The 121,896-nt window shown below is 38.4% G+C and overlaps 3 protein-coding genes across 6 annotated transcripts; 1 reads left to right on the top strand and 2 right to left on the bottom strand.

The window, feature by feature from the left end:
- The first annotated feature begins 1,073 nt into the window (after positions 1 to 1,073).
- f9a (coagulation factor IXa) lies at positions 1,074 to 4,847 on the top strand. 2 transcript variants are annotated; one of them, XM_081382538.1, is made up of 8 exons: positions 1,074 to 1,218; positions 1,367 to 1,542; positions 1,610 to 1,634; positions 1,804 to 1,917; positions 2,007 to 2,141; positions 2,331 to 2,569; positions 2,804 to 2,930; positions 3,539 to 4,847. In XM_081382538.1, exons 1-8 carry the CDS (start codon positions 1,164 to 1,166, stop codon positions 4,117 to 4,119), a joined length of 1,452 nt encoding a protein of 483 aa, XP_081238664.1. In that variant the 5' UTR covers positions 1,074 to 1,163; the 3' UTR covers positions 4,120 to 4,847. The 2 variants fall into 2 exon arrangements, with proteins under 2 accessions (XP_081238664.1, XP_081238663.1); XM_081382537.1 differs by having other exon boundaries at positions 2,331 to 2,635.
- Positions 4,848 to 5,365: 518 nt separating this feature from the next.
- On the bottom strand, positions 5,366 to 35,085 carry mcf2a (MCF.2 cell line derived transforming sequence a). Its single transcript, XM_081382167.1, has 30 exons — positions 34,622 to 35,085; positions 28,858 to 28,926; positions 28,561 to 28,675; positions 28,107 to 28,197; positions 25,533 to 25,652; positions 25,332 to 25,448; positions 25,101 to 25,250; positions 23,527 to 23,648; positions 23,295 to 23,409; positions 22,236 to 22,355; positions 21,962 to 22,153; positions 21,057 to 21,248; positions 20,231 to 20,402; positions 19,075 to 19,157; positions 18,391 to 18,473; positions 17,514 to 17,580; positions 17,295 to 17,410; positions 15,644 to 15,713; positions 15,444 to 15,536; positions 15,263 to 15,355; positions 13,127 to 13,252; positions 12,834 to 13,055; positions 12,511 to 12,603; positions 11,981 to 12,059; positions 11,832 to 11,895; positions 10,181 to 10,281; positions 8,469 to 8,581; positions 8,273 to 8,385; positions 7,272 to 7,375; positions 5,366 to 7,168 (listed from the first exon to the last, which is right to left on the bottom strand). Exons 1-30 carry the CDS (start codon positions 34,713 to 34,715, stop codon positions 7,128 to 7,130), a joined length of 3,330 nt encoding a protein of 1,109 aa, XP_081238293.1. The 5' UTR covers positions 34,716 to 35,085; the 3' UTR covers positions 5,366 to 7,127.
- Positions 35,086 to 39,511: 4,426 nt separating this feature from the next.
- atp11c (ATPase phospholipid transporting 11C (ATP11C blood group)) lies at positions 39,512 to 98,426 on the bottom strand. Of its 3 annotated transcripts, XM_081382916.1 has the most exons (31): positions 97,844 to 98,395; positions 70,917 to 71,036; positions 68,980 to 69,069; positions 61,347 to 61,427; positions 60,350 to 60,457; positions 58,893 to 59,021; positions 58,463 to 58,551; positions 57,650 to 57,700; positions 57,218 to 57,282; positions 57,057 to 57,138; positions 56,419 to 56,569; positions 55,945 to 56,142; positions 55,262 to 55,423; positions 53,628 to 53,815; positions 53,465 to 53,536; positions 53,246 to 53,319; positions 52,576 to 52,679; positions 52,283 to 52,464; positions 51,927 to 52,193; positions 51,352 to 51,529; positions 51,143 to 51,245; positions 50,016 to 50,161; positions 49,858 to 49,917; positions 49,305 to 49,432; positions 49,085 to 49,220; positions 48,419 to 48,484; positions 48,219 to 48,322; positions 47,736 to 47,892; positions 43,245 to 43,353; positions 41,596 to 41,627; positions 39,999 to 40,863 (listed from the first exon to the last, which is right to left on the bottom strand). In XM_081382916.1, the coding sequence occupies exons 1-29, from the start codon at positions 97,868 to 97,870 to the stop codon at positions 43,249 to 43,251; spliced, it is 3,423 nt and encodes a 1,140-aa protein (XP_081239042.1). In that variant the 5' UTR covers positions 97,871 to 98,395; the 3' UTR covers positions 39,999 to 40,863; positions 41,596 to 41,627; positions 43,245 to 43,248. The 3 variants fall into 3 exon arrangements, with proteins under 3 accessions (XP_081239043.1, XP_081239044.1, XP_081239042.1); XM_081382917.1 differs by lacking the exon at positions 43,245 to 43,353 and having other exon boundaries at positions 39,512 to 40,863; positions 97,844 to 98,426; XM_081382918.1 differs by lacking the exons at positions 41,596 to 41,627; positions 43,245 to 43,353 and having other exon boundaries at positions 39,512 to 40,863; positions 97,844 to 98,391.
- Between the last annotated feature and the right edge of the window lie 23,470 nt (positions 98,427 to 121,896).

Here is a 121,896-nt window from a genome sequence, read left to right as displayed (position 1 = left end):
AAGTGCTGTAATGAAAAAAAGTTTTCAGTGATGTAACGTTAGTCATGCTGCTCTTATTGCTGTAATAACAGTCTGTTGATTGAGAGGCTGCGAGCCAAAGCCCATCACAGCAATGAAAAATCTCAGTTACGGATTGATTGGCACTCATACAGTGGGATTGATGACCAGTGTTAATTACTTAGAAATGAATAATTCAGCCTCGTAATGGATGGATGAAAACGAAGAGCCCACAGTCGATAAGAAAGCTCCATCTGAGAAGATAACAAATTCCCATGGGGAGAGAAGACATCAAGAGCACTTACAGTGAACTGAAGCGTAGACTGGGCCGATCTCCAACATGATTCAGCCCCGGCTCCCACAGTCCCAATACAGGGCCCATCTGTGTGTGGAGAAATATAGGCCTACACGATACACGATGTTGCGTACTTCATTGCATTATAGTGTCATCTCCTTTCTTTATTAGTGAAATAGGAAACCATTAAATGCTAAACTGTTTCAAGAAGTAAAAACTATCTTACAGTCACGTTATTGATCTAATCATTGGAGCAGCAGCGCCATCTGGTGGAGATTTGATTTTGAAACTTTGTCATGCCAAGGACTCCTGAAATAAAAATATAGGCTATTCCTAAAATATTGGCTAAAAACCCATGTATAAAATCCATCTATATTGTGTGGGAAAATATGAAATGTAATATTATAAATACTACAAAGTAAAACACATGTTATTAAATTTAAATATTTGCATTGGCATTGTACTAAAATAAATTATGTTAACAGCATATCTGAAATTTTCATATTACACTACTAGTCTTCATAAAGCAAAATAAAATAGTAAAAACGTAACGAAAAAAAAACATGATTATTTAAAACACTTAATTATTATCTAACATTAAATTTGACTGGACAACCAGTTTAAAAGTCAAGTACCCTGTATTTGAAAACATAATGATAGTAAAATGGTATTAATTTTCATTTTCATTATTAACTTTAATTGTGATTGTGAAATGTTCAGTAAAATCAGTTTTATTTTGTTCTACTTTTATTTCTGTCACTCAAACAGCATGTCCTGTGCCAGTGTGGTTGACGGGTGTACTTTGGAGCGTAGGATCAGGTTATTTGTCAGCTCACTGCGGAATAATAAGGGACTGAATTTAGTTTGAAACATGGCTTCATTCATTCTTGTTCTTTTCCCATATATTTTGCTGCAGGCCTTCGCAGGTAAGACCTACACAACTATTTACCTCATAAACAGACTTCTGAAAGACTTGGCATTTGCCTTGTGACTCTCTGAGGGTTAATAATCAAATTGACTCGTACGCTTTCAGTAGTTCTCCTCTAGTAAAGATTCTCTCAAACTCTGTAACAGCCCCAGGTTCAGTGTTCTTAGATGGGGAGAAAGCTGACAACATTTTGTGGAGACGCAGACGAGCAAACACAGGACTGTTTGAGGAGTTTCTGAAGGGGAATGTGGAGAGGGAGTGCATGGAGGAGAAGTGTGTCCTGGAGGAGGCCAGAGAAGCCTTTGAAAATGATGAAAAGACAGTGAGTAGACAAGTTGTGGTTCGTCATTTGTCATTGCACTGTGTAACACGGCAAATGTGTTTTTCAGATGGAGTTTTGGGCGGGTTATGTTGGTAAGTCTGTTAAATCATTAACTTTTATATTTACTTAAACTAGTGGAGATAAGTTTTGATTTCTGCTGCACCTAAAGACAAACAAATTATTGTAGGTTATAATATTTGAACTGGATGTTAATACCTTATGAAAAAATACCAGTTGTTGACAAATGATCCTGTTTGTTAGACGGGGACCAGTGTAAATCATCACCCTGTCAGAACCGAGGAACATGTGAGGACCAGATGGGCACATACACCTGTAACTGTCTGCCAGGCTTTGTCGGACAAAACTGCGAAATAGGTTAGACAGGATCTCGCTTTCCTCAAGCGCAGTTTGAGTGCACCGTGCTCCCAACGTTAAAAGATGTTTTGTTTTGTTCTGTTTCTCAGTGACTGCCAAAAAGTGTGATGTTGATAATGGTGGCTGTGAGCATTTCTGTGTTCTGCTGGAGTCTCGCGGGACAGAATGTCAGTGTGCGTCCGGATACAAACTCACAGAAGACGGATTCGAGTGTGAGCCTATAGGTGATTTATTTACATCTTTTGTCCTGATTGCTCCAAAAAACATCTCAAAGAGCTACTTTCATTCTTAAAGCTTCTCATATACAGTATTATATGACGAAATACCAGAAGTGGCATTTAGAAAGACACAATTTCAGAGCTTGCAAAACATTTCAGAACAAAACATGTTTGTGTTTTTGTATGTGTTACCAGTGAAGTTCCCATGTGGCAGACCTAGTAAACCAGCTATGAAAACTTTTGCAAGTGGCGCCACCTCTGTTACGAACACATCTGCACAGTCTTCCAATAGGACAATCAAATCCACATCCAACATACTCAAACCGGACAATCAGACAATCCCCACAGATTCTAAACCGAAAGAAGGGAAAATCTTGTCATCTCGTGTTAAACTGCCTAAGTGGACTTTTGATGAGTATTTGACGTCGCCTACAGTAAGTGCTCCAAAAAGCCGTATTGTTGGTGGAAATGCGGCCTTACCTGGAGAAATCCCTTGGCAGGTAAATACTGTAAAGCTGAGGTGTTTTAACGGTCAAAAAATGTCATCTAGGAGTATAAAAAAAAGAACCAAGGAGTAAATTATGGAGTTACTTGTGTATCTACTACAAACCAATCTGTTTATGCACCAAAAATGATGTAATTTATCCCAGTTGACTGCTGATCTATAGGTGGCGCTGGTGTCGCGCTCAACGCAGCAGGTGTTCTGTGGAGGCTCCATTCTGAACCCGTTATGGGTCATCACTGCAGCACACTGTCTGCTAGGGATCCAGAATGGATCCTTCTTCATCAGAGTTGGTAAGACAACAGAACAACAGCAGGATTTTACAGCCAATGAAACATATTAACATAAATTGACATATGGTGCCAAGTACTATGCTTAATATTTAAATATATAACATAAAATATGTAAAAAGTATACAGTACATACCTACAAATAATTAAAATACAATACAAAATTCAAAATGAATTTATAATTTATTTAATAAAATATATTAAAATAGAAAAAAAGTAACACTGTTTTATATACTATAGTAATAACTATAAATTATGCATAATTACACATGCAACTGACCCTAAACCGACTCTTTAGTAAGTACATGTAGTAAAACACTACTCGGTACTTAAATGTGTAATTACACTGTAACAAGCACACATTAAAATAAAGTGTAACCAAAAACTTATTTTAAATTGTAATAATATTCCACAATATTACTGTTTTTACTGTATTTTTGATCAAATAAATGCAGCCTTGATAAGAATAAGAGACTTAATTCCAAAAACATGATCTTATGCAGCTTTGCTTATCAGATAAATGTAATATTTTACAAATCTTTTGATATTCTAACTGAAATGTTACTGATTAAAGACCAGTCATTAATAATATTAACAACCATGTTTCACAGGGGAGCATGACGTCTCCAAGACTGAAGACACAGAACAGAATCTGGACGTCACCCGTTTAATCTGTCATCCCCGTTATGACTCCAAGTTAAGCCTCTACAATCATGACATTGCCTTGTTGCGGCTGCGCACCCCCATCCGGTTTACTCCAACGGTACGTCCCATCTGCCTGGGACCCATGCTCTTCTCCAACTCACTGCTGCAGTCCGGATCTCTGGCCACTGTCAGCGGCTGGGGACGTCTACGCTTCCAAGGACGAAGTCCAGGGATTTTACAGAAGGTTGAATTGCCTTATGTGGACAGAACTGCATGTAAGGAAAGCAGCAGTGACCAAATCACATACTTCATGTTCTGTGCGGGATACTCTGATTCTCGTAAAGACGCCTGTCAGGGGGACAGCGGAGGACCTCACGCCATGCGCTTCCACAACACCTGGTTCCTCACAGGCATTGTCAGTTGGGGAGAAGAATGTGCTAAGAAAGGGAAGTATGGTGTGTACACACAGGTTGGGAACTATTATCGTTGGATACAACATGTGATGGGTGTTACTAAGGGAGCACTGCTTACAAATGTAGACCAATGATCTTTAGTTCTCTTTAAGTCTCAGACATAGAGAAAGCAACATTCAACATTCAGGATTGATAATTAAGTTGATGTTTGGCTAATCAAGACAAATAAAATGTTTTGATTGTTCCTAATCCATTGATCCCATTGTAATGGATAGCAATCATGCTCCGCCTCTTAAGACCTGGCTGGCCAATGAGATTCCATCATTAAAGCCCTGCAGCATTTCATCAATTATGCATGACTTAGTGTCTTCACTGTCCCTTAAGGACATTTAATAATCGATAATTATACTCAGAAAGGAAACAAAATGCAGCCCATCAGGCTTTGAACTGCCACCGCATTAAGAGGGAAAACTAGAGGAGGGTGAGGGAGGGATAACTTTAAATATCTGACACCAGAAACCTACTTAAGATTTCAACAGCGTTTTTAAAAAGACCCGTGCCCTAGTTCTGAAAATCACTGGATCTTACCCAAAAACTCTGGAGGCATCGGATCACTCACATCTCACCTGTGAAAGATCCTTTCATCATTCGACGCCAGTCTCTGAGAAAACACTGTTTATGATGTATACGTGTCTTTGACTCTAATCCTAAGAAGTCTAAAAATCTAGTAGTTGTAAATTAAACTATTATTATATACACTACCGTTCTAAAGTTTGGGGTTAGTAAGATTTTAATTCATGTGTATTTTTTTTTTTTTTTTTTTACTTTTATTCAGTATGGACACAATAAACTGATTAAAAGTGACAGTAAAGACATTTATAATGTTACAAATTATATCTATTTTAAATGAATGCAGTTAACAACTTCATATCCATCAAATAATCCTGGATTTTTTTTATCATGATTTCCACAAAAAAATATGCAGCACAACTGATTTCAACATTGAAAATAAGAAATGTTTCTTGAGCACCAAATCAGCACACTATGATGATTTCTGAAGGATCATGTGACACTGAAGACGTGGAAAACAATGGAAAACAGTTATTTTAATATTTCACAGTACTAGTTTTATTTATTTTTTACTTTATTTTTATTTTAAATGCTGCCTGGGTGAGCATAAGAGACTTTCAAAAATAGAAAAAAAATCTTACCGAACCCAAATTATTTGAACAAAAAATGTATTTCTTAATTTTCCATAGGCTGTACAAATTTACAGTAAATATATCATTGTTACAAATACAATACAACAGTCAATACAGGTACATTCCTTTAAAAATAATAATTTAGAAGCCAGTCCCAAAAAACTAAAATCAGGATTAAGTGCTGTTAGATATACCGTAGGGTCCAAAGTCTGGGACCACGAGTGAAAATGCTTCTGTTTTGCATTATTTCTACGTTTAGACATATTTTGAGTAAAAAGTTGAACAGAAAATTTTACATGAACATAAAGGAAAAACCTGATGATCATGTTTAAATAATAATAAAAAAAATCATAGATTTTCAATGTGGTCTCAGACATTTGGACATGAATAAGCCTGTAAATATGCAAAACTGACAGTACATATGGCTAAAGGCCTGTTCACAGCAAGGATGATAGCAATAACGATAACGATAAAGATATAGTTCTAAATATAAAAAGAATAGCAGAGTCCACACCATAAAGATTACGACACAGAGGAACGATATTGTTGGAATCACTTTCAGATTATTATTTTTTAATTTTTTTTTATTTTTTACAGCTGATGAACAATAGAAACAATGATAGCCAATCAGAATCCATCCTGCTTTAAAGAGCATTAAAGCGGCAGACGAGAAGATTGCAGGGCGCGCTTGAAATAAACAAAACGACATCGTCCGTTGGTGTGTACGCTACTATAGTTATCGTTCTTGATGTGAACAGGACTTAATACAGCACAGGCACAGGCATCCTTTATGTGGCTTGATCCTGGAAGGGAACAACTTGATAGCCAAATTAATAACATAAGAGATATGTACTTCACAGCGTCTCCTGCTGCGACACACAGCTCATTTCCACTTCAAACGCTGGAATATCAAAGTCAGCCCTCCAACTGTGGGCCTGAGTTTATGTAGTAAATTCATATAAGGCTTCAATTAATATTTAATTAAGCATTCGAAACAGTGGGTATATTTAATGTTTGCTGTATGATCTCACTTAATAAGAAACCTCCACTAACACGGCTCTGATTTTGCAACAGCACGTGGCGCCATGCTTGTGACAAGAAACACACATGAGCTCTGCTCGCCCCCTCATGACTCATATTTGTGACTATAAAGTCAACATTACATGACGGCCCCCAGGTCTTCAAGCTGAGTAGATTCTGTTCCTGACAAGAGAATCTTACTAAATAAGAGAGGTAAGAACTGATGGCATGCAAAATTCAACTGGTTTAAAGCTGTAGAGAGACACAAAAGACCACAAATTTGTGTGACCTGAATAAAGTGCTTTGAAATACTTTTTTTTTTGTTTTTTTGAGGTAACTAGTGCACTACATTAAATTAAAGTGGGGAGACGGGCATTATGGCACTGCATGATTTGGCATTAAAGCTCTCAGGTAGAGCTCTGTTTGTTCAAACAGGATAAATACAACAATAGTAACAGACAGTACACGATAAATAACAGCACATACGCACAGTTTAAAAATCCAGGTCCGTTACGAACACAATGTTTTCATTGGCCAATGTTTTCAAGGGTGAAGACAGCCACAAAGCCACATAAGAAGAGGTTTTGATGGGCCTTGATCATTAAAAAAACTGTCAAGTCTACTGGGACAATCCCAGAGTCAGAATGTTCTAGGCTTCACGTAGTCAGGAGGACTGAAGTGCTTAGGCGTAGGACTGATCTTTAAGAGCGCTCTCTGGGTATTCTGAAATGATGATCTCTTGTAAGGTGTAAAAAACCCCAATATGTATTTTGTATTTTAGTAGTGTCTGATCGCAGTGACGATCAGAACAAGAACGTTGAAATACAATCCTGCTGGTCAAGTCTGAATCCGTGTCGTCACGTCCAATATGAGCTACCAAGTGTGAATGTGAAGGTCCAATATAGCACTAGATGATTTCTTCACGGCGAACTGAGCTTCCGCGCTTTACGATTCCCTGGATCTGCAGAGAAGATAGGACAGCATGGATCATATGCAGCAAGGAAGCTTTCGTCTCTTCAGAGAACTACACTAAACGAGCAGCAAACGTCCAAATAGACTCTCACCTCCAAGCCGGTTGGAGTGATTCTTGATGCGGTCTCCCAGAATGCCCTGCAGGTTGGCAGTAGGGATACGGCCTTCTTGTCTGCGACTCAGATTCTTCACCAGCCTGTGACAGTTCACAACTAAACTGATTCACACCAAACTAACATTTATAGCCACTTTAGTGTTGTGAAATTGTTTTTTTTTTTAACTACTGTAAGCCAGTTAATGAAATAATATGGTTAAGAACTATAGTTGCTACGGAAATCATTTTGACCTATAGTCAAAGCTTATGGAGTGTATAAAAGCAGAAATGCGAATACTTTTTTTTTTGTTAAAGCACTTGCATGAATTATCTGTAAAGTTCAGGGTTTTGCACCATTCAGAATTGAGAATTCCTTTTGAATTCAATTCCTGGATTTGAACTAAATCTAAACTGAGTGAACAAACAGGGTTTTGATTTTTTTGAATGTTAGGAAGTAGAATTAAAATAAATTAACATTTATATAACTGCATTTTTTTTAACTAGTGAAGCAACTTTGAACTTTAAAAAGGAATCTAATTCTTTAATTCAGAATTTTGCAATAAACCCTTTGCCCAACCCTTGTTAAAATTGTTCTTTTTGATAATAGGACTACATTTCTCACAATGCTTCACATTTTAACACTTTTTTTTTTTTTTTTTTTTACACATTGAAAATCAAATTCATGATTCTGTTGAGTTCAAATGGATAGTTCACCCTGAAATTTCTGTCAATTTTTACTAACCCTCATGTTGTTTAAACCTGTATGACTTTCCTTCTGTGGAACATAAAATATGATGCATTTAATGACTGTTGGGAACCAAACAGTGACTATTAATTTGTCATTGTATGGACAAACATTGAGGCATTTCTCAAAGTATCTTGTTTTGTTTTCTGCAAAGAAAGTCGTATAGGTTTGGAATGTTTCATTTTCCGATGAACTATTCCTTTAAGTGGCGTTTGACCCAGAATATCCCTTTATATTCCCCACACATCACTCACCACTGGCCATCATTTTCCTCATGCTGTAGTTGTATGATATCACCACACTTAATGATCAAGTTATCCAGCCCGGTTTTCTTCCAGTCGACGAAGGCTCTATATCTGCCTGGAACCTAAAACAAAAGTGAAGGCTATAAAAAAAACTCACCCTACACGAGTTAGCACATCTGAAATAAGTGAGTGTGGGATGTCTCACCAGATGAGCGGCGTCCTCCTCCTCAGTGTCAGACGGGTTAGAGAGGCTGTTTGCTCCACTCCAGTCCTCCAGACCTTCACAGATATCTACAGAATAAGGTGCACCCGGCCAGCCTACACAAACACACCGCACGCATGCTTCAGTGTAAACCCTTGCATTCTGATTCATGAAACACATTCAAAATTCAATATACAGTGTCTGATTAACTGATGCTGACAGCCTGCGCCAGCTTAGAGATCATGTATGTGGGTGGAGAAATCACATGCTCCTTCATGTTTACTGCTTGTGTGTGGCTTTGAGCTTTGGCTTGAAGTTTGTGGTGATGGGGATAAAGGTTTTACACTGAGTGTGATGTCTAGGATCAGCATTTATACAAACTTACCTTACTTTTTTGGTAAGTACTTACAATTAAGTTTGTACAATAAGACTACACTTGCACTGTGTTGGCCTAATGCATTCATGTCTGCATTGTATACTTAAACAGCATACTTAAAGGGTTAGTTCACCCAAATAATGAAAATTATCCCATAATTCACCCACAAGCCATCCTAATTATATATGACTTTCTTCTTTCAGACAAACACAATCAGAGTTATATTAAAACACATCCTGGCTCTTCCAAGCTTTATAATGGGAGTTGATGGTACTTTAGATTTTGAAGCCCAAACAAATGCATCCATCTATCATAAAAGTAAGCCATATGACTCCTGGGGATTAATAAAGGCCTTCTGAAGTGAAGCGATGCATTTTTGTAAGAAAAATATCCATATTTATAACTTTTTAAACTATAATCACTGGCTTCCGGTAATGGCCGTACACGAGTCAGAAGAGTGACCTCTGACCCGACGCATGACGTATTGACGAATGCGGAAGCACAAAGGATAGAGCAAAACAAAACACCGGTCACAAATGAGAAGTCTAAAATGAGAATTTTTAAAGAGAAATGATGAAGAGCTTAAGTTTGTTGCCCAGCCCTATATTTTTGAACCGCGAGAGGCGTCTACTCTCACCTTAGCTTAGCTACACCTACGTCATACGCCAGAACTCGACTCTCTCGTGAACGTGCGGACGGCCGTTACCAGGAAGCTAGTGATTACAGTTATAATTATGGATATTTTTCTTTCAAAAACGAATTACTTCACTTCATAAGGCCTTTATTAACCCCCAGGACCCGCATGGGTTACTTTTATGATTGCACTTTTTTGGACTTAAAACTCTAAGGTACCATTCATTTACATTATAAAGCTTGGAAGAGCAAGATTGTGTTTGACTGAAAGAAGAACATCATATACACCTAGGATGGCTTGAGGGTGAATAAATTATGAGATTCACGAGTTCACACTTACAAATAAGTCAGATAGAATAAATGCGTATTTGGCGTGCTGTCCGAGGAGAGGGCTCCTGGCTCGGTATTCGGCCCGAACCCAGAGTACTCCCCCCGTATTCCTGGCTGTGAAAGAACAAGCCAAGAGTGAGGAGTCGGGGTGGTGGAGGGATGCTGAAAACTGTCAAGGAAGTTAGATGAGCTGACAGAGTGAATATATATATGCTTCCTCTCATGTTGATAGGGTAGACATGGTAATTGTTTGATGAGTTGATTGATTACTTGATTATTTGAACGTGCTCCTCCCGAACTTTGTTAATAAAACATCATTAATTGTAATTTTTGGGTGAACTAACCCTGTGTATGTGTGTAAGTGTGTATTACTCACTGCGTCTGTTGCGCTGGTGCTGGCTAGAGCAGCTGAACGGGTCTGGACTGCTGTGGCCTGACTCAGTCCCCTCTGAGCTGACTGACGCTCTTTGCTGTTTGCTGTGGGACAAGAGCAGAGCATGAAGTGAATAAACAATTATTCACACATACTGTACACTATTTCTCATACATGAAACAGGAGCCAAACCAGCCATCAGCTCAGCACAAACCATATAAGAAGCTGGCAGATATGGACAGATGGCAGTAATTTCATGACTCTTTCATAACAGATGTGCTGATAAGGAAATGGAGAGAAAATAAAGAGATACGCTTTTGATTTATTGAGATACGACTCAACAGGCTGAGCTTGTTAGCATATCTGTCTCGATCGCAAAAAAAGGCCTGTCTTCAAAGCATTGTTCAACAGCCAAAACAATGGAGTCAAACTAAACTCTTCTGGTGTGTTCTCTTTTGTTTGCATGTCATGCAAAACAGATGCAGAGATGAGCTGGCAAAGCATCTGCCTGTTATATTGATGAGCAGGGCACTGCTGGTGAGATCGGAGGGGTTAGGTGTGTATGGAAGGGACAGCGATGGTGGTTAAAGCCCTGTATGTGACGGAGCACAGATCCCGCCTGCTTTACCACTGAGCGTCACTGTCGCTGGGAGGGGCGAGTGAGGCGTGGGCTCCGAGCGCGAAGGCACACACACACGCCCCCCGACAGGGACACAAGGTCCAGGCGGGGCAGGCAGCCCTTAAGAACGCCACGGGAAGGCCGCACGGCCCTGTGGGAGGACAGGCAACCACACACAGCGGCTTCATCCCCATCATCATCATCACAAATAATTTTTTTTCATACACTTTGACTTAGGATTTGTTCAAATAAGACAACCTGAATGTGTATGGGTTCCATATATGTAAATACAAGAAATATGTCAGGCTTACACACAGGGTCCAAAATTAACTAAATAAAAAATAGCATCTATCTATAATATCTATCATTTTCTGTTTTAAAATCTTAAAATCATTCTAATATGCTGATTTGCTACACGAGAAACATTTCTTTTTATTATCAATGTTGAAAACAAGTTGTGCAGGATTCCTTAATTAATAGAAAACTCAAAGGAACAGCATTTATTTAAAACAGAAAACGTATGTAACATTATAAATGTCTTTACTCTCACGTTTAGTCACATTGTGTCCTACTTACTGACCCCAATCGTTTGAATGTGTATATATACAAACATATATACAGCATATATAATAAATATAAAATAAAATAAAATATAATTTGAGTAATATGTAATATAAATATGAAATGTAAAACTAACAATTTATGATAAAACTGCACACTCATTTAACATTTATTGCAGGTAAAATTTCTCAATTCACAAAAGTTGCATGTAATTTAAAAAAAAAAGTAAATTTTGGACCCTGCTTACACATGTATTGCTAAAGCAGGGGCTATAAAAGCAGGGATGGTACAATAAAAGCTATTGGCAGGATTCTGGGAAGGAAATGTCATGTAAGAGATCTAACAGCTAAAAGCAGCAAAAAAGCTGGTCTAAGCCAAAGGGTCAAGGAGAGAGAGTGATTGGTGAGTGTTGAATATGAGGGATTAGAGAGGGGGGCTCAGGGATAGTGTTTTTGCACATTAGTGGACTCTTACCTCACGGAGAGGGGAGGAGACATTTGCATCTGCTCTGAGACTGCAGCAGAGTGACACAACTCCTCTGGACCAACGAGAGAAAATGACATTACTCAGAGGACTTGTGGAGGAATAACAGTGACATTTTATCATGGGAAATGTGTTGAAACCTTTGAGTTGCTTCTGCTGGTTGGTCAGAATCTTTCTGATCTCGTTCAGCCAGGCGATCTTCACCTCCACTGTGGGTGCCTATGGGAAGTTTTTGCATATCTATGTATATAATAGTAATCATTATCACAGTCCATTAAATAATAACATTTTTTAGTTTGTTTGTAGCTATCTCATTCATTTTAATTTGATCTCATTTTTGTATTTACTTTTGATTTATTTTGTATTTGTATGAGTAGCATATGAGAAAGTCAAATACATAATACTGTATGTTTGAGCATTCATTTCTGAATATTATGTCAGAAAAAGGGGGCGGTTAGAAATGGTCTATTGACTGTGAATCATGTTTTTATTTGAAGCTTGATAAATGTGTAAGAAGTTCTCTAGGTTTCATTACTTTGCATTTGGACAACAGTTACACTGCAAGTTTTGGTTTGACGGATCTAATTGAAATGATAACCTCTATGAAAACGAGTTGAGAGACTGCAATTGCATTCATTTTTGAATGAACTGTCAATTTAAACATTCTTACCTGTATCACATAGACTTCCTCTCTGCCACTGTACCAGATCTCAAACTTTTTCACATCTCCTTTGACGTTCTCGGTAATGCCTACTGCACTCATCTGCATCATAAACACATCATTTTATACTCACAGTCAGATACATAGATACCTCCTGTATAAACATTTCATTTCCTGTGACATCCTGTGACATACAGTATAACTTCATTTTAAAAACAAGGAGAGAATGTTGCCAGGAACAAACCTGCTGATATGCATCTATGCATGCACATGTGATGCCTCCAGGGCCTCCTGGGTTTGTATACGTGCTCACAGCAGGAAGTGTGCCATACCTTAAGACAGTGCTTGAAGCTGTAGGAGGGAGTTTTGTCAGCGTTCTCTCCGTGTTCCTCCCGCCGCTTGCAGAAGAGCAGTGCGTGCTCGTGCAGGAACAGGTGTCGCTGCATGGGCTTGAAGCGGGCCAGTTCCTTCACGCGGGTCGGACCCTTCTTATGACTAATCCACACACTGAAGGAGCCTTGCATTAGCACACGGCCCAGATCGCTGAGATCGCCCTGCAACAAACAACATGTTAACTAGGCATTGACACACACAGACACTCACATCAAGTTGGTAAAAATGTCACCTCATATCCAGTGATGGCAATCTGATGCATTGAGTCATTGACTGACTTCAGCAGGTCCAGCATGGCTGCTAGCGCCCCCTGCAATTCAGAAACTCTCTCACAGCCTGAGCTGTACTTCAGAAGCTCCTGTTATCAGACACAAACAATTCCTGATTTCATTATTGACAAAAAGTTGCTTGCTAGTGTTATTTGATTTAGCTTTTATTTTTGTATTTTTAGTTTTTGTTAATTTTAGTTTAATGGGTTAGTTCACCCAAAAATGAAAATTATGTCATTAATGACTCAACCTCATGTCGTTCCAAGCCCGTATGACCTCCGTTCATCTTCGGAACACAGTTTAAGATATTTTAGATTTAGTCCGAGAGCTTTCTGTTCCTCCATTGAAAGTCAATGGACGGCATACTGTCCATGTCCAGAAAGGCAATAAACACATCATCAAAGTAGTCCATGTGACATCAGTGGCTCAATCTTAAGTTTATAAAGCGACGAGAATACTTTTTGTGCACAAAAAGTAAACAAAAATAACGACTTTATTCCACTATTCATTTCCTTCTCTCTGGGCCTCGAGCTATTTCATGTAGTGTTTTTGCGCAGCGCGTCTATGTTGTACGTCACACGTAGACTCACTATTGGCCGACGCTGGTCATGTGTGATGCGTGTGACGTACAACACAGACGCGCTACGCAAAAACACTACGTGAACTCACTCGAGGCCTAGAGAGAAGGAAATGAATAGTGGAATAAAGTCGTTATTTTTGTTTACTTTTTGCGCACAAAAAGTATTCTCGTCGCTTGATAAACTTAAGATTGAGCCACTGATGTCACATGGACTACTTTGATGATGTCTTTATTGCCTTTCTGGACATGGACAGTATGCCGTCCTTTGACTTTCAATGGAGGAACAGAAAGCTCTCGGACTAAATCTAAAATATCTTAAACTGTGTTCCGAAGATGAACGGAGGTCTTGCTGGCTTGGAACGACATGAGGATGAGTCATTAATGACATAATTTTCATTTTTGGGTGAACTAACCCTTTAATAATAGTGTCATTTCGTTATGTGCTTTGGTCATTTTATTATTTCTTTAAAATATTGCTATTTAGGTTTAATTTATTTTTAGGCCAGTTTTATTTTCTATTTAAGGTTATGGTTTTTAAATTTAGTGCTTCAACAAAGTTATTTCAGTTTATTGCTAAGGGAACATTTCTAATATTCTAATATTAAAATAAATATGTATAATATTTCTATTTAATATTATTTCAATTATTTCAATGAACAGAAATGTTTTTAATAGTTTTAGCTAACAATAGTAACCCTTATTCTTTCATCATAGAAACTACACACTACTGGCTACTTTATTACGTACACCTAGCAAGTACTGGGTTGGACCCCCTTTTGCCTTCAAAACTTTTCCATGATATAGATTCAACAAGATCCTGGAAACATTCCTCAGAGATTTTGGCCCATATTGATATGATAGCATCACATATTTGTTGCACATTTGTCAGCTGCACATCCAAGATGTGAATCTCCCATGCCACCAAATCCCAAATGTTCTCTATTGGATTGAGATCTGTTGACTGTGGAGGCCATTTAAGTATATTGAACTCATTGTCATATACAAGAAACTAGTTTAAGATGATTTGAGCTTTGTGACATGGTGTGTTATCCTGCTGGAAGTAGCCATCAGAAGATGTGTTCACTGTGCCCATAAAGAGATGGACATGGTCAGCAACAATACTCAGATAGGCTGTGGTGTTTAAACAACGCTCAATTGGTACTACAGGGTCCAAAGTGTGCCAAGAATATACCCTCCACACCATTACACCAACAGCAGCAGACTGAACCATTGATATTGTATAAGGCAGCATGGATCCATGCTTTTCACACTGTTTACGCTAAATTCAGGCCTAAACAACTTGAGCAGTTGAACAGGTGGCTGGTGAGAGTATTTCTTGGTGGACTAAAATGACAAGATTGCAGGATGATATGATACCAATTGCAGTTCACAGTAACCTTATCCCAGACAACCTTTTCAAGCACACTGAGGTGTACAATTTTCTGGTCAAATGGACTTGGCACCAAAATATGTACTGTAGTGTGAAAGCGTCCTATTTGTATTCAGCTAAAGTTCACACCTTTAATAGGAGTTGATATTTCGTAAGGCGCTGGACTGGTTTCAGCAGGTATGAGTCAAGAGCAAGTTTATGTTCCAGCTTCTTTTGGCACTCCTGAAACACAAAGCACACATCTCAGATTTTTCTAGATGCATGCCAGTGAGCTGCAAGTACGTTTATAGATGGAGATGGTTTTTATTACCTGGAAGAACGGACAGTCAGAGAACTGCCTCCATAAGGACTCAGATCGAGGCTTGTTTTGACAGTAACATTCATATAAATGAAAATGGTCTTTCTGAAAATAGACAGATATTTAATGTTAGATCTGTTTTGTGAAAAAACGAGTAAAGACATGAACACTAACCTCAAATTATTCTCATATGGTGTTTTAAACTTCCTCACCCGTTCCAGAAAACATGCCCCTACTGCCTCTGGACTCTCTAGACAACTTTCCAAATCCTGTAGGAAGACACTGGAAAACAAAAGACATATACATACATATATATACATATAAAATGTTATATATTTCAACAAGGCAAGAAATATAAAGAAATAAATGTTTGCTGTGTATAGCCTTATAATCCTTTTGAAAGGTAGTGTATGTGTATTGTATATGTGTATTGTGTGTTGATATGTATGTACAAATCATATATGTTCTACAACTAGTGTGCTTTACATATATATATATTTTATTAAAGTTTCACTCTTTAGTGTCACGTGATCCTTCAGAAATCATTCTGATAATATGCCGATTTGGTGATTTTTAACTGTTTTTATTATTATTTTCAATGATGTCAGGATTCTTTGATGAATAGAAAGTTGAAAAGCATTTTCAAAATAATAAAATAATTTGCAACATTATAAATGTCTTTACTGTCACTTTTTATCAATTAAATGCATCCTCTCTGAATAAAAGTATTTTTTAATACTTTTTAACCTTCTTTAAATGTTTCTTAAAAAAAAAAAAATTTTTGAATGGTAGTATATACATTTTAAATATTATTATATATTTAACCACATCCTTTAGTATCTCATTAGTATATGTTTCTAACCACAAAATGTTTTCTTGTTTTAAACATAAATCTGATGAAAAAATAAATAAAAGACACTTAATTCAAAATATATTCACTAAAAACTCTAAAAGTCTTTATCTTAAAAACGATTTTGCTTCTCAAGTAAATTTATTTTGTTGTAAGGATGTTTAGCTTTTTTTTTTTACTGGAAAACAAGGCAAGAAATATAAAGAAATAAATGTTTGCTGTGTATAGACTATAATCTTACTGACTTTTGAAAGGTAGTGTATGTGTATTGTATATGGTGTTGATATGTATGTACAAATCATATATGTTCTACAACTAGTGTGCATTACATCAAGTATGCACTACAATTAGTATGTATTAAATAAAATTTACACTACAAATGCATAGTTATTAGTATATATTATATTTATATTAATAAATATGCAATTACAATTAGTATATATTCAATGTAATATTCACAACAAATATGCACTATGCAATATCTAGTACATATACATAATTTAGCAACTATTTCGGTTCCCCAGTCGCACTATGCCTATTTCCGTCTCAGTAATAGATAAGACTGACTGACACTCAGTGAGGGGTCACAGCTGTCTATCAGAGCCCCCGCTCTGCTGATGCGCTCCCTTCCAGCTGAGCTCTCATTGGCTTAATCAAATCCTTATTTGACCAACAGCCATTTAGCTGTAATTAAAGTTCTTTAATTGGCGTAACGACTTCCTGCAGTCAACCAATTTGGCAATTTGCCTCACCCGGGGATGAAGACCCAGCAGGCAAGACAGGTTTCAAAGCCGCTGACAAACACAGCTGCATAAACCGATAAGTTTTATTTAAAATAAGATGTTTCATGAAGGTGTCTTGAAGTCAAAACTGAGAGTGTGCAGTTGTGTCTGACTTGCTTTATCTCACAGCAAACAGAATCATATTTCCGTCTGAAGTTATTGTTAACATTTTGCTCCTGCCGTTAGCAGCGTTATGAAGTTCTCTGTGTGTGTGACTGTGTGTGGTCTTGCCTGCTGTGGAAGTTGTATATATCAGGCAAGTTTCCAAACAGCACATCTCTCTTGTTGCGAAGACTTGTTGGCAGGACCGAAGCAAGAGACGGATTGTCCATTTCAGCCCTGTAGCCCTGCAAAATGTAGTGAGAGATCATAAACAAATCCACAGCATCAATACAGTAAATTTAAACTCTATTTTCAGTGCCACAATCAGAAAAATGAAGGTCATCTTACCAGGAGCACCGCCAGCAGCTCCTCCACATAGATCCTCTCGGTCTCTATCAGCTCCTTCATCACATGTCTGGAGTCACACACATTCACAGGGTCATCAGACACGTAAGAGTGTCATTTAAAGGGATAGTTCACTTTGAAATTAAATTTTGGTATGTTTTAGCTTTTCCTCAAGGGGATCCAAGATGTAGGTGTCTTTTTTTCCGCAGTAGTTTCAATTTTGATATTTTTAGGTCAAACCGTTCTTGTCTGTCAGTCATATAATGCAGGTCTATGGTCACTGTCTCAAAGGGCATGCACAGCCACGTCCAAGTGATCTGAGGGCGCGCGCGCATCCTGGTGTGTGACGTGTACGCAGACTGGTGCATATATATACACTAGATGTCGCCTTAAAGACATTCGTTCCAATTAACTGCCGTAGCCAAGGCAACATCTAGTGTATATATCTATGCAGTCTGCGCACACGTCACACACCAGGATGCGCGCGCGCCCTCAGATCACTTGGACGTGGCTGTGTATAAGAGGTAAAAACGATATAAATACTGTCCGTTTTCTCACACAAACCGCTCGTTTCGTGTCTTAGGCCATCAATACTTACTTACATCAATACTTGTACTTACGATGGGGAATTGTTTAATTTGGACGATGGGGAATTGTTTTAATTTGGACTCTGTGCATGCTCTTTGAGACAGTGACCATACACCTGCATTATATGACTGACAGACAAGAACGGTTTGACCTAAAAATATCAAAATTGAAACTACTGCGTAAAAAAAGACACATACATCTTGGATCCCCTTGAGGTAAGCTAAAACATACCAAAATTTAATTTCAAAGTGAACTATCCCTTTAAACAGACTGTGTCAGACAGCAGACTCACCGTTTGAGCAGGTCAGTGCTGTCTTCTCCATCTATACTGTAGGGGAGAGGGCTGGCCATCTGATAATCATGAATCACCTCAATCTGACTCGCACAGAAAACACTAAATGATTTCCTGATGTTGATTTAATCAAACCACACATACTGCACATGTTGTCTGTATCTTTTCTGATCTTTATCATCTTTTTTCTATATGACAACCGAAATATTTCAGCGAACATTTCACAATTGATAAATACATTTACTTTTAAAGTTTTCTAAATACAAATAAAAATCACGATTAAATCACATTTTCAGATTTTTACCGGTTTAACGATTGTCAATTGTGAAATGTGTGATTTAATTGTGATTTTTAAATGTATTTAGGATACAAGCAATGCAATTATCCTTAGCAAAGCAAAAGTTTAAAATGGCACCATAATTTCCTCTACAGAGACTTACAATAAATCACAATAATACAAAAAATCATTTAAGATGTGAAGGAAATGAGTTTCAGACCAAAATTAAAGAATTCTACTGTGATTGGACAAACAAACATTAAACTAGTGAGAGAGTTTATTTTCTACAGTTGAAGAAACATCCATACATTGTATGTATTATGACATCTGTAGTAAATTCGGACCATTGGTAGTGAAAGAACCTTGCAAATGCATTTGTAAAGACCAAATGAAAAAGTACTGTTTACCTTCCTGCAGTTTGGGCTTTTCCTTGATGTTCTTTTGCCTGGCAGTGGAAGGTCAAAGGTGAACTTTAAACTGGAATTAAAGTCTGCTTTAAACAAGAAGAGCAGGTGGATACAACACAGAATCAACACTAAATTGTACGTTTCAAAACATTTGCAAGAAAAGCATCAGTCATTTTTTAAAGGTTGCATTACTAAAATAGACCAATGAGCACTAAACATTAACTTCCACAGCACTATGAACAATCAATTGATATCAACGAAGACATTCAGACATCTGACTTTGGAAGTAATTCAGAAGACAGCACCAGTTTATGACCTCTGTAAGTGAATAAAATCCACCCTAAAGCCCTTGTTTCAGCTACAGATCCTTCTTTACTTTGCGTTCCTGTCAGATCACTTTTGATGAGCTGTTATCCAGCTGTGCTGAAGATCACTGTGTGTCAGGTGAGCTCTGCACATCTCTATCGCTTCTTCCCTTGATCTCGCCATCTTAAAGTGCTTCAGCTCTCTAAAGAATACTGAGTGCCAGAAATCTCTCTCCTTTATCGTCTCCTTCACAATTAACTCATCCATAATTTTAACCTAAAATATATTATTATTCTGCAATCCAACTTACTTTTTCTCAGGACTGGTTAGCGAACATATTTAGAAGTTGCCATGGTCACTAATGACGTATACAGTTTAATGGTCATTACACAAAAAGTTCTGTCAGCTGAGATTTGACCACTACTGACCAATCAGAATGAATAAAATGTAATATTTGCATTCTGGGGTAAACAAAAAGTTATCCTTCCTAATTTACACAAAGGCTTTCATTTGACTGTAGGTCATAAAGAAAAAGCCTTTGTTGTGTGTCCCTTGAGTTAAAAATTAGCTTTAATGTGAATTGCAAATACACCCTATTTCACAACTTCCCAGGAAGTCTGCATTATCCGCAGGGATTTATTAGTAAGAAGTAGCAGCTGTGTAGTAGGTTGTTTGGCTGCTGTCTAGCTTCATCTCTCAGATATGAAACATGTAATGCAGAGTCTTGAGAAGGATGAACTATTTATAAGATTGTGAGAACTCATGGCTGAAAACATATTGAGGATAAGTGGACCTAAATCAAAGTATTTATTATAAAAATAGTCTTTTTCAAGGTTGTGCCGGCACATACCATGTTTGGGGGAGAAGAGGGGGGATTTCGAGCGTGGTAGGTTCTCTGGTCGAGGGGCCACCAGTTGAATTGGCCGGACGTGTTTGTGTGCCAGTTTCCTCAGGCAGTTCTGTCTGGACTGAATTAGAGCCTGCACAGAGCTATGCTTTTGAAACGTCTTCTCTATATGAGCCTGAAACGGCACAGACACACATAATTAGGCATTTACATTTATATACCGTACTGCCTAGAATGTAGCCAAAAGCCGCTTTTCCACCATCGGGCCAATACAAATACATCAGTCATCGCCTTGGTAATTCAAGAGTTTACAGATGGTATAAGATGTAAATAGCGACCGTGTTGTGAAGGATGATCAGATACTCCGCTCAAGAAGAAATCGCTTGGCAAGCTACTGAGAAACTGGCAGCCAGGCAACAGACAAGTAACCAATCCTGAGTGGCGATGTCACTACACACACAGTCTATCAGCCAACCAGGCTGAGAATTCCTGACTGAGAACAGTTTGTAATCTATATCTGGAACAGCATTATTATGGTTACTAATAATATATCTGGAACCGTTCCTTGCCATTCTTAGAACCGCTCAGCCCGAAGGAGGAAAAGCGGCTAAATATTCAAGACTGTGAAGTTACAAAAATCGAATTTTAGGAATTAGCCATTCAGAGAACCATTTTGAGCAATTGTTATTCTGAACATCAGCCAAATCAGTCATAAATACGACAGATACTGAACAATCAAAACTTTCAGCTTCAATCAAAAATTACTGTCTGTAGGAATTTACATCAAACAGCTGCTGAAACTGTCTTTTCGTAGTCTGTCAGTATTCACCTGTATATAAGGAGTGAGCACAGATTCATTCTCCAGAAAGAGCACATCCGTGCCTGCACCGAGGAGAGGTGGTGCCCCCTCCAGGAACTTCTCGATATCTCGAAGAGCTGACTGTGCACCCTCTTTAGACTGGAATTTATCCACCTGCTGATTGGCCAAGAGATAAGCACCATCATCACACCACCGCTGAGCCTGCAGGACAAAAGATATTACAAATCCATAAAGATCAAGACACTGGAAAATTGTCAAATATATACACCCTTAAAAATAAAGGTTCTTTATTGGCATTTATGGTTCCATGATGAACCTTCAACATAAATGGAACATTTTCATTGGAAGAAAGGTTCTTTATTGTGGATAAAAGCTCTTAAGATTATTCAAATGTTCTTCACACTAAGAAATTTTTGCTTCAGAACAATATTTAAAATGATATCTTTATCGTTACAGAAATCATCCTTGTTGTGAATTGGCCTTTATCCGGCAAGGACGCATTCAATTGATTAAAAGTGACAGTAAAGACATTTATGTCACAAAAGATTTCTTTTTCAAATAAATAAATAATATATCAGAGTTTGCACAAAAAATTTAAGGAGCACGTCTGTTTATATAACATTGATATAATAAGGATCATGTGATACTGAAGACTGGAGTACTGATGTTGAAAATTCAGCTTTGCCATCACGGAAATAAATAAAAATATATTAAAACAGAAAGCTGTTATTTTAAATTGTAATAACATTTCACAATATTACTGATTTTACTTTATTTTTGATCAAATAAATGCAGACACAATTGATCATAAAAGACTTTCAAAATGATTTAAAAAATCTTAACAACCCAATTTTTTTTTCATAACAGTAAATGAGATCCTGTAAATAAATTAAAGAGGGAATGTGTTATCCCACCTCTTGGAGGCGACGCAGTAGTGTCAGTGCTTGTGTCAGTGAGTTGCTTTTAGTACTGAGGGCAGAGGTCAGGGTGTCACACTGATGTCTGAGTTCATTACAGCGCTGGATAATCAGAGCCATGGCATAGTGGTGCCCAGCAGCCAGCTGATGCCCGTGCAGGATAAGAACCTGAGCCCGACTCATCTCCTCCTAAAACACACACTGCTGTCAGAAACACCAGTATATTTGTGACTGCATGTACAACATGAACAGGGTGGCATGATGCAGATACCTGCGCACGTTTTTCCAGACTGTCCAACTCTCTGACGGTCTGCTCTGTTTGGGACAGGGATTCTCCTGTGACACTTATCTTCCTTTCCTGTGCTCTAAATTTCTCTAAAGAGCTCTCCATCTGACAGAAAGAGAAAATTTGTTAAAATACCTTCAATGATTCTTACTATTATCACAGAAGGAAAAAATGATCAATCTCTCTTTTCTTTACTTTTACTCTTTTACTCTTGTAAGATAAATTGCTCGTGTTTGTTGCAGGGGTGTAGAAAAGAGTTGAAAAGCAGGGCAAGATTCCAGAATTTGTAACTGAATAATTAATATAATGCAGTTTTACTATTATAATAAAAACTATCCGCATTTTAGAATTTTATTTATTTATTTATATTTATTTTTGCATGACGCATCATTGGTTGAATACAGCACCATGTTAAATTCAGTGGAACAAAGTGATTTTGTGAATTCTTTCCTCATACATTATATACAATATATTATTTTAGATTTACTTATTGCCTGGCCATGTCACACTGTATAAACACTCCGGTACTGTTTACTATGGTTTTGCTCCATTTTATAAAAAATTAGCAAGATGTTTATAGAGTGCTGTGGGGATTACGTATTTTATAAGACAAAAACTGAAAACGAGTTCTGGTTCCATCGTCCCGAAGTCAATGGGTTTTTGTAATGGGATTTTGGTTAAAAGCCTGAAATAAAGTTTGTGGTGAATACAAACTCAATATATTTTCATCAGTGTTATATTAACTTCAGGGTTGGCCTAAAAAATATGCCAACTCTATTGCAAGGCATTAAGTATTAAGCAATTGTCCTGGTATACAATGCCAAAACTAAAAAAAATATTTGAATAAAATGCAAACTCTTGCCTTGGCAGATCAAAATTACCCAGAATATGTGGATATGATCAGAATCATTTCATGTACAAATGCCATCACTGGCTTTGTATAAAGCATTTGTTTGTGAGCCAAGGTTGTATATCAGTATACTGTGATCATGCCCAAAACAATCAGAAGCCGTTTTCGATGTTAGGGACAGAAAGTTAGTTCACCTCCTGAAAACTGTGCTCATATCTCAGCAGTTGTAAATACTGCTGCAGTTTAAGGTGGTGTTTATCAAAGAAGCCATCAAAAGCCATCTCCATATCTGTGAGCTGAGCCAGCAGCCTGCAAGAACACATACAGCTACGTTAGGAAACTTCAAAAAGTTCACATCATTTTGGAAAGGAACATGTGTGTGTAAAGTATTCGTGACGCAGACAATTTGAGGATCAAACTCTATACCTCTGCATGGTATCCCAGTCCTGTGTCATGTCCCAGCGCGTGTCAGCGTCCGCCTCCTTCCTCGAAGTCTCCAGGTTAGAGAGTAGCTGCCGCCCTTCCCTCATCACAGATCTGATGGCATCCTTCACCCATGAATATTAACAACAACAACACTGCTATCATTGACATCACAAAATCGTGGAACAATACAACAGTGCGAGCCCAGAGGGGCTGGACAAACTCAAGAAAAGACTAGACAGGAGCTAAAAGTGACTGCAGACTGGGGTGGAATAGACCTTTTGTGCTCTCTTTTAATGCAAGTTCTGTGTACACTAATCATAGTTTATTCCCCTAGGTTTGGTACATCAAATATTTTTGATGTTTTCCTTGGCAAAAGCAAGTGGTATAAACAAAGGACCGAAGTTAGGGTAGACACCATGTTTAATCTGAGGCTGTGAGAGATCACCTTTTACATACCCAGTACATTATTCCTTCATTATTACTATTTTTGTCCATTTCTGACATGCTAAACTATTACTAATCATTTTGCTAATTATTTTATAATGAGTTTGCATGCCCCTCTACTAACCTCATATTAATTTAGAGTGCACGATGAACGATAATTATATATTTATAATATTTTTTTTTTCACCGCAGAACCATTTAAAATAAACTAGACAATTACAAAAAAAAATATTATTTAATGAATATACACTATACTTTATACCCTACTGTTCAAAAGTTTGGGGTCAGTAAAATTATTTTTTGAAAGAAAAAGGATGCATTAAATTTATCAAAACTGACAGTAAAGGCGTATAAAATGTCAGAAAAGACTTCTATTTCAAATAAATGCTGTTCATTTTAACTTTTTATTCCAAGAAAACTAATATATCAAGGTTTTCACAACAATATTAAACAGCACAACAGTTTTCAACATTGATAATAAGAATTGTGTCATGTGACACTGAAGACTGGAGTAATGATGCTGAAAAATCAGCTTTGTCATCACAGAATAAATTACATTTTAAAACATATTAAAATACAATTTTACATTGTACACCCAAACCTTTGAACAGTAGTCATATGTGACCCTGGATCACCAGTCATAAGTCGCACGGGTATATTTGTGGCAATAGCCAACAATACACTGTATGGGTCAAAATGATCGATTTTTCTTTTATGAAAAAAATCATTAGGATATTAAGTAAAGATCATGTTCCATGAAGATATTTTGTAAATTTCCTACCGTAAATATATAAAACATTTATTTTTGTGAGTGAATGCAGCACAATCGCGAACATAAATGGACAACTTTAAAGGCCATTTTCTCAATGTTTCGAATTTCTTGCATTTTCTGAATTCCAGATTTTCAATAGTTGTATCCCGGCCAAATATTGTCCTATCCTAACAAACCATACATCAATGGAAGGCTTATTTATTCAGATTTCATTTGATGAATAAATCTCAATTTCAAAAAAATTACCCATGTGACTGGTTTTGTGGTCCAGGGTCACATATACTGTACATGCTAGGCTAAATGGCTTTTGATGTTATTGAGAGCGTTCCCTACACACGAGCGCTTCACTGAGCTGTACCTTAAGTCTCCTGTATTTCTCGGTGTGTGACATCAGGAGGAGCTCAATAGCACTGCACTCCTCTGATAACTGTGTCTCAGCCAGCTCTGTACCAAACGCCTGCAGCATCTGAGCAATGTCTTTAACCAAAACTGCAAAACTCTCAATGGCCTGTAACGAGCAAAGAGACTGCCTTGTTTAACAAGATATTTTTGTGTATTAAGTTAACATATGCATTGCATCGTTCTTTACTGTTCTCAAGACTATCCAGTCGCTGTGGCAGTAGTCAAGAGTTCCTCCAAACTCTGAGGTCAGCTGGTTCTCATCAATGTACCGCAGCAGATCTGTGACAGAGCTGAGCATCACCACCTTAATAACAGACACACATGTGGGGTCACTGCAGTTCGCGGAGATTGTAAAATTACAAAGAATTGAGGTTGTAATGAGTCATACTGGCATTTTGAGCATGAAGTCCTCTTGACTAAAGCGGAAGCCGAGATCTGTGACGGTACGCTGGAAGAAGCTGGTCGGTCTCAGCACCAACACCAGGTGAAGGTTTCCAGGGAATGAGGCCTAAGACAGAGAGAGATGAAATCAGCCTGGCAGACGCACAAGGACAGACCACCTTAAGGGACAGATAAAGGCATGCTTAACACTTAAAACATGAGGGATATAAGGAAAAACAGAAAAGGATGTTAACATGTTTAAGGAATGCTGACTTCCATGGAAACTTTTACTTTTACTATTTTTCAATTGCCTTTAATAGATTTTATTGTTTTACCTTCATCCCAGACGCAATGTTAAAATAAAAATCCATTAAAAACATGTTTTACATGTTTTTAAATCTATGATAAATTTCAATTATTTATTCACTATTAATTTAAATTCTTTCCAGCACAATAATGTCCATGGCCAAATAAATGCTAGCTATGAAATTAGCCTCAGCAAGTCTCTCATTGCATTATAAATAAATAAATAAATATGGTTACAATGTATTTTTCACCATTTGGAGTTCAAAGTAGACATGAGAACTCGTACTTATTTATAGCACTTATCAATCCTTTCCTATTTCCTTACAAAAATGTATTATTTGGCTTGCACGATTGTGCAAATTGTACTTTTAACAGTGAGACTAACTGGTGTATGCTCTAAGATCATCTGGACATCTGTGAAAATGAGTTCACATGATCAAATGTCACAAATTCTGATTAGTCATTTAGAAATGGCGCGGAATCATATTTCTGAAATCACTCTAAATCATAATGCCTCTGTTTTAAATCTTCATATTTTCTGTTGTTATCCATTTCCAGGTTTAAATCCCAGATTTCCAATGTGGTCTCTGACTTTTGGACCTCACTGTATATGGGATACATACAGTACATGAAATAAACCTCAATAAAAAGTACAAATTCTAAAGTTCAAATATTACTCATTGAACTGATTGTGATGTTACTCTATGTCCCGTAGCGACATAGACAGCACACATCAGTCACAAAGACAACTGACAACAAGTCTGGAGAGACATCAACAAGCTGTCAATCAAATTGATCAGACAACACTAAAACTAGTTAACATGATAAGATCACCAGTCTGTTTAGCTGCTCTCAGTGACATCTACAGTAACAGCTTATAGAGACGACATAAGCTGAATGACATGACAAGTATTTGAAACATATCGGTCTAACAAGCCTTATTTATTACTTTGACAACAGAAACAGGAAGTCGCGATAGTTTATCTTAGCACACTGAAAGGACACCACTTGACATTGATTCGTCCTTACGTATTTGTAAACATAGCATCATCTGCGACAATATTCCCTCGGATTTCGCTTGAATTCATAATAATACATATCCTTATAGGTTACATGAATAAATAACGCCTTCGCTAGCATACCCAGGACGAATGACTAAGCTAAAGGCGTCCGTCGCGCCGCAGTGTACCGCTATGAGCTCGCGCTGCCGCATCGAGCTCATCTAAACTTCAGTCCAACTCTTTACTGCAACTACTCCAGGCACATTACCGTGGAGCGGCGGATCCTCGGGGGTCCTCGCCTGTAGTTCCGCTCACTCATATTTATCGATGTTTTATGAGGATGTTTTAAGACCTCGCCCATCCTGCTGTGGCAGCCCGGTGCCCGGCGCAGTGGACGGTCTGCAGGATTCATCGCCGCAGCGTCGGGAGGGTGGCAGCACCGTCTCTCCTGCGGTCTCCTCACCTCTCCCTCGCTTCAAGAGCGTCATCATGTAAAAACCTGCGCATGGTTTGTGCTAACTCATGCATTCCCTTTGCCTCGCAGTGAGCTCGGATTTCACACACTGTTCTGCAAGCTGTTATTAAATTCAAACTTCAGTCAGAGCTGCCGCATTTAGTTATTTATTAAGGCTAAAGCTCAGAGAAATGGGCAGTAAGCACATACTGTACTGTATTGTACTGTACTGTAACTGTGCTGATGCACTTCAGCACCGCGGACAGCGACAAGCGCAGTTTAGCAGAGCGCAGTAAATAGGCTACAGGCGCGTGGTGCATTCAATCCCCAGAGGACAAATAAGGGTCAATTGTGCTCATTTATTGCCTAGCTCTATTAAGCTTTTCAAAACTACAATAAATATGCAATCAGTTCAAATGACTTGAACATCTACGCTGCAACTATTTTCACTTTCTGAATTAAAAGTACATGATGATGTTAGGATCATTATATTCAAGAATATCACAGATTTTGAACTTTTAGAAAAAAAGCATCCTAAAAACACATCAATAGTCAAAAAAAGGTGTAAAAGAAATAATATATATATATATATATGTCTTCAGAAATATATATGAAACCTTGGCAACACTTAAAACCTTTATGTACAATGCATTGCATTGGTGTATTATTATAAACAAATTAAAATAATACATTATAATACAAAATAATAATAATAATAATAAAAAAATGATCATTCTAAATGACACTTCATAGCCTTTTGCTTCAATAAAAAAAAAAATATATATATATATATTATAAATAAAACATTGTAATCTCTCACCGCTATCCTTGCCAGTGCTGTTTTGATTGAGGTCCAAGTATCTAATCTTCGGTCTAAAATGATGATAAATTTTACACCAGGTTGCCGTGCTCTGAAAACATGTGAAATGCATCAGGTATCACAGTAACTTCTTGGTTAAGAACATTGGCATTGTAAATATGTATAATGTATGTAAAATGTACACTGGATTTTTTTGCATTGCTATATATACAGTATATTCATATACATTTAAATACATTTTCTTACCCTAAGGTACTGACTGCAATGTGACTACACAGATCTCTGCATATTTAGAAATCTAACAGTTCTGCATTGCCATAGAGAATACATTTATTTGAACAGCTCAATTTCTGTAAGGGCTTTTGCAAGGCTTTATGTGAAGAGAATACATAAGGGACTTTTGATGTACTGCAATGCAGTGAGATGGAGAGGCTTGTAAATATTAGACACAGACCTCGGGATCAGTGTGAGGTATGAAAGAACTTTGGCCAGGGCTTCTTCAGGAATGTCACTGAAAGCAGAGCATTCTGGGAGAGTGATGATGACACTAGAGTCCTCACCACATCCCCCTGGAATCCAAATAAACACATGAAATTATTACTAAGTCAAAGACAATTTCTGTGGCAGCTGAAATGTATCCTATCTTAAACATCTCATCCTAATGAAGTTTATCTGATATGATGAGACAAGCCATTAGTCCACATGTATAATGTACTTTACGTCTCCAAAAAATAGAAAACAGAAACCCCACCTGATAAATAGGCCACTTGTTTCTCAATGTAGCCGGCCACTTCCTGCAGACTCACAGGCACTGTGACCTCTGAGGAGACATATAATTCACAAACATAAATAATGCAGCAGCAAGCTTTAGGTCATTTCTGTGAGTTTGTGTGGCTTTGTCAGAGTTATGTGAAATTTGAGGACCAGCACCACCCAGTGTTCTTATGTACAAAGTACAGCTCTAATTCAAAGTGCTATATAAAATGCAAAAGTTATTATCTGTTAATGGACTCCTCAGTAATATTGACAACATTAGTAGTAAGTGGGAATGAGTCTTAAGCATTCATGCCTGCAGAACCATCAGGATGGACTGAAGCCATAGACGGTGGTTCGGTTTCCTCTGAGCCTCGTCTCATGCTACAATACACAGAAAGTGGAGGCTGAAAATAGAGGATGTGTTCAAATTACACATACAGCAACACTGGTCTCCAGTGACTTCACCATCAACTCACTTCCTATGTCTGCGGCAAACAAAAACAAATGAATTCCGCCAGGGGAAACACAATACGCTGTAGAAGAGATTGATTATTCCAGGTCTTTATCAAGTTACACAGAAATCAAGCTTCTTTTTTCCTACTATAAGGCCCCCACATTCTATACTATAACCATGATAGATTCAAATAAAAACACACACACAATTACATTTATGTATTCATAAGCATTTTTCCAAAGTGACTTCAAGCACTTCATCAAGGAGCCAAACGTATATTATATGTAAATATAATATACAAGGCCAGGTTTATGTGACAACTGTAAGCAAACTAGAGAAGAGAAGAAATGTGTGTTTAAGGGTGTGGGGTGGTTAAACATGCTATTGGTCTTAAATATAGGGTCATGTCTAGCAGAATGCTAACAAACATGTTGTAATGTGTAAAAAAAAACTGCTAGCTATATAACTTAACCTATTATAATAAAAAATGAATGCTGACGTTAAAGTTTAATGAGTTTCCGACAGGTACAATGTTGCTGGGGCAGAGATGAATGTGAATGAAGTCCCGACAGAATATTTAATGGCACTCGAGACAGTTTCGATAGTTTAAAACATTACAGTATATATACACCTCAAAATCTAAATTAATGAGACTTTTGGGAACCCTTTTATTCAAGATAAATAAATAATTGTAGTCAATTTTAGTGAGATGTATTTAAACTAGACTAAACTATGCAATGATAAAAATAGAGTTTAAGGTCTGTGAAAAGATTAATCAAATTAATATATTTAGACATTTCCTATTTTTCATTGAGTCTGTTTATGCACTAATAACTGGAGTAGCTTATTTGCTCATCGTTCTCTGTTTGTTCTTCATGTGACTTCAGGCTTTATAAGAAACCTCAGCATTGGCCTGACACTGTTAACATTAGGCAGGATCGCCCTTATAAAACAACATAGATAGAAAACCACAGCTTACACTCCTTTGAGGGTGTGTAAAAGAGATTTCATCCAGTCTGTGCAAAATAAACATTCTGGTTCCGTCCATGTGATGTGGCATGTCTAAAGGCCCCATTAACACCATTATAAAGATATAGTTCTAAAAATCGTTCTAAAAATAAAAGAATAGGAGTCCACACCACAACTACAAAAATAACAGCACAGAGAAACAATACCGTGGGAATCACATTCTGAATGATTTTTTTCCAGTTGAACGATAAAAACATCGACAGCCAATCAGAATCCATCCTACTTTAAAGAGCTCACGCATTTAAAGCGACAGGTGACAAAACTACAGCGCACGCTTAGAGTGCAGAACGTCACGACATCGTAAGCTGGTGTCTACGCTAATATAGTTACACCTATTGTATCTGTTCCCGTTCTTATTCTTCTTCTTCTTCCGCTCTGGGAGTCTATGGCAGCCCATAGAACCGATTGCGGGAAAGTTATGAAATTTGGCACACTGATAAAGGACAGTCTGAAAAATCACCATAGCAAATTTGGTGTCTTAAAACCAATCCCTCTAGCGCCACCAACTGTCCAAAGTTGCACTCATGTTTATGCTAATAAATTTTGAACCGTAAGGCCTATCAACAAAATTATTTTGTCCTCTTATTCCCTAGCTCAAGCCGATTCGATTGCTCGAACTCCTCCTAGGCCGTTTCTCCGATTTTCACGAAAATTTAACCAGATCATCTCCAGACCATGCCGACAAAAAGTTATGGAATTCAAGTTGATTCGTCAAACCGTTTTCGAAAAACCCACGAATAAATTTTACGTAGCGCTTGCAAAAACAGACGTAAAGCTGTATCTCCGCAACGCTTTATCGGATTCAGACCAAACTTGGTACATATCCTCACAAGCATGACCTGAGGCTACATGCTGCGTTTCGGCGCAGCGCCACCTACTGGTCCGGAGATATGAAAAATGGCTATTTTTGCTTATAACTTTTGAACAGTTTGTCCAAAGTGCCGAGTCGACTGATATCCAATTTTACCATATCGGCCATTTTGAATTTTGTGCTAAAATGCTGTATTTTAACGACGCATGAACGGATTATTACGAAACTTGGTATGGGTCATCAGCACAATGCCCTGAAGGAGCCTGAGAAGTTTCGAAACAGCGCCACCAAGTGGTGAATTTTTTTTCTCCAAATGCTTATAACTTTGGGTGTGGTCAACTTATTTTCACGAAACTCATCTTTTTAGACTCCTGAATCCTTGCCGAGTCCAACGATACCAAACATGCTAGGTTTGACACATATGTATGGGCTCACTCTGAGGACACATACAAAAATGGTGGGACTGAGCCTCTTAATGACGCTATAATAGAACAAAACATGAAATTCCCATTGACTTCAATACAAAATATTTCGAAACAGCGCCACCTAGTGGTCAAAAGTTATAACAAAATTTCCAAAAAGGCTAATAACTTTTGAATAAATCTGGCTATTGAAATGCCACTGCACATATTCCTTGGGTCAAGCCGAGAACATAGATACCAAGTTTTCCTTATTTGGCCGAACTTCCTGTCCGCCATCTTGATTTTCAGTCAAAACCTATTTTTTCGAACTCCTCCTAGACCGTTTGTCCGATTTCGTGTCGATAGACGAAACAGTTTTCATATAGCGCAGCAGCAAAGTTGAGGCATGATGCTAATAGCACTATTCAGGCTTTATCTCTGCAATAACTTGACATATTGACACCAAACTTTGTATGTGTCATTGTCACTTCACTCTGACCACATCATATCAGTTTTGTAACTGCGCCACCTATTTGTCGAAACTGATAATCCATTAAATCATAATTTTAATTATTGTTTCTATGATTTTTCAGGCATTTTGCCTAAAATCCTCTTTAAATGTCTTTAATTGCTCATTGTTGCAGTTGGTCTGGCACTTTCAGACATGTTGGCATGTCTTGTCGTCTTATTCTGCTTGGCCCCGGTAATGGCTGCTTGCAGCTATATTTATCATTATCTTTATAGTTATCGTTCTTGGTGTGAACGGGCCTTTACTCAGAAGGCTTCTCACTAAACAAACCTGTACTGCTTTACATATCGAATATTCAGTAACTACATATAGACTTTGATCTGTCCTGTAAGAGACAGGTTGTTTGTCTCAAATATGCTCAGATTAAGACAAAACAGGTTTAAAATACAGTAAAAAAAAAGAAGTATTTTTTGGTTTCAGTGTTGCATAATTGCAGTGTTGTGATTGTTGTGTTTATATTTGATTTTTAAAGGCTGAAGTATATATTAAATGCATTGATGCATTTTGAGAAAGGCTGTTAATTCAAACTGTGCTGTTCCAAAAAAAATATAATAATAATAATAATAATAATAATACCTCTGAGTAGACTAAATAACCATTTCTGATTGTTTCACAAACATCATTGTAGATATTTTTAAATGGGCTTGAATGTTAAGAGGATTATTGCATGAACTTTTCTAGAAAAAACACTAAACCACAGACAGTGACACAAGCTTAGATAAACATGTTTTTTCGATTCACAAGCTCAAAAGTATTTTGACACTTTAGTTACACTTACACCTGTATGTGCTACCTATCAAGCCAAGTGGAAATATACCAAGTAAAACATTACACAAAAAAGAAATGTACTGGTTGTCAAATGTTAGTGGTTAAAGGGATAGTTCACCCAAAAATGAAAGTTCTGTCATCATTTACTCACCCTCAAGTTGTTCCAAACCTCTGTGAATTTATTTGTTCTGCTGAACACAAAATAAGATATTTTGAAGAATGTTTGTTACAAATAAGCTGATATAGGGCACCATTGACTTATGGCAAAAAAACAAAAAAAAAATACAATGGAAGTCAATGGTGCCCCATTAACTGTTTGGTTACATTCTTCAAAATATCTTACGTTGTGTTCAGCAGAACACATACATTTATACGGGTTTGGAACAACTTAAATGATGACAGAACTTTCATTTTTGAATGAACAACCCCTTTAATGTGATGAACTACACCTGACTTTACTAAAAATCATACTGTATATTCAATAAAAATCACCTTGACAATGAATCATGGACTATGTTTTATAATGGACTAGTTTTACAATCTCTTTATGAACTTTTTGTAGCGTCAAAGTTTCAGTTGCGTAGACTGCCAATGGAGAGACGGAAAGCTCTCAGATTTCATCAAAAATATCTTCATTTGTGTTCCGAAGATGAACGTGAAAGATCATTTTTGGCTGAACTAACACATTAACATTTAAAGCCAGATCTAATGTATGTGCTTGTGGGAATGAAGGGGTGAGAGTTCAGATCTGAGGATTAACAACACAGAGTATTGAAAGGCAACTCAGAAAGCAAGTTGAGATTTAAATACACTTCATCATAATTGTAAACTTATTGTGTCAGATATACTGAGGAATACTAACATCTGACTTTCTTTGAACACATTCTGGCACCAGCCAGACATGTGTTCACAATGACTCTGTTGTTGTTGTGAACCTGTCTCGGCCTGAGAGGGACTACAGTCTCGTATTACACAGCATCATTACAACATAATAAACACCTTTCCACAGCGTTACTTTAACACAGACATGACACTCACACTCACATAAAAAAACACCAACATGGAGACAGATGCCAATGACCCGAGCCACACTGCCAATGCTAATCCACACAATCACTTTGAGGAATCCGAAGCATTACATAATGCATTATAGTAAATATTACATAACACACAACAGAATTGAGTGATTCAGACTTGGACCTTTAAATGCATTTAAGTGACGCCTGTGGAAAGACACTGGCTAAAAATGAAGATGCTGAGTCATTGTCTGAGGAACATCCTCTGGGTTTAAAGCCGAACTGAGAGACAGAGAGCAGATCAGGGGGTTAATAACACTGGTGCTCTACTTTCTGTGTCTCAACGTGCCTTGTTTTTAAAATGGACAGTACAACTTCTATTTTCAAATCTCGCTGCTGGCCCAAATTCACATTGTATGATTATAAACTGAAAGCTTACTGTATAAGCCCATCAAAACACTCATAATATTGAGATTTCATGGAAACATTATGCGTTTCAATAGAAAACTGTTTATCCGTGCAGAATTCCAACATATGGTTCTGGAATTCCCAATGCATGTCATTACAGAAAGATTGAATCTTACACATCATTCAAGCAGATTATCAAATATCAGATCTAGGTTATGGCCAAAACTATAAATAACATACATAATCCCAGCAATACTACATAACACACCAGTGAACATCCTGAGAACCTGCTCTCCTGAAGTAAAAGTGGTAATTTTAAAGACACATGTAAACATATACTCACGTTGCAGCGTGCTCTCCAGCTCCGAGCCTGCCTGCAAAAGGTTGTAATAGCCCTCCATGTCTTTTTGGGGCTGTTGAGGAGAGGCCGAGCCCATTCCCTGGCTGTTCCCGGAGAGGAGTGACTTGACTCTGGGCCTGTCAGGCCCTCACATCCTACTCCACCAAGGATTCATTTCACTACCTCCACAGATCAGATCCCAGCTGAGGCGCCACTTCAGTTCCGTGCCTGTGAACTCCTCAAGTCACCTTGAGAAGGAGCAAGTGCATCCAGAAACTCCAGCAGCACGGACAGTCCCCCGCTGGAGGAAACGCTATCTGGAAATATCTACTGTATGGCAAACAGCCTGCTGCAGCTGGTGAGCACTGCAATATCACATCTCAGCTTACAAAAACCACACACACACACATAAGGGAGGGGGCAGAGAGGATGAGGTCCTCCTGATCCAAAAGTGAAAAAAGGGTTTCCTGTCCACAGTGCTGGCGGTCTGCTCTCTTAAAACACACACCACACACACTCCATCCGGCTGCAAACTCCTGTGAGATAGAGTGCGTCAGATCTGCATCGCTGCTAGACTCAGACTATTGACACTCCGCCAACTCCCTCCCCATTGACTTACTCCACTGTGGAGTTTAGACCCCGCCCACTGCTGATCTCCACCCTCCTCATTGGTCGGTTTTCCCTCATAGGCAGTGACTTTCTCACTGCTGTAAAGGATCTCTGCATGCTGTATTACACCCGTTCTCAGCCTTACAAGCACACACACACACACACACACACGCACACAGGCAGTCTGTTCTGAATATCACTATTGACTGCAAAACTATTTTTTCTTCCAAGACTAAGAAGTTTCATTGTTCAGAATACAGAAAAGCATGACGTGTGGGAAAATTGCACAAAGACAAACAGCTACATGAATAAGAGGCATTGTTGACAAAGAACACACTATTTATGCTTCTACAACCACATCCTATGTCCATGAGAGACTGCTGATTTGAAATAGCATATGGCATTACAATCTTTATTCATTTTACACATCCTCTGCAATTGTTGGAGAGTAGAAGAGATTAACTTTAACATCTGAAGACAAATAAAGGACAATACCACAAAAATAACATGGACAAGGAAGATTTTCCGTAAGTTATCACTCTTTTTTTATTATTATGAACTTCCACTTTTACTCATGAACATTTTTAGGATTTTAGGTAGAAATGTATGAATGTATAAATATATCATTATTAAGATATCAGTATTTATTACACAGATCTGTGGAATATTTGATTCTGATTGATCAATCACGCCATCCAGCGGCATGTTATTTCCCGATAAAAAGATAACAGGCTCATCCGGGTTACTGAAGTCAGCAGCGCTATATGCTTTGGAACGTTTATATATAACAGTCAAATAAATATTTTGTGTAGTTATTTAATTTCGTCATCCAGTATCGTGGACTCGCTCTCTCGTTTCAAACAAACGCAGCTGCTGCCATTTTGCGACTATTGTTTTGTAAACCATTGGATTATACAAACAGATAACAAACAGGTAAGATTTTAAAAGTTTAATCTCAAAACAATATCAAAATCAATATCCCCATAATTATTTATGTAGCGAAATGCTGTGTAATAAGTGGTATGACTGTACCTTATCCCTTAAATGTCCGTCTAGTTTGAACTTGCCGCGCTGCAACTGCTCTCTCCGCTGAAGCTTCGCATTTAAAGACCTAATAAAATATTTAAACTCAGATAGTCTGTGTATTTTATTTACTTATGTGGCAAGTAGCCGTGTAATAACTAGGATAATGTGTATCCAGCCGGTTGTTATTTCAGAATAAACCTATTCAAGTTGATGTAAGACCTGATCACTCTGTCTGGGTTTATTCTGAGATAACAACCGGCTGGATGCACATTATCCCATACATATTCATGTAAACTTCAACATAAAACCTTAATGTTTATGAATAAAAGTTGAAGTTCACACACACACACACACACATATATATATATATATACATACACACATATATATACACACACACACACACACACACACACACACACACACACACACATATATATATATATATATACATATATATACATATATGAAGAGTTCAGATGCAAAAGCCTCTAAGTGCCATCTGAAATTTTCTTCTAAAATGATCATTTTTATCAAGATCGTATATTTAAGTTCAGTAATTTCACTTAAATGATAATTAATAGGTAATTTTCATTGGCATTTAAGTGAAATTACTGAACTTAAATATACAAGCTTGATAAAAATAATCATTCTAGAAGAAAATTTCAGATGGCACTTAAAGGCTTTTGCATCTGAACTCTTCATATATACACATATATATACATATATATACACATATACATACATATATATACACATATACATACATATATATACACATACATACATATATATACACATATACATACATATATATACACATATACATATATATGCATATACATATATATGCATATACATATATATGCATATAATATATATGCATATAATATATATGCATATAATATATATGCATATAATATATATGCATATAATATATATACATATAATATATATACATATATACATATATACATATATATATATATATATATATATATATATACACACACACACACACACATATATACTTACATATACATACATACATACATACATACATATATATATACATATGTATACACACACATATATATACATATATACATATATACATATATATTTTTTTATATATACACATATATATTTTTTATATATATACATATATACACATATATACATACATATACATACATACATATATATACATATATATATATATATATACACACATATATACATATATATACACACATATATACATATATATACACACACATATATATATACATATATATCTATATACACATGTACATATATATTTATATACACATACATATATATCTATATATACATATACACATGTACATATATATACATATACACATATACATATATATCTATATATACATATACACATATATATAGATATATACACATGCATATATATATACATATATATACACACATATATATATATACACACATATACATACACATATATATATACACACACATTTATACATATATATATACACACACACACACACATATATATATATATATATATATATATATATATATATATATATATATATATATATATATATATATATATATATATATATATATATATATATATATATAAACATCATCACATCAGGTCCTGTAACTGGTTAGCATTTCTTTAAAATTTAAATCATCTTTAGCTTGTTTTGTCCAATAACGAGTCTCTATGGCATGACACATTAATTTTTAAACAAACAAATAATGTAATGAGGTATAATTTACTTTGAAGCCCTGCATATTGCATATTTAATTAAACAAGCAGCCGTTTAAAAAAAACTGTAAAAACAAGAACAACAATTGAACTCAACATATCAGAGAAATCCTAGGCAAAAAAGATAAAGCGTCAAACACAAATGTCTTCTTTCAAAACAGCTTTTATTTGAGAAAAGTTTGAAACAGACTGGTCTTGAGAGGTACATTCAGATCAGCTGGAGCCTGAGGGACATAATGGAGGGAGCAGGGCTGACCGAGTTAGTGCCATGACTCATTTCACAGCAACACACCTCAGCCCTGCCTCACGCTCCACAATCAGGCTGCCTTTTTTTCTGCTTTATTTTTTTTACTTTTTCTTTTTCTTACAAAAAGTGGCTCAAAAAGTTTCATTAAAAATACAATCAAATAATTTCATATATATTTATATATATTCAGGCAACATGAGAATCCAAGAATTATCATAAGCTTTGAAAATAGCATCTCTGAAGTAATTTAAAGGTCTGTTTGGAAATTTCAAACATTGCAGGCAAGTTCCATTTACCCCTCTTAAACTGAGCTGAACAAACACATGAATGTCTTCATCTTGGTGAGTGTGTATGTGCTCACCAGGGTTCAGTCCAGTGGTGGCATTAGTGGTCACACATGCACAGAGAGAGAGAGCGAGAGAGAGCGCGAGAGAGAGAGAGAGAGCGAGAGAGAGCGCGAGAGAGAGAGAGAGAGAGGCGAGAGAGAGAGAGAGAGAGAGAGAGAGAGAGAGAGAGAGAGAGAGAGAGAGAGAGAGAGAGAGAGAGAGAGAGAGAGAGAGAGAGAGAGAGAGAGAGAGAGAGAGAGAGAGAGAGAGAGAGAGAGAGAGAGAGAGAGAGAGAGAGAAAAGGGGCTCACGCTGGATTAATGTTCACATTAAAACATCACCCCAACTGGCCTTACATGTCTAGTTAATAAGCAAATAGAGCTCTGATATATTTTCTCTGGAAAGCTAATTCATGATGTAATCAGAAATGAAAAGAAGGCCTGGTGGTTACGCTGGGCTGTGATACAGCTGGATTAAGCCCGGCCCAAATTTTGGAGCTGAGCTTAAGATGCTTAGCATCATGACACAGTCAGAGGTCTAACACACACCACTTTCCCTTGGATAATCCACACACACTTGAAGATAGTTGAAGCTGGAATGGGGGCATTTTTCATATGGCATTGTTTTAAGAGAAACAATCAAGAAACACACTGGCTCTTCTAACACCCATTTTGGGCTACAAGCAGAAAGAACAATGGAATAGATCGCTCATATTAAAGGGACACAGAGATTTCAGCTGCATTAACACCATATAGGATCTATAGGACTGATCTCTGATCAGAGAAAGAGCCCAGAGCTGCTGGTCTGCAGGTTCTGCTCAGGCTTACAAGATATAGAAACCCAATCTGTTCAACAGCGGATTGCACAGGAAAAAAATCATGAAAAAAATCAAAATGGCACAAGCTGATAATGATGCATTTAAGAGAAGGAAATACATCTGACAAAAATATAACATTAATGAGTATAATTACAAGGTACAATAAATATGTAAAAAAAAAAGAATCACATAGTCAAGAATAAAATAATTCAATTATAATATAAACTGTGACGAAATCATGGCACGTAGAATATGGAATGTATTCAGAAGTGAAGAAAGTAGAATGAAGATCCATTCGCTCCTAACCACTAGGGGGCAAACATGGGCTTACCCTTTAAAGTGATTCATTCAGTAACCTCAAAACAGTAAAATGCATGCATGTGGACGTGAAAGTGCGTTTTTGAGTTCTGGCCTGGTATTTAGAGCTGACACATTGCTCAACAGTGAAGTTCACTCCGAAAATACACAATTAACTTTGCTTTGAGGACTTATCTTAGCATGTGCCGTTACCACGGCTAATTCACCTTCAATAAAAAACTGAAGAGAGATGGTCGGCCGCTTTTTTTTTTTTTTTTGGCATCAAGCAAGAATTTCCACTTTTCACCAGTACATTTCTTACATCTATAATCCAACTGTAAACTGATCCCCGTTTCAACAAAGAGTAACATTGAAAACTGTGAAAGTACGTTTAGTACGATTTTTCACACCCGCACGTACATGTACAGAGTTGTTGGGCACCGTGGGATATCCCAGAACTCCATGTGGTTGAACAAACAGCAAGTTGTTGAAAGGCAGCTTTTATACCCATAGGGTCAGTGCCCTCAGTGCAGCATCTTAGAGAGAGCTCACATTTAGGGATCTCGAACAGCTACGCATCACAAAACTCTAAACTATGATCTGGGATTGTGATCACACCTGTTAACCGATCACAAAAGGGGCCAACTGTCTGCTAACAAAGTAAAGAAAACTAGAGAGCATGTTGACGAAGGAAAAGGCTATTTATATGATTATTATTATTTTTGGGGGGGTGGGGTTCATGCAAGAGAGCCAATAAGGAATGAACCAGGGTCGGTACATTCTGCAGCAGTTGAGCGCTACGGACAACTTCTCCAGCGACACATTTATCACAATACGGTTGAATATGAGAACATGGCAGTAGGGCAGGGCAGAAAACGTAGTGAAAAGATTTCTCGTGGAATCGTTCTGGGATGAGAGGCTTTGAGAGAAGTGAAAGGACATGACAGAAAAGGTGGAAAGAGGACTGCTGGTCTGAGCAGTTTATGGTGATTCCATTGTCATGTTTCATTTAAACAGGCAGGAGGAAGGGCAGCGACCCTGGAAGATGCGAGGGTCCCATCAGTAGTCTTAACCCAAAGCTGTCCGTGCCCATCAGTAGCGCTCCATCAGATGCTTATAGGAGAGGGGTGTGACAGCAGCCATCTGTGGTGTACACAACAACAAAAAAATCACCACTGCGCACAAAACTGTTTAGCACATATGTAACAAAGTAGGCTATTTAGCAGGTGAAGAGGATAGGTCTTATTAAAGTCTGAATAGCAACAATGTGTCAATCTCTTATTTGATTGATTTATCAAATATAACCAACCCAAACACATAAACCCAGACAATTCTGTACACAATACCAACCCTAAATCAAATCAAACTGATCTGCACCAATGAACCATCCTAATCACAGGAGGATCTGGTTGTCAGGAATGATTCGCTCATATTATTAGTCCAAATAAAACGCGGATTTGAATCCTGGTTTATGGAATGTTCCTGGATTTAAAACAAGTCCTCTATGTCTCAGATGCTGTCAATTACCACAGACATTAAACGGGCAATGCACCGCTGGCAAAATGGGTTTTTAATTAAACTTGACTGTGAAATCGATGTTAAGTGACAAGCAAAAATAGAGTAAAAAGGAAAAACTTTCATACCTATAATTCACTTTTGATTTTGCATTTACAAATGCATTAGCAGCTACCAATGGAAGTCTATAATTTACATTTATCTTCCATACAAAATGTGTTATTTTAGTGGCCAAAATTGTTCAACGAATTTTTGGTAATGCATTACTGGCGTAATTCCTTTGTCGGTGAACGTAGATGCTATCCAAGATCAATTTGTGTTGAACCCAGAACATTCCTTAGATCATATTGAGCACTTTACCTGTCATTGTAAGTTGAAGTTTCCTCTGACAGCTGAGAAGAACAGAAGAGCAAGTTTAATGCTGGTAAGTACTTCCTATCTACAGCCTCACCAATAACTTATTACAACCATCACAAATTTGACCCCAAAAGCTTCAGGCACAGGCGAACATGCAAAACACCCATATCAGCATGCAAAATGCGAAGCATTAATGCAGGGGAACAATCACCGGAACCAAAATAATGTCCCACAAAGGTTAGACAGCCAACTTCGATAGTCACAAAACAATAAAAATAAAAATAATCCAAACTACAAACTACCACACAAAATACCCAACACAGCAAAAGACACGATAAGACCAACATGACACTGCTGTTTCATTTCAGTGTATTAAAGTATTGCACAAAACAACCACACTCATGTTGTCATTCACACACATATAAATGAGGTTAACCAGAACAACACGACAGATAACTGGTTTAGTCAGTTAATACGGACCCAATCACAGGTTACTTGAGGAGCACATGCAAAGCATAATGAGGGGCGGAGCTTCCCCTGGCAGGCTGAAAGGATCATTTAATATTCATTTTTTTCCCCTTCTGCTTGTTTATTTTTTATTCCTTACAGCCAACAGTACTGCACTGCGGTCTATTATTATAGTAGCGTCACTTATTAAATACATACGTTAATTAGGTATATGAAAATACCACAGGGACATATGTCCTGTAACTCTTGATCCTTTTTAATATAAAATGCAACAGCAGGATTCTCAAAAGTAAAAACCCCATTAAAAATCTCCATAGAGAAAATATTACGTTAACTTGTTTCATTGCAAAATTCCTGGTAAAGTAAGACACTATACACAATCCTGAACCAATCCCAAATCAGAGAAGTCTGTTAGGAAATGGGAACAGGGCTGTTATTCTTTCAGGCTTGTAGAGGCTAGCAAAGTAATGCAAGCTATCTACCTAGCTTTTTAATACTAGTTGGTATGGGATTTTTGTGGTGTTAAAGCATAAAAGACATTAGTGATTTATCCAATAAGAAAACACGGTTACACTTTATTTTAAGGTGTCTTTGTTACACTGTAATTGTACTGTGAAGTACTGAGCAATAATAATTAACAACATGTACTTACTATAGGGTTAGGATTTGGTTTAAGGTTAGTTGCATGTAATTATAGTAACTACGTGTAACATGTAACAATGACACTGTAAAAAAAGTGTTACCGAAAACAAATTAGTCGCAAAGATAAATTTGTATGTCTTTTTCGCATTTTCAAATACTTTTTGCATCAAATCAATCTCAGAGCTGGATAGTTTAGTTCAAGAAATTTTAAATCTCTAAGGTGCAGAATTTTTAAATCTCTATGGAGAAAATCAATGGGGATGTACTTGTGGAACACAAAGTGGGCAGTCACTGTTGAGCTGTAGTGTGTTCTTTTGCTTAAGTCAAAGACTAAATGTCTTTTCAGCCAACCGATGTGAGTTCATCCTGGGGTAGGGAGAATTTCCACAGCAGAATTCGGAGGAAATTAAAAGGATCCCACAGAGGGGGCCCGACTGAACCCAAGGGGAGGAACTGCACCGACTACGAGGCAAATCCCTTGTGGATGACTAGGGTCAGGCACTCAATTGGGGCTCTGATTGTAAAAGTCTGGGGTCTTGTACCTGTTCATTTGACAGAATTGGACTCGTCTGAAAAGGTTCTCATGAGCAGGGGTCTGGCTGAAGACTGAGAGGAATGGCTGCCCCCAACATTCGACTGACCCGGCTTTTTCTGAAAGGGGGTGGTGAAAGACACTTGAACACGATGGATCGGACACACACATACCCACTCAAACACACAACTGCGGTACAGTAAATCCTTTAAAAATAAGACAAAACATGGTGAAGGATGTTTATAACGATGAGATTTCATATTTGAGGACACAATAACGTGTTTATAGTTTCCATACAGATTAACTTTCATGGAAGAATTCATAATGGCCATTTTTCTAACATAATCCCTCATCCCTTTTTTGACCCATACAAAAGTCAGCCAACACTCAAAGAAACTCACAATATAAACCCACCAAGAGATGGTTTCCGATTCCAGTTCCTTAATGATTCAGTTAACAATTATTATTTGTATATCTACTTTTAAAGTAGTGCCAAATAATTGATCCTAACTACACTACCATATAAAAATGTAAATGTAAATGTAAAAGTAAGATTTTGTTTTTCAAAGAAAATACTACTTATTAAAGTGACTAAAGACATTTATAATGTTATAACAGATTTGTATTTAAAATAAATGCTGTTCTTTTGAACTTTGCATTCATCAAAGACTCCTGAATTTTTAGCGCAATTTTCCACCGGACAAAATTGCGATTGTTAACTCATGATTTCTGTTCTGTCTGTGTGCACCAATCTTGCACTTCTATCTACTCCTCAACCAGACCACCTAGAGACTTCGGGTTTTCGGCATTATGTTAAGGAAGGTCTAATCTCGGGAACGCACAAAAAAAATCCAGGCAAAGATTTACTATCTCTTAGTGTTGTGATCCCATGACGTCAGAAAATTGCGCTAAAACACTCACTGAGTTTTTATTACTTGTTTTGTACTATTACAACTATTACAACTATTACATAGTTTCCACCAAAATATTAAGTTGCACAAGTCTTTTCAACACTGATAATAACAAATTCTGAAGGATCATGTATCACTGAAGACTGGAGTAATGATGCTGAAAATTCAGCTTAACCAATCAAAGGAATACAATACAAACAGTTATTTAAATTGTAATAAAAATTTCACAGTATTACAGTTTTTACTGTATTCTTCAGAGACTTCTTAAAAAAAAATTTTTTTTAAATTCTTACAGACCCCAAACTTTTGAAAGGGAGTGTATATTATATATATACATATACAATATTTGGGTAACATTCTAATTGGAACCCATAGAGGCAATGTAGACCAATGAGACTAATTTGAGCGCCACTCTGACTAATTCAAGAACCGGTGTTGCCCTTGGACCCCGAAGCCATGCTATTGTACTGTATTTAGCGGCTAATTTCAAATTATAAAAATAGAATAAAAAAAGAAAGAAATAATAATCACATTATGGTGTATTTATGTTTAATTATGATAATATTTTTATGACTGTATTGCCTTTTAAATTGCATATCACATTATATATATATATATATATATATATATATATATATATATATATATATATATATATATATATATATATATATATATATATATAAATATTATATTATATTATATTATATTATATTATATTATATTATATTATATATAAAATGATCAATAAAATGCCCCTTTCTTGTTTTTTTGTTTTGTTTGTTTTTTATCCCCAACACTAACAAGACAAACACTCTCTCTCACATACACACAAGATCTCACTTTGAATCAAGCAGCCCAAATGCACCCACAAAGTCAGTGGTTTGGGTGGGGAGTGGAGTAGTTTGGGCTGAGCATGCATGCAGGAAACCCTGTATGTTTGTGTGCTGCATTCTCCTGGCTGGGCATGCAGAGACAGCAGGCACCTGGAACAGGCAGCTGAAGGAATTCCCATCATACCCTGCAGCCCTTACAGACGCACACTGAGGACCACCCAACAGCGCGGCTCAGCTTTTGGGGACAATTCTTGCACAACGCCTCAAGACAAACACCCGCTCAAAAAACTGCCACCACGATACACCGTTTGACTCACAATCCAAACCCAGAACCCATGACAAACACATTTGAGCTAGCGAAGAACACCACCTTACAAAGAGGGAGCAGAGACAAACGGGTGGAGAGACGGCAGGCAGGACACTGAAGATACAGACAGGCAACCCAAAGGAGGAGGGACAGTGAGACAAAAAGCAGAAGAGGAGCAGGCAGAGAGACCTCAGTCACTCCAGGAAAAGCTGTGAGTGCTAGCAGTCTGCGACAGCATGAAGATAGTGGATGTCCCAGAGGAAGGAAGACGTCGTTTCATCTATGGTACAGCACACAGGTGGGCAAGAGACCAAAGAGGACAGGAAAATTAAAAGAAGATCATGGGTAAGAAAGGGTGGGAGTAAAGTTATGGGGGTAGAGATAGAGAAACAAGAGAAATGTGGTAGACACGCAATTAAATATGCAAGTGAAAAGCTCCAGTAACTAGAATCCTGACTATGTGCTGTTTGATTCAGCAGAAAGTTGACCAGCTCAGCATGAATAAGTATCTATAAAACAGACTAACTCTCCTGGTGGAAATTGATTGCCACATAAATCACATAATACATTTATGGTCTGCAGAACAGAATATTAAACTATCAGGAATTTTAATACATTTTTTTTTTTTTAATTATACACTACCATTCAAAAGTCTAGGGTTAGTAAGATTTTGTTTTAATGTTTTCGAAAGAGACTTGTGAAATCAAAACATTGTTTTTTTTTTTAAATATGAATATGTTTTAAATTTAATTCATTTCTGTAATGGCAAAGTTGAATTTTCAGCATCATTACACATGATCCTGAAATCATTCTAATATGATTATTTGCTGCTAAAAAAGCATTTCTTATTGTTATTAACAACAGTTGTGCTGCCTAATATTTTTGATTGTTATTTGATGTACAGTAAGTTTAAATAAACAATTATACGTAAAATAGATTTTTTTTAACATTATAAATGCATCTAAATAAATATTAACTTCTTTAAAAAAAAATGTACTGACCCCAAACTTTTGAACGGTAGTGTAGATTCTGAATTAATGAGCTGCATTTGTATTTGTAGTAAAATGCAAATAAACACACCTGTGACCGCATGTTCTATATTAATGAGCATAGTTGTTTAATTTTCATTAATTTTCAATAACAGCTGACGGTGTGACTAAGTTCAGCAGAGCTTGACTTTCAGCCAGCATCACTGCTCATTTGGATAATGTCTGAACTGCAAATACTTTTCACAGCATTTTCAACAAGCTGCAGTCATTAATAAAAAATTGCTTTACAATGTATTAATAGAGTGTAATAGAGTAATTATGTTTTTTCTTATGTTTTCAGTCTTTCTACGGACCTGTAATACAAATTAGCTTGTGATATAACCTCTACACACAATGTATCGTTTCACATTTTCCAAGTTACATTGATCAATAAAGACCATGTTTCTCATCTAACGGAGTTCATTAGGCTATAATTATAAAACCATTTTTAAAGTTGACAACTGAATAATTGACATCATTATCACATTGACATCAATGACACAAAATTTCTCCCCGTTAGCCATTTTAATTGACACGTGGCATTCTTGGAAGGGAAGCGACACCTACCTGTGAGGAAGCAGGGGGCAGATGAGCAGCGTATGCTCATCTCTGGCCTGAAAGGCTGCTTAATTAGTGTCACAAACATTAGCGACTCCCTACAGCGGGTGCTCACTTCCTTTAAATAATTCAAATTACTGGAGGGGTCTAATTATTGTTTATAGAATCTAACTGTGGTACATGTTAGCTGGTTGGGTAGCCACTGACAAAAGCACAGAGTGATGCAAGTATTTATGTCAGAGTGATACATGGGACAAAAAGCTACAGGAGAGTAGGAGAGGACATCGAAGAAGAGTGATAGTAACAATTAGACTGATTGACTTCCTGTCTGTTTGACCAACCCAAACAATCCAAACTGTTCAGAGCTTTGAAACAAGGCAAGAGTTCTGTTAGGAAAAAAGTCAATGGAGTAATTCATGACAGTCAGGGGAAGTAAGGAAAAGAGACACTTGAGAAGTGACAGAGTTTAAGAATAATAATAATAAAAATAATAAAAAAAGTAAGGTCCTAAAAGGTAAAATAAGGCTAGGGATACAGGGATTATTAAATGTGACTGCGTGTCCTAAACAGGTGTGACGTGATAAAGCAACAAATGACACAAACCATCTCTCTACCGTGTCAAGCATTTTGCCTGCCTACACTGGTCCTAAATCCTGGTCAACATAACTGTGAATTAAGCATCAAATATCTTCTAATTGGCCATGACTGCGTCACGTCATGCCTGGTTAGGACACGGTGGAAGGTGAAAGAAGAACAGAAGAGAAGGTAAATCAGGAAGAATAAGGGAGAATAGGATGGAAATGGTAGAAATTAAGAGTTGAGGAAGTCCGAGAGGAGTAAAAATCGGAGGGAGAAGTATACCTGTCGTGAATGGGGGCCTCTGGGCTTGCGGAGGACCACCAAAAGGAGCTCTGGCAGCAGACTGAGGAGAATGAGGATGATGATAACCAGCCAGGCAGACACTGAACTTAGCATGTTAGCAAACACAAAGTACAAACGCTGCTGCTTCAAAAACGGCCTAGAAAATAAGAGAGAGAGAGAAAACAAGAGCGTTAGACAAGTTAACTCATGCGATTAAATGTAGGTTGATTTAATTTATCTTTACTGATAATTATATTTGCAGAGCTGTACAATGCGGAGCCGCAGCACAAAAAAAACAATCCCTAGTGGACCGCAATCTGTAATCTGAATTATCAGTAAAGAAATCCCCTCCTGCAACCTGTCACTCACATGAGACTTGCAGCAATTAGCAAACGACAACGATACAATGAATTCCTGATGGACAAAATCAAGCGTGCCCTTAAAAGAGAAGAAAGGACTTTGGAGACTTTAACGTTTCCTCACCATATGATGCCTCCCCAGAAGAAACTGAAGAAAACATAGAAGGCCAATGAGCCCCAGATCACAAAATGGTTGATCCACGTCCAGTGCCGCGTGTCTAAAGCCAGCTGGGAGAGGGGAAACAGTCAGTCTCTGACAAATGAAGATCTGAGATACTTCTTTTATAGTTTAGAAGTTAAAGACGAACTAATCAAGCCACCAACCTTCAATGTCACAGTGAAAACAAGGACTGTAAAGACAATTGTTCCATAAGACCAGTTTCCAAAGACCTGTAAAAGGAAGGAGAAAATCAAATCCCCGCTTTTTCATTCATACAGTTTTTAAAGTCACCATTAAATCATGGAATATTGTAGAACTATTCATTATTTATCTGTGAACATATACATATACATATATGTATACATATATATGACAAATAATAGGTAATTTGCATTGCCATTTAAGTGAAATTATTGAACTTAAATATACAAGCTTGATAAAAATGATCATTCTAGAAGAAAATTTCAGATGGCACTTAAAGGCTTTTGCATCTGAACTCTTCATATATATATATATACACATTTTTTTTTTTTTTAGGTTCCCTTGTAACCTTTAATCAAAATAACTTCCCCCACCCACTTGTAACATATTTTCTCTTCTCTGATGAGGTGTTTATTTGAATGAGGGTGGGACAACCTGTCACTCACATGACATCATAGCAATAGCAAACCATAATCCAACAAGCCAATCAATTCCTGCCAGACAAAGTCAAGTCCCACCCAAAATTTTGTTCGAGAAGCCATTTCACGCGGATATAGTATGTCACAATAGAGTATAGTATGTCACTATTGCGACTCATGCCCAATTTTAAAAAGCAAACCAGCTCTAACCTGCCCATTATCCTGCAGTGCTGGATTGCTGAACAGGAAACGGACACCAAAGAAGAACATGAGACCCTGAAAAATTCCTAATACTGTCCAGTAGAGGAAGGGGCGCCAGCGTAACATGGCATTTTTGGCTATTTGTCTGTAAGAAGGATAAAAACACAGTACATCAGCAACAGCATGGTACAAATGAAATAATCAGAAGAGTTGCAGTGCAGACTGGCACCTGTAGAGGGTGGCATTGTCCAGCAGAACCTCGATGGACATATGCTGTTCCAGCAGGCTGTAGGCCAGAATGGGCATGGAGGTGAAGCAGATGTTGTACATCGTCAGATAGGCTGCGTCGTACAGGGGCTGGGAAGGGGAGCGAGGGAAAGGACGGGGGCACCGGGGAGGTTAATACCACAATAAGGACATCACACATATGCACACAATCTTGACTGTGTGGCCACATGCAATGGTCGCTTAATATACAAAACACATGCTGGAAAATGTGATATCAAGATCCATTAGAACAATAACAGGAAACCACAGCTGAGAATTGGTTAAGAGCTGGTTTTTTTTTATATATTTTCATTTTTTTTTATCGATTGCATAAGTGACAGGGCAATACTACAGGAGGAAGAAGGAAAAAGATGGGACACAACTGATATATATAAATATCAGTTCAAAGGAGGGCAGAGAGAAATGCAGAGGAAAGACGCAAAGTCAAGAGCAGAGGCAGAGGAGAGGGACCTGCTGGGATGTAGTCTTCTAACAGGTCCTTTATTTGCACATACCTGCTGAGAGTATCCACAGAAAAACTGGTAAAGGAACTGAGGTAATATGAAGCAAAGATTCTAAGGGAGAGAAGAGAAAAAAAGGTTTAAAAGAGTCACTAAAATAAGTACCTTTATATTTATAGATTGACACACGGGTCACTGGATGCCAGATGTACCTTATAAAAGAAGTACTGGACAAGATGAGCAATGCGCACATAGTAGAGATGCCCATGAGCCAGCAAAAGCTTCTTTAAGTGCTTGAGTTTAGGGATGGCATAATCACTGTTCCTCACAGCTTGACGACCCTCCTTTCCTTTAACACCTGAACACACAATAGAACAAACAACACCATCACATTCCATCGCAACAACAACAACAACAACAAAAATCCTAAGCAAGATATGTACACTTTAATAATGTACACTTACCATTCAAAAGTTTAGAGTCGGTAGGATTTGATTACGTTTTTGGAAGAACTCTCTTATACTAACTAAGGCTGCATTTATTTGATCAAAAAAGAATTATAGTACAACAATTTAAAGTCCGCGTGAACCGGAAGTTGCAAACGACTTTTCTCCAGTGTTGTGACGTATTTCCCAGCGAAACGGAATATTGAACAGAGGGCAGGGTTTTACTCTAGCGCTCCTCCTCTCCATCTCTCGCTCATAGCAGACTAACGATTTGAGGGGAGTGGTTAAGCGTTTCCCAACCCAAGCCGTCAAACCTACGTCATCAGAGAAGGAACGCCATTCCAGACCGGAAGTAACTTTTCAGACTTTGATTAAAGATTACGACGACAAACCATTATTTTTTTTTTCAATTAACTTGCACGGATTAATTTTTCACCACAAGACTAGTAATATGTGCTAACAAAGTAAATAGGGTCAATTTTGATTTCAGATGGACTTTAAAGTAACTGTTTTCTATTTGAATATATTTTAAAATATAATTTATCCCTGTGATGGAAAAGCACAAAAGAATTTTCAGCATCATTACTCGAGTCTTCAGTGTCTCATGACCCTTCAAAAATCATTATAATATGGCGATTTAGTGCTCAAGAAACACTTATTAATATTTTCCAAATTGAAAAAAGTTCACTTCAAAAAGTGCTGCTTTATATTTTTGTGGAAACTGTGATATTTTTTCTTTTAGGATTCTTAGCATTTATTTGACATCCAAATCTTCTGTCTTGCTGAATAAAATTATTCTTTCAAAGTATTTCTTTAAAAAAAAAAAAGAGAGAAAAGAAACTGAGCCCAAACTTTTTAACAGTAGTTTACATGTATGCACAATGAGATCTCACCAATGCCCACGTGTGCCTCAAGAATCATGCTAACATCATTGGCCCCATCGCCAATGGAGAGAGTGATTGGGGAACCTTTGGAGTTCTTCACCATCTTCACGATCTAAAGTGAGTAGAAGAGAACTTTAGCCAACTAATTCATAAAGTATAAGCGCATTTAATTATAGGCACCATAAAGAGATGCCAAAGTGTCAGCCTGCAGGTGTGACCTGAGCTTTCTGCAGGGGTGCCATGCGGCAGCAGAGGACGGCAGTGCTGTTCTGGCAGATCTGCAGAAAGAGGTTCCTGTACAAGCAGGCATCTGCATCACGGGGTGGGTTCATCAACATCGACAGCGTAGCACCATCTATGATGAAGCCGTACTCCTGGTTTGATGTAGACCAACTCCTGTGGTACAAAAATGACAGTAAATTAGGTAATTAAATACACCCATATTAAAATTCTGGTTGATACGATAAGCCTATAATTATGCTCATGTTATGACTAAGACCTGATAAATGGCAGATACTAAAACTCTATATAATTTTGTCTAAATAAATTAAAAATAAAACATCAAAATTCAAAAATATTGTCTTAAATGCTACAAGTGAATTTAGGCATCATAACTTTACAAAGTTAGTTCAATACCATATTTCTTATTACATTTATTCATGTTTTTAAACATCCAATTAGATGAGCATTAGGTGACACATAGTCAAAAATGTAAATATGAGTATAAATTCAATATTGGCAGGTATATTCAATATTATTCAATAAAAAGCCAGTAAGAGGTCAAGGGTCTGACCTGGTGACCCCTGCTTTGACAGGTGGGGCGTCCAGCACTGCTCTTCTATGGTAGTCCCGTAACAACTCAAGAAGTTTGTCCTCGCGCTTTGTCCTCCCATCCTCCAGTGTCCGCACAGTCAGTTCCAGTAGCTCCGTACCCCTCTGGAACAGGCGGCAGGCATAGCAGGTGGACTTGGCCGTCTCCATTTTGTCCCCCGTCAGCACCCAAACTTTTATCCCTGCACCCTGCAAGGCCTCCATGGTCTCCGCTGCCTCTTCCTGAAGTCTGGGACACAAGATGTTAAGATGTTAAGCTATCCAGGGCTTCTCTTTGAGACAAAAACATGGTGTAAATAGCCATTTTTTGTCACCAACCGGTCCTCTACAGCGGTCGCTCCAATCAAACTCATGCCCGTCTCCACTTGGTTATAAATGGCCATGAGTTTCTCCTCCCTGTCCTGAAGAGCCAGTCTCGCCTCCCTCAGCCCAGTGTCTGCCACGGCATACTCCTCAGCGCTCAGCTGCTTAAAGGCTACACACAGTGTACGGTAACCCTCCTGGTGAGCCAAACACACAAACTTTTTCAATATTTAAAAAGTCAATATGGTCATAACATCCTTGAAAATGAAAGACACTGCAATACATTAACATTCTGTAATCTACTGTACCGTTGCATTTCGTTCAACGTGCAACCGAATCCTTTCCACCTCCTCTGGTTTGACTCTTGGGAAGATGGAGGAATCGGCTCCCTTACAGAACAGCAGCGTCTCCCCTAAATATACAGTAGGAGACAGGTGAGAGACATTCAGAGTTACAGATTACAACAGAAACTTGCTTCTTACATCATCTGCAAAACTCACAACCACAATGCTAAGATGTTCTGTGGAGTTGCTAAGTGGTTGTGGTGTTCTGAGCAGTCAGAGACTGTTTGCATAAATTAACCTAACAACAACTCATTCTGATGTGATAATATGTAGCATTTTAACTGTGACAGAAAAAAAAACAGAAAAAAATGAGAAATAAATTAAATTAAGAATTAAAAAAAAATCTAACTAATAATTTTTTTTTTTTTGTAGATATTGGTTGATAAAGGAAAGAAAGAAAATTTCAAGCTGTATTTGGGTTATGGCTTCAATGTAAACCTATGGCATTTTCCTGCTCAGTCCATCTACTACTGATCTCTAAAAAGGTCACTTCACCTCAAGTCGCATGGTTTAAGTTATCATTCATGTCAACAGCAGAAATGGTGCAGGACAAGTTATGCAATTCAAATATCTAACCCTGCATACGAGCAATAGCAAAAGCCTTAGCAAGCATCACTAATGATCTCTAGCTCACCTGATTTGGTCTGCACAATGACGCTCATTCTCCGTCGGACTGGGTCAAAGTTTAGGACATGGAGCAATTTATACCTGAAAAGTTTAATAAATATGTAGAAATACGCAAATCTAATTATATATCGCTCCAGGTTTTAAAAAACATCCATGGGTGTAAGAACTGAAGAAGTATATTAGCAATAATGTTGTGTTTTATGAGACGTCAATGATCATAACTTACTCCTCTATATCATTTTGCCTATTCTTGATCTTCATGCTCTTACTCTCCAAACCAAGAAAGGTAAAGCCATATCTAAACAGAATAAAAGTTATGTCAGTAAGTGCCAGCGATCCCACCATTATCAGCCACAAGAAGAAATAATAACTGCATATCATGGTCCCACCTCATGGCTCCTTTGACCAGTGCAATCTCATCAGGAGAAGATGCGATGAAACATCTTTCCTCCTCTGGCTGGGGAAACATCCCATCAACACCATCAACTTGGTCCCCAGGAGTTTCCTCCGCTCCGTCCTCCTTGACCTGCACCGTGTGGCACAGGCACAGGGCCCGCAGAAACAACTCCTCTTTCTCCTAGCAGACAGAAAAATAACAAGCTGCTTATGAACATGCATATTTGTGCATGTTTACTTCAATACTTGGAAAAACTTGAAGTACCTTTAAACATGAAAGCTAATTGGTAAATAATTGAATAATTTAGCTTCCACCATTGTTTTCATTTCATTTGTTATAATATTATTATACCGTTCAAAAGTTTAGGATCAAACTTGATGAACAAGAGAAAAAAAAAAAATCTTGCTGACCCCAAATTTTTTAACGGTAGTGTTAATGTACTGTAATTAATGTAATTAACTTTTTAACCCTTTAAACCCAAAGAATTTTTTTTTTATTATGTACATAATTAAATTACTAAGCAGAGTCTGAACTTTGATTAACTCCAAAGTAGTGCTGAGTAATTTGCTGATAAATAAAAAAAATTGTTTTCATAATTTATGAAATATTTATTGTATTATGTACTGCAATGTGATAAAAACATCATACTGCTCAGATAGTCATGTGTCATACGTCATTTGAAAGGTCTCACCGAGTCGAATACAACAAGCATGACTAGTTTGGGCTTTGACGAAACTTTAGATCCAACACTTAGATATAAAGATATTATATTTTGTGTATGTCTGGAAACAACAATTTAAAAAATGTCTTCCAGGTGTCAAGGGCTGAACAAAACAGCTACCTTGGTTCCAAACACTGTAACTTTTGATTACTTTATGCTATCACCACAAAATTCTAGATCTAGATGCAGCTCGCATGTAGGGGAACTTCACCATAAAAAGAATTGTCCTCCTACCTTATTTCCTTCCTGAGTTATTGCATGTCAAATAAGAAAGATATGTAAAATGTCCATTGAGCACACTTTTTTTGTCTTTTATCAGCAGTTTCTCAGCATGAAAATGCCCAAATGAAATGAAAATTTATATTTACTAAACGTTTTCTATCAAACAATACCTACCGTTTGACTCTCTTTGCTATAGTTTTGGAGTTATGACTCTTTACTTTTGTGTATGTCACAACTTAAACGACTTAAAGGGTTAAATAAAGGTAGTTCAATAACATTAGTTCATCAAAATTGGTAGAGAACCGTAAAATTTCACTGGTATTGGTACTGAATGCTAAAATTTTGGTAGTGTGACAACCTTAGTAAACAGATCATATGCACAACAAACTAACAAGGGCAAGGAGAAAGAGGAAGTGCTCTCAAAAGACCATCCGTTTATGGAGCATATTAGTGTATTATAAAAAAGGAGTTAATCTACATAACTTAAGTCCTAAAAAAGCCTGCCAACACAAACATTTGATGTTTACTGCCTTTGTGTTTATATCTCAGCCTCAGAGGATTCATAATTTAAAAGGTCTGCAGTCAGTTTACATACTGAGGTGAACACATTCAACAACACGATCCGTAAGTGTAAAATCAATCCCATCTGAGGTCCTTTGGGTCTCAGAATGAGTGTAACTCACCAGTCCAGCCTTCTGCTGCAGTTTACTCACAGGCCCGTCCGTCACAGTGAAGCCGTCCAGCTCGTCTCTGTGTCTGTACTGGAAGCCGTCTATACAGCACTCGATGAACTCCATGTTGTTCTGGGTCAGTGTGCCCGTCTTGTCTGTGAATACATATTCCACCTGCAGGGTGCAGACAAATGTTGACCTTACCAATTATAAATCCAGGCAATAAAGCACTCCTTTCCAAATTAACAGAGTCCAACGATAAGAACGGACAATTAATTTGTGACAAAACCAGTCTGCTTGCATAAATCAGTTTAACGAAGCATGGCCTGTAATTTAGAGCAATCATCTGCATAACCAGCCCAGGATGATCTATGACCTCACTGCCTATGGAAGAGCCAGGGACAGCTCAGATTATGTTCATGTCATGATTTACTTTCATTTGGCCGTTCAGACTAAAACACATTTACATATTATATATATATAATATATATATATATATATATATATATATATATATATATATATATATATATATATATATATATATATATATATATATATATATATATATATAACATATACATACATATGTGTATGTATGTATGTATGTATGTATGTATATATATATAATTATTTTTTTTATTTATTTATTTTTTTTTTTGAGTCAGATATGCCACAGTAATCCTGTGTCTAACCTGGCCAAGTTCCTCATTGAGGTCCGAAGTGTTGACGAGCGCGCCCTCTTGGATCTCCGGGTCAAAGAAGTCTTTATCCCAAGTGATAAAGAAAGAGCCCAGGAATTTCTGCATCTCCACAGTGACGTACATGGACACGGGGATTATAAAGTTGAAAAGGACCATGAAGGAGAGGAAGTCTGTAAACATCTTCACATACTGAAATAAAGACAGAAAACCTGCATTCAGTCTCTTCAAAGCCCAATATAATGTCTGGAACAGCCAAGAAACATGAAGGTTAAACATAAAGCTATTTCCTAATTATGATGTATTAAGTATGATCTGTGTAAGAGCTGACCACAGCCACCAGAGACCAGATTAGCTTGTAATTTATATTAATTGCATCAAGAATGACTGATGATATAGAGGGAGTTGCTAATTGATTCATGCAATCATGTTAAAATCAGTCAGATGTGAAATCCACAGACTGCTCACCATATTAGTGTCTTTCTCCTTCTGCGTTTTCTGGTTGTACCACGGCTCATCCTGGCCGTCTTTGCTCTGCCATACGTACTTTAGTGTAGTACACACCACAGCTTTACTGATGAGGATACACAGATACACCAACAGAAAGGCATTGATGGATCTGGAAAAAAAAAAAGAGGAAACGCATATGTACTTAATCAAGTTACCACATCAAAATAAGATGCTAAGAATTTCTTTTGCGTATTTTTTTTTTTTTACTATTTATTTTATTTATTATGCATAGTTGCTGTCAATATTCTTATTATAGGAGATAAATAAAGAAATACAATCAATAAATAAAATATCTGCATAAAGATAATTAAATATATTTTGGTTATATAAACTCTGGAAACCAATTAAGGTCTGATTCATATTATCTTGATTCACTCGAATTTATAACTAATGTTACAATTAATGGTTAAGATTGGAGACACTATTTTCACATTAACCAAAAAAAAAAAGAAACCAGACATACCGGTAGATTAAAAGATCGATCTTAGGATTTACAATCAATATTGGATCATTAAAATGAACTTTGCTAATAATCCGAAAATCAATGTTTTGAACCTTACTGCACACTGGGGTATAAAACTGCTCTCGTCACTCACTTTTCAACAGCTGATCGTTTCTGAGATTTGCCCTGGTAGTTGAGCGCCATCTTTGTCTCCATGCCTGTGTATACTGCGACACCTTTAAAAGAAAAGGCAATGAAGAGTGATTCGGGTGAATATAATTTGTCGACGTCAAATTAAATGGTGCCGGGACCTACCATTAATCTTCTTGGTGTTTTTCAATGTAGCACCTTTGAGGAGAAGGTTCTCTGGGCCCAAAGATCTAAATTAAACCATAAAAACGAACAATTATGTCAATAAAGACACATTCTGGCATCCAATCCCATGTTAAAGTGGCTCCTAATGAGCAGCATTGCTGGAAGTATGTAGGCAAGTTTGGCCTAGCCCGCTCTTGTGAAGGACACGGCATAGAGACTCATAAAAACATTTCAAACGGCCCAGTGACAAATGGAAGAGCAAGCAGGGCTTGAAAAGTTGCCAGGCCGGCTTTACTTTAATGCTGCTATGGCGTTACGGGTCGATGGAATAATGATCAGAGGCTAATGCAAAGGGAAAAGACAGAGCTGGAGTGGTTATGAGGTACTGTGGGATATAGTGGGCCCATGGGATCAGACCAAAGACAGTCTCACCTTACTGCTGGCTCCTGGTCTGCCTTGTAAATGTGCATTCGGCCAACAAACCTGCAGAAAAGCAAACAAGCTACAGTTAAGCAGGCTTATACATGTTCTCTCAAATACAAACATACGGAAAAAGGTTGAACGATTGTGCAGACGTAACATGAATATAATCAAGACTACTTGATGAGGTCAACCTGAAAACATTCATCAGCCACGGGGGCAAATTACCGACGCCATCATGCACATGCATTAGCGTTTATTTTGTATAGACTCCTTCCCCATTATAGAGGCTTGATGATAATATCTGTATTCCAATACAGTACACTATGCAAATAAGCCCTGTACGAAGTGAACCATTTACAAGGAAGATGCTCATTGGTGATGACCCAACAGTCTGGCATATTGGCAACAGCCCTTTGAAGGTTTTTTTTTTTTTTTTTTTTTGAGACTGAATTTTAGCAGGCGACATCTGGTGCTCTAGAAATCAGAAATGCAAATGTTCTTCCACCTAAAGAGGCTATAAAGAGATGTGCTTAGTGATAGGGGGCGCTGGAGTAAAAAACTGCTATTACAGTTGGACTGCCTCTCTGAACTTGCAGCTTGTGTTTGTTTCAAGGTCTGTTTGTTCTTATTACTCAAGCGGAGAGGCCAGATAGTGTTTGACTGTTCCATGAACCACACTGTTAGCTGCTGATCTGAAATCAAACTGGATCCAACATGTTACAAAAAAGGTTTTCTTGCAGTTCGCTCACAATGCCTCATGTTTTGGTGGCAGTGAAAGAGATTTCTGTTAGGTTTGTGTTTGTGCTATCAAGGTATTCATACTTGTAGAGGTCAGGCTGGGGTTGTTCACACTCAATGGTGGCAGAGAGAGCCTGCAGGTCCTTCTCTGTGTCTGGCACTGTGTAGTGTGTCTGAGGGAAAGACAGGCGAATTAGTATTCCAGGTTGCGTTGAACACACAAATGCACACGGAGGGAAGAGGGAGAAAGATGAAGAGTAGAAGAATGATGATGATGATGATGATGACGAGGAGATCTGGGCCACCTACTTAAAGAGTTTGACTAAAGCAAAGTAAAGGAATACATATTTCATATTCAGTTTATATTTGAACAAAAAAAACACACCAGGTGATTCTTCCTTAAAAGAGCAAGGAAAGCAGAGACCAGAGACAGCTTTTTAAAAATAACATCAATAATCATATAAAAAAAATGATATTTGTGCCCATGTGGTTAGTAAGAGGTGCAAAAGCTCACTTTATGGTTGGATTCTCCATCCAGGCTGGCTGTGGTGACAAAACAAGTGTCATCTTCTCGAGTGGACTGCAAAAGTATCAGGTCACATGGAAAGATCTCGTCCTCCACCACTTCAACCACATCGCCCACCTGAGCAGAAACACTTCGACATTAACCACACACACAACACTCAGTCTTAGACAAAACCAAATATTCTGCTTCTTTAACAGGTGGGTTGCAGGTTTGTTCTGATTCAACATGCAAATCACTAAATAAAAATATAGAATTTTAAAATGTAAAGCAAATAATAAAACACAGCTACATCCACAAGTGTCCCTTGATTTGTACAGGCTAATGTTAGCTGCTTTTCACAAAATTTTAATTTTTCTTATGTCATGTTAATAAGTTGGCATTTTCCAGGGCCTTAAAGTTAATAGTAATATTAACAAGTTTCAGTGTTTGATTAGAAAAAACATTTACTTATGAATAAGAACTTTAGTACCACACTGGGTTGCCACTTGATGTACTAATATTAGGGAGATATATATCCCAGTGTGGTACTAAAGTTCTTATTCATAAGTAAATGTTTTTTTTCTAATCAAACACTGAAACTTGTTAATATTACTATGAAAAAAAAAAAGAAGGCTTCTGGTGCCACACTTTGGGTGTGAGCACAAAATCTGCGGAAATGAGTAAAATTATGCTGTATACGCCCAATCCCACTCCGAAATTCAAGCCCTGCAACACCAACAATATTCATCCAGAGCAAATGAAACAAGTGAGTAAAGGGACACGGGTTTGTGTGTCAACTCGCTGTCTGAGAGATGAGAGAGCGAGAACGCGCAGCTGGTATTGTGTCTCCTGCGGAAGAGTTTCAGATATTTCAGGATCGATATGTATCAAAAAATCTATATTTTTGACAACACTAGATTGCACTTAGTTTATTATTTCAAATTCTTTTTTAAAAGACTACAAATGAAAATGTATATTACATAAAATTCAACCCGTCAAAGTGGCTAGTAGGAGTCACTGCGTTACACGCCACTGCTGAAATCTACCCGCATATGGCGGGTTGGCGGGTGTTAATGTCAAGCCCTGCGTAGGAGTATTAATACAGTACGCGAATGTGTTTGGGTATATGATTGTTAATAGTAACAATGTTGCTGAAAGAAGAATCTTTTGCTCATCAGGGTTGCATTTATTTGATCAAGACTTTTGACAAGTTACATAAATCGGCTCTAACACAATTAATTAACAGCTAACTAGCTAGACTGGCAAACACTTCCAACGTCTTTGACCCTAACGGTTTCATAGTGTACAGCGCATTTGTTCCATTTCATATACAGCACTCCCAGCTGTGAACACCCCTAGTGGGCATTCTTCTTTTCCACGTGTGAAGTATGGCAGCGTGCCACACCCTGCTCCCACGGTGCATGTTATATGAGAAATTTGGCAAGGGTGTAGCAACAGAAAGATACCTTAATCTTCTCGCTCTCCTTTTTCACTGACCGCCCGTCCTCTAACACCGTCACAGGGTACTTATTCACCTCATAGTCTGCTTTGTGCCGCAGCCAGTCCTCATAACCCTGAAGAGATACCGAGAATGTGAGAATGGCATGCTGGTGTGTGTGAAAACAAAAGAAGGTCAAATGAGGACTGAGCCAGTCTAATACATTTCTCACATACAAAAAATTAGGGCTGCCACCTACTAGTGACTAAACGTTAAGCTTAATGCATGCACTCGAAAGCGGAATTGGATATATATTACGCCTATATTTATTAAAAGCTCATTATGGTTTAGTATTCTCCTCAGTATATATTTAAGTATTTTAATTAATATAAACGTGCGATTAGTCGACTCTCATTTAATATGGGTTAAATGAACGGCTACTAGTCGACTAGAAAAAACTTTAGTATATATATAAAATATATGTTCTCTGTAAAATACACACATAATTAATCTGGTTTTCACTGCATACAACAGGCCTGTATTAATAAAGGAAACTACGTGAATGAGCTGAGGGAGTCAAGGCATTTGAAGTCAAAGTGGGCTGGGGTCACACGGGCCCCCTGGGATCTTATTTCAAAGCCCAATTAAGGCCTGAGCCTCTCTCAGTGTGAGGCCACAGAGATCTGGAAGGAAGTCCACCTTCCATTGTGCTATTCTAAAAAGCTTGCGGCAGGCCGGTGGAAAAAGTTGATCCTAAAACAATACATCTAAAGCTGTGAGAGAACCCCTGTGTTGTGACAAGCCCTCGGATCATTTGTTTTGTGCGTGCGAAATGGACTTTGGGGTCCGGTTGGGGTCGGCATTATTTAAGTAGTGACACACGGCTATAAAACATCAAGTGCTTTAGCGATAGCCAGAGAAACTAGAGGCGGCAGGTGAATAAAAAGCGAGAAAGAAATGAGAAAAGAGTTCGAAAAGGATGAAAAGAGCAGACAGGGGCATAAACAGAACATAATTCAACTAACCTGTTTGATGGCCGTCACTGTGATGACAAAAAACAAAGGTAAACCACTGGTCACGGGGCTGGTTGGGGTATCAACAATCACCTTCAAGAAAGGACACACATATATAACATTATTTACATTTACAGAATCATTTTACTTTGAAGTTGCATTGACATTCATGCATTGCATTAACATTCATAATAGAAATCTATAGGGCAAGATATTTCAGAGATCCGAAATGCGACGCTTACTTTCTTTGTTGCTGCTTATTTCAATTCTCCTATTCAGAATGCGTATTATTTAAGATTTAAACATCCGCTCAGCAGTGGAGCTCCCATTCAAGGAGGATAAACGTTTAGTTTTCGGTTGCCTACTATTCCTGTGGGTGTATTTGTCTCTATATCAACAATATTTTGTGGATGTTTGTATCATGTCTCTTCCTTGTGAGTATCTTGCAAAAATGGTCATGACGGGAGTTGAAAATTGTCAGTCATGCCAACAACAAGCCAAATAAATGCTGTTCTTTTGAACTTTTTATTCAAAGAATCATGAAAAAACATCACAGTTTCCAGGAAAATATTTAGTAGCACAACTGTTTTCAACATTGAGAAGAAGAAATGTTTCTTGAGCAGCAAATCAACATATGTGACCCTGGATCACAAAACCAGTCACAAGTCGCACAGGTATATTTGTGGCAATAGCCAACAATACATTGTATGGGTCAAAATCATCGATTTTTCTTTTATGTCAAAAATCATTAGCATATTAAGTAAAGATCATGTTCCATGAAGATATTTTGTAAATTTCTTACCGTAAATATATAAAACATTTATTTTTGTGAGTAAATGCAGCACAATCACGAACATAAATGGACAACTTTAAAGGCAATCTTCTCAATGTTTAAATTTTTTTGTACCCTCAGATTCCAGATTTTCAAATAGTTGTATCTCAGACAAATATTGTCCTATCCAAACAAAAGCTTATTTATTCAGCTTTCAGATGATGTATAAATCTCAGTTTCAAAAACGTGACCCATGTGACTGGTTTTTGTGGTCCAGCGTCACATATTAGAATGATTTCTGAAGGATCATGTGAGTGATGGCTGTTGAAAACTGGACAGGAATAAATTACATTTTAAAATATATTCAGAAGTACTTGGCGAGTATAGGTATAATTTCATGTTTTGGTCGATAACCGACAAATAGCCAAAATTCGAATTATATACTATTTTGCCAAAATAAATTAAATGTACAGTTACAGTACGAAAAATATATATTCATTTGGAGATTTGCTAAAGATTACATTTAACAATTAAAGATTACATCTAATTGTTTATGTTTGATTTAACAAACTGCTGCATGAGACAAATTTATTTTCTCTGGTAATCAGGTATGGTCACAGAAACTGTTCAAAGAGTTTAGGCTAACTTGTATTGAACTCAGAACAGATAGATTTTTAAAACGGCATGAATAATAGTCCAAAATTAAAGGCCTAATGTTTTGAGAAGTAGAGAAGTGACAGGGCGATGAGATGTTCACATTAATGTTTGCATTTTAAAAATGCAGCTGGACAGGAAACGCATGCGTCATATCATAACCTGGAAAGCGTGAGATTGAACATCTAAGATCCGATTGCTGAAAACAGTAACACCAGTCTATCTTTAACATGAGCAGTTTGTCACGCAGTAGAAAGTACAAACATCACTCTTTCAGGAGAAAAAAAAAACCAAGGTTACAACCACTTGGTGCATTTATACTTCCTCTATGTTTGTGTATTTATGGAAGAGAAAAAAATAGGGTAGGTTATGAAGTCAAACCCACAGAGGTGTGAACATTTTGTTCGTCCAATGAGCTACGGCCAACACGCAACACACTGCGTCTCCCTCTCACACACACACAGGAACCCTACAGGGCATGGTTGAAAGCGGCCAGTGCAAAAACCACAAGGCACAGTGAGAAACGGCATTTTCACTGCAGAAAAAAGGCTCAAACACAAAGATGCCGTGTGTGGCATATCGCTGCCAAAATTCCTGTAGGGAGAGAGTGTAAAGCCGGCAGGACTTCAGAAGGTGAAAGCCCATCTCAGACCAGCAGCACTCCAGCTCAGAGCTAATAATCCCCATCATCCTGATCACACACACACTTTTAACACACAAACACCACAAAGTACATTCAGCCCTTACCCAGTCTAAGACCAAATAATCCCAAATAACCTGATCTGAAACATCCACACACACACTTTACTTTTGGACTCGGCCATTAGACGTCATCTAAACCGCTTTGCAATCCGGCCAATCATGTAACATCCCCCTCCTCAGCCCACACGCAAGCCGTTGCTTAACATCCACAAGTTAGAGCTTGCAGGCTAACCCAAATACACTCAGGCATCTTTAAATCCTGTCCTGCAGCTTATGCTAAAATATCATGCAACACCTTGAGAAACGAGCGCCATTTGTGTGCATGCATGTTCACAGGAGCACAGATCTTTCAACAGTGGCCCATTAAGTTATAAACATCTCTCAGTTGCCAGGTGTCTGCTGACAGCTGTTTAGCAGTGGCACTGCCATTAGGAACAGAAAGAGGAAGAGAAGGGTGGCTTTTCCTGCCAACGCGACACATCTGCATGAGAAAGCAACATTAAAGGGATAGACCTAGTTCACTCAAAAATTTAAATTCTGCCATTATTTACTTACCCTTATGTCATTTAAAAACCTGTTTGAATTTCTTTCTTATGCAGAATATAAAACAATATGGAAGAAATATAAAAAAAAATGAACTTGAAATTTAGAGTAAAAAACATTTCATTAACTGATGTTAATATAACAAAAATACTAGCTTACTACCTAACTAGCTTTCCCACAAGCTGAGTAATATATAGACACAATACCAATAAAATAATGTAATAAATATTAATTTAACAACATAAGAGGTAACATAAAAACCTAATATACATAACTATAACAACAACAACAAAAATAAATACAAAGAAACAATTGTTTAACTGTAGAACCATCAAATATCAAGTGTCAGGAAATGTAGGTAATGTCAATTTATGTTTTTTCACTGTAAAAAACTGATCATTTAAACTATTTTACTGTAAAATTACATTATATGTCCCATTAGATCTATGGTTTTCCATCGTCTATATTAAGTAAACTTATCCATAATCAATTAATTTACCGTAGCATTTTCATAAAGGTTTGGAACAACATAAGGGTGAGTAAATGATGACAGCATTTACATTTTAAGGCAAACTATCCCTTTAAGTTTAGCAGTTCAAGAAGGTACTTTTGAAACGAAAACATGAAAAAACGCCAAAGGAAGCAGAAGCATTTGACCCCTGTGAATACCATGCCTGGTTTCCCTACTGAGACTGACCCTTCTCCCCGGGAGCCAGGGCTGAGTCTAGGATTCGGTCAGCAGAAAGTGCTCTAATGCGCTTGTGGTTCCTACAAGTGATGGATGTTGTGGGAGCCAGTGGTCCCACACATCGTTTTTTTTATTTTTATAAATTGATAAAGGCCCATCTGGATGGAGCCCACTGCGGCTTCCCACTCGATTAAAAATATTAAGAGTGATGCGGCCCAAAGTGCTGAGCACAGTCTGTCTTATGTTTTCATTTGTTTTCTGTTTTTAACACACACAAAAATGCATGCGTAGTGGGAGTTTATTCCTCTGGATCGCTCAGTTACAGACAGCGCCACTGATACAGTTCATCAGCGACTGTAATGAAATAGTCACTTCTCTGATGAAGTGCTGCCCCTTCGTCGTTTTTACGCTCACACAAAACACCCCCACCCATCACTGCCAGACCCACCTCGCTTGTTCCACCGCATAGAAGCAAATACTATTCATTTAACCGCCGCCTCGAGGGAGCCAATTCCCAAAGCTAACGCTGAACACATCAGTTACCGCCAAAACACCTTACGGAGGCAGACACATAACGTGCGAGTTACTAAATACAACACGAACCTTAGTGGGACTAGATGCCATAACTTAACTGGTTGCAAATTAAAATGAGGCTGTGAGGAACCACAATACAATCTGTTCAATGTGTCCTACTGTCATAAAGAGGTAGTGTTTACATACTGCACATAAATAACGTGACAAACATTATATGTTTTAGGGAAATTCAAGGAAAGATACGGAAAGTTAAACACTTGACACCTAGGTGCCGATATAAGGGAAGAAATGTTTAAGTACTACCTCACTACTCGGTTCTCAATGAAGGGGTCAGAGCCCACTGGGGGGCCTCAGCTAACTTCCAAATGAGCCAGAGAATGACTTAATAAAAAATAAAAAAAACTTAATTACTTATAATAATAATTGAGATGTAAATTGAGAATTTTTTCCCCTCAATAATTATTGTTTTTATTGAAAAACGTACAGAATATTCTGAAATCACAAAATTAATTGTGGTTAATTTATTTGAAAATATTAAATTATTATAATAATCATTAAATTACATAAACTATATATTAATAACATAGTATTTTAATGTAATCAACAATAAGCAGCATTTATTGAAAATAAGCAGCATTGTCATAATTACAGCAGAGATGCCAGAGAAAATAACTTTACTATACGTCCAATACGTGAGGCCTATATTTCCAAAGGCTGAGAAGCGCTGCACTATTTGATTTCTCTAAATGATTCTTGAGGCATCTTAAGTTTAGCATAAAAGCTGTACTAAAAGATGTCTGCTCTTATCTGCCAACAAAAACAATTCTACGTCAATTAAAATCTTCATCAGAGCCACATTAAACATTAAATTAGCGCATAAGAATTCCCCAAAAATATAAAGTTCATGGAATTTATATCGTTGGTGGGTGGCCTTATTTAAGATGGTGTAAAATAACGTTTATTCAGGCTGTAAAATGTCCCGCAGGCTCCCACCTGTGCGTGTTTGAACAGGTGTAAACCAATGTTTCTCAACGGGTGGGTAACTGATCTGTTCTGTTGGCCTGTTCTGGTCTCAGACATGCTCAGGTCTCATGCTACGTGCAAATAATCAAATTTAACGAGGGTATTATTTAATAATAAAAGTCAATGTTGCTTTGAGGACATTTTTGTTTTCTGCTTGCCACTTTACATCTAATGTATAATCTGGGTGCTGAAGCAAAATCAGAGTTTTGTGGTATAGATGTCACTGCAGATGTGCCCTTGTTTCCATTTTTAAAGCATTGCAGCCTGGCATGGCACTTATGTGCGTCGTGTTTTCCCCTGCATATGCTTTTAAATAAGAATCAATCATTTATTTAAAATAAAAATGTCGAATTTTTGTGGATCAACCCAGAATAGTTTGATGAAGACTTGGTGAATCATACTGTAAGCGCTCTCACATCGATCTGCTCTAAGAAACAGTATATGCACAAAAACATCTCATTTCACTCTCACTCTCTCACTCTCTCTAACGTTTACTCAAGATTATGTGCTAATTTCCTCTTTAAGGTTATGCACACTTCCACTCTGCTGAACACTGACTGCTTGTTAGCGCAATCCCTCATCTGCATTCACACACACAAACACACACACACACACACACACACACACACACACACACACACACACACACACACACACACACACACACAGGTATTTAGAACATTCCAGCAGAATGTGTGTCAAAATGAGCGTGTGAAAGACAGATCCCCCTCGACTCCTCCCCTCCTTCTGTTCTCCTCTCCTCCCATCTCTCTTTTCCCATCAGGACCCCGGCGAAGGCACGCAGTGCTATTTTTAGCATACTGGTGCTTTTTTATCAGTCGGTGTCTATTTGTGGCTCAAAAGAACTACAGAGGGCTTCCTAGCTGCTGACGTCAGCAGTGCTGTGCTGCAGAGGCGTACAGGACAGGGAGAGAGAGGGAGAGAGAGAGAGAGAGAAGGGGGGAGAACAAAGAAATGAGGAAAAGAGAGGGGGTGTGGTATGGAAAAATGGCAGGATGAAGAGACATGGAAGGATGGGGAGAAAGAAATGAGCATAAGACGGTGAGATTGCAATGGTGCGTTTGCAATGGGCCTCAGGAGAATAGAGCGGTTCTATTTGGAGGCTGGTGATTTAAGAGCAGGTCTTGTGTGACAGGCGCGTGTGTGTTTCCCTCGTGCTGTTATAATAGTGGGCTGCATGGGGAGAGCTAGTCGGTGAGAATAAGGAGCCCCTCAAGAGAAAAGCAGGATTAGTAGAGGCATGCCAGAACCAAGCAAACTCCTGGGGATCTCTCTCACACGCGCACTCAGATCACATCACAACATGGATGTACATAAGACATAATGAGGCATGCATATTTATTATAGACTGTCTGAAACTCCCTTGTTTAGTTAGTCAATCTTTTAGTAAGAAGAATGAAAATTTGATAAACCATGATGTCACATTACGCCATAATCTGATCTAAAACATTTAATTCATGTGATACAGAATCCTTACGTTAAGTGAGAAATTGGTTCATCATCTATATTTCTATATGAATTTGCTGCTTTCAACTGATCTGTCAGAGGTTTTTTCATATATTTTCAAAGAACTGCTAATTAATGCGACTGATTTTGATTCATTAAAATAATTGGCTTATAAGCTTAATACATTTGCAAGAAAGACTATAATGGTCAAGTTTGAAGTCGAAGTCTGTTTGTTTTTACAAAGTCCTTTTCCATTTTGCAGTGCATAGTCCTATCTAATCACATTCAGTTTAACTCGGATGACAAAAATGAATAATACTTATTCAGAAAGGATGCATTAAATTGATCAAAAGTGACAGTAAAGAACCATTTTAATGTTAATTTTCTATTTCAAATAAATGCTGTTCTTTTTAACTTTCTATTCATCAAAGAATCCTGAAAAAAAGTCACGGTTTACACTAAAATATTAAACCTGACAACTGTTTCAATATTGATAATACATGTTTCTTGAGCAAAAAAAAAACCCAGCATATAAGAATGATTTTTGAAGGATCATGTGACACTGAAAATTCAGCTTTGCATCACAGGAGTAAATTATATCTTAAAATATATTCAAATAGAAAACAGTTATTTAAAATTGTAATAATATTTCACATTATTAACATTTTTACTGTATTTTTGGTCAAAGAAATGCAGCCTTGGTGAGCATGAGAGCTTTCAAAAGCATTAAAAAAAATCTTACTGAGCCCAAACTTTTGAATGGTAAGTCTTTTTTGCTAACATACCTCCATATAGTGCCTGAGAACGCATCATTTGCAGGTTTTTGATACATTCATTACCACATACTTTAATCTCTCACGCACAAAATCAGCTGCCAAATCAGGTGTCAAATCGTGCGTTTCATTTCTCACTCCTTATGAACCTGACAGCACCAAGACCATGTGCTCTTCATCAATCCACCACTACCCTTTCAATACACACACTTAAATGGCATCAACTGTTTATACGGTTCCACTCTCTAGTTTATCCAGGGTCATCTTCATGTGCTTTTATGGAGTGGAGCAGAGGCTTCCCCGTCTCTGTCTCTCTCTCTGCCATTATCACAGGTCCAGTGACATCAGATCAGCATGGAGCAGAAGCAGCCAGGCTATGAGTCACGCATAAACACACTGGTATCCTCACACACACACACACACACACACACACAGGGTGTTTCTCTAGGGATGGCAAACGCTTATGACTGATCAAAAGCGCTCACTTACCTGCACCAAGAATATGATGAGGAAGTAAAAATTAGCAATTCTTCTAAACTGCTCGAATAGGTTCTTTGGCAGGAAGTTCCACACGGTGTACTGAGGAAGTGAGAAAACAAAAACAAAATTAAATGTAACAAGTTAAAAACCAACAAGCTGTCAATCAATTACTATAATCATTTAAAGTTGTAAAAAAAAAAAAGTGTTATTTTCCCCAAAAATTAAAGCTGAGCCATCATTTAATCATCTTCACATAAAGCCATTGTTTGACTTCAGAAGACTTTTAATATAGTGTTTTTTTGAGCTTATCAGTCTCAGTCCTCGTTCACATTCACTATATGGAAATGCAGCAGGAACACTGCAAAATAATACAGAATTTTTATTTTCATGTGAACTATTCCTTTACAGCCATGTGATTGTAAACCTACATCCTGATGAAAAGCTAGAGGAAGGATTAAATGCATTCAATATTCATCAGCTCCTGTGTTTGTGCTTTTCTGGGAGAGGGAGCTTAGGTGACTTCAATAGCTCCAGAGCGCTCTGATGTGTGTGACCGGGCAGCAGCTCTCTGGGCCAGCAGGTATTACATTGATTCGGATTAACGACTCATCGCCTGGAACCCCGGAAAGGGGAACCTGCCACCTGATCCGTTTGAAGGTGTCTCGCAATTTATCCACTTCTATTTTAGAAATAGACACAACAGCAGAAGTGCACTAGTTCATTAATACTTAACATCAAATTTAAGGCCGAATCTAAAACGAGCATATAAAAGAAAGTGTTTTATATTTTGTTTTTGTGAACCATTTTATTTCAAATAAAACTTTCTAGAGTAAAAATACAAATTTGAGAGTGAATATCTGCTTGAATTACCCAGTAAGCCAAATACTCAGCAATACAACTAATAAATGCAAATACTGACTGGATAATGTGGAAGGGGAGACAGAGAGAAAGAGACAGAAAAATAACTGGAATGTAGACAGCTATTTCCACCTAATATAGCCATGACTGCTAAATAATGGATCGCCAAGAGTGAGGAAAGTGAGGAAAGGCAGATTGAGGAGCCTGCAATAAGATAAAAGGGAATGCATCATCATTTCTAACAGAGCAGATGTTACGCTGAGGTGAACTCGAGAAGATGTGGCAGGTCTGGACCTCTTTTAAAAGGAAAAACTGGATCCAAGGGAGTTAGAGAGGGAAGATGCAAAGCAGATGCATAGAGAAGTGTAAACATTGCAGTGCAGGTAATTAAAGTGTGTTTAGAGTCTCATGCCAGAGAAAAATTGATCACCGTACACCACAATGCCACAGGTCTGATAAATCTATTACTTCTTACTCCCTCGTTTCTTCCTTTCCTATCTTAAAACACGCCTCATCTATCGACTGAATGAGGAGATTCAGGAAGGAGGGGGGCAGAGTCAACCACCCAGAACACTTGAAGTTTAATTGCAACTACGTATTTATCAGCCGGATCTCAAGCACTGCTCTGACAGGCAAATTAGGGTGTTTCATTGGGTGGAAGGGGATGGTAAGATTTACTGCAGTTTGTGAATAGCGTAAAATGGAAGAATAGAGAGGGAAAAAAGAGAAAATGGAAAGAATGTAGTCTCGTCCCAGACTCAGTAGGGGGTTCCAACAGTCTCTTCACACCTGGAGGAACAGGTGGCTGAACACCAGGGCTTGAGAGAATCATGCTCCAGCCATACTCTCAACATGCTGCTGTTACCACACATGTCTTATGTGTTAACGCTGCGCTGCAGTTGCCATGGCATTAAACAACACTTGCTAATTACGGGCTAAAGAAAATTACAAACAGGCTCTTGTAGGGAACAAAACCCCTAATGCTGTTATCCTGTAAAATCTGATTACACTGTGGCGAGCTTAAGTACATCCCAGCTCCTACTTTTATATTCGTGACAAGGTGTGATATAACAAATACCAGAAGTTACCTTGGAGGACACAATCCTGTTGTCACAGAATTTGGAGGGGATGAAGGCCTCTGTGTCCGGACATGGCCGACGTCCTACATAGATTGTCCTGCTGTCCACTCGCTTTTCATCTCCTCCACACTACAGAGACACGTGGGGAAACAGGAAGAGAGAGAGAGAGAGATCATTTACATGAACAGTTAAAAGTCTGACACAGCAACATCAGCCGAAAGCAATGGAAAAATTCTGACCAATGTCAAATAGGAAGCGTGTTCAGAGTAACATGTTTGAAAACAGTCAATAGTTTTGCTACTCAGCACAGTGACGCTAAAGTTGTTGTGAAATCTTCGAATTTAAAATGTCGCCAAGGTATTATTCTTTAGTGGTTATACTGCATGCAATGGATGCCACAGTCTTCCAAAAAAAAGTGTTTGCATTTATTAGTAGCTTTCATGGTGTCACAATTATTTTCTGATGCAAAAATATGTTTTTGTGGAAGGGCCAATTAAAATACTAGAAGAATTATTGAGATTAAAATAGAGGAAAAATTAAAAACAACCCCTAACTACAATAAACACGTTTGCAAAGCTTTGCAGAGCGAGCTTTGGAGCAGAGCTCCAAATTCACTAAGAAACGCAGCCAAGTATAACAAAGGTCAGGTGGGTCAATCCACAAGCGGAAGAGTGATCAAGCTCCTGAGACTGGACAAGTTTGTTATATGGCAGTTGAAAGATCTCACTCTTGGATATACTACATAGCAAGATGGCAGTCAGAGCCATTTATTGCATTGTAAGAATGTGGTCATTCTTACACAGCACTGGGAGTGTTTGGGTATTGTTGTGTAAAAAACAGAAAGGGAGTGGCTGGGCTGGTATTCAGAAGTAGTTAATGAACAGAACACATTTTTTCCTGCACTGCTATTCAGCAGAGACAATTGGAAGATGCTGAATCTACAGCATCACAGCAAAAGAAATCATATTTTTTACCTGAGTTGGGAGTTTGAAGTCTGAGCTGAATGCAATGGAGACAAAAAGAGTGGGTACCGCAAAATAATATAACGATAATAAACAGACAGCATGTCTTTCTTTTGAGTTGCCCTGAAAAAAATAAAATTAACAGGGCAGAACAAAATAGTTTGGTCACGACTCGCGAACAAACTTATAAGTGGTTTCTCACAAAACTAACAAAACTTTCAAAACTAATGAGTTATCAGAAACAATTTGAAACTATCCATCAAACGTATTAAATTATCATTTGAAATCACTTATACTGACAGGAAGTTTGTGTGAGAACACAGTTAAAGATACATATTTATTGTTTTATGTAATATCCCATTATTCTTAACTAAACTATTATACTAAACATCAAAATGTATTATACAATATATAGCATGTTTTGTTTAGTATGTAGGCCTAATTAGGACCAATTAGGACCAATTATGTTGTGTGTGGCAGAGGTTTGAGCCTGCCCACTGAAAAATTCCCTAGGAAACACTGAAACAGGTCTGTGTTTCCTCTGTGGTCAAGTTTGTGACCCGGGACATTCTTGTAGCATGAAAAGGGCAACAAGTTGACTCAGAGCTGTGTAAGCACTGGATTGCCGGAGGAAACGTTGGCACAAAACACACACGGTGACGGACAGCCAGGAAACTCTACACTGCTAAGCTACAGAAAAAAGTAACTAACTGCATTTAAGGTTCTTAAATGGGAATATCTTTTTAAATATACAACCTACCAGATGATGTTATTTAATTGAATCTGAGGCTAATCTTTCTGGCACAAAAACAATGAGGGTTTTTTTAAATTAATGAACAAACGAAAAAACAAAACAAAAATCACATTAAGGGTGACATCAACACATGGATAGCTGTGTTGGATAGCTGCATTAAGATGCAGCTTTAAAATTAGAATATGCCCTAATTTATATAACTGTGGAAAATTGTTTTCGACTAAATTCGCAGATTTCATTTACGTTCGAAAAACAGATTCACTTGAATTGGACTTTCCAAAGCAACATGGAAAGAGAGAAGACCATTTAGAACTCAATTCACTGCAATGAATCAAAATCAAGACTTTCAAGTTCTACATAAAGCCTAGAACACACCAAGCCGACGGTCAGCCGTCTGGCAGTTTTTGAGCGTCGGCCGACTAAGTTTTCTCAGTGTGTTCCGAAAATTGGTCCTCGTCGTTTTTTTTAGTCACACTCCAACACTGCCATTTCTGTCTCTGAGGGTTTCGATGAAGACAACACACACAGTCATCACATCTCAGCAGGCTTTTAGCATCACACTTCAACCACACCCACCGCCCACTCTTTCTCACCCCCCCCTCCCAGTGTTCCCCGGGACAGTGCAAGCAGCAGCACTATAACCGTGTGTGAATAATTCAGAACGCATTGAGAGAAAGAATGAGAGGGTTTATTGAGAGACACAGGCTGAGAATATGTGTGTGTGTGTGTGCGCGTGTAGAGATCCCCTCCATCGTTGTGGTCGGGTCATCTGTCCCACAGCTCTGCCCCCTCAGGTAGAGGGATTGTCGGCATCAGGCCACAGGCTAAGTGCTGTCGCAACCTGTCCGGACATTTTCAGCAACTCGGCGACAGGACTTAACGGCATGTATCAGATAACACACTGATCCTGTGCTCTAGCATATCTGCCTGAATCGCTCACATCAGTGTATTCATCACCTGAGAACTCAAACAAAGCGCATCAGTATGCGTCAGTAGTAAGCGATAACTCCCGTCCCTCACTCAGGGGCCTCGAGGAACAAGAGGCTTGTGCGTGTCTACTGCAAACTAGATGCAAATCTTCAGCATGCAAGTCGCTCTCATGCACATATGTGCTCTGAGTCAGAGGAGACCGCTATTTAAAACAGTCAACGACTGTTTCTCCTCCTTTCATCTGCATCATCTTCTCGTCTCCCACTGGATCTGCCCTCGATTCGGCTTCTTCTGAAAACGTACGTGGCGGTGCAATGTGTGTATTATGGCTCTCCGGTCAGGAAGAGCTTGGGATTACGTAAGTTTTTGTGAAGCGTGACGGCTCTTCACACATCAGCGTGGCATGCGGTGCGTTGCCGGTCCCGGATGAAGCAGGCTGGTCTAAACGGAGAGGGGAGGGGCAGGTGTGAGGAGAGAGGAAATGGCACAGGTTCCAAAACTCAGGGGATTGAATCCACCTCCAAATGCCACCCGGTGTAAAGGAACACAGCCCAGGGCCTCGGAAAAGCAAGCACACGGACCTATGTAACATCTAAATAGAATTGTAAGGTTATCAGAGCTGTGACGATGCTTGTGTGTGAGGGCTGCCGTTTCAGCGTTTCACAGAAAGGTCAAAATGCTACGTAAAAGTGAATGATTCACTTTAGGTTAGATGCTTGCTCAGATACGGTCTCTTCATTTCATTAGTTATACCAGTTATAACAGCCACAGTCTGGCAAATGGTTAGGAAGAGGGGAAAAGGGCCTTTGGGAGGGAATCCACCTTGAATGACTCTACTGATGATGATTATTATTTTCATGCTGTCTGTGTTGTTTAGCACCTGAAGGAATTTTGCTGATGGTAATGGCACAAAAAAACGCTATTTCAGGGAAATAGCGTCATAAAAACATGGCCGGACAAAGGCTGAAAGAAAGCATGTGAAAGGATTGTGACAGGGAACTTTGAAAGACAAAAAGTCCATGATTACACATCCTCCATTTACTAGAAAGTAGGGCTGGGCGATAAAACGATAACGATAATTATCGCGATATATTTTTTCTCGATAAAACGATATCAAGAGTTCGATAAATGTTCGATAATGTTTATGCGCCAAAAGCGGAACGAAACTCATTTGAACCGCGCGCCACACGGACCATTTATCCGCTCGGCACAAAGTCCAAACGGCGGCGCAGTGCGAGCTCACTAGAGCCGATCATAGACAGATGCGTTTACTCTGATCGCTCTCGTCACGAGATCCAGTGAGAAGCGCTTGAATTCAGCGAAAAACACAATGTTAAAATGTGATGAAACAGCGCTGACAAACAGGAGAAACACTGTGCGCAACGATACAGTCAGAAGGCTTTTCCGTCTACAAATTCCCATCATTTACCATGGATTTACTGTGACGTTAGCCTAGTAATATTAACCGCACCATGAAATGTGGGATATACATATTGAATTGTATTATATTATTAATGTAGATGAAGTATTAAAGGACTGATGGAATATAATTACAGTATTTAATAATGTATTTAGGCTACTGTTTTTCATTCAAATACCATAGAAACCATAAAGTTACATTTTGCCATGATGGTGAGGTTATCATGATCTAAATGGATGACCAATGGTTAAGTTTAATAAAACTCAAACAGTCAGAATATTACATTTTACCAAATAAAAATTAGCACATGCAGAAACTAAGAAATTAATTGTCCAATAAAGATATTTATTTTGTTAAGGAAAAATGACAAATGTTTGAATGTTCTACCTCAGATTTGTGAAATGTTCACCAGTTTGGCAATTGTTTGTCCTGATATGTTCTGACAATAAAGAGTAGTTTAAAACCACAATTAACGCTCTGGTTTCTACAACTTTCACTTAAGAGCAAAAATCTGCCTTTAAACTTGAAATAAATAAAGATTTGACTTTTATCGTGATAATTATCAATATCGACTGATATAAAAAAATTATCGTAATTATTTTTTTTTTGGCCATATCGCCCAGCCCAGTTGTTGTTCAACAACAACAACAACAACAACAACAACAACAACAACAAAAAAAACACTCAAAGACTCGCTTTTCATGACTCTCATGATCTTCATATTGCAGAAAAACAGAAAACTGTTTGAGACAGATTCATATATTTATTCAACTAAAACACTAAAAATAATCAGACTACACTGGTCAGGCTATTGGGAAGACACATTATACATTGTGCATTAAACTGCCTTTATCCAAGCAAATGTAACAAACGCTGACACAAATCTGCACTTCTATATATTCGTGATTTGAAAAACCATCCCACTAACAAGCAACTCATGGATAACCTTTGAAGGAATCAATTCATAAAAAAAAAAAAAAGTCAGACTAAACTGGCCAGGCTATTGTGAAGACAACACATTATAATGATGTTGTCAGGTTTTTTGTTGTTGTTGTTGTTGTTGTTGTTGTATTTTACATCATTCCCTCTAATAACATACAATGAAAGAAACTTTAATATCATGAAAACCATTCATTTCACCCAACCAAACAGTGACAAATGCTGACATTATGAATCTGCACTTCTATTCACTTTTATGAGCCTCATTTGCACTCAAAAGGAGATGTGTTTCCCGGGAAATAATGACAATAACTTTTTAAAAATTAATGGTGTAGCACTTTACCAGCACATATGGTATGTGAATAAGACAAAGGCAACGGTTGAGTGAACTGGCTCATCAGAGTCTCTGACAAATCAACCTTTTAAGGCATCTTTACACAGCTGATTTAAGGCTGCTCTGTGCCTGCTCAAAATTCTGTGCAAAGACGTAATGCTGCATAAAAGACAAACTAAATAATGCCTACTCTGGCCCTCCTTAGCCCCTAGAATAAAATTATACTATTAAAATGGCTGTGTAAAAGCATTTATGACTCGCTTTAAACAGTCTTCACAGTGTAAATTTGGCATTAATTAATTACTCCCACTAGTTCTCGTGAAACCAACAAAAAATTAATCTCAAACCTATCATAACTAAATAAATAACTAGTTTTTCTGAAAACTGTTTTCAGGAAACTGAATAGAGAGGGAAAAAAAGTGTAAAAGTTCAGTTCTGACAGTGATCGATATCAGTGCGGGGTTAAGAGTGCAGGTCAGTGAACCTGTGTTTTAAACTAATCTTGCTCATCTTCTCTCGTGTCTCTCCCATTGGGAGTCATTAACCACAAGATCAACGTTACAGAGCTATCTCAAGGTTACCCGCCAAGCAAACACTGACAGGCCTCAGTATTCATCTTAGTTACTCAACAACAGACAGAACGCTACAGCTACATCATTCTGGAACATTGACAAAACAGACATAGTTAAGAGAATACAAATCACAGACAAAAAGAAACAGAATGGTGCACAAGAAAGACAGTGTAAGGAGGAAAAAATCAGGGGACAGGAGAGATAAGAAGACTGCCAGTGAACTGGCATTGATTTTGAAGGGAGTTCAGTGTTAAACATAATGAGGGTCAGAATATAGGGCCCCGTTTCATTTTTGAAATGCTACACGCTGGTGATACTCTTTTCACAACCGCTTTCTCAAGGCCAAACAATGGAGGCGCTAATGTAAGAAAGGAAAGTGAGAAATGATGGAATTATCTTTTCCACAGGGTGTGAAGTGTGAACTCGGACAGACCTCAAAGAGCCACAACAAATGCATAGTTTGAGTGCACCAGTTTAGTAAACTCTTGCTTCCAAGAACGTATTAGCCTATAAGGGAGAGTGGGGTAAAATGTGTCAGTGGGTAAACCGTGTTATCCCTTTAATCCAGCATAATGTACACAATTTTTGTCACACAACCATTTATTAAGGTACATCATATTCAGCTGTCTATGATTGTGAGAGGAACATTAGAAAAATGAAAAACATTTTTATGAGAAAAATAAAATGAGTTTTATCAAACCAAGTTTAATATATGGGTTGACAAAACTAAAATAAGTATGCCATATGTACATATACACACTCTCACACACACACACAAAAACATACACATACAAACAAGCAAATGTAAATGATTAATTTTAACAAATTAAACATTTATTTCCAAAATGGTAGCTGAGATGTGGGGTAAAGTGTGCCAGTGGCTCAACTAACAGTGAGCTTTGCATCCAAATACAGGAAATACTATTATATTGGTCTCATCAACAAAAAAATTCATTAAAGAATCTTAGGCAATCTTTTCTCCTTGACTAGAGGTCAAATCAATGAAATGTGGCACAGTTTACCCCACTCTCCCCTACTGTCTAAAGGAATGAAGGATCAATATTACAAACACTGCTTGCTCAATTGAGACCCAACACAGCTGCCATTGAATAAACACGACATTGGGGAATTGAGTAAACCGTATCATTACTATATCAAATTAGACTTTAAAGACATCATGTTTACACGGTTTCAAATAAACACACAAGCACAGCAGTTGAGTGCTGTGATTTCAATGGAAACATAAAGCAGCATTCAGTCTGTGCCAGCGTTACAGCTGCAGACCACTTACTCAGATGCAGACAGCTCAACACGTGTTTGAGACCGACACTCAAATCAGAAGAAAGAAGAAGTGTGCCATGACTGTGGGCAAATGCATACTCCACCTTAGAGTAGTTCCACAAAAAAAAATGAAAATTCTGTCAATATTTACTCTGCCTCCTGTCATTTCAAACTCATTTGTTGTTATTTCTCCTTTGAACATACAAAACTGGTCCATGTCTTATGAGTTATATTCTAAGACAGGGGTGCCCAATCCCGTTCCTGGAGATCTACCTTCCTGTAAAGGTAGGTACATTATTACATTACCTCTCCCCTCAGTCTGGCTTGAACACGGTGATTTCGATGAAGCCCCTCCTTACGAAATATGAAATGTGCTGTGATTGGTTAGCTGGATCAGTGTGTTGTGATTGGCAGCGCTTAGCGTGTGTTCGGGAAATGTCCCACCCCTCCATAACAGAGAGTTCCTCTCTAGTGTAAATATTAAAGATGGCGTCAATTTCAAACCAATTCGAGCCAGATTCAGACCCTGACAATGTTAATGAACAAGAGGATCGTACAGAACGGATTTCACACACAGATTTTGCAAGCACGGATGTTTCACAGGATGTTTCAGAGTGGTATGTTTTTTGTAATTTTCTTATTCATTATAGATACAATGTTATCCACCATTTAATCGTGATATTTGTTGGAAAACTAAGGTAATACAAACACTAATCGGTAACAAAACCAGGGTTAATTATTCTTAAGGAGCAGTGAATCGTCTTACAAAAGCGAGAGTTTACAAAAGCAACAAAAAACAAGCATAAAATTTGCAGCGCACAGATAAATGTTGGGGTTATAATGTTCAGAAACACAGTGTTAAAAATAAGTTTTAACCACTCTAAGTTCGTCAGCTATAGGAAGGTCAAACAAATGAGTTTTAGAAATAGTGTCTCTTTGACATAGCAACAACACCGTCTTCTCTAATGCAGCTCAACCAGGCCTCGTACCTTTTTTGCGTAATCCGTGGGTGGGGATTATTTAAATGAGTACTATTGTGACTTCCTAAGATCCGGAAAAATCACGTTGTAGTCCAAATGAGCCGTTCACTGTAGTTCTTGAAAAGGGGATTCTGTTAAATAAAATATCTCCCTTTAGAGTGGACTTTGAGCTTTGTAACCTTGAAGATTTTTTTTATGCTCAAACAGCAACATTACACACTAACTAAAGTTGAAAAAGCATAATAGGACCCTTTAAGATCTTCAGGAACACTTGATAATTATTACAGATGTGTGTGTTTGATCAGGGTTGCAGCTAAAATCCGCAGCAAGTAGGTCTCCAGGAACAGGACTGGGTACCCCTGTTCTAAGACATCAAGCAAAAGATTATCTAAAAAAATAATTTTGTGTGTTCAACAGAAAGAAAGAAAAAAATACAATAAATGGTTTTGGAAAGACATAAGGGAAAATAGATAATGACACAAATTTCATTTTTGGATGAACTTTCCCTTTCAATCAAAGGAGGCAAGACCATTCAGGTGACTAAACAACAACAAAAAAGGTGTTTAAAGTAAACATTTCTTAACATTTAACAGCTAACTTACATGAAATAGTTTAAAGCATGAGAACGTGTTGAAAGATTTGTCTGATATGCCCACATTTAACCACTGTCACACTAAATTTAACAGAACATCCTGTGCTTGTGTTTTTTTTTAAATAGCTACCTTTGATAAATGGACAAAACACAGATTGCACAGTCATGGCTAATGATTCCCATGCCTATTTTTGCTTTTAAGGCTTTATATTTTATTTTCAGGTAAAATAAATGAGGCTTCCTGACAAAATTGCCAAGCTGCTCCTGCCGCCCAGGCACCTGGAACTGTAATGAATATTCTGATGAAACGTTTTAAAGTTGTAGAAAAACACAGAGTCAGCTTGTGATGGAGTAACTCTCTCAGCAAATGATTGATTGCGTCGCTGTTGAGCAATAGGATGGGAAATGGTCTATGATATATCACTTATAAATACACTACCTAAACCCTAAGCTGTTGCACCTCGCGTTGTTTCTCTCAGCAGTAAATAAAGAGTGGATTGAAAGATGAAAGAGTGATAGCGTGACCTCTATCCACCACACTGCATGCAATAACAGCTGAATTAACAATTGATTGCTGTAAATCATATCTATTTCTCTCAGTGTTTGGTAGGAAGGCATGTTAGATTTACAATTAGCAGTGCTTGCTAAGGCAAGCATCACTATTGCGACTCCTAATGCATAGGCATTTGAACTTCTAAGTATTAAACTCTAGCAAATATTACAAACATAAATGATACCTCAAACTGTGTGGCTGTTCTATTACTTTTCCAAGTGACTGGATTTATGATTGATTTTTGTCTGGCGAATAATTAAAAAAAAAATCCACATATTAACACTGGAGGAGTGAGGTGGGCTCTACTAGACTTGGGGTCAGTAAGCAACCATCCATTACTAAGTTTACTGTATTTCTGATTAAATAAATGCAGCCTTGGTGATTAAAACTTGAGCAAGACTTCTTTCAAAAACATTCTAAAATTCTTAATGAACCCAAACTTTTGAACAGTAGTACAAGTAAGGGTGCTTTTCACAAGTAGTTCGATTGCCTGGTCCGAACCATAGACTGTAAAAAAAACAGGAGTTCAATTGCTCCCCCTCCCCCTACTCGCGATGGATTGTGTTCACATTATATTATCTGGGTCCGAACCGAGGTCTGTTTGCATCAAAGCAACAGCCGTTTACCCCTGTTGCTTGGTAACAACAATGCAGGAGAAGGCGGCAAAATGCATAGTGTTGCCCACCTCACTTTTATATTTTGGATTTTAAAACTTTAGTTTTGTTTTCCAAGCGTCAGCAAATATTGGCACTTGCATCTATCTGCCACGAATGTACTCCAAATGTTCTAAAGACCGCAGGAGTCCATTTCTGCTGAAGGCGAGCAGAAATGAGATATACATTCTCTCTGCTTGCAGTGTCCCCGTTACGCTTGTCAGGAAAGTGAGTGAGAACACACAGTTTTACCAAACACATTTGTCATCAATAGCGGTTCTCTTCCGTGATTTAGTATAGTGGAGGAAAGAGTTGTGATTTGGCTGTATGAGACAGATTATCCCATGTGTTCAGAATTTCATATAATTTCACAATAATGGGCCAAATTCTGTTCTATTTTTAAAACATCCTTCAGGCCACATCGGAACAGGCGGCGTGCCGCAGTTTGGACACCCTCTGAGTTAAATTAATAATTAAGTAATGGAAAGAGTACAGCACAGCTGTAAATCTACCGAAAGCAGGCCGTCCTTGAAAAGTGAAGAAACCAAGAGACCAACGATTTACAAGTTTCAGACTGGAGAGAAAACTGCTGTGTGGACACTCCACCAGTGACATGTCATATGACATCTCCCCTACAATGTACCAGAAGGCACGTGGGACATCTGAAACCAGCTAGAAGAAGTTTCTGTGGTCTGATGAGACCACAATTGAGCTTTTTAGCTAAACACTTCACTTTCTGGTGTGAAGTCAAATGCATCATAACACACAACATCGTTCTGTGGAGGACTCTTGTCGGAAGGCCCAAGAGGACTTGTGAATACTTTTTATAAGCAGTGTAAACAATAAAAAAAAAAGTGTCTAATTTTGTGTCCTACTGATGGTGACAAGGCAAGAATTTGGTTCACCAAACAGGGTATTTCCATACAATGCATTTCCTCATTCTTATTATTGAGCACATTCAACATTCTTATTATTCTTATTTTTACTTTGCAATTCAAATGGGCTCAGCAGCTATGTAGAAAGACACAGTCCTTGATCATCCATCAATGCCCAGGCTCTACACCCTTCCAGAAACCTATATGAACCGGATTCCCTGCATTACACAACAACAACACAAGAAAAGCAGATGAAAATAGGGCAAGATGACAGGTCATCAAAGTGACAGTGACAGACTGAGAGAAAACGAACAGACTCAAATCGAGTGTGAATGACTAAAGTGAACAATGAGCTTCTAAATACTCCTGAAAGTGGATGTCAGAGGAGATCTCGTGGCCCAGCGCTGATGAGACGCTGCATGTGACCGGCCCACAACCACAAACAAATGGCATAACAAATGGTCTACTACTGACTTTGCATATTAATTTGCATACTCGAATATGCAAGGATGCTTCGTCTGAGCAGCCAAACATTGACAGAGACACTGGTTGCCAGAGGAACAAGACTGTTGCTACACTGAAAAGGGACCTAACTAAGAGCACCAATGGGGGGAAAGAAAAGGACTGAGCGCTTAAAATAACTGCTCAGTTTTAGAGACTTGAAGTAGTGTAAGGGGCTTTATAAAGGCTGTATAAAACCATACAACACCCACTCACTGCACTGTGCACTCAGCTCATAACCTGATGCGAAGTTAAGCAAAAGGGCATGTTTTTAGAGATCCAAACAGCTCTCATCAGGCACATCTGAGTTTGTCAACTCCTAAAATCAACAAAATCAGTCATAAGGATCAATACCGGTTTCACAATTCCAATTTCAAATGTATAACACTCTTCATAATACATTGTTTCAGAGCAGTTTTACAAAAAATTGTGCCAAACATTTAAATTGATCATTTTATATATGGATTTTAAAACCACTTCAAAATATTAATTATAAAAAAAATTACATTAAAGATTTCAATTATACAGTTAATATTATATAAAACAATTATCAAGCTGAGAAGTTTAAAACATTGACAGCCGAATTTGCACCAAATGAGTGGGCCTTATTGCACAATAAGAAAGTCAGACAGTTTTTTGACACAGAAAAAGTAAACATATCAAAAAGTGTATAGAAACATGTCCAATTATGATCCCTGTGTCTCTGAAATGTTATGAATGTTGTGGGCAGCACTCACTGTGCCAGCTCTGTGCTTTACAATAGTGGTGCAGCAAAACATTCAACAAGCCAAATCAAGCTATCTGGCTACAGTTTTGCCATAGTTATGCAAGGAGTGCCGAGGTTCCCACAGATTGAAACAAAACCCAGATTATTACGACATCAAGACTACATTTACACGCAGCGAAATTTAATTATCAATTTGTTTGGCACAGAACACCATTTTGATCGGATTTAGATTGAACTTTCATGGGGAAAAATGAAATGCATCAAGTAATATCAACATCATCAACCTTACATTAGGACTTCAGCTGCTGCTTCTGTACATTACCTTATAATAAACCTGAATAAAAGGCTTAACCACCTTCATTAATCATATTTTATACCGATAGTAGACACCACGGAGTATAGCAGATCCCACAATGCTTTGTGGTACTGACTCCTAAGTCTTTTATTCTCCATCACATTCAGAATACAGGGTGGCACCAGGAGGATATTAATAACACCACCACGACACGGTGAAGTGAAGACTGGTAGTGAGAGAAGTCTGAGCAGCGGTGCAGCAGAAGACAGTGTGTACCGTGGCCTGGCCTATATTAACACGGCCTCAATGAGAGAGAGAGACGAAAAAGGACAGAAGCAGAAAAAAAGAAAGCAACCAAACTGCATCTGGGAATTTTTGGTGTTGCAAGCTCAAATGATGTGTGAGATACGCTTTCACTGATAGCTTTGTGATGTCAATGCTGATTGCTTTTTGTTTGAGACCCTTTTTTTCCCTTTCGCTTTTCCAACTGAAATTACATCAAGATGTGTTCCCAAAAACTTGCTGAAGACAAGCCTGTTCTTGCTCTGAACTGAACTGCAAATGTAACTGGTCTGAGCTTGCTGGGCTCAAGCCCAGTTCTCAGACGGAGTCTGCAGAGACGTGAGATTACAGGGATGTGAAAGAGGTGAAAGTTAAGGGAAAGGATGAAGGAGATAAAACAACAGGAAGCCAGTGTGCTGTTGTCTGCACAAAGAGAATGTGACTTGCGAGGCTGGGAATTTGTTTTTGAACATTACATTCATTAATCATGATTACAGACATCATCACACACCAAGACAACACAAAAGCAAACTCTATGACTATTATTGCTTACTTAACAGAATTCATCAGGTCCCACATGTGGGGAAAAATGTTATTTATTTCTATTCTTCTCTTTCGAATATTTGAATCTGCTTGGTCAGCCATATTACAGACAAATATTTCTGTATAATGACTGCTTCAATCCGTTGTCTCGTACAACTGATTTGCTGTATAGCTGTGCTAGTTTCATTCACACGTAACAAATTATTTTGAACTCAAATCAATCTAATGCAGGTCCATTTACTAATCTATTTTTGTGGTCATGTAATAAGCAGTAAAAATGTACAGTCAGCCAATCATTAACACAAAATTAACGTGCATTATTCCATACATGTATCAGCATATCCATATTGATCCCATCAAAAGTCTTGTTCTACACTATTTTCCTCTGGAAATCCTCACTCTGAAAGTTAAAGGAGCTGTGAATGCGGTTTCATGTTGTCTTTGAGGAGGACGTACAAAATGTTTTTCAACTTGATCTGCAAGATCAACCATGGATGCTTAGCATTTGAGAAAATAACAAAAAAGTATTTCTTGACAAAGGTTTCTGATTTTTTAAACAATAATGAAGAAATATAACAACAGCATTTATCAAATTACTTTTTTAAACCAATGTTGACGAAAATATGATGAGGAAAAAACATGCAATAATGGCAAAATAAATTATGTTGGGAATTGACCCACTTGAGTAAAAAAGTGCTGAACATGGCTGAACTGCTTCGCTAGCTTATTTAACTCAAACACATTTGAATATATATGACATTAAACAGACAATGAAGCGAATTCACAGGTTAACTTGAACTTTAATATGTGCCTAAACACCCTAAGACACACATACCAAAAATAACTGACTCTAAAAATAAAAAAATTGCACACATTAGCTAAAAAAGGAGTCTGTAGGTGTGTGTGTGTGTGTGTGTGTGTGTGTGTGTGTGTGTGTGTGTGTGTGTGTGTGTGTGTGTGTGTGTGTGTGTGTGTGTGTGTGTGTGTGTGTGTGTGTGTGTGTGTGTGTGTGTGTGTGTGTGTGTTAACTATATATATTTCAATAGTTCAGGTTAACTGACAAAACTAAAAAGAAAAGTAAGAATTATTATCACTGTGTGGGGGGAAAAAAGTCTAGAAGGCTTTCAGGAAAGTGTCTCAAGAAAGACATAACATTTTGAATTCCTACATCTAAGAAAATCATTAAATATATTTAAATGCACTTCAAAATGACTATTTTTAAAGTCTACAGTGCAAGAGATATAAGAAATATGCATATAAGCAATTGAGATCCTCTCTAGCTAGCATGTTGGAGGAACATTAGCGCCACGGTGTTAATTTAGGTACTATCATGTCTGCATCTTTGCACGGTGCATCTTTGGATAAACTAATCAGTTTGACTGCACTGTGGCTTTCATCCCAGAGAGAGAAAAAGAGGGGGAGGGACAGAGGAAGGAGTGATGGAAAAGAGGGAGTCGTTCTCGCTACCATTCGGCATCGGATATTTGCATCTAAATGCTGACATGCAAAAAAAATCTGCATCTCAGCTCTTGTGGATCTGATGCCATTATCTTTTACTATACATTGAGCATCATGGACTGTAATTGCCATTCAATTAATTACAGCAAATTGTGTTTGAAGGGACAGAGAAAAAACTAGCTCTGTCAGAAAAGTCTAACAGCAAAAGGAAACTAATGTGCGCCATGGAGCATCCAGGTTGCTGAGGCGGCAAGTGGTTTGAGCTGCAGGGCCACGGCTCTGCTCGCAGGCACCAGTGAGCTGAGTAAAGATTCATTTCTCTCGCTGCAGCGGACTGATGGGAAAGCTCCAGCGTGGGCTCATCCGGTTCTCATTGGAGCCCGTTATTTAACCACGAACTCTGTGTGCGCGGGTGTGCATCAAGGCCGGGTAATGGGTCCTTTTGCTTTTGCTGGTGTAAGTGGAAAGTGTCTCTTTTTGCGCCTGTAGAAGCAGAAGTACCAAGAAACACTAACTCACATTTTCTGTTTCCCATTCACACACTCACACGTTTCATTATTCTCTTCACACTATGGCGTGAGAGCTCTTGGGGTATTGCTGGTAGCTAGGGCACAACACAGGGAATCTCAGGATGAGGCTTTATAAATATATCATGACAGGAATGCATTTCAAGTCCACAAGCCTGGTGACGATATACAGCTGGAAAGGGAGGAACGCTGTGAGGAGAATTTTAAAAACGAGGCACGTAAATTATTTAAAATGACAAACTGAGAATTCAGCCTTGCTTTTAGAGATAGACTCGGATGCTCCTTGATCTCCAACGCTCTCTGAAAGCCTGTCTATTATACATTGAAGGTAACGTAGGGGCACAACAGGTAGATCTGCACATGCACTTGCATTGCCTTGTCTGCTTTCTGCACCGTTTTCTCTCACCCATCCTGACTCTGATGGGATGTGCAGTTCAGCCTTGTGCGGCTGGCTGCGTTTTCATTATGGGGTGCCGAAGTGCAATGAGAGAGAGAGAGAGAGAGAGAGAGAGAGAGAGAGAGAGAGAGAGAGAGAGAGAGAGAGAGAGAGAGAGAGAGAGAGAGAGAGAGAGAGAGAGAGAGAGAGAGAGAGAGAGAGAGAGAGAGAGAGAGAGAGAGAGAGAGAGAGCAAAAGAAAGAGGGAGAGGGAAAGAAGTAGTAGTCAGCATAAGCATTTCTGTCTGCCAGCCAGTTCGGGAGGGACAAGACAAATGGCAGCAAAACGGAGCAAGACTCTAATCAATATGTGGCTCTCCTGATGAAACAAGGCCAATAAATCACTGGTCCAGGCAGGCCAATGTGGGCCCCTCACCCTCTGCCACTTACCCCAAAAAGGCCGTCACACCATCAACATGGTTATCATCAGTTTAACTACCACTGCAACACGTGGACAGTGATGATAAGGGGCTGTTTGTGATGGTCAGGTGGGTGATCTGAGATCTGTGATTAAGTAGCTTCAGAACAACAGGAGTCAGCCAGGTCTTCTGCCCGTAATACTACAGGCTTTCTGAGTTGGTGAAGGTACATGGTCACTACTCTAGCACAAAGAACAGCTTCTGATCGGTTTTAAAAAAAGAACTGTGAACTGTATTGTCAAATACATTTTATGCATGAGCATAAAAACAAGTACTTCCCAGAGTATACAACAAGGCTGGAATTAACATGCTTTGATGGATAATCTTCACTGGTTACTGGTTGTCATGATAACTAATTTCAGTAGTTGGAGCCAATTCCAGTGAAAATTCACAATTCTCTAAGCAACTGTAAACCTATAGGCTACTACAGAGCAAAATCGATATTTACTCAATTGTTTTAAAATGTGTGTTTTAATACACGTTAGCTAATTAATTTAAAATGCCATGAATATTTATCATTTTAGAAAACCAGCAAGAATCAAGGAAGAAAATGAACCACTCATTTAAAAGTCCATAAATTATTTAAATACTATATAACCTTTATTTCACTAATACAAATCTAAATAATTACAGCTCTGTGGATATTAATTATTATGAAATTATTATAATTAATAAATGAATAATTCTGATAACATGCCAGATGAGATGGACTCGGTAATTGCGATAATGTATTCGCCTTTTTTTTTTTTGGACAATGTGTATTCTTGCGAATGCATGTATTTGTATTCCAGCGTGTTCCATTCACCTTTTAAAACTGTAGTTTAAAACATTTTAAAAATGCTTATATTTATGGTGAGTTCATAGACTCACCATAAATATAAGTTTCATAGTGAGTTCATAGACTCACCAAAAACTGTTATTTATTTATAGGCTATTATCCATTTGAAAACGTTAGACTTATTTTGCCTGTTGTTAATATTAATGCTGTTGTTATAAAAAACATGCAATTAAAGCTGTTAGTTTTTTATTCAGGCAGTTTAGAATGTTTTATGATTTTAGTTAGAATTAATTTTACATGCTATATTCATTACCTGTTTGTTTACCTGATCAAATATTTTATTTAAAAAAAAAGACACTTTAGTTACAGTGCACTATTTTTTTTTGCACTCTTTCAGACTCTATTTGATGTAGAAGTGTCTAACTTGTTTGGTATGCAAGGAGGGAGTGAAATTGCAGTAATTACAGTATTTTAAAAAAAGAGTTAAATAAAACAGTTTGTTCAGTTCAGTGCTGTATCGCACACCATGGCAATAGAATCACCATTGGCTATACATTTTTTTAGTATACTCACCAGACTTATATATATATATATATATATATATATAAAATCAGCTTTTCCGACTGTTACATTATTTTATGTTATTTTTCTATTCAAGCGCAAGATGCAAAAGAGTACTCAATTCAGTATTCGCGCACAATATGTAAACCATGCGCAAGTGCCAAATTGAGTTCTTTCGCGTCTTCTTGTGCTTGAATGGTTTAAAGTCACATTAAAATGCACACAAAGGAATCAATATACAGAATAAAAATGCACATATCCTATTGAATCCACATTTCTAAGAAATTTGGAACTGGTTCTAAAATAGAACCGGTTCCCAACCCTAACTGCAAAACATTATGCAGAGATTGACAACGAGCACACATCTGATTTTCCACTCATTTACATTCATTCGAGACAATCAACTGGGATTACGGTAACACCTCGTCAAGATGGGCATTTGACACTTCACACACAGAGCCGCATTGCCTCACAGAGCGTGTGCACACGCATGCATGAGTGTTGGGTGAGCCGCCTGACAGCAACTGCTTTCCAACAAACCTGCACACCAGGTTCCCTGAGGCTGGCGACTTGTGTTTATGATACCACCCAGACACCCAAAAAACATCCTTTGTAGACACAGCCAGACGGCACGACTGATTAGCAGCTAGGACACACCACAGTGGAGGCAGGAGTAGAGCAGGGCTGAGCGGTCCTTGCGTGACAATATGCCCGGCTACTCGGACAAAACACAGACAAGACAGCCAATCACAAGGCAAACTAAAAGCTCTTGATGGGTTCAAAATGGGTTCAAATTAAGACGTGATGTGACGACCCTAAATTTGAAGGTACTCTACATTGCCTGGCTTTATACAGAGGAAAAAATCTAGACAGCACATCAGCACATTGTGCACATGATATACATGCAAGCTTTCAGTATCCCAGAATTCTTTGGGACTTGTGCCAGTATTAAAAACTGGTTGGTTTTTAAGTGAAATGAAACGAAAATTCAACTTATTTATTTTTTGTGAATGTGTGTAATAGATAAATCGTTTCGGCAAAAGACAGCAGTGGGTTTATTAGGCTGCTGTTACTTTAAGAGCAGCACGTATCCAACATACTGTTACACACGCGTTTTTCTTTCAACTGTTTATGTTCATTTAAGACATAACCGATTATTTTTCACAAGGACACATTTGACAATTTTATGTAAATTTGTCCGTTCAAGCGCAAGAAGACATGAAAGAGAACTAGATTTAATAGGATATTCGTGCGCTGTCTGAGAAGCAGCTTTCTGCACGCGCACTTTGGATGTTCGCACACAGAAAACTTCTTGAAAACGTCATGTGATGTAGGGAACCACTTGTTATGCATTAAATCACGTAACAGTTCATGTTTTTACTTGCACATATGATTTTGTTTTAATTCAAATGACACGTGTGCTGAGTGAACGATCAGCCGCTTTCCGACCGGAGGAACCTTTTTACAGTTCCTAGAACTACTGGCTAAAGTACCCGGATGTCGGCGTGTTCGCACCGCAGGAACTAGGAGCGATTTTAGTTCTAGGAACTCCATTTGTAGGAACTAATTTAGGTCCTACTTCAGAGTAGGGTCTAAACCAGTACTATAGGAACTACCCGTGACGTTAGTGTACGCTGATTGGCCGAACGCACGCGGAACACCAGCACCCGCCATTTTTAAAACAGCTAGAATGTAAACACACAGATTATAGCCTATATATTTACTCCATAAACTAACTATACAAACATGGAAAACAGTGATAGATGGGTCTCTAAACCTTTATGCTGAAGAGAAAATCCAACGCAACTTTGAGGGGACCAAGCCAAACAGGATTATGTATTTCTGCCCAGCTAGCAACACTGGACATCAACCACACGGCATAGACTAATAACCTTTTTTCATATACTGTCTACTTTCTATAACAGTTCTATCTAATAATGTGTTAAACAGTATTGATAGACAGATCGCTAACTAATAAACACAGAGAATGCGAGCATTGTTTGCTCTGGCGTTCTCAGCGCCGCCAAAATAAAGGTCCGTCGCGCCGTCAAAATAAAAGTCACCATGCTTGCGTCACTCCCTTACCCCTCCTACCAGTTCCTATGGCCACTTGGCCAGTTCGAACGCAAACAGCAAAACCAAGTTTGGGGGAGAGTAGTTCTTAGAACTGTTTAGAAGTGGACAGTTCCTAGAACTAAGTTCCTGTAACTACTTGGTCGGAAAGCGGCTATCAGCAATCAAGTGTATGCAACAGAAGTGCTCTCTCTCTCTCTTTAGTGTCAGTTAATGTTAATATGCTCCTCATTTTACTCTCTTTGCTATTGCCATATCTGACTGAACTACAGTGCAAACTTTCCAGCGATGTGTGTGAAAAAGGGATGTGCCATGTGCGCTCAATCCACTCCATGTTCCGCTTATCAGCTCGGACATAGCAGCAATATAGGCGTAAATATTTGTTTAACATTCTATTCATTTGATACGTTTCCTTCATAGACATCCTTCTCTGATATATCCATTCCACTCTCTGTTTACTCATTTTAATGAGTGAAAGTACACAAGCGCAGTATCGGACCCAATACCTATACTGGTATCGGTGCATACTTACTAATAAGCAACTAGTAATAGTGGGAATTGGACCCTAAACTAAAGTGTAACCAAATCTCGTAACTTGATCTTCCAATGACAACAAATTCTCCAGTAATTTTGTTTGCTAAAACCTCACCACTCATTTTTTTTCTTTTTCAATAATCCATTTCACTTGCATGTACGTCACATACCGGTAGAAAATATCTGTTGCTACTTCCATTTCATCACAACTTTAATCTAGAAGAAAACAGAGCTACAATTTTGCAAAAAAGAATAATTGGAAAAAACATGCCGCCAATTGAAAGTACAAGTCACCAGGTTCAGGTTATTTCCCTGTAGCTCACATTCTCCCACACACACTTTATGTTGTTTCCTGTTGCCCCTGCATATTCATAGCAAAACAAAAAAGCCCAATAAAATGAAAAAGATAGAATAAAGAGAAGACAAAAACATCTCACAGATGTTTCACAATATTGCAAAAATGATTAAATGACTGCAGATGGTGAAAAACTACAGCGAGAAGAGAAAAGGGACCTTCAACACATCAAACATTTGTGGTGTTCTTTGGACAAGCTACGGTTAATAACATCCGTACAGCTCCATCTTCAGATCTCCTCAGGGGTTTGCTTCAAAGAGGCAAAGTCTTTCCTAAGAGAGCATCATACGCACCAAAGGAAGCTCTCTGACTTCACCTTTAACTACTGAAGAGAAAGGACCTGAGCAAATGCTCCGAGAGAGTGACAGGACAACATAAAGAAATCCGGTCAGACAGGGCCTGACGTACAGTAGATGTGTCAACTCTTAAGTCTAACTGAAACAAATAACTCTGTTTGTTCATTGTAATTTCTGCTATCTTGCATTAGTATCAAGCTAGTGCTGCAGCTGCACAATATATCGAAATAAAATTAATATCGCGATATGGTTTAGTGCGATTTTCAAAACAGGCAGATTGCTATTTCTTTAAATAGTACATGCGCTATCAGCTCCAGAATAGCACTGCTACACCACACACACGATTCAGCGCTTCAGTGAACCACGAATGAACTGCATGAATGCAAAGTGCAGAGTTTTACTCTGAAACCGGCAGAGCATACATTTGCTGGTAACCCATCAAAATAAAAGCTTGGTGGCTTAACATTTGAAAATGAGGTAATTTTACAGTTTCACAATATTGCATGTGCAATATTACACAATATAATATTAAATTATTTTTATTAAATATAAAAATTTGGGGGGGAAATCCAAGAATTTGAAGGGGATTAAAAATAAAATTAAAAGGGGTATATTTTCATGAGGTTCCAGCAAGCAGCATTCCAAGACGTTTCCCTCTGATCTATTTTCATTAAATACTTGATTTCTTATACAGTACAACAGTTACAATATTATATTTCTTATTTTGTTTAGTATATTATAATAATAATAATATAATTATTACAATTATTATTATTTTACACTAAATTGGTCAGAAAATGTGGGAATGTGGGAATTATGGTAACTGAAAAAGTTTGTGTTAGTTCTTGTAAAGACTAAATGCAAAGTGAACATCAAATTGATTGATTTTGAACTCTCCAACAAAATCACCCCATGCACTCATTCTAGAATAACTCTTCCAAATATAGCTAAGTCATCTGGTGAACTAGGGCTGGAAAAAAAAATGTCATTGTGATATTTTGTTTTTCTGCAATATATATTGTGATATGAAAACAGTTTCACCAGATGACTTGAATAGCTCTATTTGGAAAGAATTATTAATTCTAGAATGATTGGGGTGATATTGTAGGGGAGAGAATCTGCAAAGAAAATAATAAACAAATTGCAATCATAGGTAAATACAATAGATCAAAGATACAAATGTTTTTCAGGTAAGTCTAACAGTAAGGTAAAGAAATGCAATAATCAAATGTAAAATAACACTGCATAGTCTTCACTAGGCTATATCAATTAAATATAATTAATCTTTGTTAAAGCTACAAAAGTGATTTTGTCTTTGTATTTTGTTGTTTGATTAAGGTTAATGACACAGACAGCAACAGGAATATTAGGCTGCTGTCACTAAGATCGAATGCACGGATCCAATATAATGATACGCATACGTTTTCAATTGTTTACATTCATTTAAGCCATTAGCGACTGCATTTATGAGGATACTCACCAAGACATAGGCTAATTTTGCATCAAGCAAAAATAGACACGGAAGAGAACAGAATTAGGTGTTTGCGTGCTGTCTGTGTACGCACAGAAAACAGAGCGCGAGGTCCTAATGACTTGTCTTTCACATCTTCTTGCGCTCGAATGGTTTAAAATCAGCTGAATGTTTAAACTGACAGGACCTAAATCACATGCAAATGATAAACTTTCGCTTTATGTTGGTTCAAGTTTGCAATTAATCCAAAAATCACGTTAGTTTCAAACTGTGGTGCCTGGTCCATTCGAATCAACTACAATACCCATTCTTGAAGTCGCACATCCTGCAATCTCCATTGCGGTATTCTGCTCCAATTAAAGTGTAATACAGCCAGTCTGTGTTCCCTCACAAGGCTGCTTGCTGTGGATAAATCTGCAAGCAAATAGCCTCAGTGATGAACTGTAATAAATTCAAACATGAATCTATACTAATATTGTTTGCGATTGTGGTTGCTGAATAAATGCAGTTTTGCAAGCTCTGTACTACAGTACAAAGCCTTTTTTGTTGTTGTAATAGAAAAAAAGTTAACTTCATTTGCAATTACTCAAATTAATATTAGGAATTTCACCGGTTTAGCTTTTGAGGGAAGCTTCTTTAGGTTTTACTAGTTTTCATAATGAAGAGTGTGTTGACGTATCTAAATATAATGAATCAGGAAACCAGATAAACACTGCGTACGAGTTCTCCTGATTTGTGCTCAAGTGAAAGGGCAAGAATTCAAATCAGAATTTGAGAAATTATTAATCACAATTATAATTTGAGGAAAATAATCGTTTATCAGTTTAACCATTATTTTGCAGCCCTAGTAAACTGGCTGCCAAAAATGCACCAGTACATGTGAACAATGCAATTGTCTGAATGTGTTCATACTGTATTCACATCTTTGCAAAAGAGATTCGAACTTGAATGCTATCGCATTTCCTCCAGACCACCAGCCAAGCCACAACAGAAAACATGAAGAAAACATCAAAAGCACCAAGATTTAGCATTCCTGTCAGAGAACTACAACCAACAGGATATTCCCAAAACAGGTCGCAACACCACCCTCCTAACACTGTTTTTAATGACTTTGCCAATAAAGCAGAGTTAGAAGATTCCCACCCATACAGTTAATGCAACATTTGATTCCCAGTAAATTAAAAGGCATCCTTCCCTGATAACATGGAAAACTACTGAAAAACTGCAATAACAACACTGTCAACTACAGGCATGGTGGCCACGCAAACGTTATTTATGAGCCATACAAAAAGATACTCAAGCAAACACTATAGCAGGGCCAGAAAATATGCTGACTTGAGAAATATTACAAAACTTGTGGGAATATCAGAGCATGCTATCATTATATTGGTCTATTACTGCTGGTATCTATAGCGCTCACACTGTGCCAGCAGCACGATTTTGCCTAACGGCACCAACAAGTTATTGGAGAGTTACACTATAAAAAGAGACAAGATAGTGAAGAAGCTCATCATAAAAGAAAAACCTTGTGTCAGTGCCACCAGAGCTATGTTACTGACCAGTAGGGATGTGCAAAATTTTCAAAAACGACTAGTCAACTAACTGGTCTTAAAGGACCCGTGAATAATAAGGCTGGTTTTGGGTTTGCTTGAATCAAAAATCAGATAGAGGGGTAAAAAAAATAATAAAGAGGTCTTAAGAGATTAAAATGTTGAATATTTTTAATTTGACACACTGTCTTATATGCACAATGCTTGAATTGCTTGTGGTGGGACGCTAAAGAAAATTTGTACCAAGGGGTGTCCATGGTTAACCGATTAACCGATTAACCGTTAAAAATTGCGTAACCGAGTGAAACATTTTGCTCGGTTAAGTGGCGTCAATGGTGTGCATTGAATTTAGTTGTAATACATTTTTGCACCGCCAGAGACCGCTAGACCAGTTTTCTAATATGAAGCGGGCAAAGAAAGCGCGCGTCCGAGAATGAAGGCTGTGCGCGAGCCAGAAACAAATAGTCAGTCAGTATCCGCGCCACTGATCGCAGCACAATAATATCTGTCTGCAGAGCCGCAGAGCCACAGCTTTACACCAGCAGTTTTACCCCGCGCATGCGCAGTTTCATCACAACAGTTTTACCCGCAGAGTCCGTTTACCGTTACATTAACCCATACAATTTGTATTATGCATTTCCTAAACATGTACTTGCTAATCAAACACTTTATATGAACAAACTACTAATCTATAAAACACAATCGGTCTTCCGACCTTTTACTGTGTTGATATGCGCGAGGGAGAGAGAGCAATACAGCGCTCGTGTTGTTTGAAGGCGGTGAGAGTGCGCGCGCGCGCGGCCGGGGCTCTCTCACTGTTTGTTCTTATGCGCCCTGTCCACTGATCTAAATAATTAGTTGTTACGACGACTTATTTGTTCCCTCGTTTTAATAAATCGTGGACACGTTGAACTATTTCCCTCCCTCATTTTGATTTAACGTGGCCAAAAACAGTTTGATACTATTAATTAGTGAATGCTAAAGACCTATATTTTGTGAATTGGTGAATATTCAGGTGAATTATTTCGTGGCCACGAATTAATAATAATTATTAAACTGTTTTTCGTCCCTGTGAAGATAGCTCTTCAGTGAAGGCCGACTACAGCTTTTTATTCCTTTTTTTTTGTGAATTGGTGAATATTTATCAGTATCAGGTGAATTGTTGTGGCCACGAATTAATAATACCTCAGCACGTTTTACAAGCCCCTTCTCGATCGCAGCGGCAACGAGCACTTTGATCACTTGATTTAAAAAACAAAACATTTCAGCGCTAGATCGCCTTAAAAAAAAAAAAAAAAAACGAACGAACGAAATGAATGCTCTGCTAGTTAACTGAAGATGTTTTGTTTATTTGTATTGGTATTCATGCCGCGAGATGTTTCAAAAGTGGTGACAATATCGACCTTAGAAAATAGTGGTGGGGACATGTCCCACCCGCAAATTTTGCCTATCTCGGGGTTGCGGCGCGCACATGGTTAACCGAGTATTAACCGCTAAGGGCCTCGGTTAACGGTTAATGAAAAACTTGAAAACGTGCAGCCCTAGTACCAACCAAAGATCCATGTGAATGTGCTTCTTGAAGCTGGTTGCTTAAAGGATTAGTTCACTTTAGAATTAAAATTTCCTGATAATCTAAACAATCAGAAAACATCCCATTGAAATCAATTGGAAAAATATGCCAGCCACGTGAAAAAAAAAAACGCTTTGGTGGAAACAGGGCCTAAGTAAGCGAGGATGTGGTTTGTTCACACTGACCCAGAAATTACCCCAACTGAGAATTTACATTTCATACAATTAAAACATTACAATAAATTGGTTCTCACACAACCATATTAAAGGGACAGTGCACCCAAAATGAAAACTGCAATCATCTTAATGTTGTTCCAAACCTAGATACATTTATTTCTTCCATGGAAACTTTCACTGTATTTTTTTTTTTTTATCTTCATATAATGAAATAACAACTCAGGCTATATCTATTTGTGTTCCACAGAAGAAATAAAGTCATACTGGTTTGTACATGAAGGTGAGTGAATACATTTTTAGTTTTGGGTGGCCCCTTTAAAGTCGGAAACAGAAGTTTTGATAGTCTTTTCTTCCCTATTGTGATGTATACCTGAGCGAAACGCCTTCTCAAAAAGGACAAAATGTAGGGTGGGACTTGATTTTGACCATAAGGATTTGATTGGATCATGTGGTCTGCTATTGCTGTGATGTCATGTGAGTGACAGGTTGTCTCACACTTGTGCAAGCAAACATGTCATTATAGAAAAAGAAGAGAAGTTGGTTTGATTAAAGTTTACGAAGGTACATTAATTTTAACAAAATAATAATGTGCACAGATAATTTATTAAAAAAACAAGAATTGTCCATTTTGATTTCATGGTGACTTTAAGGATATGGAGTGCACAGCGAATTAATTTGTAAGACTAATTACAAGTTACAACAATAATTGAAGCACAAAAAGAGAGGAATTTGACTACAAAAACTCCCACCACAGCCTAAAACAGCAACTAAAAAGGCTTCATCTTAAACCCAGCATTAAACTTCAAGAGCTCCTCCAGCACTGCCCTGATGCTCTGCAATTATGTGGTAAGAGCAGAATTACTGCATCACGTGTCCAAATAAAGTTCCCATCTAAAAGGTTGCGACAGCAATGAAGGGCATTAGGAAATTAATTATTGGATTCAAGTACAACACGTAAAGGGCTTAGCTTGCAAGACTGAGCAGTATTATTTGATTAATACTATCAGGAATGCAGCTCAACTTAAAAAAAAATATTTGGCAGGACACATTTAAACGCGCTGCCTAAAGCGATTATCTTCACCAAGGCAGAGGCGTCGTCAGTCTCTCAAACCTAGTAAGATGACTGTCCTAACCCTAGGTTTCAAAAGCCTTTGAAACAACCGTCAGCTTCACAAATAAATCAAAAAATGACGGCTGCTAAACCCCATAAACTCATGTTTTGAATCGCTAATGTGCGTGGCACGACTCACTTAGCAACAGCTGGTCCATGTTACCAGGAAGTTGACTGCATACCTCAAGTAATTACTGCTTTGGTGGTGTTGAGAAACTCTTTGAGGCTAGCCAGACCAGCGCTTTAAGCAGGGTGGCTCCCTAGTTTTTAAATAAACGCTCCACTTATGCACCATTTAAGATATCCCATTAACATGCGCCCTGTTGTCAGACTCAGATTGATCATTGGTTACAGACTCGATCACATCTTCGTTAGCTTCGTTTAAAGTAACATGTAAGTGCACGGCACTGGCATGCCATAGTTACATACCAATCGGTTGAGCCTCCTCCGTAACATCTTTAATTCTTCTGTCTTCTTTGGTATCTGAAGACACTGATGAGCAGCTGTTCCTTTTGTTGCAGCCAACTACAGGCTAGTTGAGCTTGATGATGAGTAAGTTTGCATGTATGACGGCAAAATGCGCCCTATTTAGCTATCTACTACTTTCTAACCTGTTTCCCCTAGCTATATGCAATGCGGCGGTGAAGTTACATCGTTTCCATATTAATTGAATCCTGTCATCTCTAACCATTCGCATTCTCCTTTTGGATACTTTGCGCGGCGCTAGTCGCGGGAGCTCCCCGCGCGCGGGGTTGATAGAGTCAGCGGCATCCTGTACTCTGTGTGCCCTGTTGCTGAGCCTCCAAATAATTCACCGCATTCGCTTCCCCACGGTTAACGGACTGCACGCGACTGGAGATTGACTGGGGGGGGGGAAGTGATGGCGATCTCTTGAAGGTGCGGATTTCCACTCGTGTACCGCCGCCCCCTCCTCTCGTTCAGATTCCTGTCAAACACACATTTTACTCTCCTAACGCAAGTGCCGCTACGACAACAAGCCCCGCCCCTCGGTGCCGTCATGACGCAAGCTTTCTGGGAAATGTGTTTTTAGGCAAGGACGTTTCACTTTTGAGAAACTTGAAATTAACGCTGGTTGTAGTAGCAATCGGAAATTGGAAATGTTGATCACTTTTGAGAAACTTGTTCAGTTGAAATTAACGTTGGTTGTAGTAGGCTAATCGGAAATTGGAAATGTTGACCTTTAGTCATTGTCATAGTAAGGTTATAAGGAAGGAAATACTCTTTGTTAAATATGCTATGTGTAGGCTATATCGTGGGACAACGCATGGAAAATCCAGCATAGAATCAAAGTCAAAACAGTCATAAAAAGTTGATTGGTGTATGCTGTAGTATAGACTCGGATAAACCAAATTAGCAAATGTGGCATACAGTAAAAGTAATAATGTAGGCCTACTGTATCCTATTATTTCATTATTATATGCATTAAAACACCTATATCTAACGTACTTTATGTCTGTGTCAGTGGTATTGCAAATACATAGACTACATGAACCATTGATAATACAGCGTGTTCGCTTCTGGGCTGGGAAGGGATAAAATGCATTTGACCAAAAGTACTGAATAACGGACGTCCTCTCTCACCCCTTCACTCTCACTGTCAGCTTGTTTATATATTTTGTTATAGCACCACCACGTGGTTCATATTTAGATTGCAAGCATGTATATATATACAGTGTATATGTATATATATATATATATATATATATATATATATATATATATATATATATATATATATATATATATATGTCTCTCTCTCTCTGTCTCTCTCTCTCTCTCTCTCTCTCTCTCTCTCTCTCTCTATCTCTCTCTCTTTCTGTCTGTCTGTCTGTCTGTCTGTCTATCATCTGTCTGTCTATCTGTCCAGGGCTTGACATAAACTGTTTTGCTCACCAGCTACTATGGCTATTGGTTTTTCCAAAGTCACTAGCTACTCACCATTTTCACTAGCTGTTTTGGGATATTTTGTTGTTGGGATATTAAGGGGTGTGACGATACACAATATTGGGTTCACAAGAATGAGAGTCATGAGAATATTTTAACACTATTTTAAAGAAATTTTCAATGATGAAATGTCTGACTGGGAAAAATTGTCTTCTATTTGACTGAAAATCACAAAATGCTATGCAAGTGCATTCATGGTTTAACTAGTCCACTAGTAAAAAGCAGACAAAGAGCTGCTGAGAGCTCCTAAGGCTCTGCGTGTGGTCCACGTAGGGCATGAAGGAAACACAGCAACATGAGGGCTGGGTCTACCTCCTCCAGGGGTAGTGCTTGCAAGTTCACCACCTGGTCCTGAAAAGAAGTGGTGGGAACTTTGGTCATGTCCAGGCCGGGGTCTCAAAAATGCCTGCAGGTCCCCCACCCTCTCTATGGGTGTGAGTGTGTTCAGGAGCGCTGTCTTGAGGGACAGGATCAACTTAAGCTCGACTTACTCTAGTGGCTCAAAGGGCGCCTTCTAAAGCTGTAAGTACATAGAGGTCCCACAAGGGGATGAGGCGTGGCCGAGGAGGACTCTCAGGAACCTGATGAACAGGTTATGCTTTCCCAAAGACCTACCTTCCACTGCATCATGATAGGCTGCAATAGCAGCAACACACACTTTCAAGGTGGAGGAAGCCTTCGCTCCAACCTGCAGGAAGGAAAGCACAGAGCTGATCAGGCTTTTATGGGGTCTTCCTGATGGGATGAACACCTATCAACAAACAGACTGTACTTCAAGGCATAAGCTTGCCTATGGTGGCTCTGGATTGAGTGATAGTGGCTACCACTGCCAGTGGTAAGCCACGTCCCGTCCAGAAGTCACACATGGAGGTTCCAGAGATCTGGACGCGGGCATCATATGGTGCCCTGTCCTTGAGAAAGAATGTCTTTCCTTAGGGCAATCCGCCAGGGAGCTGTTGTCGCAAGGAGCATCAGGTCCAGGTGGGCCAGTATGACGCAAGCATCAAGACCTGCTCCTCGTTCCTCCCTGACCTTGCACAGTGCCTTTGCAAGCAGGCTTACTCGGGGAAATGCATACTTGCGTCCCGGGGCCAGCTGTGTCCCTGCGCATCCGTGCCAAGGGTCCCCTCAGTCAGGGAGTAAAAAAGCTGGCAATGGGAGGATTCCGGAGAAGCAAACAGGTCTACCTGTGCATCCCCAAATCGACTCCAGATCAGCTGGACCACCAGGGGATGGAGTCTACATTCTCCTGAGCTTGAGCTGTCGTAAGAGCGTTTCGGCTGCACGATTGAGCTAGTCTGGAAGGAGAAGACAAGTGAGTTGCAACATGTGACGTGAGCATAAATCGCCCTGGTGGTTGATGTATGCCACTGTCCGTCCGGACCAATACGTGCTTGTCCTGCAGCAACGATCTAAACCTGCGCAGGGCTAGTAGTACTGCTACTACAACTCAACGTATTGATATGCCACTGCAGTTAAGGTCCTGTCCAGAGGTCAGAAGCTGCATACCAGCAGTGGTGGAAAGTAACTAATTACAAATACTTTCATTACAGTAGCTACTTGAGTAAATATTTTTTACAATTTTAATAGTAGGCTAGTATAATTGTATAGTATTCAATAGTATAACTAAATTGTGGTACTTTTACTTGAGTTGAATAAAAATAAACCATTCAACTTCGCTACATTTATTTTTCACCAAAATTATAAAGTACTTCACAAAGGTGCTGACGGAGCAACAGGGCGAGCTGGCATTTGACAGACACTCTACGGGACATGTGAATGTCTTTTATTTATTCCACAACTTCTTGTCTTGTATTCACACTCGAAATCCATATTGTTCTTTCATCACTGTTTATTCTTCCAAGATTCCAATAAAGAATCACATTTCTTACAGCATAATCCTCTTGCGCAGCGATGTCTTCTCAACAACTTATTTGTAGAGATACTAATACTTGTGAGGCAATTTATGCTATATATTATAATAAACAGTCAAAAGCTTTGTGTTCTCCCACTGTGCGTCTGTACTTATTGCATGTGTGTCAAACGTAAAAAATAAAAAAAATATGAAAAAAAAAAAAAATATAGCTGCGAGCAGCGATTACGGGCCCAAGCCGATGGCACCACAACCCCGATGCCTTTAGTTACCTTCTTGGTAACCAAATCACATCTTGCCGCCGGCTTTGGCCCTTCATCGCTGCTCGCAGCTATATATATATATATATATATATATATATATATATATATATATATATATATATATATATAAGACAGAAAATATTACTTGTCTTACCTTATTCTGATTTTACAATACACTCAAAATATTCCACAACATTGATTAACGTTGATTAACCCGTTGATTAACCGATGGTAAAATATTCTCACCATCACATACCTAGTATATTTTTATATAGATACAATAGGCCTACCTGATTTTGAACACAAGAGGGCAGTATAGCACGATGAATGACATGATTTATTTATTTTTTTGGACTAAAAAAACATTCTGGCTGTTTTTAAACTTAAACAATTATTAAATTGAAAAATAAAAAAAATAAAATGGGTTTAGTTCTGATATTTGTATAATTTCATATAGAAATAAATGGTGTATAATAAAATTTTTAGAAGATATGAGGCTTTTAGTGTTTCCATTTTTGACATTACTTCCCTCGCCATAGCAAAACCGTTTGAGATATGTATTATCCATTCACAATTTAGCATTTTTAATGTATTTTCATCATGTTGAAAAAGTTTGGTGGGAATAAAATTAACCACTTAAGAGGAGTATGTAAAAATTCAGAGGCTGATTTTGCAAAGAAATCCACATTCAAACCAAAATATCTGACTTCCTGTTGGTCAGAGCTAATGACTGTAAATTAGAAAGTTGTCCAGCTCAATAAGACCAATATACGTACGGATTTTTGTAACTGTTGGTAAAAATAACCCCCCCACTTTTGTCAAAAGCATTTTGAAAGTGACACACTTTCTGCTGCCAGTTGGTGGCGCTATAACTTTGACTCACAATAGTCACATCCATGTGATCGACCTCTTACAACGAACACACTGCGGAAGTTTCATCAAGATCAGTTAAAGGAGAACTTGGTAGCTTTTTTAACTTAATAAAACTGTCTAGAAATCATTTGGATGGTTAAACAACCTGTTCTGGTGATATTGGTGACTTTCCCCGCTCCCCCCAGCGTTCCCAGGCGGAAAACCAACCTTGCAACTTGTTCACTACCGTCCCGGCAAGATAGAAATTGGAAGTCTCGTGAGAAGCGAAAGCGAGAACGAGAACGAGCGCGAAACACAAATTGCTTTACGGCAATTCGACATAAACACACACGCATTTATGATGTATTACCAGATTACCCACCTCAGTAGACATAGCTCCACGCGATACAGTTGGCTTGCTCCGATCAAAACAAACGCACATGAGCAGCGGTAGAGAGGGGGAGGAGGCTGCCGCAAGTGAGTTTTTTACGACTGTGTTGTGAAATATACGCCCCACCACAGCTGTAGGGGGAGCTCGTGGGGAAAACATGCGACAACAAAAGGGAAAATCAGCGAAGAAGTGACTAGAGTTCGCTAGAGTTGCCGAGTTCTCCTTTAATGTATGCAGAAGTTATAACACTCTTCCTGTGTCCCATTATTCGCCATAAATTCATTTCCTCGCCACGGCCAAACCGTTCGAGATATCAAAAATATATTCGCAAGATTTCATCCTCAATGTCTTGACTTCATTCACACCGAGTTTGGTGGCGATCGGATGAATTCCCTAGGAGGAGTATTTCACATTCTATTGTATGCGTTTTCCAAACAATGTATAATAACCGACTTCCTGTTGGGCTTTTGTAAAACTTAGAGCACGAAAGTTGTTCAGCCCGATGAGATCTATATGTGTACTGAGTTTCATATTATTACATGCAAGCGTGTTTGATTTATGGACCAAGTTTTCGGACCCCATTCCAGGGGGCGCTGTCGAGCCCCCCTGCCACGCCCCGGTACCAGCTTCAACCCGGCCCTGATGGCCGCAGGTTCTGACGTGTGTGCAAAATTTCAAGGGTGCTTCTCAATTCTTATTTGTGCATCCTCGTTTCCTCTCCTCGCTTCCTTTCCTCGCGTCTCAGCTCCGCCCTCTGTAGGAAGCGAGGGAAGGCTGCAAGGAAAAGACGCGAGGACGGAGGGATCGAATGAAAGCTTTTTGTATACATTGGAATCCTTGATCACTCGAGCGTCACTTCATTGCGTTATCAGCAGCGCTCAGAGGATCTGCCCTCATGTTGTTGAAGTTTGTTTATTTAAGAAATTCATAATAAATAATAATAAAGAAAGATACCCTGTTGAAATATGTGAGGTGTGTGGTTTATATAAACTGCAAAAGTAAAGTATAAATCAAAATTATTGTGACCGATGTGAAGGGGGAGGAGAATTTATACGTGCGTCACGTTTTAGTCGATAAAACTCTTCCGCATAGGATCCACCTGTGTATCCTCGCTCATGACTCCTCTGGAAGCCTCCTCTCTCCTCGATCCTCGACTCCTCACGGTGCAATTAGAGAATTGAGATGTCCTTCAAGATGGCTGAGCTCGATTGGTTTCCGGGTCATAGGATGGAGGACGGAGGAGAGAGGAGACGAGGAGGGATATTGAGAAGCACCCCAAGAGTTTTTGAGCATGTTAAGGGCCCAAAAGTGGCAAAAAGGCAACAACAAAAAAATAATCCTTACAAAAACAATAGGGCCTTCGGCCTTTCAGGGCTTGGGCCCTAATAAAAATGTGAAAATATAAATTTTGAAATATCAAATTTCAAACTACTTCAGTGGAGCCCTGCGCTTCAGCCAATAACAGACAGGTCTGAGGCACTTCAGCCAATAACAGACAGGTCTGACTCGGGAGCAAAACCAATCAAAACGTCCAGTTCGGCTCAGGGGCGGGGCGTTCAAACCGCGCTGTGACTTTCAATCACTGGTTGAAATAACGATTGAATATTTTAGTGAATGCAAAAGAACTATGCTCATATTCTGATTTTAAATTGTAATTTTGGCAGCCCCTGAAATGTGTCATACCATTGATATTACCAGAGCACTGAGCAGTTGAAGTAAATTGAAAACTCGGACGGAGCAAGAACAATGTAAGTGTCTAAAATGCACGCACACAGTTCAGTTGAATGGTAAAGCTTGCCCTCTTTAACGATGCAGTTAAGCTAAATATATGAAGCTGAAATAACCTCAACATTAGCAGCAACAGTGAAATAAAATTGCATGCTTTATCTGTCTATCAGATGCATGCAAAAGTGTAGTTTGTTACTATAGCAACAGTGTCCCAGCACATTGTCAGTTAAACGAAAAAATAGTTTTTTATTTATCATGTTAACCCATACCCCACCTTATGTTTTTTACTGGCACTTTTCTATTAATACTGTTTTTACTGTTCTTTGCTTTTGCCCATTTTAAAAACATTCAGGTGATCTTATGTATTGTAGACTTACTTTTAAAAATTAGTAATAATAAACTATCGCTCCTGGCCACAGGGATAACTAGTATGTTTGCTTAGTATAACGTTAGCGTCAAACTCAAACATTACAATTTATGAGATTAATATGTGTATATGTTTTGCTCCAAAATAACTATACTGTATACATCAGTCGTGTTTGAAATAAGTTATGTGATGTTGCTTCTACACAGAGTGAGACAGAAAATATAGTATTTAGTAAAATTCTATACTGTGATAACAGGCTATGTCAATTAGCGTTGCATTATAGATGTACATCATTCTTGTGAAAATACCTGATATGGCTTGAAGAATACAGATAAACACATGATAGGTTTTATAGTCATCACAATAAAAACAAAACAACAAATTTATAAACGCAATGGAAAGACTAAAAACAAATTAAAGGAACACTCCACCGTTTTTTCATATTAAACTATGTTATTCCCTTAACTAAGACGAGTTGAAGCATACCTCTCTCGTCTCGGTGCGTGCACTCAATCGCTCTGGCGCGCGGCGACACTTTGAAAGCACTTAGCTTAGCCCAGTTCATTCATTAGGGACCAAACAGAGATGAAGTTAGAAGCGACAAAACACCTCCACGTTTTCCCTATTTAAATACAGTTACACGAGTAGTTACACGACCAAGTATGGTGACACAAAATAAAACGTGCTTTTCTAAGCGGGTAAAAAGGATAACTATAATGTATGGCGGAATAGCACTTGGGACTCGGGAGCACTTCAACTTGGCGCAGTAAAAAGTCACGCGTGAAAAATCCTCTCCCCCTCTCCCTCTCACTTCTGTCATTAGAACCAATGTGACTTTTTACTGCGCCGAGTTGAAGTGCTCCCAAGTGCTATTTCGACTCTCCCTTTTTTTCCCTATACCTATCTCTTATCAGTTTGAAGAGGCATTTAATTTTAAATAAAAATGAAGAAAATTTTTAAAAATTAAGCTTTCTGCTTCTGTACTGCTGAGAACTTCTGGGCAAAGTCCTCGACATTGTCACTGAATAGGCCGGCCTGGGAGATGGGGTGTCAAGAAAGCGATCTTTGTCAGGATCCTTCATCTGAGCCAGGTTCAGCCAATGGCGTTCTTTACATCGTCTGGCTGAGGGCTTGTGCCGTGACTTTTGCCACCCTGAGGGCAAGGTCAGTCACTGTGCGCTGTTCCTGCATCAACCCCGTCTCAGAACTACCCTTGTGCAGGACTTTAGTCTAATGGACTTGCAGGAGGGCCATAGCATGCAGGGCGGAGGCAGCCTGTCCAGCGGCACTATAAGCTTGAGCAGCCGTGAACTTACAGGCCTTGGAGGGGAGACGCAGGCAATTCTGCCAGGTGGCGGCACTTTTCAGGCATAAATGCCCCGCAATTGCACGCTCCACTTGAGGAATCTCCACGTACCCCTTTGCTGCGGAGCCCCACCATTAGGGGTAGTGAGAATGGAGAAAGCACCGAAGTGGCTTCGGGCAGTAAAATATGCTTTCCATGACTTTAAACCTCCTCATGCACCTCCGGGAAGAAAGGTACTGGGGCAGGACGTTTCTGTGAAGCAAAAACCAATCATACAACCATGAGCGTTCCGTTCAAACCTGACGCTCGCAGTGGTCCGGGAAAGCATGGTCGTCAACTCTGGGTCTGACTCAACCTGCACCACTCTCCCAGAAGGGGACAGCGCTGCTGGATCTTCATCCCGGGAGGACTAAAGCCCACCCTCGATGCAGTGATCAACATCTGATCCTCTGCAGGAGCTCCCCCATGAGAAGGACCCTCAAACTCATCGGGAAGTTTAACAGCTCGCAATGTGTGGGAAGCCATTGGGGACTGGCCCGGCGGCACTACAACTACAATCCTCAGATCACCGTGCGTATTAAGCGAAGTGGCTTTCTGCGGTGAAGAGAAACCAGAACGGGGAATAATGGACAGGGATTCCACCTTTTTCAAGGAGCTTGAGTCTAGATATTAACATTGCGATGGTCACACAGTGAGAACACGAACCATCAACAAACGCTGCCTCAGTGTGTTGACGGCCCAGGCCGTGGCTGTCAGATGGGGCCAGGAAACGACCGCATCCAGAAACACATGGGTGGAATGCCATGCAACGTCACCCGTGTTTTGCTCTTTTACGGAAACTGATCTTTTTTGTGTTGAAGTGCTCAGGGGTGCACTTCAGTGCTGTCTACTTTGCGGGGTGACACACTGCTGCCTTTTCTCCAACCAAAAAATGTCTCCTCTCTTTAGCAAAAGCGAATGGCAGAGCGAATAGAAACAATGCTCGGCTCCGAAGCAAAAAGCTGAATAAGTGAGTTGCCGGCAGCTTATATATCCGTATGTCTGGGGGAGTGGCATGGCATGCAGATCTCACTCACCATAAACCATACGTTTTTATGGTCTGTTACATTTAATAGGCTGCTAATTTGCTTAACCCTTTAAGGTACGCACCATGAAAAAAGCAAAGGAAAATTTATTTCTTTGCATTTTTTATTCAATTATGATAACAATAACAACAATCAATATTTTTTTTTAAATTAGACTCTACAGTATTTTAGATACAGTGCTCTACCAAACGGTTGAGATGTCTGTTCATAGTAAAAGAACAACATTCAGAACAAGTCAATGTTGTGCAGTTTCTTGACCAATAAAAAATCTGATGGCTGCTATTGATGGCTCCAAACACATCAAGTGTGTGTGTGTGTGTGTGTGTGTGTGTGTGTGTCTCTGTGTCTCTGTGTGTGTGTGTGTGTGTGTGTGTGTGTGTGTGTGTGTGTGTGTGTGTGTGTGTGTTGGTGCAAAACTTCACCCAAGATTTGATTAGTACGGGGCCCCCCAAGTCCCACTTTGTCAAAAAAAAAAAATTATAACTATCTCGTGGCCTCAAGATAGCAACTCATGATAGTATCTTGAGGCCACGAGTTACTATCTTGAGGCCACGAGTTACTATCTTGAGGCCACGCCCACGAGATACTATCTTGAGGCCACGAGTTACTATCTTGAGGCCACGAGTTACTATCTTGAGGCCACGAGATAGTATCTTGAGGCCACAGGTTACTATCTTGAGGCCACGAGATAGTATCTTGAGGCCACAGGTTACTATCTTGAGGCCACGAGATAGTATCTTGAGGCCACGAGTTACTATCTTGAGGCCACGAGTTACTATCTTGAGGCCACGAGTTACTATCTTGAGGCCACGAGTTACTATCTTGAGGCCACGAGTTACTATCTTGAGACCACGGGTTACTATCTTGAGGCCACGGGTTACTATCCTGAGGCCACGGGTTACTATCCTGAGGCCACATGTTACTATCTTGAGGCCACGAGTTACTATCTTGAGGCCACGAGTTACTATCTTGAGGCCACGAGTTACTATCTTGAGGCCACGGGTTACTATCTTGAGGCCACGGGTTACTATCTTGAGGCCACGGGTTACTATCTTGAGACCACGGGTTACTATCTTGAGGCCACGGGTTACTATCCTGAGGCCACGGGTTACTATCCTGAGGCCACGGGTTACTATCTTGAGGCCACGAGTTACTATCCTGAGGCCACGAGTTACTATCTTGAGGCCACGAGTTACTATCCTGAGGCCACGAGTTACTATCTTGAGGCCACGGGTTACTATCTTGAGGCCACGAGTTACTATCTTGAGGCCACGAGTTACTATCTTGAGGCCACGAGTTACTATCTTGAGGCCACGAGTTACTATCTTGAGGCCACGAGTTACTATCTTGAGGCCACGAGATACTATCTTGAGGCCACGAGTTACTATCTTGAGGCCACGAGTTACTATCTTGAGGCCACGAGTTACTATCTTGAGGCCACGAGATACTATCTTGAGGCCACGAGTTACTATCTTGAGGCCACGAGTTACTATCTTGAGGACACGGGTTACTATCTTGAGGCCACGGGATACTATCTTGAGGCCACGGGTTACTATCTTGAGACCACGGGTTACTATCTTGAGACCACGGGTTACTATCTTGAGGCCACGGGTTACTATCTTGAGACCACGGGTTACTATCTTGAGACCACGGGTTACTATCTTGAGGCCACGGGTTACTATCCTGAGGCCACGGGTTACTATCTTGAGGCCACGGGTTACTATCTTGAGGCCACGGGTTACTATCTTGAGGCCACGAGTTACTATCTTGAGGCCACGAGTTACTATCTTGAGGCCACGAGTTACTATCTTGAGGCCACGCCCACGAGATACTATCTTGAGGCCACGCCCACGAGATACTATCTTGAGGCCACGAGTTACTATCTTGAGGCCACGAGTTACTATCTTGAGGCCACGAGTTACTATCTTGAGGCCACGAGTTACTATCTTGAGGCCACGAGTTACTATCTTGAGGCCACGAGTTACTATCTTGAGCCCACGAGTTACTATCTTGAGGCCACGAGTTACTATCTTGAGGCCACGAGTTACTATCTTGAGGCCACGAGTTACTATCTTGAGACCACGGGTTACTATCCTGAGGCCACGGGTTACTATCCTGAGGCCACGGGTTACTATCTTGAGGCCACATGTTACTATCTTGAGGCCACGAGTTACTATCTTGAGCCCACGAGTTACTATCTTGAGCCCACGAGATACTATCTTGAGGCCACGAGATACTATCTTGAGGCCACGAGATACTATCTTGAGGCCACGAGATACAATCTTGAGGCCACGAGTTACTATCTTGAGGTCACGAGTTACAATCTTGAGGCCACGAGTTACTATCTTGAGGTCACGAGTTACTATCTTGAGGCCACGAGATACTATCTTGAGGCCACGAGTTACTATCTTGAGGCCACGAGTTACTATCTTGAGGCCACGAGTTACTATCTTGAGGCCACGAGTTACTATCTTGAGGCCACAAGATAGTATCTTGAGGCCACGAGTTACTATCTTGAGGCCACAAGATAGTATCTTGAGGCCACGAGTTACTATCTTGAGCCCACGAGATACTATCTAGAGATACTATATTGATCAAATATTTCTCATCAAATATGAAATTGAATAATATTAAATGTATCATTTTACCAACACTAACCCTTTTGTTCATTGCAAATAGCTCATTTTACCAACATTAGCTAATTTTACCAACATTAGCTAATTTTACCAACATTAGCTAGCTTCTCTACCATAAAAAGACATCTCAACCGTTTGGTAGAGCATGTTTTGAAAAAATTATTTGACCCTTATAAGACTTATCTTTGTTTAATTAAGTTACATAATTCTGTTTAACAAGTCCTCTGAAACGATAATATGTCAACGAAATAGTTTTACCTTTAAAAGTCCCGCCTATATGCGTCATCAAAGGATGAGTAAATTTTCGCTGTGTCACGTGCTGTTTGAAGGAACAATGAAAAGGCATGCTGCTCACAGACACAGCGCCATCTAGTGGATTTTTTTTTGCATTGCACAACTACACCAAACAATAGAGATGGCTCATTCAGGTTGAGTTAAGCTTGATGCATTTTTTAATTAAATATAGTGACTTAAAGTGTGGTCTACCAAACGGTTGAGTAGTACCTTAAAGGGTTAATTAACTTTGGTCTCAGCATTGTCATGATGTGTCCGCTTAAATTACATTTTGTTTTGTGTGTTGTTGTTTTTTACATTATAATTACGTCATACATTTTGCAACCCAGCCAGTTGTCAGTATTCCGCTAAATGATTGTGTGATGCAATTATTTGTACTGAGTGAGCAGTTTATTACATTTTATTTTATTTAGCTGAGAACTGTCACTTACTGTGCTATTTACTTGTTGCATTTCTTGTCAAAGGTAAATTATGCAGTTCTATTGTAGTGGACACAGTTAGTTTGCATGACTGATTTTAGGCTTTTCCCGGGGTGAGAAGGGGGTAAGGGGGTAAGAGGGCCAAGGTTCAAAAGTCACTGTTCGCACTATACACACATCAGCACATCAAGCTGAAAAAATCAATCAATCATCTATCTATCTATCTATCTATCTATCTATCTATCTATCTATCTATCTATCTATCTATCTATCTATCTATCTATCTATCTATCTATCTATCTTATCTATGCCCTATTTAGCACACCCTATCAATCATCTAGCAACCACTCACTTTAGAAACTGCCTAGCAGCCACTCAGAACTTAGCCACTGGCTTTATACGTCACAAAGACTGAAGTATTTAGCCTCTCAGTGTTGTTTTAATTGTGATCTTATTTGGTGATTGTCCAGATGCATACTTTATTCATTTGTTTATGACAGCTGATACAACGCATTCTTATCCTTGGGCGTCATATACTGACGCGTTTGACATTTTGTCAGTTTCGATAGATAGATAAGTAAGACATAAAGAAAGATAGATAAGTTAGTTAGAAAGATAGATAGATTAGTTAAAAAGAAAGAAAGAACGATAGATAGATAAGTTAATTAGAAAGATATGTAGATTAGTTAGAAAGAAAGAAAGATAGATAGATTAGTAAGAAAGAAAGAAAGACAGGTAAGTTAGTTAGTTAAAAAGATAGATTAGTTAGAAAGAAAGAAAGAAAGATAGATAAGTTAGTTAGAAAGATAGATAGATTAGTAAGAAAGAAAGAAAGATAGATAAGCTGATAATGCTTAATGAAAAGTAACTAATTCAGCTTTTAATTGTTGTTGTTATTATTATTAATATTAATATCATTTCATTGACATGATTTTCTACTTCATTATCAATGCAAATTAAAGCTGCAAGCAGCGATGAAAGGGCCCTCGCACCCGTGCCATCAACACTCGGTGGCTTTAGGAAGACAGAGCATGGTTGGGAAATGTACATTTAAGGAGGTATATATAGTAAGAGTATGTCAAAGTCAGTTACAAAATGTTTTGTATAATGGTGATAATAGCATGCTTCATGACTCAGCTAAGTGTTGCTAGCATGTTTAGTGTGTTTCTAGCATGCTTAGTACACAATAATTATGTGGTTAGTACTGCATTACTGTGTTAACCATGTCAGTTTCTGTTGCCAGTAGGTGGCGTTATGACTATAACTGAATATGAGCTTGGATGTGTGTTCAGGACAGAACTCTTATCAAACATGTGAAGTTTGGTGCAAATTGGACATTGCCTTCTTGAGTAACAACAAAGTCATGTTTTATTGAATTAGCATGCTTTAGCACTTAGCTAAGCATTGTTAGCATGTTTTAACATGTTTCTAGCATGTTTAGAACTCAATGGCATTTTTAACATGTTGCTAGAACGGCATCAATGTGTTAAACATGTCACTTCCTGTTGCCAGTTGGTGGCGCTATTACTATAATTGAACATTCTCATGTAGATGTGTTCAGGCCATGACTCTTATCAAAAGTGTGAAGTTTGGGGCAGATTGGACATTCCATGCCTGAGTTACAGCAAATTCCTATTTAATTGCAATAATAGCATGCTTTAGCACTTGGCTAAGAGTTTGCTAGCATGTTTTAGCATGTTTCTAGTATGTTGTTAGCATGTTTAACACTTGCTGGCACTTTTTTATATGTTATTAGGAGTCCATAACAGTGTTAAACATGTCACTTCCTGTTGCCAGCAGGTGGCGCTATGACTGTAACTGAATATAAGCATGGTCATGTGTTCAGGACAGAACGCTTATCAAAAGTGTGAAGTTTGGGGCAGATTGGACATTCCATGCCTGAGTTACAGCAAATTCATATTTAATTGCAGTAATATCATTCTTTAGCACTTAGCTAAGTGTTTGCTAGTATGTTTTAGCATGTCTATAGTATGTTGGTAGGATGTTTAGCACCTACTGGCATTTTTTTATATGTTATTAGGAGTCAAGAACAGTGTTAAACGTCACTTCCTGTTGCCAGCAGGTGGCGCTATGACTATAACTAAATATGAGCATGGACATGTGTTCAAGAGATAACTCTTATCAAACGTGTGACGTTTGGGGTAGATTGTACATTGCCTTCTTGAGTAACAACAAAGTCCTGTTTCATTGAATTAGCATGCTTTAGCACTTAGCTAAGTATTGCTAGTATGTTTTAACATGTTTCTAGCATGTTTAGAAGTCAATGGCATTTTTAACATGTTGCTAGAATGGCATCAACGTGTTAAACATGACACTTCCTGTTACCAGTAGGTGGCGCTATTACTATAACTGAATATTCTCATGTAGATATGTTCAGGACAGAACGCTTATCAAAAGTGTGAAGTTTGGGGCAGATTGGACATTCCATGCCTGAGTTACAGCAAATTCCTATTTAATTGCAATAATAGCATGCTTTAGCACTTAGCTAAGAGTTTGCTAGCATGTTTTAGCATGCTTCTAGTATGTTGTTAGCATGTTTAGCACTTGCTGGCACTTTTTTATATGTTATTAGGAGTCCATAACAGTGTGAAACATGTCACTTCCTGTTGCCAGCAGGTGGCGCTATGACTATAACTGAATATGAACATGGTCATGTGTTCAGGACAGAACGTTTATTAAAAGTGTGAAGTTTGGCGCAGATTGGTCATTGCCTTCTTGAGTAACAACAACATCCTGTTTCATTGAATTAGCATGCTTTAGCACTTAGCTAAGTATTGCTAGTATGTTTTAACATGTTTCTAGCATGTTTTGAAGTCAATGGCATTTTTAACATGTTGTTAGAATGGCATCAACGTGTTAAACATGACACTTCCTGTTACCAGTAGGTGGCGCTATTACTATAACTGAATATTCTCATGTAGATATGTTCAGGACAGAACGCTTATCAAAAGTGTGAAGTTTGGGGCAGATTGGACATTCCATGCCTGAGTTACAGCAAATTCCTATTTAATTGCAATAATAGCATGCTTTAGCACTTAGCTAAGAGTTTGCTAGCATGTTTTAGCATGCTTCTAGTATGTTGTTAGCATGTTTAGCACTTGCTGGCACTTTTTTATATGTTATTAGGAGTCCATAACAGTGTTAAACATGTCACTTCCTGTTGCCAGCAGGTGGCGCTATGACTATAACTGAATATGAGCATGGTCATGTGTTCAGGACAGAGCTCTTATCAAACGTATGAAGTTTGGGGCAGATTGGACATTCCATGCCTGAGTTACAGCAACTTCCTGTTTCATGGCGAAACATCAAAATTTGTCAGGCCGCCGAGGACCCGCCCTTCGGCGAAAACTCAAGATCTTCGCAATTTAACGTCGCAAAGGCCTTAAGATTACACTCACCAAATTTGAAGATGATCAGATTAAAACTGTAGGAGGAGTTCGTTAAAGTATGAGGCCTGAAAATGTCAAAAACTGCACAAAAATCTGGGAGGAAGTTCAAAATGGCTGACTTCCTGTTGGGTTTAGGGCTATGCTCCAAGAGACTTTTTTGTAGGTATTAGGTCATTACATGTATGTACCGAATTTCGTGCACGTACGTGGAACGTTGCGGGAGGCGCACTCCGTTGAACTTTTATAGGTGGCGCTATCGAGCCGTTTTGCCCCGTCCAATTCTGAAACCTATATCAGATGTAAATTTTCGCCAGTTCTGACGCGTGTGCAAAGTTTTGTGAGTTTTCGCGCATGTTTAGGCCCTCAAAAATGCAATTCAATGCGGAGAATAATAATAATAATAATAATAATAATAATAATTAAAGCTGCAAGCAGCGATGAAAGGGCCCTCGCACCCGTGCCATCAACACTCAATGGCTTTAGGAATACAGAGCATGGTTGGGAAATGTACGTTTAAGGAGGTATATATAGTAAGAGTATGTCAAAGTAAGTTACAAAATGTTTTGTATAATGGTGATAATAGCATGCTTCATGACTCAGCTAAGTGTTGCTAGCATGTTTAGTCTGTTTCTAGCATGCTTAGTACACAATAATTATGTGGTTAGTACTGCATTACTGTGTTAACCATGTCAGTTTCTGTTGCCAGTAGGTGGCGTTATGACTATAACTGAATATGAGCATGGATGTGTGTTCAGGACAGAACTCTTATCAAACGTGTGAAGTTTGGTGCAAATTGGACATTGCCTTCTTGAGTAACAACAAAGTCATGTTTCATTGAATTAGCATTCTTTAGCACTTAGCTAAGCATTGTTAGCATGTTTTAACATGTTTCTAGCATGTTTAGAACTCAATGGCATTTTTAACATGTTGCTAGAACGGCATCAATGTGTTAAACATGTCACTTCCTGTTGCCAGTAGGTGGCGCTATTACTATAACTGAACATTCTCATGTAGATGTGTTCAGGCCATGACTCTTATTAAAAGTGTGAAGTTTGGGGCAGATTGGACATTCCATGCCTGAGTTACAGCAAATTCCTATTTAATTGCAATAATAGCATGCTTTAGCACTTAGCTAAGAGTTTGCTAGCATGTTTTAGCATGTTTCTAGTATGTTGTTAGCATGTTTAACACTTGCTGGCACTTTTTTATATGTTATTAGGAGTCCATAACAGTGTTAAACATGTCACTTCCTGTTGCCAGCAGGTGACGCTATGACTGTAACTGAATATAAGCATGGTCATGTGTTCAGGACAGAACGCTTATCAAAAGTGTGAAGTTTGGGGCAGATTGGACATTCCATGCCTGAGTTACAGCAAATTCATATTTAATTGCAGTAATATCATTCTTTAGCACTTAGTTAAGTGTTTGCTAGTATGTTTTAGCATTTCTCTAGAATGTTGGTAGGATGTTTAGCACCTACTGGCATTTTTTTATATGTTATTAGGAGTCATGAACAGTGTTAAACGTCACTTCCTGTTGCCAGCAGGTGGCGCTATGACTATAACTAAATATGAGCATGGACATGTGTTCAAGAGATAACTCTTATCAAACGTGTGAAGTTTGGGGTAGATTGTACATTGCCTTCTTGAGTAACAACAAAGTCCTGTTTCATTGAATTAGCATGCTTTAGCACTTAGGTAAGTATTGCTAGCATGTTTTAATATGTTTCTAGCATGTTTAGAACTCAATGGCATTTTTAACATGTTGCTAGAACGGCATCAACGTGTTAAACATGTCACTTCCTGTTGCCAGTAGGTGGCGCTATTACTATAACTGAATTTGAGCATAGACATGTGTTCAGGCCATGATTCTTATCAAACGTGTGAAGTTTGGGGTAGATTGGACATTCCATGCCTGAGTTACAGCAAATTCCTATTTAATTGCAGTAATAGCATGCTTTAGCACTTAGCTAAGTGTTTGCTAGCATGTTTCTAGTATGGCCCTGTCCCAAATGGCGCACTTCATGCGGACTTTCGGTCTCGTGGACTTGAATTGCGCGTGCTCGCTGAGTCTACGAGTCCGTAGGCTGTCCCATTCAGCATTTTACCGCTCTGAAGTGTGCTCAGCAGCGCCCCCTTTGTGCCCTTGAAGCGGTCTTCCGCGAAGCCCGCATAGAAGCAGGCTTCACGCACTTTAACTACCCAGGAATCCTTGCGAAAGGCCAATCAGACAACAGATGGGAGGAGATTTCACTAGCGGATAATTGTTGACATGGCTGAGAAGAAAATATTACGGTTTTTATGACCTAAATGTACATTTTATCAGTGGTTACCTACAGTTTATACAAACATTATGGTAATCGACCAGTGGTTGATGTCTCAAACATAATAATAGCGCGTTTAATAATACGATCGCATTATGATTCATTAAATAAATAATGGCAGGGCTTTACTGAGTCATATGTAAACATAGTATGAATATTGAAACCTGTAAATTCATCTGAAACTCATGCACATTTTCATTATGGCTGAGAAGGAAATATTACGGTTTTTATGACCTAAATGTACATTTTATCAGTGGTTACCTACAGTTTATACAAACATTATGGTAATCGACCAGTGGTTGATGTCTCAAACATAATAATAGCGCGTTTAATAATACGATCGCATTATGATTCATTAAATAAATAATGGCAGGGCTTTACTGAGTCATATGTAAACATAGTATGAATATTGAAACCTGTAAATTCATCTGAAACTCATGCACATTTTCATTATGTTTTAAAATTGCAATCTTAGTTCAAATGGAACATTATGTATTATTATGTACAACTGTATACATCATTTAAATAAGCATGGTGTATCTATTGTCTAATGCCCAGGTGATATGCACAATATCAAAATATAGAACTGTAAAATTAGGCTGTGTAGTTGACATGGAGATAAGACGTTGGAGCGCAAAAAATGTGATTTCTCCTGTCCAACAACAACCAGGCCTGTATTTCTGTCAGTAAGGTTATTTTTCACTCTGATTTCTCTGAAAATAAAAAGCTAGATGATATATTAAACTTTTTCTGTACGATGGGTAAATATCATATTCACAAAGCAAGATACCTTAAATTCAAACCTAGTTGCAAATTTTTTGCTTATGATTTACAGTTATTCTTCACTTCAAAAAATCCCCTCCAATAAAAGAGCTTTGAAAATATCCTGTATTATAGAACAAGTTTTATATAAATTGTAAAAATATTTTATTTACTGTTATTATTTACTTTCATTTTCTCTGTATCCCCACATGTTCATTGTTTTGTATTTTCATTGTAATGCAAAAAAAAAAAAAACAGCCCGTTATTTCCGGCGTGCTGATCAAGTCTGTCCCAAAAATACCTCTCAATGCACCCTCGTGGACTCGCGCCAAGGGCCCTATAGGTCTGAACTACATGACGTCACCAAAGTGTGGACTCTGAGGAAGTCCACAAGTCCGGAGTGTGCCATTTGGGACAGGGCCTATGTTGCTAACCTGTTTAACACTTGCTGGCTCTTTTTTTATATGTTATTAGGAGACCACAACAGTGTTAAACATGTCACTTCCTGTTGACAGCAGGTGGCGCTATTACTATAACTGAATATTCTCATGTAGATGTGTTCAGGCCATGACTCTTATCAAACGTGTGAAGTTTGGGGCAGATTGGACATTCCATGCCTGAGTTACAGCAAGTTCCTATTTAATTGCAATAATAGCATGCTTTAGCACTTAGCTAAGAGTTTGCTAGCATGTTTTAGCATGCTTCTAGTATGTTGTTAGCATGTTTAGCACTTGCTGGCACTTTTTTATATGTTATTAGGAGTCCATAACAGTGTTAAACATGTCACTTCCTGTTGCCAGCAGGTGGCGCTATGACTATAACTGAATATGAGCATGGTCATGTGTTCAGGACAGAACGCTTATCAAACGTGTGAAGTTTGGGGCAGATTGGACATTCCATGCCTGAGTTACAGCAACTTCCTGTTTCATGGCGAAACATCGAAATTTGTCAGGCCGCCGAGGACCCGCCCTTCGACGAAAACTCAAGATCTTCGCAATTTAACGTCACAAAGGCCTTAAGATTACACTCACCAAATTTGAAGATGATCAGATTAAAACTGTAGGAGGAGTTCGTTAAAGTACGAGGCCTGAAAATGGCAAAAACTGCACAAAAATCTGAGAGGAAGTTCAAAATGGCTGACTTCCTGTTGTGTTTAGGGCTATGCTCCAAGAGACTTTTTTGTAGGTATTAGGTCATTACATGTATGTACCGAATTTTGTGCACGTACGTGGAACGTTGCGGGAGGCGCACTCCGTTGAACTTTTATAGGTGGCGCTATCGAGCCATTTTGCCCCGTCCAATTCTGAAACCTATATCAGATGTAAATTTTCGCCAGTTCTGACGCGTGTGCAAAGTTTTGTGAGTTTTCGAGCATGTTTAGGCCCTCAAAAATGCAATTAAATGCGGAGAAGAATAATAATAATAATAAATATAGCTGCGAGCAGCGATTACGGGCCCAAGCCGGTGGCACCGCCACCCTGGTGCCTTTAGTTACATAAAGGCACCGGGGTGGCGGTGCCACCGGCTTTGGCCCTTCATCGCTGCTCGCAGCTATATTTATATATATATTTTATATATATATATATATATATATATATATATATATAAGACAGAAACCTTATTAGCTTATTCTGATTTTATGATACACTCAAAATATCCCACAACAAATCTTTTAAATTTAATGTAAAAATTAAAACGAAAGTAAGCACTGTTGGGCTTACGTAACCCTCTCATTAGAATCAAAATGTTTCAGCATTTGCGATGTATTTGGATGCTAAACTATTCTTTATTATAGGCTTTGTTCTTCACTCGTGTTCCAATATCGACAGAAAAAATCATCCTCTTCACACGCGCAAAAATGTGCTTGAAACATCACAGTGGAGCGGTGCTTACTGTGAATGTACGAATTGTACTACTGACTATTTAGAGCAGTGTAATTTTTATATGTTAGGTTAACTATTTTATTATTATATTTTATTAAGGCTATAATGAACAGGCTGCGATGTCAAGATTGCAATGCTGGAATGTGTGTGTGTGTGTGTGTGTGTGTGTGTGTGTGTGTGTGTGTGTGTGTGTGTGTGTGTGTGTGTGTGTGTGTGTGTGTGTGTGTATGTGTGTTCATGTTTTTCTATCCCGGTGGGGACTTCAACCTGAATGCACACAGACTCATGGGGACTCGTGTCACAGTGGGGACCTAAATAGAGGTCCCCATGGGTAAACAAGCTTATAAATCATACAGAATGAGTTTTTTTTGGAAATGTAAAAATGCAGAAAGTTTTCAGTGATGGGTAGGTTTAGGGGTAGGGTTAGTGTAAGGAGATAAAATATACAGTTTGTACAGTATAAAAATCATTAAATCTATGGAGAGTCCCCACAAAGATAGTAAACCGTGTGTGTGTGGGTGGGTGTGTGTGTGTGGTGTGGGCGCGATTGAACAGTGGACACATAAAAACATACTCCGTCATTATACAGGACGACATTCAAACTGCAAAGTGTTAACTTATATTTGTGTACAGTTGCAATAAAACACAACATTGTGCTTTTGTAAAATAATTTCAAGCAATCAACCCCCGAAAGGCGCTAATTTTAAAATTAAACTAAAATGCTCATGGCTGCACGGGCATTCATAACGGTGCGCATCCACGGCGAGGAACGAGCAGAACAGAGTGAACGTTTTTCAGTTAATTCCTACTTCCATAGGAATTCATTTGAAACGCTCGCTCAACCACTATCAATGTCAGTGTGGACGAACATATTTTACTTTCGTTTTTAAGTTGGCGATTCAAAAGCCTCCAGCGGTGTCACACGTCGATTAACCGGTGGTAAAATATTCTCACCGTCACATACCTAGTATATTTTTATGTAGATACAATAGGCCTACCTGATTTTGAACACAAGAGGGCAGTATAGCCCTATGTATGACTTGACTTTTATGGGACTAAATAGTACAATTACTATTTTTAAACTTATAAATATTTATTAAATTGAAAAAAAAAAAGAATAAAATGGGTTTAGTTGTGACATTTTTATACTTTTATATAGAAATAAATGGTGTTTAATTACATTTTTAGAAGATGAGGCTTTAAGTGTTACTTTACTTTAGTCCCTCACTATAGCAAAACCGTTTGAGATGTTTAATATCCGTTCACAATTTAGCATCTTTAATGTATCTTTATCATTTTGAAAAAGTTTGGTGTGAATAAAATAAAACCGTTAGGAAGAGTAGCTCAAAAACTCAGAGTCTGAAATATCCAAAAAATCCACATTCAAACCAAAATATCTGACTTCCTTTTGCTCGGAGCTAATAACTGTAAATTAGAAAGTTGTCCGGCTCGGTGAGACCAATATATATACTGATTTTTGTAACTGTTGGTAAAACTAACCCACCCACTTTTGTCAAACGCATGTTGAAAGTGACACACTTCCTGCTGCCAGTTGGTGGCGCTATAACTTTGACTCACAATAGTTACATCCATCTGATCGGCCTCTTACCACGAACATACTGCTAAAGTTTCATCAAGATCAGTTAATGTATGCAGAAGTTATAACACTTCGTCTCCTCTCTTTTCTCGCCATAAATTTGTTTCCTCGCCATGGCCAAACCGTTCGAGATATCAAAAATCCGTCCGCAATTTAGCATTCTCAATGTCTTGACTTCATGCTGACTGAGTTTGGAGGTGATTGAATGAATTCTCTAGGAGGAGTACATCACATTCCACAGCAAGCGTTTTCCAAACAACCCATAATAGCCGACTTCCTGTTGGGCTGGTGTGAAACTTGACAGAGGGAAAGTTGTTCGGCCCGATGAAATCTATATGTGTACCGAGTTTCATATTAATTCATGCAAGCGTGTTTGATATATGGACCAAGTTTTCAGACCCTGTTCAAGAGGGCGCTGTTGAGCCCCCCTGCCACGCCCGTTTCTGAATCTTTTCACATGTCTACTGGCTAATAAGTGTTATGTGTCTGTCGAGTTTCATCCAATTTCAAGCATGCTAAGAGTCTCAAACGCATCCGAAAAGAATATTAAAATTTGATGCGTTGCCACGGCAACAGTATCTAAGATATCAATAATCCTTTCACAGGTCTACATCTGCCGTGTGTTTACATTATACACATAAAATTTGAAGCAAATCGGGTAAAAGTAAGAGGGTGACTTCAAAGCATTTTGAAAGTGACACACTTCCTGCTGCCAGTTGGTGGCGCTATAACTTTGACTCACAATAGTCACATCCATGTGATCGGCCTCTTACAACGAATACACTGCTGAAGTTTCATCAAGATCAGTCAATGTATGCAGAAGTTATAACACACTTCCTGTGTCCCATTATTCGCCATAAATTCGTTTCCTCGCCACGGCCAAACCGTTCGAGATATCAAAAATCTGTTCGCAAGAATTGATCCTCAATGTCTTGACTTTATTCTCACCGAGTTTGGTGGCGATCGGATGAAATCCCTAGGAGGAGTATTTCACATTCCATTGTATGCGTTTTCCAAACAACGTATAATAACCAACTTCCTGTTGGGCTTTTGTAAAACTTAGAGCACGAAAGTTGTTCGGCCCGATGAGATCTATATGTGTACTGAGTTTCATATTATTACATGCAAGCGTGTTTGATTTATGGACCAAGTTTTCGGACCCCATTCCAGGGGGCGCTGTCGAGCCCCCCTGCCACGCCCCGGTACCAGCTTCAGCCCGGCCCTGATGGCCGCAGGTTCTGACGTGTGTGCAAAATTTCAAGAGTTTTTGAGCATGTTAAGGGCCCCAAAAGTGGCAAAAAGGCAAAAAAAAAAATAATGAAGAAAAA

Source organism: Scardinius erythrophthalmus (assembly GCF_964197995.2).
Source record: "Scardinius erythrophthalmus genome assembly, chromosome: 13".
Taxonomy (NCBI): domain Eukaryota; kingdom Metazoa; phylum Chordata; class Actinopteri; order Cypriniformes; family Leuciscidae; genus Scardinius; species Scardinius erythrophthalmus.
Note: the sequence above shows the minus strand (reverse complement) of the source record. Positions and strands in the feature narration are given on the sequence as shown.

Bases quoted from the DNA above. Each gene is read 5' to 3' on its own strand.
- f9a (XM_081382537.1), top strand. From the start codon at position 1,164: ATGGCTTCATTCATTCTTGTTCTTTTCCCATATATTTTGCTGCAGGCC. The intron at 1,918-2,006 runs GTTAGACAGGAT...TCTGTTTCTCAG, and splicing joins CGGACAAAACTGCGAAATAG to TGACTGCCAAAAAGTGTGAT. The intron at 2,931-3,538 runs GTAAGACAACAG...CATGTTTCACAG, and splicing joins ATCCTTCTTCATCAGAGTTG to GGGAGCATGACGTCTCCAAG.
- mcf2a (XM_081382167.1), bottom strand. From the start codon at position 34,715: ATGGGCTCGGCCTCTCCTCAACAGCCCCAAAAAGACATGGAGGGCTAT. The intron at 25,251-25,331 runs GTAAAGAACGAT...TGCTCGTTACAG, and splicing joins ACTGGATAGTCTTGAGAACA to GCCATTGAGAGTTTTGCAGT. The intron at 22,154-22,235 runs GTATCTGCATCA...TGTGTGTTTTAG, and splicing joins GTCTGGAAAAACGTGCGCAG to GAGGAGATGAGTCGGGCTCA.
- atp11c (XM_081382916.1), bottom strand. From the start codon at position 97,870: ATGTTACGGAGGAGGCTCAACCGATTG. The intron at 56,570-57,056 runs GTGAGTGACGAG...TTTTTTTTCCAG, and splicing joins AAACGATCAGCTGTTGAAAA to ATCCATCAATGCCTTTCTGT. The intron at 50,162-51,142 runs GTGAGATCTCAT...TTGTGTGTTCAG, and splicing joins TGAGGCACACGTGGGCATTG to GTGTTAAAGGAAAGGAGGGT.